This window comes from Melanostigma gelatinosum, assembly GCF_949748355.1.
Source record: "Melanostigma gelatinosum genome assembly, chromosome: 10".
NCBI lineage: Eukaryota > Metazoa > Chordata > Actinopteri > Perciformes > Zoarcidae > Melanostigma > Melanostigma gelatinosum.
Window position 1 is genome coordinate 14,820,864 of NC_136643.1, and position 122,311 is coordinate 14,943,174.

At 40.1% G+C, this 122,311-nt stretch overlaps 3 protein-coding genes across 3 annotated transcripts; 1 reads left to right on the top strand and 2 right to left on the bottom strand.

The window, feature by feature from the left end:
• Positions 1 to 2,798: 2,798 nt before the first annotated feature.
• On the bottom strand, positions 2,799 to 5,284 carry fastkd5 (FAST kinase domains 5; the record flags this gene model as incomplete). The annotated part of the gene is made up of 1 exon (XM_079276816.1): positions 2,799 to 5,284. The coding sequence occupies one exon, from the start codon at positions 5,282 to 5,284 to the stop codon at positions 2,846 to 2,848; it is 2,439 nt and encodes an 812-aa protein (XP_079132942.1). The 3' UTR covers positions 2,799 to 2,845.
• Positions 5,285 to 31,723: 26,439 nt separating this feature from the next.
• Positions 31,724 to 101,170, top strand: LOC306783691 (glypican-6-like; the record flags this gene model as incomplete). The annotated part of the gene is made up of 10 exons (XM_079277456.1): positions 31,724 to 31,874; positions 51,584 to 51,742; positions 60,834 to 61,225; positions 66,124 to 66,289; positions 83,796 to 83,926; positions 84,586 to 84,729; positions 85,700 to 85,729; positions 98,997 to 99,133; positions 100,123 to 100,298; positions 100,877 to 101,170. 10 exons carry the CDS (start codon positions 31,724 to 31,726, stop codon positions 101,077 to 101,079), a joined length of 1,689 nt encoding a protein of 562 aa, XP_079133582.1. The 3' UTR covers positions 101,080 to 101,170.
• A 1,086-nt stretch (positions 101,171 to 102,256) lies between these two features.
• Positions 102,257 to 107,312, bottom strand: dct (dopachrome tautomerase). Its single transcript, XM_079277458.1, has 8 exons — positions 106,832 to 107,312; positions 106,444 to 106,743; positions 105,926 to 106,026; positions 105,334 to 105,500; positions 105,012 to 105,191; positions 104,793 to 104,928; positions 104,502 to 104,703; positions 102,257 to 104,023 (listed from the first exon to the last, which is right to left on the bottom strand). Exons 1-8 carry the CDS (start codon positions 107,118 to 107,120, stop codon positions 103,845 to 103,847), a joined length of 1,554 nt encoding a protein of 517 aa, XP_079133584.1. The 5' UTR covers positions 107,121 to 107,312; the 3' UTR covers positions 102,257 to 103,844.
• Positions 107,313 to 122,311: the final 14,999 nt, after the last annotated feature.

The window sequence follows — 122,311 nt, forward strand, 5'->3', positions numbered from 1 at the left end:
AAGGGTGGTGAAGGATACAGGGGAGAATTAGGATTTGCTGATATTATCAAAAGTCTGTGTCCGTTACTGAAGTGGTAAATTAAATCTTCAGTCCAATTGGCAATTGTAAAACCAAGTGCTCCAGATCCTGGGTTTCTGCTTTCCATTGTACTGGATCAACAAGGAGATATGAAGTGCAAGAGGCTGATATGGGCCACAAAATACCCTTCACGCTGAGAAAGAACATTCAGGTTATTAGTTTGTACATCCAGATTTTAGGAATGCTAGTTCTGTCTGGGCATGAGGCATGCCATTAAAAAATAAATCTCCTCACAGGATGTTCTTGTCCTTTTTTTTCCAAGACAATGTTTCCTAGTCAGAGACCTTGAAGCTGTTTTTGTCTTCTACACTGGGACAGCTGGCAAGATGGAAACACTAACATCGGTTTCTAGGTCACAAAGGAAAAGGGGGGGGGAAGGGATGGAAAGGAGAAACATCTTAAGGGGAACACAACACCTGTAGTCTCTCCAGTATCACTACACCAAGGTCTCATCACAGCTTTTTCTTCAGGGAGTAACAAGGATATCCTGCTCTAGGTTCCCAACCCAGGATATGACAGCTATGACATAAACAATGCTTTCTCATGTTTTTTTCAAATTCTGTTCATTGTTATACATTCATAATAAAACACAGTCCATTCACTAAAAATATATATTTGTTGTCTTGCTTTTCCGACAAAGACCAACGTGATAATTTTGCATGTCTTGTTTCTACAAACGTGTTTACATTGCTTAGTAGCCTATGCTTTTTAAATGGACTTCTAATTGTATAGCGCTTTTCCGGCCACTCAAAGCGCTTTAACACGATGTCATTATTCACCCATTCACATTCATACAATGATGGCTCACAGGGGCTCCCATGCATGGTGCCACCTGCCCGTCAGCTAACTAACATTCATACCCATTCATATACCGCAGGCCAGCCTATACGGGAGGAATTTGAGGTTAAGTGTATTGCCCGAGGACACATGGACACGGACTAAAGGGATCAAACCGCCGATCCTCTGATTGAAGGACGACCCTGCTCTACTGAGCCAGTCGCCCATGAAAGCATGTTGTAAAGCAAAGATGTAGATTTGTTTCTACCTCTGATTTATGACCTACACCAGAACTCAAAATGGATATTAATGGGTCTGTTTAGCAACCCTCTTTTGTTGTTCTAATATTCTTACACCGCCTCATGTTCATACAAGGTGATGGAACAATATCCTAATGTGTCAAAGAAAAAGGACAGTCTCCTCTACAGATAGAAAACTATAAACAGTAAGATCTGTGAACGCCCCCTGATCCGCTGCAGTGGAGGTATAAGAGATGGACCGATGACATCCAGAGTGAGATCATATTGTATGACGGCTTGGAGGAGTCAAACGCGGGAACATCACATTCATCCCAGTGTGAAAGAACTCATTTCCCAGAGTCAGTGGCTGCAACCAGCCTGTCACTTACATGCTCAGACAGTTTCTATGGTGTTTCAAGTTTTGCATGATCTGCCACATAAATCATGTTTGCGTCGAAGGTTGTCACAAAAAAAGTGAAAAGTGAAATGTGCTTAATGCTGTTGTACATTGTGTTTGTGGGAAGCCTTTAACATGCAATACATGTTGAGCCTTTCAGTGAGGTGTTTGCATGAGACAATACCAGTAGTATTGCATTCTATGAATATAATACTGAAAGATAGTTATTTTGTCCACCTTGTGAACAAATAAACCCACTTAAATAGAACGCCACACACCAGTGAAGTATTTGTTATTTCATAGGTATGAAGCTAAAAGCAGCTGTAGCTACTGTACTTTCAAAGGTTTTGTTTTCCGGTTTATTTTGTACAATATTTCTTGTTGTTAAACATCGTCGGTTCATCTAAATTTAAGAAGGCTACTGCCTTGATTGTCCATTGTGTGAAAATATTCAGTAAACCTGATCCAGAGGCCGTATCCTGCAACATGAACCCTTCTTCAAAAACACTGACGTATTTTCCTATTAAAAGAAAAAGGTGTTCGTCGTATAAATGCAGGCCAGACAAAGTCATCAATTACTGCTCCCAAAAGTCTCTGAAACAGGCCCGCCATAAAAATAAAAATAAAAAACTCATATTGAAGTTATTTCCATATCAGTCTTAAATAAAAGGTTTTTCAAAATGTAAGACAATATTCAGTAGTATAGGAGCAAACATGAAAACACCCCAGTAACACAAATTAACACAACAATTGCTTTGTGGAACAAACCTTATTCACCTCAGCGGGAACTTAGCTCCCCATTTCCAACCAGCAGGAGTCTGTCTGATGAACAAGGCATTAGGTACAGATCATTCACTCTGCTGGGAAATCGTGTTGCTCTCCTTTGGTATTAAATTGCAATGGATTTTAATCCGGTCTATATCAAATTGCATAACAAATTCCATGGTTAACGAGCAGTCACAATACAAAAAAAACAACTGGATCTTTGACGTGCAAAGCGGGCAGCAATTTAAAAACACTTTAAAACAGATGCTTCTGAGCTCTGAGATTACCGTCATGATGATGGTGAGTTTGATTAAGATTCATGCAAAACATTGTTTTGTCTAAACTCTTCCACAGATCCTGGAAGGCATGAGCAAAATCTTGCAGGATTGTATGAAATGATGAGGACAGTGAGGAGTTGAGTTAAATTTGCATAATTTATACAAAAATCCTGAAGATGTTTCTTAAACTCAACAATGAAAAACGGTGGTATAGACAAGCTGTTCCTCTCCTTAATACACAGTTTTCTCTGCTTTGTGCTAACAAACTCAGAAAGGGAGGGGGGGGGGGGTTGGTGGGGTCAGGGAATCATTACAGACTGTTGTAGAGTTTGCAGTGCAGATGTGCCAGCTTCTCAGCCCTGCTTTTCCTCAGCAAGGGGAACCACTCCTTATGGGTAAGCTCTACAACCGTGTAGCCTGCCAACTTCAACTGCCTCCTCTTCATGGCATGAAGGCCCAGCAACTGCTGTGAATGGTAGCAATAGTGGTTCCTGCTGGAAACTTGGATTGCGAGTTTGACTGTGCCTTTGGAGTCCCGAGGGGCTGAGCCTTGGCTCCGGGGTTTGGTAAGAGTTTCTATTAAGTCACTGGTCAGGTCTAGCCCTGTGTCAAACAGTCTCCCACCTTCATCCGGCTCTACTCTGTGGAGAGATGTAGGCTCAACCGTAGGAGAAGGGGGTAAAGGTTCCGTGTCTTTTTTTGCATTAGTTAGCTGTGCTAAAAGATCCTCAGTTATAGTTACTCCTACATTCACTCTTTCCCAACCCTGATGAGAAGGATGTTCGGGTGAACTGTTATCTTGAGATAGTGTGGCTGTGTGGGATGCTGGGTTCACGGGTATTGGCTGTCCAGCGGAGTCAAGGTGTACTTCCAGGTCGATGGAGCGAGTGTGGGGGAGAATCATTCTCTTAGATACAAACTTCTCTCCTCCCAGCAGATCCTGCAGAGCAGACTCTGCCTCCCGAACCTCTGGTTTCTGGCACACGTCCGATTGAGCAAACCTCCACAGCATGTCTGCCACCTCCTCTCTCAGTTCACAGCTTAGCCGCGGGCCCCTCCACTCAGGCAACTCCAGAGCCACGGCTTCGTCTAAAGTGAACAAGTCTTTTTTCAGCTCCAGCTGTGCGGATTTCAGTGCTAAGTTGACAAAGTCAGGACTCAAAGCTAGTGCTATTAGGTCCTCTGGAAACTGCGAGACAAAGGCCAGGCCTAGAAGACCAGTGAGCAGATGCTCTGGGTATCGTTGGAATTCAGCTTTCCGCCTCCTCAGGGCCTCTGTAAGGCTCGGATAGAAGCTTGGGCTCTGGGCTGGGAGAAACCCTAATGTGCCAAAGGCCCACAGCAGTTTGCATGAGTCTTTGCTCCTGCAGTGTGGCACCAGCGAGGGAACTCTCTCAGCAATTGCCAATAGGATGTCATCATCGCGGTAATGCAGCGCTGCACAGGCCAGTGCCACATGCATTAGCCCCTTGACACCCATCCTGTGGGCCCGTCGAGGAACTTCCTGTGCCATGGCCTGCAGCCACGCCCCGTGATACAGGTAGCTGAAACGCAGGAATTTCAGCACATTCACCATGGCAAAGTCGCTCATCTCCTCCACGAAAGAGTGTGCCTTATCGATAATACGATTCACTGCCCCCTCAGATATGGAAGTCTGGGATTTGAATAGCCCCAAGCATACGGCACCAACTTCCTCAGGGTAAAGTTGCTGTACGTGACGCATGAGAAGCTGCTCCACAGGATGGATCAAGTCTTTTGAGCACTGCCTACTCTCTCCCGTTATATACAACAGCTGCACCAGCTCAGGGACCCCCGTCTGTCCCAGATGCAGGCGGACGGAATCATAGAGGTGCCGTAAGAAGTGGGGGACCTGCCGCCCGATACAACGCCACAAGTCAGCGGCTAACAGCAACTGGTGTAGACTCAACTGGTCGGCCCGGCGGATCAGCTCGGCCTCATACAGCCCGAGGACGGTGTGGGCGGAGGGCATGTCCAGCCACACAAAGGACCGCAGCACCTCCAGCAGCTGAAGTTGAGTGAAGAGGCGGAGGTGTTCCACAGAATATCGGAGGAGCATGATGAAGCGCTGGTCACTCCTCACTAACGGCATCTTGTCCGGGTGCAAGCGGCTGAGCTCCGTAAGAAAATGAGACACATCAGATGGTTTCATGCTGCCTTTTAAAACAGCCACTCTTTGGAGCAGTGGCACGGCCTCTTCCCATTCGATCGGGTGAGGCCGCTGCGTGAGGTCAAGGGTCGTGGAGGCATACCCTGGCCGACATTTGAGGAAGGCACGTGGATCTACTTTAACATCTGGCGGTGCCAGTTTTCTGTCGTATGGTGAAACCGATGGCCTCTCTGGTTCAGGGCCTTTGTTGAAAGCTAAGTCAAGAAGTGTGTTATTTGAGCTGGAGAGATGCCGCGAACAACTCACACTGTAGTGATTGCTCTGCTGCCAGAAGGAAGGTGCGAGAGTGTCGAGACACTGTTCATCCTCATCATTATCTGTTTGGCTCCGGGAGGTTGCTGAGTTCCACACAGAGGGATGATATGAGGAGGGGTTGTAATACAGCCTGTATCCTCCTTGGGGAGAGGCTTCCTGGTGTTGCAATACTTCTTTCTTCCCCTCATGATCATCCATCTCATCCTCCTGTTTGACAGGCACAAGCTGAGCCTGGGTAAAGTCCTTTCTCCAGCCTGGGAGGTAGCGTAGCCTGGGCACCCGACGACACAGCACACAGGCAGCCATCAATCTGCCAGGCAAAAAATGTTATATACCTCTAACAAACTGTCACAAATATCTTTTAACAATAAAACGTCCAGTACAGTATAGGTGAGTGAATACCCCTCGATGAGAACCATGATTAAAATACACTAATGGTACTATACATTTATATGCACAACACTGCTTATAAACAACTGTTAGACACACTCACAGAAACAAAAGATTTACTCCTGATTACATTTCAAAAGTTTGAATACACACATGTCGCCGTTAGCTGTCAGATTTGATGGAAACCCTGACGCTACAGTCGACATCTTTATAACCAGGAGATACCTTATTTTGTATAACTCAGAGTTGAGCTCTGACATGCATGTCATAGTCAAAGTAGAGCAGCCACATTGTAGAATGGGAATGTGATGTCAGTCGGCGTAATAAATAATTAAAATAACATCACCCACATGAATGCATATCATATAACAGAACGGTAAACTCACCTTTAACTCTCCAGCATCAAGAGGGAACTGTTATTAACAGTTCTGAACGTGAAAAACCTCATGAAGTTAAGAGAGGAAACAAACGTGCTACGATTACGACCGGAACTCAAGTACTACAACCTTCAAAATAAAAGGAAACCTACATAATAGATAGACAATGTAAGCATCGAAGAGCTAAAATCAGATAGGATATCATGCTGCTGTGTACACATTATAATTTGGTGTGGGAATATTCAGTGTCCCTATTAGATTCCATGACAAATGATTGGAAAGAATCGTGTCAGACTTGTGGTGTTACATTATTGTGGCAGGTTGATGTGGCTTCCGTGAAGAGCAGCCATGACTGAGCGGACTGTACAGAGCGTGACCTACGGCAACCGGGAAGCTTCAAACATCAGGGCGACAAAACTCAAAATGAGAAATAAAAATCTTTCATAAAAAAAAGGTAGCATGCGTCTGCAGTTATGAGTTATTCCAATAGGTTTTAATTATACGACAAACCTTTGTTTAATAGCTATCTTTATTTTTTATATTTTGATCAAACCAAAACTTTGAAAAAGATATCTGAAAGAACTTAAGTATTCCATAAAATGTATAATTGTAATTGTTTAGCATACCATTATAATAGCATACCAGTAATTTTACACTCAGTTTAGTTACCTGCATAATTATATAATAATTGTTATACACATTCGGTAGGGATCTGTTTGTAAAAAATTTAAATCCCTTTAAGCTCAAGAGAGTCAGAGTCACAGTCAGAGCTTTTGTTTTGTTATTCAATGTTTCCTATTGTTCTATGTTTCTTTATGTATTTTCTGAAGCTCAATAATATTGAAGCATAATATTGGAATATTTAATTTGAAGAAATCCCTTTCAGTTTACCAAACATGAAGCATATTAACTGCACATCTATTGGAGTTGTGTTTCCTTGCAAACACAATAATCAATTAATCAATCAATTTCAGCAACGCTTTTAGATGTTAAAAAACTGTTTTATTCTTTATAAAGCAAAGTACCTATTCAAATATGTTTTAGTAAGTTGAATATATGTCAGAATACAGGCCTAGTTCTGTTTTGGTCCATGATGTGAATTCAGTTTCAGCATAACACTCAGATGTATTTACCTCTAAACCAAGTCTAAAAAATGTGTTGATTATTCGACTTTAGTTAATTCTGAGACAACAATATATCAATTGAACTGTTGCATTTTTGTTTTTAACTCGAAAAATAAGAGAACTATGCAAACAGAAACTACCGGTCTCAGTGGTTCCCTTCCCTGCCCTTTAGTTTTTAAGTTAGAAGTCATTTTTGACCATTTAAGATTGAGGTATACTCTTCACAATTGACTAATTTAAATTATAGATGAAGAAAATTGTGTCTGTTTTGTTTAACTGATTCACAATATATGCATTTTAACTGCAGTTCCATATCAAAATGCAGAGGTAAACAAAACTTTAATAGCATCAGAAAACATGAACTGTTTTGTCATCTTCACCACCTCATCACTGCTTATTAACATAACCTCAAACTAAAACAGACAAAAGTGTAACTACATGAGACAGAAATGCTTCACAGTTCATATAGGAATTTCATCATTTTTGGAGTAATGTGTTGTAGATTATTTAGCCATATTTATTTACTGTTTATTTCAATTGTACAGTCCCTTTCTATTGACACATTTAAACAAAATTAAAAACTAATAGTTAATACATTTAAATTGCAATACGTTTTAATATTCTTGTATTTTACATCAGTGAGCGGGCAACTTCAAATTCAGAGCCTTCATTTGGTGACTTCACATGAATCTATTGAGGTGAGACTGACCCTTATAAACAAGCCCTTACATCAGTGAGTATTCAACATGTGTATCTTGGACTGAAAGTAAATGTGTTACTGATGCTAACACGGCTGCATATTGTAAAATACAAAATATGTGGCCTTGAGTTTGAGATCAATTTGTATTTTCAGTGCAACACAAAAGCAGGCCAAAATAAACATGCATTGGCTTTTAATTTTATTTCATGTAAGTATTGTTGTGAAATGTTTATACAATTTACAATAATGCTGATCCACATTCACATTATGCTATTACGATGAAGATCTGTATGTATGTGGCCTTTTTTTGTGTATGTGGACTATTAATGTTTTATACATGTTTGACATTCAGCTCAGATGTAATGAAAGATGTCTTGCCCTTATTCAGCAATCAAACAACTTTCTATCGCAATGGTTTTATAACAACTTACTGACCTATAATTTCTAAATTTCAACTGGCTTCATGTATCCGTACTGTACCCACAAACAGATAGCAAGACACATGTTTGTTTGTTTTTATTTGTTTGTAGGAAAGTTAGCATAATGTTCAAGATTTTTTTTTTTTTAAAGTAGGTTTTTAATTAGTTCTTAATTCAAGGCATATTGTTAATGACCATATGTTTGTGTCATGTATAAATTAGTTATAACCTCATATTGTTCATAAAAAATAAATAAAAAAACCGTTTCAACAGCAGGTTGTAGTGCACCAATTTATTTTATACATTTAGATTTCCATAAGATACTATGATTATACGTTAATCATTTTAATTCAAGGACATCAAGCCAACAATTATGTGTGAGGATTGATTCTGTGTAAATGATGCAGGTCCTACAGTTTTAAAATGTAATTGAATAATTCAATTTCGTCTGCTATTAGAAAGCACCCCAAAATACATTAAATAAAACTTAAATATTTTGCGGGTAATACACTCGAAAATTGCCATCAAAGAAAGATTGGTTTGAAATGGTTAAAAGCATGTGCTAAATTGTTAAGAAATAGTTGTGAGTGAATGATTTATTTTGTTATTTCTTGTGTTTATTCGCATTCATTCATAAGACCTTTTTTGTTAACATCAACAAGAATAACCAATCGCTTGTGCAAATCTTATTTTGATGTCGCCTAAATTAATAGCCTTTTTGTTTCCTAGTTTTTTTTCCTCATGAAGAAAAGTTTGCTAATATCGACCCCTCTGCGTGTTCATCAACAGTGTAAATCCAGTGGGGAAACTTGAGAGCCGCACTTGGAGAGGAAGTAGTTGATTTATGCTAATGAAGGAGTCGGGGTTTAGCTGTTCTGGCTGGGAGCCGCCCTTCATTCACCACATGGTTAAACCTAGACTCTACTCGCGCCACTTTCGCAATCTTACTACGATTCACAAACTCCTTGCAAACCACAATAGTAGCACATGGTTGTGCTTTTTGGATTATTCGTCGTAGCTCTTACTCAATTTGCGAAGTCTTTTTCTTTTCTCAGTTTTGCAGATGTCCCTGAAAACAGTGTGAGTAAACGGTAAGTCTGTACAAGTGAGTGAAGATGGTGGATTTTTTTAGAAGCTAACGTTAGTGTCTTGTTACGCGCATGTTATTGGCAAGAAACCTGTTGTTGGCCTTTCTGGAGATACGGTAAATGTCAGAAAGTGAACTGCTCGGCGCTGAATGCGGCACCGAAGTCACACTTTTGCGTATACACACGGGAAAAAACGTTTTAATCGTACATTTCCGCATTTGAAAACAATGTTGTAAGGGGCGCATCGCATGGCAACCTCTCCTCCATGGTTGGAGAATGAGCGAGATTTGAAAAGCATGTGTTGCTGCACATCTGAAGTCTGTGCCTCGGGGAAGTGAGACTCACTCGTGAAAAACGATGCGTTACACACTTCGGTAGTAGCTGCAAGTTATAGACTCGTGTGCTCCAGTTGCCGACCACATGTCGGCAGAATGTGAAGTTCCCGGTCCATTTGTGCGCTGTGGTGTGCACTTAAAAGTGCCTCCAGAACAAAGCAGCAGCAGCACATGGGGTTGCAGCAGGCCGCGCGCCTGTGCTATCCCGCGATCTGCTGAGTTAGCTAACTGCTAACGTTAACAAACGGACGATATCGTGGAAGTTGCTTTATTGACATTGGCTTTATCAACCACATTATATGTGCTTAAGTGGAAGCGCCAGTGTCCACAAACACTCAGCGACATGCACTGACGTTTCTATTTGTGTTAGCATGCACGGGCACGCTATTCTGAGCAGCTAAGTTGGCTAAGATAAGAGAATACTGTGAAGTGGATGGAGGGTGTTATGCAACCACCGTCTGCTCACTTGGTGCGTCTTTTAAGCTATTTGACAATATGTCGTTTTTAAATACGACTGATCTGTGGCATTATAAATATTCATCGGATAACAATCTATATGAAGGCTAGCCAGGTTCGCATGTGTCACGCGCTAGCATGTTTGGCTAGCACATGCTTGCGTTGAACTGTTTTGATGGAGCCCTTCGGTACTACTAACGTTAGCTTGTTGTGTGCTGGAGTCTGGCGTAAGTTTGCAGTAGCTCTTATCACACGCGTGGTGCGCCCGGTCATAATGAGCGCACGGTTCACATGCACCTGCTTTTTTTTAGTGTTACATACACAGGCATGTTAAGGTCACCAATATATTTATACTTGTAACGTGCTATCCAGTCGGTGGAAGTAGTTTACAAAATGCGGACTCGTGGGCGCCATGTTAGCGCGTGGGGGAGGGGTACAGACATGTGACGGAGCGTAAAGTGTCTCTTTCCTGGTTTACGCGCATGTTTCCCTTTTTTTAAATGTGTTATTGAATACGTTTCTGCACGTGGTTGTCTCTTCGTTGTCCCCCCCCCCCCCCCCCCCATGAACACTTAAGTTTGACATTACAAACTTTCCCCATTGTTTTATGAGCTCGTGCGCATCAAATTGCACAGTAATAAGCAATTAGGCGAGATCAAGGCCTTGTTCAAGAAGGAACGTGCAAAACTGTAAATGAATCACTCAATAACAGTCTTAGTTGGCTGAACCGATAAGTATTACAATGCAATCCTCACAAAGTTACGGGCAATTTGAAGTAGTGCTGAAGTGGCTGAACAGGTTGAGTAACAAGTGATTCAACTTTTAAATTAAGCCTTTATCACACACAAATGGCTGACATTATCTGGTGCCAGTTTTACAACTATGAGGATGTGATGCCTGTCCCTTGTTTTGTTTAATCGTCAATGTATTATCTGTGAGTTTTTGGTTGTTAAACCGATATAACAAGCACCTCAATTAAACCATGAATTTAGGGTGATAATGACATCATTGATTTCAGCCCTGAATTGAAGTTGCTAACACTTGATATTGTCTCATTTATTCTTGCAGACCCCTGTGCACATCTGTATCTCCTCTGGAAAGCCCGTCATTGTGGATCGTAAGCCGTCCTAATTCGTCATGTCATTTGAAAGCTCCCCCGTGAAAGTCATTGTAGTGTCAAAGTGCTTACAGTGCAGGTAGTTTTATATGATCTACTGCAGTGAAGGCACTTTCAGCACTATTTCGATAATGGCAACTAGAGGAACAGGCTTATTCACGGACATGGCCGGTTTATGCTGGTTCAGAATAGACTGAATCCAAATACACACCTGAATACACATCTGGCAGGACCTCATCACCATCCTGCTGTGATGTGCGGACCTGCTGTTCCTGAGTGAGGCAACTTTCTGGAGCGAGGCCCCTCTTATCAAACGCGCTTGATATTTGTGAGGCACCCTGACACTGTTTTATGTCTGTTTAGCAGTGCACGGACTCTGTTTGGCTGCTGAGTTTGATTCATTTTCTTTATATTAAGTCAGTAATTACTGTGAGATACAGACCAAATGTAAGTTTTATGGAAATGGACTGTTGTGTTAAATGGGTGTTTGGTGTAACTTAACTTGCACGTTCATGCCTTCCACTAGTGCTTATGCTAAGGTGCATCTAGTGCAGATAGTGAAGTAGACTAGCACCTACTGCTCTAAGTGCTCCTTCTGGCATAAGGAGCTGGGTCACTCATCTCCCCTGTATCTATTTGTGTGTGTATACTGTGTTAAACACTCGTTAATTGAGGCAGTTCTCTGTTAGTTTTGCATAGTTGCGCTCCAAGAAGAAATAAGTTGTGCAAATCTATGCAAAACTAATGGTGGCCTGTGTTTCCATCTGAATCCTCTTTGTTTATTGTTGTTCTTCCTCCGTGGTGGTCAATCAGGTTTCCACTACAGCTCTGTTAAAGACATGTTTCAGTAGTATTAAAGTGCTTATAGTGCAGGTAGTTTTTTTGAAGTTCTACTGCAGTGTGAGCACTTGAAATACTTCTAGATGCGTGTATCTTCTTGGGGGAAACTGCAGAGGTAGCTTATGCACATGGGTCTCTGGTTAGTTTTGCTGGTTTGCTTTCAGCTTTTCATTGTACTGCTGTGCAAATCCATGCAAAACTGATCATAGAACTGAAATGAATCTATCAGAAGTGATCCCTTTCTGAGCAGGTTGGGAGAGGTAGCGATGCTCTGTACGTGTGGTATTGCACTTGTCCCGGCCTGTTGACTATGGGAATTATGCTCCACTAAATTCTCCTGGGATATGGCCCGCATGAATCTGGGATACCTTTGTTTTGAACTTTTGAATTATCCGTATGTCACAATCTCCCATCTTGTCTGATGTTCTGTTATCTGGACCAATCAAACTGGAAAATGTAGATTCATTAATTTGCTTCAAAGTTAAGCCACCTCTTTCTCAAACAACTGATGAATAAGGTTTCTATGTCACGAACTGTAGTCACTCAGCAATGAAACTGAAAATCTCTATTAAAAAATATATTTCTATTGGCTCCCTGAGATACTTGTTGCTCATTATATATATATATATATATATATATATATATATATATATATATATATATATATATATATATATATATCCCATTGATAACCTGGTTGAGTGCTTGATCAGATTTAAAGAAAGTAATTTACGGCAAAGAGTATAATTGTTTAAAACAATCATTCCATCGCCTTTTCATGTTTGTCCTAATGTCTTCCTGAATATGAAAACAATGCTTTTGTGTAGTAAATCATATTTGAGTAATCTGAAGGTGGATTGTAAAATATGTATCTATATAAAAGTATTTTTTGAATTTTACATCCATCTTAAAGTTCTCAAAAGTATTGTTGCTTATATTTTCTCTATTCTTATTTTCTTCATGATACTGTTACATTATTATTTTGTTATATTTGTCATCTGAAGCTTAAGTTTTGACTTCTAATTGCCTTGTAAGTGTGGTGCGTGGTTGGTCGGCCTATGAAACGATGCACATCGGGTGGAAGACGTTCTCTTTCATCCCATCCTCTCTCTGGGTTGTGTCTGCATTAGAGGCTGTCTACTTGTAATCGGCACGGTTTGAGGTAACTCATCTAATACACAGGAATAATTTAGCTATCCTGGTAGTTCTAAATAGTTGTATTTTTCAAATTGTGTGTGACCATTTGATGGCTTAATTAAGTTAATTTCGAGCACATTGTATTGTTTCATGCCACCCAAAAAGGAGGTTTTATGTATTTTCCGTTTTTATGAATAAAACCCTGTACAAATTAAGAATGTGTTAGAAGTTATGCTACATTAGAACAGTTCTCTATGTATATTTATAACTGGTAAAGTTATGGTAGTTTTAATGTGTTAAATAACCGAGAACTTCTTTCATATGCTGTTGTCACTTTGGCATGGACGTATGAAGCATGAATGCTGAACTTATAATACATTATGTCCACTTATAATCTTATATATACCTTATACGTTGTGCATGATTATATACATGTATTGAGTTTTATAAAGCCTTACAAATACATTATAATGTATTATGAATGTGTTAATGCATATACATGGGATTTGTATACAGTGTTTGCCCTTATTGATTTAAGAGCAAACTCTTTTTTTACATGCCAATATATGTAAATACTTCCAACAGCATTTTTGTTCATATCAACACAATAAAATGTGTGCAAATTCAAACCCATTGCTTTTATTTTAATGAACAGAAGTACAAGAATGTCACATCTTTAAATTACTTAATTAAGGGAAAGCAGCGGCAAAACAAGTTTTAAGCCTTGATTTTAAGAACAGGGTTTGGAGCACACCTCGGGTATTCTGGAAGTGTATTCCAGATCTGCGATGCATAAAAAGAGTTAAAAACAAAACTCGTGCAGTGGCAGCTGGTAATGAGTTCATCTTCATGGACATTAGGCGGTTTTACAAGCATAACAAACACATGCTGTAGCTGATTACTTGTTGAACTACAAGGCCAGTCAAGCTTCAGCCCTGTATTAAATGTAGGTATGAGGGATAGTTCTTTTCATTTTGATTGTTCCTCTAAATCTGCAGTTTCTCATTTCTCCAGCAGAGGGAGGTATCTGTATACTTAATAAAGCGCTTATGCCAGGGTAAGTGGCAAATGATCTGTATGAAGCGTTACTACACACTCAATGAAGCATTATGCAAATTTAACACAAATATTTCAAATCAAGACCACTTTTGAAGTATTTGAAGATGATGGCAGCTTGAGTTCTGTATTTGATGAGTCAGAAATACTCGCAAAAATATATAGGAACAATGTTTTCTGTTGCTTTTTACCCAAAATCCTATTGTCACAAGCAGGTATGTGTTATATATTTAAACAAGATGAATGCTCCACCTGTCCTACACGCACACACACACACACACATCCAGCCAACCTCAGGCCACTGAGCAGAGTTTTCAATATTTGCATTGCATGGTATGCTGGCAGAGAGAGACATTCACTGGAGTGTTCACCTTTCATTATCATGGCCTCTTTACTTGACAGTCAATATAAATGGAACCATCCAGAAAGGACATGAACTCAAAGAATGTATCCCTGCTTGTCAGCCCATGCCGGTTGCTCTCGCAACCTCTATTTATTGTGTTGTCTAGAAAATCTGACGCCTTCATTAGACACAATTTGCTGCTTGATTGTGGGTTGTCAGGTAGGTGGCACTTGGTTTTTTCAAGTTGTATCACTGTGGCGAAACTGTGTCGGAGATCAACAAATATGGCCTTCTTCCGTCTTTCAAATACAGAATATGTAGAGGTTCTTTATATTACATTCAGAGCATTAAAAGCGCAGCAAACAACCGCTTGCTTTGTAAAGATATTGTGGACTGTTGTCTACCGTGTCACTCTCTGTGCGGGCCAGCCATGCGTGCCTTTTGGTAGTGCATGTTAGTGCATGAGAGCGTGCCCCACTGGTTTGCCATGCTATTCTGACCAGCCATTAATGGTGCGCAGGTGATGAATATTCATGACTTTGTTGATCTTCTGACAATGCAAAGTTGATATTTATGACTTTGATTGGAGTTTCAGATCTCAGACACTATTGGATGCAGTGTGTTCTAGCATTGTCATAGCATGTTAGCATGTGGCCTTTTGCATTGAGCTCAAAGCACTGTTGTGCATACACGTGCAACCCCAGCATGCTGTGGCTGTAGACTTGCAGCTTAATTTGGATATTCGGCAAACATCAAATCCAGACACAGCAGGATCTTCTTATTCATCCAATGTTGGAAGGATGTGACTGCTCAACACCTGGAGCTTGAGTTGAACAGCTGGGGGCTGAAGGTATTATCAATGTATTAAATAATATAAAACCAATGTCTTTTTCAATGCCTTCATGCCGACTTGCCAATATTAGTGAAAAATATAATTTAAAAAGTATACTAAATTTGTCTCATGTAGCACACTTATTCTTGTGTGATTCATTTATTTTACGTACATATTTTAATTTGAAAGATTGACCGTTTTTTCCATGACTTCCATGATGTGAAGTGACCCAACGACTCAAAATGATCATTAATCATTAAACAGGACGCGCCTCTTCATATAGGATTATTGAATGGAAAATAAAAACCACAAAAATCCCACATGTGTCATCTGTGAAGTGTAGGGATACATTTTGATTTTAAATTTGAATTGCCGGGTCAAATTTCATGGAAACTATTGAAACAACTCGCCTTATTTGCCATTAAAATATGTATGTTAAATAAATGATTTACACGTAGCCTAAGTAATAAAAAAATAGCGTGCGCTACATGAGACCAATTTAATAAATGATTTATGTTTTCACCAATGTTGGCAAGTCAGCATGAAGGTATTGCAAAAACATTGGTTTTAATACAGTGATGGGAGATGAGCTAACATCGAGTAAAAGTGAATAAGAAGACACCGCTTGGTCCAGATTGAATGTCAGTCGAATATCCGATTCAAAACTAACTTCACCGCGGTATATCAATACTGTTCACCCAAAAGGAAGATGAAAAGAAGTCACTTCATTATCTTCAATAAATAATCAGTAAATGGTGATATTGTCTCATTTTTAGTCAACAACAGTCTCACAATAACATCGGCCAAATCATAACATCTGATGGCACTCTCAGGTTATTAAATAATTCAAAAGGTTGTGTTGTTTGGGACATGTATTCCATTTTGCTATGAGGTGGGGATGAGAGATTATTTGCCCATGAGCTGTTTGGTGTAGCCATGGGAAATGAACGCCTGTCTCAAGTCATTCAAAGGCAGACTCTAATTAAGACACAGTAAATGTTCCTTGCTTCAAGTGTTGGGCTTTCTGCCTTTCAGCCTGATTGTGCTGTTCACATCTCGTGGATCTATTCCTCCCTAATCTGTATTCAGAGTTCGGCCTTGCTCTCACTCTCACTCTCTCACACACTCTCTCTCTTTCCCTCTGTTGATCTCTCTTCATCCATGGCTAGAAATGATTCATTTTACTCGCCCCATAACCCATGACTGGCTTTTTATTGTGAACAGTTATTGCTCTCGCTGTCCCTCGATTAGAGGAGATGATATAGGAACACAACAGCCAAATTAACAAGACTATTCACTCATTATCTGGATTCGATGTGCTCGCCTTTCCTCTGAATAACAATCGGAATCTTACACGATAATCTATATGTCGTGATTCCTTGAGGATCGGAGCGATGGGAGGCTATTTGTGCACAGCTCAAAATTGGTTGGGCTCCCTGGTGCAATTATTGTTGAGTGTCTGTCGAGGATTTCAGAAAAAGAGGATGTGTGACTTGTAGTGTTACTCATTCTTCATGGAGGTTTGGCTGTTGTTGGTTTCATCAAAATGTAATAGCCCCCAAGTGTCTGCAGATGGCCTCAAACACTTAATCAATGTAAGTCCTGAACACAGACTCCCAGCCCCAACTATTTTCCACTTATAACTACCAAGTAACAAGTGGCACGCATGACGGTCACAATTTAGTAGCACTTTTTGTTTTTGTTGAAGAGTGTTTAACCTAGCGAGCTCCATACAAGCCTTCCTTCGTGGTTATCAGGGTGTGACTGATTTTACAGAAACCTGGTCAGCTTCTCTTAGTACTTGCAGGGCGAATTGAATATTCAGAAGGGACCTTGTGTGTGTTGATGTTGTGTCTCAGGGGATTGTTTAATTCTGCTAACAGACACAAAAACAACCCTGTGTCAGCCAGGCTGCTGAGGCTGCAATCCACTGCTGGCATTCACTCTAAAGGGGGGTCTGTTCCTTCATTTGACCTCTGTGAGTATAACCGTGACTCTATCTCCAGGATCGTGCCCGACCCTGGAATGAACTCCAATTTTACATATGCATATGGCGCACACCGCAGCTGTCAATTTATGCTCACGTTCTTTTGAATTAGCCATGAAAAACAATTCATTTTCTGCGCAGGTTGATGAGGAGTTTTCACAAGGAGCTTAATCACAATCTTTTGTGCCAGAACACTTGCTGACTACGCGGCTGGTGAAGCGAGACACGGACGGAATTCAAAGAATGTCCAAGCGAATATGAGGAAACAACCTCTTGCCTGCTTAATATACTGTACACACAGCTGATCTCTTGCGATGTAAAGATGGACCCTTGTGATTTGTTAGACTTAGTAGTCTAATCATTATACCGGTAATTCTCAGTAGACAATTCTTGCTAGTAACACAGACTCACACATTTTCTACAATAAAGTTAAAATACACAAGTGTGGGAAGAATTAAAGCGGTACTAATTTTAGACCTACAATTAGCTTGTGTAACATTTACCGCCTCATATCGTAGTAAAACTTCAAAACTAGACACACGATTCATGTTTTACATCCACATTTGTGTTAGGTTGTGCTATAAAATGTAGAAGAAATACTATTACAATGTGATATAATAAAGCATGAATGTATGATTTAGGAAATGAACAATGGTTGCAAGTTATGGATGTTGATGTACAAACAATGTCCTTGTAAAATATAGGCCACTCTATGGCTGTGAGAAGCTGCAGTCTCAAACAAGATAGAGCACTGCTGTGGTCATATGCTGGGCTGGTAAATCACATGAAATGTCTTAAACCATCGAACAGCTACCAATCTGTGTCCTATTTCTCACTCACCCCTTCTGTCACCTGTCTCTCACTTGCTATCCTTGGGGAGTCAAAGTTCCCTTTGGCTTGAAAACCTCTCAAAGGGGAAAAGAAGTGGCCTTGTACCACTGCATCTTATGTACTGTTGCGGGCACTGTTGGTGAGAATCAGAAGACCTCAGTCATTTATAAAACCGCTCTCCATTTACCTGCTATAATTAGGCAGGGACGCTGCTCAGGAAATGTTTAGTCTTCGATATAGTGATCTGAATAAGTCCAATTATAGAACTCATCATGATGCATTATATGGTCTCCTGCTGGCCTGTATTTAAAATAACCGTAAATTACCGTAAATAACCGTAAATTGTCACTGACTGTAATTCTACATGCAAATGCTTATTGCTGAAGACAGGTGTTAACATTTGCAGTATACTCCTCTTACCTCACTCAGATACGTTTACAGTTGCACTGTGGCCAATGATGAATCCTGTAATTTGTCATTACAGAGTGAATCTCCTCTGAGCTGCTGTAGATTACTGTGTCTCCTAATCACTCTGTCTGAATTAGCATCACATTCCAGCTCCATCCTCTGAATGTTTACAAAGTAAAGCTGCGAGCAACTATATCTGTCGCCATCTTCAGTCTGATGGGTTGACCTCACTTGTCTGAACATCACACTTGACACTCGTGCTCCTGCAGGCAATGTCAAATGAGACAGCTGGGGCTAACTCTGGATGACACGCGTCACTGACTGCTGCTAAATATGTACCATTTGTCCGAAATAAACAAATATTTCCTTTCAGCAGCAGCTCTCTGTACCGCTACATTTCATAATTGCTGCAAGGCAGTTCTGAACATAGATGGGGAAGATCTCCTGCGGTACGATCACACTGGCACGCCCTTTGTCCTAGATATAAGATATCGGTCTTTCTGCTAATGTGATCCGAAGAGTGCTCGTGGAGTCTGGTCGAGATTGACTGTGTGTTTGCAGTTTTGACAAGAAACTTGACGATGCTGCCAGACTAAATTGTGAAAGGACTGAAGTGACTTGCCCACCAGAGAGACAGCCATCACAGTGCACTGGGCCACACTTTGTCAGGACTACAGTAAAGTTCTTCATGGCCAGTCTCACTGGTACAATCTTGTACTCTTTTCACAACATATACCAGAAAATATACTGCTCTCTTTACACAGTTGACTCCGCCTTCATATTGCATGGCAATGTCGAGAGTTGAAGTGCTTCATGCATGCAATTCATTGTAAAAGAATAGAGTAAAAAGGAGAACTATAGAAATGAGTGGGAGTACGTGAGGACAGGAGGCTTGAGGAGCTTATTGATGAATTAGTGGGTGCATTGTATTCCAGGCATATCTAAAGCTGCATAAGTGCATCTCTAATGTTTCTTTTTTTCAGGTTGACTGCATGTCCTTTACAAATACAAAACGATTGGATCTCATTAAAGGAGTTTTTCACCACAAGCATGTAGCTGCTCATCAAACAGGTGAACATCATTTTAGCTAACGTTCAGCTCTAAGAATTGTACACATTGATGGAATCTACTGTAAGCGTATAGCATCTCTTATGAGGCCTATCTATTCACCTGCAAAGGAGGAGACTCTGTCTTAACCTCCATCATCCCAGTACAAGCCATACAGGCTTTGAATTAATGAGCTGTAACCTCTGTGGTAGCACCATCTCGGTAATGGAGCGTGAACTGAGCAAGTTCACATCATCTCGGTGTGAGCAAAAGAGCCCAGAGAAACCGGGTATGTTTGTAAATGAAGACGGATGGGGATTGGAGTTTTCGATGGGCAAATGTATTGGTACACCAGTCTATACAACAAGATCCTTAATTACAATTAGAGAGTTATAAGTAAGGGGTGAACACATTTTTTTCAAGGTGATTACACTATAATTATAGTACTTACATGTTTTTCTTGATATAGGTACAAGTTAAGTATTCTATTGATTCCTTTTATATATTAAATAATGATTGTAATTCTGATGCAGGACTGACTTCACTGCTCTCAAACAGACTTCTAAAAGGCAATTTAAAAAAACAAAAAACAAACATGAAACGCAAAATCCGTAACAATTTTAAAAAGCCAGATCTCTCGTATAAGTCGAGTGTCATGTCCAAATGATTACAACTGCTTATTACTTGTTAAAATAGATCACAAATATATATATATATATATATAAAAACTTAACCAAGTGATTTACAAGACTTAAAATAAACTATCAGTGGCCAATGTCTGCCGACCAAAAACCAACAACTTCCTGAGAATGTGGCTCTTTGTTCTGTTATTCTCATAAATGTTTGTAGGTGAGGTACCAAGGCCACAGTGAGAAAGGAAGAGGCAGGGCTGAACGCAAAGCTATCACATAACCAGCTGGGAAATAACACATCCTCATCGCCATGGCATAATTTAGAGATGACTATATTTTATAACAATCACTCGACCAAACTGTCAGCACTGCCACAAGTTAAAGGATGTGATATGTTGAAGTTAGTCCTGCTTGGCACACAATGACCTATAGGTGCTGATACATGATGTTGCTTCAAACCTCACTTTCCAAAATGGCCAAGCATGATGTTGTTAGAAATTTCCGTTGAGGTTTACAAGGCTTCTTCAATAGATCTCTGCTCTGACCCATTGATTCTCCTCTTTAATTAGCTGGTTTACTTGCCGGCTTATTTATTTCAATTACAGGCCACCGTAAACTGCCAGAAATCTGTCGATTGCTGACGCAATTACTTGGCTACAGATGGAAGTCGATTAATGTACCATTTACTGTTTAATTCCATTGTCTTCTTGCCCTTGAATTACAATCATTTTTGTCTTTGACTGCACCAGCATTGATTTCACCGACAGTATGATCCAAACCCTTTCCCCTGCATGGTAACACAACGCCATAGCTAGCTCTACGGAGAAAACCGTGTGAGCTACGGTAATGGACTTTGAATGCAACATGGAGTGGCCTTTAAAATGAATGGTGTTTAGTTTGAACACCATGGCACTGTAGCTAAGGCTTGCAACGGATTTATGTTTGCAAACTTTCAATTACTTGGTGTCTTTGTATAGTATTGCGGTGGGTGACGATGTCAGGGTTGATCGTCCAATAATTATCTCTGCATTCACAGTATTGGAGTATATTTTGAATTAGAAAGTATAATCCTAGTTATTAAAAGAACCACACTATATGCATTTAACACAAAATAGTTGTATACAATATCAAAGACATACATTGTTCGTCATACGTTGTTGATGAACATGAGGCATATCATTTTATAATAATTAATGTCAATGTACAACATCTGAAACTTGCCCTTAAACGTAAGAGGGTTTAGCCAAAGGTACATGTTAGTTGAAAAAGTACCAAAGCACAGTACAGGATGAGAGTAACACCTTTGATCGTAATCTCTCCCTTTCTTAACCTGTTGTGACATTATTTTGTAACTATGCACAATTTCCTCTAAATTCTAATCTGAAATTAGACAAATTGTCTCATGAATGTGATTTGAAGTTAGCTCTTGAATGAGGAGTCTCGCACAAACTTTCAAAAGGTTTGGGCTAGACTCCTGCAAGTTTGTGTATGTATTCCTAGCACTCCATAGCACCTTTGTTTCAGGTTTGGTGTCTGTAGCTTGTTCCTTTGGGATAGCTGACATAGACTCCCATTGCTTTGGGCTGGGGGCGTGGCCAAACACAGGATAAGGGTTAGGGTTAGGGTTAGGATTATAGTGATAGGAAGGTCCTAGAGCCTTGGGAGTGGGCTCTATCCCCACTAAAGCGGTCATTGCGGTTCGATGGGTATCAGTCCCGAGTGACTAGGACCTTGGGAAGAGAGTAACGGGGTAATAACCACCTGAAATTAGACAAATTGTCTCATGAATGTGATTTGAAGTTAGCTCACTAATGAGATTTTGAAGGGCTTTAATTTTGAAATGCTTCATCAGAATGTCCTGGTTCTCTCTGAGTGACACCTTGAGGTGGTCTGCTATTAAATAAATATAGACAAAGAAATTTGGTTCCTAACCTTTTACTTTTTCTTCGAGCTCGAAAAAGTTTGTGACTTTCAAATAAAACATCATCAAATTAAAACGTTGGACCACAGATAAGCTCAGAGGCTAATAGTGTTTCAAACTTGTCAAGAATATTAAGGATTCCTTGAGGTTCTTCCCCCACATCCATCTCTCATTCATTCAAAGGGTTATTCATTTTTGTTGCAAGCAGTTTGATGTTTGAAATTGAATGTCTTCTTGATGAGGGAAGCTGGGAATTGGCTCGCTGTCAGATCAGCACTATTATCTGCCTTTTAGGTTTGAAGCAAATTAGACTTGGGGTCCCCAAGGTGCCTGGACCCTTCCACACTGGCAGTGTTGAATTCTCAGAGCGTGTCACATCCTTGATGGAAATTCACTTTCATCAGATGAAGATTCACAGCCACTCTGGACTTGTTCACAGCTTTTTGATTTGTTTGCAGGACATGTCAGATAGAACGTGTTCACCTGAACTAAGAAATGCTCGAGTGTATCAATTAAACACCGTATGAAATTTTTTGACAAGTCAAAAATAAAACAGGTTATCATTTAGCCATCACACTCAATGAGATACACATGACACCCAAACACTTGACTGGTCCAGGAGTAAAGCAGACATACTTTGATGTTGCAACATGTATCAAGATTATGAAAGAAAAGTGAAAGTAAGGTCAAAGACAAAATAGAGGAATCTGTGCCATCTGTCATGAAAACAAATGGGTGCAATTCATACAGGAAACTTTTCTAAGTCCATAAATTGGAAACACTTCACACGCTAATTGAATCCAAAATGTGTAGTTGGCTATTCACGCAGCATTGAAACTGATTTGTTTTATGTTTATTTTGAGAAGTATGCCAAAACAGTTGGGTGGAGTGCCTCGGGTAGAACAAGATATACGACATTCTGTTGCTGGTGCATCTGTGAAATACGCAATCAACTTGTCTGTGGTGGCCTTTGTTGGGGCACAGAAAAGCAGACAATGATTTCTTTTTTTTCTTGCAAAGGAAAGAGAGATGCTGTCATCTGAGACAATACACTGAGGATATCCCTGGTGAGACAGCTTTGAAAATGTAAATATAGCGTAGGAGCTGAATTTCAATTCTGAAGCGCATGCCGTGGTTTTATTAATATAAGGGGCTGTAGAAAGTGTTGTTTTTTTACATCATTCTGGTGCAATTTTTGTTTTTGATTGATTTTTCAGAAAGAAGCAACAGATTCAAGTGCCCAGCTTCAAGTTAGTTTCCAGGTAATCAACAATAATGCCAAGAACAGAAGTGAGCAAAAGCCTGTAATAGGTTGACCTTGATTGTTGGGCTGCTTTCATGTGAGAGCATGAATCTGAAGCATCTGAATCTGAGGCGATTTTGGTTTTTTAATCTCCACCTTGGATCTTGGTGGCTAAAATGAAACCCAACCCTAAACAGACACCAACACACACCCTCATACATTAACATGCATACATACTGTTTCCAACTTTTTTCCTCACTCTGCTTTTTTAATAAACTTGCCTCATGACACGACAAAGCAAATTAAACACATCATGCTATTGATGCGTTTTGTTGGGGATTTCTTTAAAAGCTCAATTTGGATCTCGGTGCTCCTTCTCTGTTCCCATCAATCTTGTCGTATCTGTGTTTATAAGCCATCAGGTGTGTTACGTCTTACCAATTCCCACAGGTAATTTGACTAGCAATGTATTTTCAGAACATGTTCCAGGCACACAGAATAGTCCAAATCATTGTGGTTTCTGGCAAATACAGCACAGTGCTAGCGAAGGATTAAACCAGAGAGGAGCCCATGCAGGAGTGTCAGGATTTGGTTTGTTTGTCCCAGCCGTGTTGTTTACAACCCCCTCTGCTATAGTCTGCGCAGCCCAGCACAACAGACCTCAGACATCATGAGGCATCGGACTCCAGGAGCTTTGGCTCTGCTCTTTTTTTGCAGGCTCTGTGTGTCTGCCATTGGAGAGTGATTGACCACTATGCCTTAGATTGAAATTGATTGCATAAGCGCTATAACAATGAAAGACTGTTGGTATTCTGGCAGTGGCAGCAGGAGTGTCAAAGGATGGGAAGCCGCTGTCACAAGAGCAACTGGGTTCTATGAACGTATTGTCTAGTAGTCACATTCCTAAGGCCGGAGTAGGCCTTTGATCCAAGCGATACAGTGTTTCTAATTGGGTTGTATTGATCCATCCTGCTCCTGTTCATGATGGCACAGTGGTGATGAATGTCAGTCTGCCATGCTGAATGTAAAACTGAAGAAACCAGCCAATCGTTGCCTCAAGTTGAGCTGGGTTGTCGGAGGATGTGCAGCGCCGGGTTTAAGGCATTGAGACAAGAATGAAACTTAAGCAGCAGAAAAGACATAATTACCAGTTTGCTTAAAGGTTTTGGTTCTCTTTTGTTGGAAGATTATAAACCAGTTCAGAGTCCAGTATCAGTTTGTTATTACCCGAATGAGAAACAAATCCTTGCAATGTAATTTTGAATCATTAAAAACCATAAAAAAATATATTTCATTTAATTGAATTAAAGAAGTCCTTGACGGATGCATTTGCTTCAAAAAATAATTTTGCTTCAAAAATGAATACCTGGGTGAAATTTATTTACATTTACTGAATATTTGGGTGAAATTTATTCATAGTTATATTAGTTGGATTCACTAAATAAAATAAATTATATCAATTCATTTTAGCACATTGCTACTTAATTCAACACATTCCCACTGCTATTCTAATAATAATATTGATTGTCACTTTGTTGCCATCATTTTGGACTGTTCACAAACGTTTACCCCCAAAAGAGACCGAATCCTTTATCAAATTCTCACATCTGTTTTATTGATCTGCCACTTTACATGAACGATACAATCATCTGACATCAGAAAACACATTTTCTTATCATCAATCAATATCTCGTAATAATATCAGGTATTTAAATGAGAAGGGGCATGGCTTGTTGGAAATGTTTGTTGTTTCATGGTCTGACAAAGTTTTTCGATTTACTGTGAAATTAAATATATTTAAGAAAGGCCATAACGCCCAAGAAAAACATACTTTATCGCGCCCTGAAGCCGATCAATTTTATGTTGCATTTACTATTGACATTTATATTTGACTATGGAGTTACACAAGCAGCATGTTAGACATGTGTGGCATTTATTTTAGTTGCTCTGAGCAATTGACATCATGCAATTAGTCAGCTCAGTGCAGGTCTTTGTAAATTCATGACATCCATAGTAAGCACTGCCGTAGTAAATAAATGCACAACATATTTTGCATAATGTCTTTAGAGATCCATACCATTGACGTTGACATAGGTTTCATCTAAGAGCATCTGCCACTGATTCATTATGCAGCATTAGATGCCCTGGGAGGAGGGAAGGGGCAGAACTTGAAGGATAGCATATTAAATCTGTCTTACTGAACATCAGTAGAATGAGGAAATCCCATGAAGACCCAAATGCAGATATAAAATAACAAGTCACTGGTTCAAAAACAAATTACTTTGAACTTGCATGCAATCCCAGGAAATGCAGGGTATAATTGCGGACAGTGATACGATAATATATATATATTCTTAAAGCAGGTTAATGTAATGTCACTTATAAGTGGATGATTGTATTGATGGATTTGTGTTACTTTTTGACTTGGAATGTTTTAACTCTTCCTCTGCAGTCATTATCTTGCATGTAAAACTAATTAGAGAGAAATTGCAGGGAGTAAACTAATTTACTCATCATTAAATTAAATTATGAACACATGTTTAAGGAATCAATCGCGATACATTTGCAAGATCTACAGCAATATAATGAAAAGTTCTTAATTATGGCCTGCTGAGTGTCTGTACATGAAAGAAACCATGGTCTTTGAACACCATGAATGAGCCACGACTAGACTGGTGCAGCCAGGGCCATCAGACTGCAGATAAATCAGTGAAATGGTCAGGTCTAATGACAGCACACTTACCTTTATGTGCTAATCCAGCTTTATTGCTTTACCTTGGCTGTTTGCTAGTGTTTGCAGGGTCTGTCAGGTAGAATTCCTCTCCTCACAGTGGTCCACCTTCAGATTAGACTGCAATCCAATGTTAGGAGAAAGCTAATTCATTTTCAAGTCAGGGGGTCCCGGGGGTAGGACTTTGGGCTTTACTTTGTGCAAGATTGGAAAGGATACTGATTTAAAGCTGTGAATTTTGTAAGCGAGCTAATTCAATTTTTGCTTTTTGAGATTCACAAACCACATTACCAGAATAAGGCAATGCAACAGTCGATTGTAGCAGACTCAGGATTTATCATGGAGAACATGTGTTTTGTTCTTTGCTGTATTTGCATACTGTAACTGTTGATTGTTCTTTAATATATTAATGGATTCATTTCTCATACTCGGCCCAAGACATGCCCCAAAGACTTGTTTGTTTCTAACGCAATGAACAACTCCTGAGGTGAGGAAGAATGAGTAACGACAACATCTTTAGAGTCTTCCCGTCTCGGGCTTGTGGAGAATGGTTGGGACTTCTCTGGCCACACTTTACAGAAGACAAAGAGGAGTGCTGATGCATAGACAGATTTATCACACATGCCTTCATTGTTTGCACCCTTGTATATGTACCTGTATGGTGAGGGTAAGTGACACGTGACATTTAATTAAAATCATAAGATGTCAGAATAATTGACTCTATTGGAATTAATCAACACCTTACAGTGAATAAGTTTTATTATTTTTAATTAAATTTTTAAATTTTCTCTGTGTAGATAATTTATTGACCCTTGGGTCACATTGTGTTTTTTATGCTTTTAAATGTCTGCTCTGTTAAGCACTTTGTGATACTACTGTCTGTGAAAAGCGCGATATAAATAAAATTTATTCATTCATTCATTCAAGTGAGAAAAAGAAAATCCTGATTATCCATTTTCTAAGTCTGACCTAAATTGTGTATGACCAGGTAAAAGGGTGTGTGAGGATGGTCTCTTTTTGTTTGTTTGTTTGTTGTTTTAAATAAAACCAAAGGTTTGTTTCCTTCCAGTTGACTTGTTAACACACAATATATGTACCTTGTGTTTATAGTGCATGCAAAAACAATCAAGCAAGATCATAAGATCATAAACAAATAATGAAAAACATGAATGCATGATAATAGCAGATTATTACTGTCGTTCGAGTCTGCACGGTCAAATATGCAATCAGCAAACCCTCTGTGAAAGTACAGTTGAAACTGATTTAATTAGAATCACTTGACTTGATTTCAGGTGACGGCAATTAGCTCTGCGTCTGTTGGTGAACCTGATTAGCTACATTTAAATATGATCATGATCTGCAATAAAAGAGGCGTGTACAAGGGAGGTGTTTTCAGCTTATAATATAATATAATATAATATACACTATCAACAGGAAGTTGATTCAACTGTCTCATTAATGTCTTTAAATTAAATTCTAACACTCAAATCACTTTCATCTTCAACTTCATTCAGTTCGAGCACTGAAACAACGACCGAAAAAACCCGACAACATAATTTGCCGTCAGTTGCTGTGAGTAATACCGATGTTAAATAATTCACTGATTACATGTTTAATTGCATTGAATTTTAGGCACATTGGTGGGCTGGAACAAGAATATATTTGTGTGTTAAAACACATTTAATTTGTGTGCCATACTACACCTGAGATTGATGATTTGTTGTGGAGGGGGAGTTTGTGAGCCTTGGTAGCCATCACATTGTTTTGAGCCTCGTGCTGCTTGGTGAGGACACCCAGGGTCAAGTCGTCTCAGGTGGCAGTCGAGGCAATAGAAGTTTAAGAGGAGCTCTAAAAGCCATTTGATAAAAAGGTGTGCCCACTCCCAGTGCAGGCTTCGAGTGTTTGCCAACAGTCAAAGGTTTGATGTAACCCCTTGCACTCAAAGTCTAATTACTTTGATTGCTAATTTAGCTTCATCGAAGTCAGTTTTTGTAAATTCCCCTCTCAGTGGGTCCTCTGCTGAAACACAGCATCTCGTTTCACTGCGAGTGGATTAAGAGTTCCTGTCCTCTGAGCATCTGTTCAGTGCTGCAGGAGTTGTTATGTCTCCCCACAGCTTCAGACAACTCATGCAAACGCCTCTTTTCACATCTCAGAGATATTTGAATGGGGACGCAGTTACAGAAGGTGTAGCCTGATACAGGTTATTTCTCCCAGGAAGCATTAACATTCTAAAAAATAGCAAAAAATGCAACTGAGTCAAATGAGAAATTGTAAGAGGCTGATAGAAAAAAACAAACACTGAAACTTGCCCTTATTTCCCAGTTTATAAATGTTCAGAGTCCCCCAGTGGGTGCTGGGTTGGTTTGGCAGGTTACGGTAAGAAGTTCATTGAATAAAATAGTTGAAAGTGATTTGAAACTGACTGCTCAGAGATTCTCAGCTTGATGTGAGTTGGTTTGTGATGACTTTCTTTCACTTGAAGTGCTTCAGAGTGAGAATAAAAGATTTCTATTCTTTTCTATTCTAGCATTTTTGTTTAAAATGTCCTTTGTTGTTGTATTTCAGAAGGGGTTTGTGAGGTTCATAGCAATGTACAAAAACTTTAGGTTGGAGATTATCAATACATAAAAATGTTTATGACTACAGTTGTTTTTTGATCAGCTCTTTCTTCCCTCAGTCTCCTTTTTATCACATATGGATCCTCTCTAGTAGTGCTGGGATCAACAATACAATACTTGTAATTGAGCGTATCATGACAAGTACGTCTTTTATTTACCATGACAAATATGTCTTTTATTTCAACAATATATGACAAGGATAACAAGGGAACACAGCTACGTCATCTATGATACCACTAGTCTCAATATGTACCTCTATATGTATCAAAATATCCCCACATTTTAGTTACCATTACAGTGGTCCAGGGCTTACTCAACAAACACAAATATATAGTTGATGTGGTGCTCTCTTGGCTACAGACTGAGAACCATTAAATAATTAAACACGTCACACAAGCATAGTTTCAGGCACTCATGCAAACAGATTTACTGTCGCCTCTCACTCCCACAGCCTTTCTCTTGATACAGTCATGGGCTTTCACCTGTGCTATGGACGAGCATGACGAGCTTTTGTTGATTGACTGGAATAGTGTTGTGGGCATAGAATAGGAATAGAACGGATGTTCCCATTCAAGTCAGCATAGCAGGATGGCCAGAGTGGGGGGGGGCATTTTTATATGTAGCCTGTATTGACATTGTGGCTGATTTCCACATAAACTAAACTAACTTACGGCAAGTCGCACACTCACTGATGTGAGTTTGATGCAGTAGGCCTAACAACTTGGAGCAGTAACGTTACAAAAAATAAAGAGCTCGAGTAAATGAGTTAAATAAAAAAATGTAATGCTTTGCCCACGCACTCTTCTCACAGCAAAGCACATTGCTATAACTCGACGGGTAGCAACTTTGTTCGGCTCATTTTCTATAACCATTGTAGCATTTAAGCATGCTGGAATTAGGAAGCTAGCCAGCTAGTTTGCTAATTCCACCATGCTTTATTGAGACACTGGTTAACCAAAATGGGTAAAATGTGCTGGTGGCCTGCGGCAGCGCTGGGTCTAGATTCAGCTACCTATCTTACAAGCCAACCAGCCGTCTCCAGGGCTGAGTCCACTTTATTCCCACCAGACCTCATGTCAAATTATAACTTCAAACAGAGATGATTTTGAATTTGCTTTTGTAATCATCGATTTACGAAGATACACTTTTTTGGTCCTTTTACTACTTGCATGGCTGCAACCGAAACGAGACTTCCCTGCAGATTTTCAAATAACTGTTACCTGACTGCTGATACATTTTTCAAATTGACATCAATTGAAATCATGTGACACTGGAAAATAAAGATGAAGACACAGATCTGTAAAAAGGTAACCCAAAGAGCAAAGATTAATGTAGCTGTCCGATCACACAGTGAATTCACTTGGCTCATTGTCTCTCGCACACATAACTCAACTGTCATACAATCACTCGCCGACGCAAATAGAACAGCTAATGATAAAGTGTGAGTCACTTTATAATTGGTAACAAACTGCTGGCGGTAGGGTTATATATAAGTGAACGTCAAAAATAGAATAGGGTGACTTCATCTTTGTATAACTCCATAACTGTTTGTGGTTTTGTTGAGATAACGACACTCCCTTTCGAGTGCATCCTGAGTCTTCTGCCTTTCAACTGAGTGTGTGACTGACTTTCTTTTTTTTTTACACCAGGAGGAGTGCTGGGTATGACCAGCTGGAACGAGACCCCAAGATAAACTCAGAACAAACAGGAGGGACTACATCTCTCGGGCTGGTCTGGGTGTATCCCAAAAAGAGCTGGAGTAAAATCATGTTTTGGCAACGCAATATATGTGAAAATAGAATATGCATAGATTGTATTACAAATGGTGAGCTCGGCATTGAAGGCAGACCATGTGCATTGTAAGAAATTTGAGCAAAGAACTGTGTTCAGTAGATATAATAAAAGTGTTTAATAATTCATAATTAATTAATTAATTAATATATTGAATCAACATATATTGAAACATTTTTCAATAAATATGAAAAGAAACAACCTCATAAAAGCAGTGTCTTTGGTGTCACTATAATTGAGACAGTCACTTTAAAGCACCTTTCAAAATGTGGCTTACCAATAGGAACACTGCTGTGCACAGCAATGGCCGTCATGTTAATCCACTGTTGATCTACCCTGGGATCAAGCTTTTCCAGAATCAATGAAGGCTTGCCTTCTGGTCTTCATCACATCTTTTACATCCTCTGGTTGAGTTTGATACCGTGTAACATGGTGTTTCAGATGAATGTGAAAAAAGAGAAACTGTCAGCATTTGGTCTGTGGAATCCCCATCAAATAGGCCAAATAAATTATGTTCAAGTGTTTCAAATTTCATTTAGAAACAGAAAATGAAAAAGATTCGGAAATCACATGTTTCACTGCACAAAATAATTCAATATGTTTAAATATAAGAAATCCTCAAATATTTTTCGAAATAAAATGCACCAATAAGGATTTACAATAGTGGCGAGTAGTTATATGAGTATTTACTAACATTCCCAAAAAAAGCCTACAGTTTTACTATTCTATTCATAAATCCATGTAAGGCTGTACACATATACATCCCGTCTCTCAAAACCGAACCGAACTGATGATTATCATCCTACAGCCATGCTTTTCTAATTTATTTATTTCTACTACATCTCTGTATGTAGGTGCCCACACGCAGTCCCAGCTAAAATGAATGAGGCTGGACTCCACTCCATATTTTGTGTCGCGCTTTGCCTCTCCAATGCATCTGATGTGAACACAGAGCGCTCCCCAGCACACAGCATTTCCCACTTCAACGCAACAACCAGGGGCTTCGTCTGCTCAGCGAAGTTGAGACAACACCTCTGGAAACGCATTGCCTGGATACTGGCTTCATGTGGCACCTCCACGCTCGCAATTCTCTTTTATTGCGGCGGCGGGGGACTTTTTTCTTTATCGGTTTGCGAAAGAAACCCGTTTTACTTTGGGAAATGCGTTGGTAGACACTAATAGTTGAGTTGCAACCATTAAACGCCCAATCATTAAGTACCTGCAGATCTACTGCAGGGGAGTTTTTTTTTTTTTTTTTTTTTACCAGCAAGGATACTGCAGAGCACCTTAAACAATACGGATCTTCACAGAAGTGAAAAATGCTCAGACTAGAGACCATCATTTGCACTTTTTCTGTGCTGTCTGTTGCAGCACGAGCAGATTTCAAGGCACGGAACTGCAGCGAGGTCAGGGAGGCTTGTCTCGGGAAAGGCTTCAGCTTCACACATGTTCCCATCCAGGAGATCCCAGGTAAGGCTGGACTGAGCGCGCGACCCGTCGACTAGGCACACGACCTGCCAAATAGAGCTTTACCAATTGCCTATGGGATAAACACGGGCTTTTGTGGAATAAACGCGTCTGTATTTAATATTAAGCTCCTATTGGGGGAAGTTCAAATTCCCCTAATGTCCCATAGCAACTCATTTATGATTGAAAGTCATTCAGTAGCAGGTCTTTGGTTGAGTGCTACAGGGGTAGCCTGTCTCAACCACCTGTCACTCGCCAAGTTGCTGCAAGTCTTAACTGACCAAAGTTTTAGCCCTAAACTTAATATAGGCTGCTCAATTACCAAAATAGTCCTAATTAACCTGACTGGACGGTAAACAGCTGGCGTAGCCTCCTGCACCCTCCTGCACCCAGCTTGCATCATTGAAGTGACATCCCCTCTTTTAAAACGCCAGGACCCAGCTTTATGTTAATGCGAGCTGGTTCACTGATTATGTATTCATGCTGCGATATCAGCCAGCATCAATACTCAATGTGTAACGAGTCCCCCTTCAGGCAGCTGTGGTGGGTAAGATCTGTGTCCAGTAGAGGTATGTGACTGTGCTAACCAAGCAGAGATAATGAATGCCCAACTGTGCAGACTAGTAGCTCCTGTCCTGCGAAAATGAAGTGATGAGGTGAGGTTGACCTGCTGGCTCTTGCAAGTGCTTCAGTAGCAGTCCATAAAGATGAGTCAACTGCGCATAATGTCAGCCACCACTACCCTTTGGAGTGGACATTTGAGTACCTTACATAATGAATGTCATTCATTAAATGGACAGAGATAGAACATGTAAAATATACAGGTTCAACAATGTTAGGCTGTCAGGATTTGGAAACCAGTAACATTCATACATTCTAAACAAGTGTTTTTGTGTAAGTGGATATAAATACACTCTGTTTTATCAGTTCATAATTTTAATGAATTACTCGTGTAAATTCGAAAACAGTGTTTTACTGCGGTAGTATTTTCTATATCAGTAAATACATTCTTAAATAGTATTCAGTGATTCAGTGAAAGCAGTATATTCAGCATGTTCTGTAGAAAGGTAATTAGGAATGAAAGGTCTTTTTTTCCCCCATTATCCCATCTGAGTTGTCTCTCCAGGTCGTCATTGTTGTGCTTCAGGGCCAATCATTCTCTCTATAAAGCAGGGGATCTGGCACAAGCAAAAGGCTGCATATTTGATCAGGGGCACACCTGTTCAGAGATGGGTTGAATACCTAACTGATTAAATCCTTTGGATCCATGTCTCTGACATCACAACGAATCTGCCAAATGAGTGAAAAATGCAATCTCTCTCATCTGTGAGCGTTGTCACCCTGAGTAAACGTCTTTTGATGTGGTCTTTGAATGAGTCATAACCTTCTGTGTCTGCCGGAGAGACAACGCATTATCAACTCCTCAGCAAATTCTCAGCCCTTCAGGCTTCCGACTTATTGCCTCTCACTCATGCAAACAATAATCAAGCTAAGCCAAAGTGGAAGTGGAAATACCTCCTATTTGAAAGTTAATTTTGAAGCATAACATCTTCTGATGAAAAAGTATCAGAAGCAGGAATATATCTTTGCCGTTTAAACTCTGGAGATTAATATATTGTTGAGATGATTTTAAATGTAATTTATATTTCTATTGAGTCTTGTGAGAATAGAATAATTGTTCCCTTTTTTGGGGATAAATCAGCTGCTATGAATTGTCATTTAAGTATGTACTTTAGTACACAGTACTTATTTAAAGACTTACACAATTAAAGTAGGACTGCTGTATAGTTGGACATTACGACATTACGGACATTATGAAGTATACTCCATTGTGGTAAACATGTTTGTGTTTTGGGGTTTTACTGACAGATTACAACATACTGCACACATAGCCTTTATTGTTTTTTTCATGTTTGTAATGTTAGCTCTTTAGGTGGCACTGAAGGGGTTAAGAGCATCCATGTGGCAGGCGGTACTCGGGAGTTAATATTAGGGTTAGGTCGGCTCTTAGAGCGGCTCTTAAAGCTTCCCATATAGCTTATTTTTTTCTGTCAGCCTTACGGCTGCCATTCAACTCTATTAATTCACTGATAATTAGGCAAAACAAATCTGGAAATGGACTTGTACTTGTATAGCACCTTTCTAGTTTTCCGACCACTCAAAGTGCTTCAACACCATATGTCATTCACCTATAAACATCCATTTAGACAGATAGATAGATACTTTATTCATCCCCAGGGGGAAATTTGTTATTTACACACCGCAGGCAAAAGTAGGCAGGCAGCCTTCGGGAACAATTTGCCCAGTGAGCATTTTTCCGTTGAAAAGATGTTCAAAAGTTTTTCCCCCGACTATTTGAAGATGTTGATTGAACATTTACATTTAGACTATATTTCACTAGGATTTGCACTTGGGAATTCTTTCATCCTCTACATTGTGCGAATAATAGTACATTGTCATTTTAGAGCTAAACTAAGAAACCACATCCACCTCAGTTGAAAGCCAATTTTGTATATGGTCAAAACGTGATCGTTTAATCAACGTCTATAATTTCATTTTTGAACCACTTTTAACCTGTTAAAAGTTACCTGTTAAAAGTTAACCCTGTTAGACTACTTTTACATTTGTAATCACATGATGTTAATAGCTTCTACTTTCATTCAAATGAGTTGTTGCCCTTCTCTTTATGATCATCATGCATGATTTTTGGCCAAACCTAAAGCGCTCATTACAGCCATTGCAAATAAGAAAAAATAAATAAATATTATATAAATACAAATGATGGCAGGGTATTATTGTAGGAATATTGCGCTCAGCATCACTTAGACTGCTCAAAATGATTTGGTCAAACAGAAGCAACCAGGTCAGGTGGAAGGACAGCAGTGGAGTTGGTGTTATTGACAGAAATGTTGTTTTGATCCAAAGCCTGAAGGCTCAGTTGGTACAGTAATTCCACAGGACTAAGGTGATACTTCTGCCAGCTGACTTGGCCAGACGGGAGGCTGTCAACAGCTACATGGTGAAGGCATTTTAAACCTCGGGAGCATGAGCTTGTGGATCGCTCTAATCGTCTTTTAAGTGTTCTAGAACTTCCCGGCGCATCGCCCTCTCCAGAGCAGATTTAATTTCAATCTATTTCAATCTAGGATTTGGAATCTTCTTCCAATACATTTTTGTTGTTGTTGTATTTCTTGACATTCTCATTACATCCTGACAGCAGTCAATAAATTAAATACACTGACAAAAAAGTACTGTAGTGAACCCATCCAATCATTTAATCTAGCCTGATGCACTCATTGTGCGTCAGAAGCCTTCCACAAGCAGCTTGACAGCTGTGAGTACTAACAATAGCTATGTTTGTTGTTTACATTCATTGTGATATGTTTATGTTCATGATGATAATTTTGGGGTCGTGGCTTTGGAGGGAGGCGTGAAGGAACGACATGTCAGTGTTGCCAACTTGGTGACTTTCTCGCTTACCGTTCGCGGCTTTTGGAGCTAGTGCTGCTGGCTGCTGTCACTTTAACGGACACTGGGCTGTTTTTTTGGTTGGAGGATATTTAAATCTTACTTACTGTTGCTAGTTTCTCAAGATTACCAACCCTAGCTTGAATTCAACTGTTTACCAATTTGTTAAATATCAGCCTCTTAAATCCACTTTGTCATTGCTCTGGTTTAAGACCAGACCTGCACCGAGTCTTCCCCTACTGTCTCACTTTCCCTCAGTGGGTTACCCAACATCTGAGACAAGATGGGAAAATACGGAAAGTGAGTCACACAGCAGACCGCTGGATTCAATGGAACTTCTTAGCATGTCTATGCTTTCATCTGACGGCCAGCTCTGTTTACTGGAGATGGGTCAGAAATAACGGAGCTGATATTTTGTGTGATACTTGACTGCCGGCACAACAAGGCAAATGATCACTGCTGAAGCGTGTAATGTGCACATGTTCTCTATCGTCACGTAATGAGACGGAGAGGAATACAAATGGCTAAAGGGGAGTGCTTTCAAAGAGAATAGCCAGGTGACTTTGTTCGCCCCGGCAGCATACGCCAGGGTTGCTGTGATGTATCGTCAGATTGTTGTGACCTTCTATGCCACTCACACATGCGGAGATTGATCTGGGAGTGAGGTCCAGAGAGGAAGCAGAACTTTTGATGGGTTTGTGTGGTGTGTTTACGCTTTTACATTTCAATATCAAAATATTTGTGGTAAAATTGCAGATATTTGGATTTTTTTGGGGATTGGCAGTTATTGTTTGAGTTTAGATATGGTAGCACCAGTATTTGAGGGCTGCACTCTGCTAGACAATGTCATGTGAATGTCTCCCACTGAGAAGCAGAGGGGGGCACAACAGGGAGGAGGAACCCAAACAATCATCATTTTTCCCGTGGAAGAGGGGATTTCTCTAACGCTGCTTCCATCTCTATGTCATCAATCATGCTCATGAATGCCAAAATGGCCTCGTGATGGGATTTCTTGGCAGGTGTTCCCTTTGAGAGCTGCAGGAAACATTGTGTCCCGCAAGTGTTTTAGGGTTGCAGCGTTGAAAGCAGAACAACACAACACTCAAAGCATATCAATTTTACTTTTGTGGTTCACTTTGAATCAATGTGTTATAATTTGCCTCACCATTAAATAACATTTTGTACGATATTGTATGGAGTGCAGAGGTGTATTAGGTACACCTGTCTAATTTGTTTTGTTTAATGCTATCCAATAGTTTTGCATTAAAGGCCCTGAAGCCTTATTTTCTCAGTCAGTGTCTTACTATGAGCCGTGGGGTCCAACATGAGCACAAAACTTTCTGCCAAATTTGAAGTCTCAACTTCACATGAGATTTCTGTATTTGTGGATTAGCCCTCACTATTCCTGTAGTTTGCTTATGTTGCCGCCAGCACTGTCAATCAAATCTGACCCAACCACACCTAAACAGTCCTGATGAAGCAGATGAACAAGTAGGAGTTTGGAGTGTTAGATGTATAATTAAAAACTAACAAGGCATTTTCTTTGTAATGTCGCTTTTGTAATACTTTTTTATTGAGAAATGTAAGGGGCTCAAACCATTGTGAGTTGTCAGATATGTGTGATCTTGATCTTGGATTAGGCTACACTAGATCTGATTACATTGACATTTTTGTGGGAACAGGTATCTACAGAACTGTGGGAAATGTATGTTTTCCTCCGTTCTTTGTACGTCCAATATCAGTATATGTGTTGGCTTCATCATCATCAGATATTCACAGTTTGTATATGGGCCATTTGATTTCTTCAAATGCAATATAGAAGTGGATTACTTGCATGATCACGTTCATAAAGCCATGCAATTAGCTTATTCTGTGTGACCAATGGTACAAAACCCAAGTTATTCCATTCTATGCACCAATGCTCTGTTCCAGCTCCCAAAAGGAAGACGTCTGTGAATGTTGGTGTATCTGGGTTTCTTTAGAGAAGGAGAGAAACTCGTGCCTTCAGGATTGCTATTTTTTAAACACTAAAAGTAGTTTCTGGATGATATTTCTAAATCCTAATCCTGTCTGTGACCCAAGCATCTTTTCTGTTTATTCTGTATGTGGCCTTCAGCAGGGTTTATGTCCAACTTTCTGTTGCTCATAATAACCCTGGTTGCTGAAACGTTAATACAGCCTACATCGTAAAACCAACAGGGATTTCAGACGGTAATTATTAACTGTGCTGTTCTTCTGCTAATTTGCTATGCATGTTACGTGAGAAAGGACATCATCATTTTGATTTTTTGATGTTGACTTTCATTTGTTTCGATTTTTATCGACAAAGCTTGCTTCGTTGTAATTTGTAAATACATTACGAATGGGAACAAAAGCATATGAAAGGGACACAGGGTTATGGAATCGTGACCAAGCTTGATGTGCCTCGTTTATACTGTTGATAAGCAGCTGTTATCATATAGGTTACTGAAGGAAGGATCAAACGCAGCCATGAAGAGTTTTTCAAACTCATTTGAGATAAATCCACTGTGAAAAACAAGGAAAGGGATTCTCCTGAGACGGCATGGCAATAGCTGTTTCCCGGATTAAGAATAATTTGAAATGTGAAAGAATGAGTTCTCCCGTTGTCGACCAGAGAATGAATAGACGTTATTTTGATCTATTAGTTCCTGTCAACAACTGTCCAATTAAATTCTAACCTGGAGCCACTGAAAAGAGATCTTTATCATTCCTCATTTAACAAGCTGGCATAAACACATTTCCTTCAGTCACTGATGCTATTGTTGTTTTTTCTGTTTTACTTTTATGAAACCTTTGACCAGACCATGTCTGCACACTACATCCCCAATCTGATACAAAATGGAAGCATTCAACTCCTTTTGGTGGGTTACATCTCATCACCATCTCTTGCAGCCATTCAGTTGATATATTATTCCGTTGAAGCTCAAAATAGACTTATTCATTTCTGAAAGGTGAGAGGTGTTACCTTGGATGAATTGTGAGATTGACTGTCATATTTGTTCTCGCCTGCAAATCATAAAATGCCACCAGAGTTATCGTCTGTATGTGTGAGATTATCAACTGGCTGACGTGATCATTGAGACATATTTGGCACAAATCTCTTACTTGATATCTGACTACCTTGTCTGATTCTGTTTATTTATTTATTTTTTCAGGATTTCCGTCGACATAATTCCACTGTCTCTTTGCAAGCCATCACTGACTTTTAGAAAACAATCCGCAGGATCAATGTGCATCTCTTCATTGACACGAGTATCAAATGTAGGCTTTTGGCTGTGAGTTGGTACTATTTCCCCGACACCTCATCTGCCTGTCAAAACCTAGCCGTCATGAAACAAAAAGCTCCCTCGAATGCCTCGTCGCTGCGGTTGGATCTATCTTTAGACCGACGTCTGCCACTCCTGTCTTGTTGACAACGTTTGGCTAGACATGATGTGCAACTGGAGAGGGTACTTCTCTTTACACTGCTCGGTGGGGTGATTTTCAGCCAGCCGCCGTGGGGAGCTGTGTGTTGTGCAGTTGCGTCCTCGCCCTCTCACTTAAGCAGTCTGCTGACTAGAGGACACTTGCACTGTAACGAGGTAGCAGGGCTAATAATCGCGGGAGTCTGTAAACTAAGCTGTAAATGCTGAGTGAAAGGTAATGATCAGTGCAGGTCTCAAGGCCCTCCAGGTCTTCAAACAGTCACCAGCTGCTACCTGTACTGCACTCCTCCGCCATGCTCCACTTAGCAAGTTGACGCAGAAGAGAGTGGCTTGCCCGCTCACGTCTCATTCTCAGGGGGTTCCAGGCATGCTGCCCATGTGGATCGAATATCCACACCAGCCTTCTCATGCCTCCACTAGGCTTTTTATTACACACTCCTCAATAAATATCAAAGCTAGACATGGTGCTACATATGCTGATTATGTGGTGCTTGCTATTCCTAAATGTGCTGCACATGGTGTTAGGGAAATCCAGACATTAATCTTCGCTGTAATGATATTGGTGCACATGAATATTCCATAGCTGTTACGCTCGGGGTCAAACATATTGTACTTTGTGGTTGTGTATTTATCTTCTTGGCAAAGATGTATTGGAGGAGAAATCTAGTCTTTGTGTGTTGTTTTACATGTACAATGTAAGGCAGTGCTGAAGCTAATGTTTTTCATCCATTAATCTACTGATTTCATAATTAATCAGCTGGTCTGTAAAAACGATTAACTTATATAAATAAATATGTTGCAGAGAAAACCCATTTATCCACAACAACTTCTTCTAATCCTCTTAAAATGTTTGTTCTGCAGTGACAGAGGCCAGCTATGCATTTGTATTTCTCTCCTCAAAGACATTTCTTTTATCGTGCATTTAACCCTCCTGTTACTTTTGGGGTCAATTTGACCCCATTCAATGTTTAACGTCTCTAAATAAATAATTGACATCATTTTTTTGCTTCATATTTAATGACTTTTCCTAATTTGACGGGGACAACTGGGTAAACATAAAATTAACATGATGATATGTTTTCAATGTTTCAATGTTTTCAATGTTTGAGCTCTTCATAACACCATCAATTGAAAAGGATATACTTGAGATGACAAATTTAGAGGGCAGGCGTGTGTATGGGAAGAGTTGGAAAGACTTGGATGTGACCGACTTGCAAGCCTACATTGGGTTGCTCATTTTAGCAGGAGTGTACAAGTCAAAAGGCGAAGCAACAGCAAGCCTTTGGGCTGCTGACACTGGAAGGGCAATATTTCCAGCCACCATGTCTCTAAATACCTTCCATGTTTTCTCACGTGTCATACGCTTTGATGACAGAGAAACAAGGCAGGGCCGACGAGAGCGTGACAAACTTGCAGCAATATGGGATGTATGGGACAAGTGGGTTCAACGATTATCCTCTCTTTATAATCCAGGCCCCTACGTGACTGTGGATGAATGTCTGGTTGCATTTCGTGGACGCTGTCCCTTCAGACAATACATTCCGAGCAAACCGGCCAAATATGGAATCAAAAAATGGGCAGCATGTGATGCACAGTCTAGCTATGCTTGGAATATGCAGGTGTACACTGGTAAATCCCCTGGAGAAGCGCCTGAAAAAAATCAGGGCATGAGGGTGGTACTTGACATGGCTGAAGGACTGAATGGTCACAACATTACATGTGATCATTTTTTCACATCGTACGCCCTGGGTGAATAACTTCTCAAAAGGAAGATTACCATGTTGGGGACAGTGAGAAAAAACAAGCCGGAGCTTCCCACTGAGCTGCTTTTGATGAAGAACAGGAAGGTAACATCTTCAATTTTTGCCTTTACTGACAAAGCCACTGTCGTCTCCTACTGCGCCAAGAAAGGGAAAATGTCCTGCTGATGAGCACCATGCACAAAGATGCTGTCCTGAGCACCAGAGAAGAGAAAAAAACACAAATGGTCTTGGACTACAACGAGACAAAGGGAGGTGTTGATAACCTGGACAAGGTCACAGCCACATACAGCTGCCGACGCATGACTGCCCGTTGGCCCCTTGTAATTTTCTTCAACATCATTGATGTGAGCGCCTACAATGCCTTTGTAATATGGAGGGAAATGAACAAGGACTGGAACAGCAGAAAACTGAGTCAAAGGAGGATTTTCCTGGAGCAACTGGGTTACGCGTTGGTGAAACCTCATATCGAGAGAAGACGTTGATTTCAATATGAACACCAGACCTCTGAGTCAACACTGTTTTATCATGCACACAGCCTTGCACATGGCATGTTGCAGTGGAGTTTCTTGACATATTCAAAAAAAAAAGAAGATACTGACACATTTGCTCAGAGTATGAAACTGTTCCAGCATCTTTATTCCTGTCCTTTTCCCTTCACGCTGACTCTCCTGAGGATGAAGAATACCATCATGCCATTGTACTGTGCTGCTTTTATTGTAGACTGTTTTATAACAGTGAGAATTCATTTCCTCTTGAACCTGTCCTCATTCACCCAAGGACATATACTCCCCTGTATCGGCATCCCCCCAGTTATTTAAAACACGAGCATGCCTTTCATTATGACTTCCGACATGACCCAAAATGTGATAGGAATAATGCCATTCCATTTTGATTGATGCAAGTTCTAACTTGAGTGAGGAACTTGGCTATTCTGTACACAAAACCCTCAAGAGACATTATTAAAAGTGGAAAGGAAAGTCTGTGTGGAATACACAGAGTTCCATGCTGATGTTCATATGCATAGAATTCCCTCCTCATATACACCAAAGTCTGATTATCCACCAGTAAGAGGATATGTTTCAGTTTGCTATATAGAGTGAGGGGTGAAGCAGAAACTATCTACATCATGTGCCTTGGATGTCTGAAAGCACATGACATTGAGTTAATATGATGAATGTTATATCGAACAGTGATTTACAGCAACCTCTAGCTAACAACTTGATTTATTTTTAACACGGAGGTGACTGAGCGATATTCGTCTGCTTTCGGTCCGATATAATGAGATGCTTACATGGTCTAAGTTCTAGATGTGATGCTCATGAAGCCATAACATAACTTTCTTACTAATTTATTCATACAGCTTTATCCATCCACTTATTTTCTTTCAGTTCGACTGATTAGTTCATTTCTTTGGTCATGCATTTGTTAATTCACTCATAGTTAGCCTGTCCATGCATCAGTGTTGACAGTTACAGTTAGCCAGCATTCTCTCTGAAATAGTGTTTGACAGTGCATGCTGCTGAGTGTTTGTGTCAGTGATATGGATTCAATCATGTGGCTAAAAAAAAGTCCTCGTCTCACAGAGGCCTGCCTCAATCTATAATAAGTGGAGGTCAGACTTTGCAACAAGATATTTATTAGGAAGTACATCGCCAGAGCCCATCAGCTAGAAACTCTAAAGGAGTTGTATATAAGGTGAGTGTTTGATAACAGAAATGAGCAGCCCTGTATTTCTGGAGTTGAAATGAGTGCAGCTCTGACTGCTTGAAGGCCAATTCGGTTGCCCGTCTGGCAAAGTGGGGAATTGAATTGGACAACCTTTTCTTGGTTGGACTTACCTCAGCAAACATTAACTGAGCCGTTTCAAACCACAGTGAGCAAAGCAAAATTCGATAAAATAAAATGACTTTATTCCACTTCATGCAGGCTTACCTGTTTTTCGTCAAACAAGTGAAAGTATTTGCTGAAATAAGGTGGATAAATCCCAAATAATCAAGATGCTTAGTGACAAAGCAAAAATGCATTGTATATATATATATGGCATGGCATGGCTAAATTAGGGTAATGGAAAAAAACAAAAACATTTTTGTAAAACTATTGTCAAGTCTGGTTACCTGGAGCATCAATGAAGCAGTAAATCAGAACATACGTTGTAATGTTGATCTCATTAGATCTGTGTGTGGCTTCAAGTGTGAACCCAGAAAAGGTTTGTTGGGGGGGGGGGGGAACTATGGGACACAGCAGATGGCAGAGCACATATGCTGTGGGTCTCTTTGGCCAGGTACACTGATGAATACTTCTGAGAGTTGTTGGCCTACCTTTGCTGGTATGTGCAGGAACTTGGACACTTGATTCTCCAGGCTGACTCATACGTTTGTAAAAGATGTACTGCTGATTTATATAGACTGAAAAAGAGAGCATATCCCAGACAATGTAAGTATTGCCAAAGCCATGTGCTTAGTAATACTTTAGTCTGTGGAAACTTCTTATTTTGCAAAGATTCAATGAAAAAGCACTTTTTTTGCGTTGTTTGAATGTGTGGCAGACGTAAGGAGATGGCCTGACTCCAATGTTACAGTATGTTAGTATGTTTTCACAGGCAAGGCCCAAACAGCATTTCCTGCCACTAATTCTTCTGAAAGTGGTGATTATGCTTAAAGTTAAAGCTGCAGTTCTGAAATCATATGCACTTGTCCCTGAACCATACAGGCAGAGGTTTAGGAAGTGGAAGTTTGTTGAATTTGCACAAGATATAGCACAAGTTGCTGCTCGGCTTTCAATGCAGACAGTTTGATATGAAATGCATACAGCCTTCGTCTTTGGATGGAAAGTAGAAATTACCTCTGGAGATTCTACAAGACACAAGGAAAGAGGTAGAGTAAATGTTGAAAAAGGGATTGCAGAACCAGGATGCTTTAGCTGGTTCATGTCTGTTGGCAGATTGCTTTTTCACAGACTTCAGAGAGGTTGATGCTGAAACCAAATGTTGACCATGTGCAACATTTGTCACCCAACCTGACCTTTTCAAAGGTTATTGGCAGGTGCCGCTAACGTCCAAGGCTAAAGAGATTTCATCTTTCATCACGCCATGGGGGGCTGTTTTCCTATTATGTCATGTCGTTTGGGCTGAGACATGCTCCTGCAATAGTTCAGTGTCTTATGAACAAGGCAGACCCAGCTGGTTTGGCTGGGTCTGCAGCTTATTTAGATGATGTTGTGGTGTATAGTGACACATGGGAAGTTCATGTTCAACATCTGAAGGCATTGTTTGACTGGTTGGCGGAAGCAAATTTAACATTAATTGTACTGAAGCGACGGTGACCTATCTTGGCAGGGTTGTAGGCCAGGGTGAAGTTCGTCCTGTGCAGGCTAAGACGGAGGCCATTGATAAATATCCCTCAGTCAGAAGAGAGTTGATGTGGTTCCTAGAGTCAGTTGGGTATTACCGCAATTTTTGCTGCAACTTTTCCTATGTAGTGGCTCCGCTGACCAAACCTTTAAGTAAAAATGCAGCGTTTGTCTGGTCTCCCCAGTGTTAGGTTGTTTTCACTTTTTTTAAGATAGACGTGGATGGAATTGAAATTGGTGCTGGGGCTGTCCTCCTATAAGAGGAATGGGGAATTAAACATCCTGTCTGCTTCTTCTCACGTACGTTTTATCACCACCGGCTGAATTACTCAGTTGTTGAGAAGGAGGCACTGGCTTTGATTTGGGCACTGAAGTTGTTTGACGTGTATGTTGGAGCATCATTGCTTGTTACTATTCATACAGATCATAACCCGTTGACGTTCTAGACCAGTATGCAGAATGGCAACAAGAGACAAATGTGTTGGTTGCTGTTTCTTCAGACCTACACTTGACGTGCGTCGTTATAAAGGTTGGGAGAATGTCATGGCAGATGTGCTATTTTGATGTCATGAGGTCCCTGTAGGTGGAGGTCTTCGTTTTTACGGGGGGTGTAGTGGCTGTTGGCTGTATATGATTACCTGTTGTGGCCTGCCTCCGTTTTCCCTCTTTCAGTCCTACTGATTGCCTGGCCTCTCCCTCCTCATCAGAGACTGGCTTCAACTGCTCGGAGCCTTTATCAGCTGGTTGTTCACAAAATGGCAATCTCTCTCCCTCCTGGAGGGCTGGTGACTGCCAGGCACCCACGTTTTTGTTTGGTTTGATTATGTTTAATTGTCCTTTATGTTACAGGTAATGTAGGTTAGCACTACAGTTTAACAGCACACAACACTGGCTTTACACACTAGTTTGCTTCAGTTGAGTTATATTTAATAAATCGACTTGTTTAACTTTAACTATTGCTGTGTGGACCGTCCTTCTTTGTTATATTCCTGAACGAGCTGGGCATAAGATGTGTTGTAATTTTGCTTTGAGGGACATGAAAGTGTTATTTATAGTGGTCCTGCCTCCTATGTGTCACATTTAAGTCGAACCTGTTTACATCTGCAACAACAATTGCGGCCAAATAGCATTGATGTATCGAAAAAGTGGAACATATTATTAACACTGAATCTTGCAGTGACAATACATTTACATATTTCAACTGTATAATTGATCAAACAAATTCACATTGAGACGCTTTCACATGTGAAAACATCTTAACCCTGGTGAAGGATGGAGGAAAAGGTCACCGATGCTGACAACAAAGGAAATCCTGTTCATATTGTATTTGCAGTCCATAAAAAATCAATGCTAAAGTCCCACTATTATCAGGTATGCAGTGTGAAATGTGAGCACGTGTCAGCAGGAGTTTAAATGTTTGTGTGGCGCTTCATCAGCGGTGATAATAAGCTAACTAATTTGACTAACACGCCATTTTAATAGACATGAGAGTGGCATTAAGTCATTGCGAATTATGACGCCAGCTTGTATAGGTGTTAAATATGCTGAGTGCATGCATAAACCACTCTCATTAAAACTCAGCTTTACATTGTTTACAGTGTTGCTGTATGGTTAACATTAGTGACATAACATTTGTATGTATTAAAGCCACCTCTTGTTTTGTTAATATTTTAATGTGAGCAGGATCCACTGCTCTATATGCAACATCTGGTGCCATATGGCTCGAGGCAAAGTGAAGTTATGCATCCTGCTGTTGGCCCCGGACAAATAAAGGACAGGGAATAGGTTAGTAGTACAGTGAGGTTAGACTGGGACAAGTCTCTTCTTTTCACCCATACGGCCCTCTTCATCCTGAATGACTTGCCAAAGGCCAGTTTTGATACAATTCCCTCTGAGCTACCGAAGTATGGCTCGCTCCAGATCATGGACAGCTTCAGGTGGAAATCAGACTTGGTACCATACCGGCAAAAAACAAACAAAAAAACCCATCTGCATAAGACTTTGCTTAGTGCAGATCCAGTGAGTGAAAAAATCAAGCTGTCCAAAAGCTGTGCTCAGACATTTACTTGAAGAAACACTTTTGTTTTTACAACTGTTTCCACGAACCCTTTGCAACTCTCATGGGTCACCCTGAGATCGTTCTATTTTTCGGGACCTGAGCTGATAGAAAAGCTGATACATTCTTACAGCTATAGTAAACTTCGTCATAGAAAACATTTTTTTTAAATGTATACAGGTATCCAAAGTTCTGTGACCTTACAAAACAAAACACTGGCCCTGCCTGTCATGGTGGGTCTTTACATGTCGGTGTGAGTGAGAGACAGAAAGAGAGAAGTATTATTTTGACAATTTGTATAACGCCAAAAGGATGTTTAATGATTCCCCTCTGCCTAAAGCTGCAGCTATAACTGCTTTTGTGTTGTAGTTGTACATTTTACATTACTTAATGAACTGTATCGGTGCCAATTTACAGTTTATTTCGAGAAACTTGCTGAGTTCCATAGAAATGCTAACAATGGGAACTGTATTCAGCCAATACTGTCTGGCTACTGACTTGAGGGCATTGCAAGCTCTCCAACTACTCAAGGTACAGCTGCACTTTTTAAAATCTATTTTCCCAAAGCCTTGAACCAGCAACATGTGTACATTGTCTCCAATAGCAGACCAGAACTAGTGTTCACGAGTGTGAAATTACTACAGTACTGAGACATACACTGGTCATACCAATCAATGACAGAGAAGTGGATCATGCCACCGGACTGGCTTCTTTCTGTTCCATTATATACAATCGATTCTTTTGGGGTGATACTGATATGAATGTAGTGAGCAGCAATTTATATCCCTAATCCAGTCCACCATGAATGTTTCAAACTAGAGAGTGCCTTTTGTGAAGAAAGAAGAAAGGTCCTGCCTTGGCTGGAGAAGCTGCGAGATGGCTGGAAAAACTGCAAGTGAGGAAGCAGCTGTAAGAAACTGTAAAATATGCCTGCTGCTGGTCCAACTCAGAGATAACTAATTATTCAGTTAACTTCAAACAACAAACTAAATACAAGTTAATGTCCACTTCTAGATGTTCATCATTCTCTGTGTCATACTGATACATCTGTCAATAACTCACGAGATTACTCAATGCTGCTGTTCCTTTCCTGCATGCTTCGAGACATTTAGTCACCAGACGTTTGTATCTTTGGTCGTTTCTTCAAGTCCGTTGTGTTTCCTGTGCGCTCTTTCTTGACCTTAACCAGAACCAGGGTACAGTTCATAGAAATAGTTTTTTTGTTGGCGCCTGCTGCAGTGAATCAGTCTCTTGATTCTGGTCCTGTAATTTATCATCTTTGTTTTTTATCATTTCAAACACACAGCTCATCAATAATTCTGCTGGACCCACCAGTGCTCAGTCATGACTTTATCCTCAACGACCTCTCGTAGTTATGGGGATTCACAATGTTTTGACTGCTGACTCCTCGCTCACGCGTTGCACCAGCAAGGATTCATTTAATCTGAGTTTAGAAAAACTAGGTTTAAAAGGAGTAAACCCAGACTTAGAATTCAGCAGAGCTCTGTCGCACAAATACAAACTAACCTCTGTTCAGTAAATCCAAGTTAAGACCAAAATGAAATAGAGTTTTATTAAAATGGAGATGCCTGTTTACCCAAATTAAAATCATTTATAATCCTCTAATTTCTCCGTCTTTAAGAAAAAACTTGTGGCCGAATTAGTGGAGCGAAATGGTCAAATAATAGCAGATGAACACGCACAACAGCACGGTGAGGAAAACCTTTTTCACAGTAAAGTAAAAAGAGACTTCCTGTTCAGCTCAAGAACAGTTTCCTTTCTGAACTGCTGTCTTGGGAGAAATTCAGCAGCAGCATCATGAAACTCAACTGATTGAGCCTGTCCCTTAATTAATGTTTTGTTGGGAACTTGATTGAAACAGGTTTAAAAGCCTGAACCCAGCAATCTTTAAGATTTAAGTCCTGGTTGATTCAGGACTTCTGTTTGAGTGAAAACAGTCTCATCTTTTCATGTCGACTTGCTGTAAAATCATTATAGGACATGACAACCAACTTTAAGATGCTGTGTTTTTTTCTCTGGACTGTCTGGCACACACCCCATCCTGTCAGTCGCTAATGTGTGGTCTGCTCCACTAGATAGATTATCTGGGAAGCCACAGTGCTGTTTTAACCTTGGCAAGAAAGGTTGTGTTACTTTGCAGAGTGGCGAAGTCCCTTGAAAGCTCCGGCTTCCCATATTTTGATGTACAACAGTCTTATTTTTAAGTGATGTCTTTGCTCTGTTGAGACTGCTGGAGCACACACTAGGTTTGTTGTGAAGATGGATTTTCTTTCCTCCTCTTGACATATCGGACGAAAAGGCTGCACTCTGAATGTGGAGCCCAAGGGACTTGCCAGTAGACTGTGATATTAGCAAAGTTCCTCAATCCATCCATAACTTTACTACTTTACTAAACTGAACCGGGGCTGTGATGCTGACATTGTGAGTTTCGTTGAGGTACGGGCCTTATTTGACTAAACATCTGCAATGGGATGTCCACTTGAATGCTCCAGTGTCATTTTTGCTCTGGAGTTTCCCTTTTTATCAAAGATCAAAGCCTTTTTGTGGAGATGCATACCCAAGATTAAACTGTGTATACATGTCTCCTTATTTTCACAGTATCTCATTGTCAGACACTCCCACGCATCATGTTCATCAGAATCGTTCATGGGGAATTGAAATATGTAACATTCCCTATTGACATGCTGGACAACACCCACTGCCTACTGTGACATGAAATAGCACGTTGATGAAATATTTCTACAAACAAACTCACATGAGAGTGATGAGACACTTTCAACCACACATTTCAGTTCCATGCAAGTAAAAAGTAATTTTTTTGTTTTGTTTTTGCTTGTTGAATATAAATGATAAGTACAATGTTATCTTATCTTGAGCTTGACCGTGTGTTTCTTGATCTGCAGGACCCCCGCAGCTCTCTCTCTTCCTCTTTGGTATTTTTATGTAGAACGTTTGCTGGTTGGTGTGCACATGGCAGTGCTGGGTGCAGACAGTGACATGCTTATGATATGTATTGTACAAATTCTGAATGTTGCAGTTCAAATCTTTAAGATGTTACCTCATGTCACCATTTGAAGACGCCAATGTGCAAAACGATCTTGTGCTCGTATCATACTGTTGCTCACTCAGTATGGTGCTCACTAAGTGAAATCCATTTCTTGTTCTGCTGCTGTGCAATCTATCGCTGCATTCAGTGAGAATTGTACAGCTGCCATCTGCTTACAGCTGCTTCCCTGATTGGTAGCTCACGCTGATTGTAGACGATGTACATCACATTTGCATTTTATTGTACTTTGTTTGGGGAAGAGAAATGTGATTTATTATGTATGTAACGGGGACATGATAGTTTAGCTTCCAATTTGAATCATTGTGGGCGTGTGCATCTGCACTGTAGATTGCAGTTGATCCAAATTCTGACGATCCAACTGATCCCCTTACCGTCGCCTAGTTTATTCATACCGGTATGTCGGATTTGTGTCACACCTATTGTGAAAATACGGTCATTCTGAATATAGCCACAGCCCATAATAATTTTAGTATAATTTTTTTGTTTGAACCATTAGTTTGTTTTATTCCCACGTAAAGTGGGATCACAGTAAACACAACCACCTCATCACGAGCTCATTAGAACTCTTAGGGCAGCCTTCCGCTCAGAAATGACAAACAGCGTTGTTCAAAAAATGTGACGTGATTTTCGGCATTTAGTGTCAACGCATTTTGATTTTTAAGATTAGACGGACACTAAATAGTGCTCTTTGTCTTCACCTGGTGGTTACACAATGCCAGTATCCCAGCTTTTATTTTGAAAGTACAAAAGAATGAGCTTTGTCATAATGTAAAGTGTGTTCAAATATCCAAACTACCATTACTATTAAGTAAGCCAGAACAATGTTTAGTGTGTCCCAATAGATGGTATGTTAAATGCAGTGTTCCAAAAATACCAGGATATTCTGCTGCATCCGGTGGCATTGTTGCTGAACTCAAGCCAACATGCATTTCTGCCTAATCTGACCCACAATCCTTTGTGCATACTGCATGGAACAGTATGTAAGAGCTGCTGCAGTATGTACTAAAAGTTAAAAGAAAAAGTGTGTGATTTGGAACACCGCTGTAGTTTCACAATTCCCAAACGTTGACTTGCAGATTGATTAGCTGTCCGATTTGTTTTGTGCACTCTCAAAATCTTTTGTCATCAATATACTTCGACAGGTTTTAGACTGTGAAATTTGAGAAATAGATGCTGTTTCAAACTGAGTCTGTTTTATCTGTGGCTTCTTTAAAATGGCTGGTTGGGAAAATGAGATGATGTAGATCATTAACTTTTGATTCACTTGAGTATTTTCCCAAAGTCATCAATTATGTAATGCTGGAGAATATTTTAAAGGAACGTATTATCTGTTCTCCCCACTGAATTTAACTTTGATAAGCCCTTGGCAATGATCTTATTGTCAAACCAAATGAGAAACACTATGTTCTTCTTCGACACAGAATCATATTAAATCCTACAAGTCACAAGCCATTATTTTACCCTGTCCATATCTGAAATGAATAGCTAACTTTTTGTTCAAAATAATTGCACAAAGTTACAGTGAAAATGCAAGGTTCTGTGGGTTAGGAGTGAATATAATTCATTGGCACGTGTTTTATGCACATCTACTCTCCCCCCTTTATTTCTTTTGTCTAGTTATCTAACAAACTGAAGTTCCAAATCATCTGCACAGTGACCTTTGACATAACAAAATGGTTATGGTTGCCGTTAAATCAGTCTCACGAGCCACAACATTTTGCCGACACCATGTATGATTTTGCATTTGAGAAGTCTGGTTGTCTATGGGAACAAAACCAATACCAAAAACACAGCGTATGAATGGTTTAAAGTAACCAGCGTCTCTTCCATGGGAAGTAACTAAAGCAGCAAAAGGTTGCTGGATGACATCACACTCATTTGTATATTTGTGATGGCATTGCATAACTATTATTAAAAAAAAGAATGTGTCATAATTAACTGACTCAAACTAGCTTCATCATTAGATACAATGTTTTTACATGTTGCCATCTCATCAATATGCATCTAAATCTAGCTTATCTCTGATTTCAAAACATATGCTTCCGTATAGACTTTGGAACTGAAGTGTCAAGAAGATCCAGACACTTTATCCAGACACTAAACTGACTGAGTAACGAGGTGGTGATGAGGCATTGCAAACCATCAATTTGCATGCATATGCTGCTAATTAAGACGTGATGGTGGGATTTTGGAAACCACAATCCTGCACACTTTTCCCTCAACATAGAAGGCTTTATGTGAGAACATAAAAGTTAAAAACTGTTTTCAGCTCAAATGACGTGTCCAAAATGAGAGCTTTTTCTGTAAAGGTTTGATTGAATCATTGAGTCATTTTAAGCACCGAAATTGCTGAAGTGAGGCTCAGGATTTTAGTGTAACTGAATTGCCGATGTATTTTTAAGTAACTACTTTTTAGATAGAAATCGCAAATTTCATATTGATGCCAAAATGCAAAATTTGACCTAGAATATAGAAGACTGTGTATAGTCAGTCTCACTAATAGTATGGATACAAAAACACTGTTTTTTTTGTCTGTTTTGCAGGTGAATATCTTCGGGTGTGTTCTCAGGGAAGCACATGTTGCACCCAGGAAATGGAGGACAAATTTGGCCAACAGAGCAAACAGGACTTTGAGAATCTAGTGGATGAAATGAGTCATGAATTGAGAAGCACCTTTGTTTCCCGACATAAAAGATTTGATGGTAAGTCTATTTTTGCTTCATACTTAACACTGATTCATTTTCCTATTTTGTGTCTTTTTAAAAAAAACAATTTAAATGTTCCGTAGAACCGTAGAGAGTAGAACAAAATGCTGCAAAAATGACAATTATAAGATTTCGACTGGGTGGCTTAATTTGAAAAGGTTCACTGTTTGTAGTTGTATAGCTGTCCTCCCTCGATTGCAGACGAGCTGTGAAAATCTTGTTATATGCCTTGGAGTGGAGTACCCTCTTGTTTGATTCGACAACATTGCTTCTTCCACAGCAGACTGACAGCTCGTACAGCAGTACAGAGCCACACTCTACATTATTACGGCTTTTTTGGTGTACCTGTGCTGTGTGCAATTTTGTCGTGGCCCTGTGGTTACTGTCTTGACCATCACACGTGGGAGGGGATGTCCTCATTACTGAACCAAGACTCACTTTACCGCTCCACCTCTCCCTGTTGGTATCCCTCTATGCAGTTGACAACTCAGTTTAATGAGAAACAATAATCCCTCCAGCTACTAACATTATACTGTGTGGGAAGCAGTAGCTTATCACTGTGGACAATGATGAAGGATGGTGGAGATGAAAATTGTCAAGCAAAGCCACCTGTCAGCATTTTTGGCAACGAATGGAGCATAAAACCTTTTAATGAGTTATTACTCAGAAACGTTTTAAAGATGAATGTGTCAGAATTTTCTTTTTTCTCCAAGTGAATGGCAGGGCAAACTGCGATTGGGAAATTGGAAAAAAAATGACAGAATATTGGATTATAATGCTTTTTTAAATGTGTATTAAGAGTGATGAGACACACTGTCCAATATTTATCATTCGTGCTAAATCCTTGACATATAGTGTGTATGTAATAAACCCTTATATTTAAAACCCCGGATCAGACTTTGTGTAATCATGCTTCAACATTTTCGAGTGCACTTGAGAAACTGCAATCTGCTTCTAATTTTGTTCAGAAAAGTCTTGGCCAGGAACTCCCTCAGAGAGACCTTTTATATCTCAATGGGACTATCCTGGACAAATAACGGTTAAATAGTATAATGAAAATAAATGTAATTTCTTTATGTCGTTGATTAATGTTTGGTTAAAGCATTTCCTGTGTTAATCATGAAGGAATAGCAAAGCTGCAACCATGTAACCATCAAACTTTGCCTCAAATAATGGGTAATTCATCAGTGCCAGTATAAACACACTTTATTTATTATAGCACTCCAAAGTAGTGGATAGAAAGTGCTTTACAGGCGAAAGAAAAGAGAAATGTAGAAACCACAAAATATCAAATCTAGAAAAGCCAAAGAAAACAGAGTTTAAAGAGGTTTTTGATCTGTGCAGAGACTTTAGCGGGAGGTTATTCTTCAGTCAAGGAACAGAAAAAGCAGAGTCATTGGAGTAAAAGCATATTGTATGCCCAATATGTTCCCATCTACAAGTAACACTGTTGTTGAAAGAGCTTATTAATTCTATATGGATCACATTTAGTGTGATTAATACATAACCTCGCCCTGTTGTGAAGTGGTTTGCATTACAGTAGCATAAAACAGGAACACATAAAAATCTAAATTTGAGTGTTATTCGCAAATCCATCATGTTATTACTGTACTTCTGCTGTTATTACTCTGCTCTGTGTTTTAAATCGATTTGCTTGCTTGTCATCAGTGAAATTTCAATTGCAAAACGACAGCAAGTCACTATGAAAATGAAGCAGACCCCTAACAAACTAATACAATAGATTTATTTGGACACATTACAACACAACAAGCGTTTTATCAGATATTTAACTACAATAGAAAGTCACACTGGCTTTTATTCATTTTTACTTCTTTAATAGTTGTGGTCCAGCAGTATTGGCACACCTCAAGTACTTGTCCTTTTTGTCTAAAGGGTCCTGTGATTCCACCTTATATATAATACTTTTTCTTTTTTAAGACTTAAGGTTTTTGTGGGTCCACGATATACCACTGTTGTACATAGTACACACTATATGTCAGCACCCCTTTGTGTTGTCTTACACCTTTTCACTACTCATATCCTGTTCGATGATCGGTTAATATAAAGTTGATATACACACATGACCTAAGATACATCATGTCAACATGACTATAACCTCTTCTTAGATCTCTGGATTGAAGAACAACACTCTCAAAGATTCAGTTAATCCAAAGTCATTCTAATATTTGTCCAAAAGTAAGAAGTCAAAGCATATCCTATATATAGGTTTTCATATCAGGCTGTCTGAATATATCCAATGTCAACAACTGAAGAATGTTTGAGCGATGAACAGCACAATTCAATACTCACCAGTCAATGTCTTGTATTCATGCTCATTCTATCCAACATATTATATGAAACAAATACTATTCGGTTACAGCATGCAACTCTCAGATGACTGCACATTGCCCAGAAACTCAATGTCACAATGCCTGGGTGATATCTGTCTGTTTTTTTCCCCCAGGAATATGCACTTCTGTAGCTCCTGTCTGATTCCTGGAAGTGAGCATCAATAAATAAGTGTTATTTTGATCAGCCACTGTCAGGATAGTGAATGTCATAAGGAGGACTCCAACAATGGAGGAAATGGGGTTTGTCCAGCATGACTCCAGGCCACCCTGTTCCTCTTGGGGTCTGCTGCCATTCTCCATAATTGCATCAGCTTCAAAGCAGATGCCATATGCAGAGTTCAGCTATGTAGCCCTCTGCTAACGTCGACTCAGGTTCTCCACTAACCACCCGCTTGAGAAATCTGAGATATTGTTTGCTGGATTTGAATTCCACCCTGATCTTTACGCATCATTAATTGAATCTGAGTGTTTAGAAGTTGTGTGGTTTCGAGCAGTACAAATCAGTTGAGATTTAACCAGCCAATACACATTTGAAAAGAAATACATCTTTCATTTTTTTTAAGCACAATTTGTCTATTATGCATTTCCCTGACTTCATGTTCCTTAACCAATATATTCTCTTCATGAAGCAGTGTTTGCCAAACAATTGCGTTGGCCTTGATTCTGGGTCTAAACGCAGAGTTAAAGATCCAAACAACGCGGAACTGTTCGATCATTTCGTGATTGTGAAGTTATTGCCCATCTATTTAGCACCTGGCTATGGAGTCCCACCTACACAGGGTCAGTGTATGTATTCTCCTCTCTTTAATGCGGAGTTTGTGATGAGTGTTACTGTAGCTGGCCAGCCCACGCATAACTGACACCACAGGCTATGTGTCACAGTAAGAGGGCGCAGTCTCGACGATGCCAAGACCAACCCAGCACAAATACAGAAATATCCAATAACAACCCATGTTGCACTGTGTGAATCTAAGAAAGAAACGGCACCATCTGAGAAAAATCAGTGCCAAACATGCAGCCACAGTTACTGCAATGTATTAATACATTTTGCCTCTTTGCTAATTAATCCATATCCTACTCGTATACCCAAGAACCCAGGAAACAACTGCTCAGAGGAATTAGATAAATGTGGCTGTCACAGAGTATTCTTTTCCACTTGCTCGTTAAACACTAATTCAGGGGTCTTAATTGCTAATCAAGTGTTGGCCCTCCTCTGACAATGAACATCATGGTGCTGGTTAGCCAAACAGAATACGAATGTGGTCCACCCTCCACCATTGATCTTCTTTGGAGTTACCGACTCACACTGTTGTCGCTCGTCAAAAAAGTCCTTGCAGTCGGACAATATTAAGCAACTGGCCCAAAATGGCCCAACTGGCCCCAAAAAAATACTTAACTTTACCCACTCGGAGTAAACCTCAGAAGATAATGTAGTGTTTTGACCCAGTGTTACTGTTGGGTTATTTACCCAAACAAAATATGGTTGTGAGCCTTTATAATCTCCTCTTCACTGGTTAAAAGTTTCATGTCAACATCTGTTGGTGGTTGTTACTAATATGTGTAACCTTTGCAGTTTCGAGTGCCATATGCACATTGTTTTGTACAAGTGATAGTAGATTCGTGGCCATCTTTTTACTTGGCAAAAAGTTAACCCAGTGATGCTATACGGATGAGTCGGTGCGTGGAAGTTGGCAAATATTTGTATCCTCTCTATTCTCCCTCAGCAGCCATTGTCGATGTGCTCTCGAGCAAAGCCCTTAACCTAAATTACTCCTCATGGCATAATCCTCGAGGCTGCCAACCATAGAAGGCCGCACTGTGCTGACCAGCTACCAGGTGTGGATGTGTTTGACTCGATGAATGTGGAGCTGAGTAGTGCTGGCTCAGCAAAACCCTCCTTTAGTTAAGAGGTCCTATTGGACTATCCAGTTGGAGAGTGGAAGAGTAGCTAGGATTCAAGTAGAAATGCCAAGGGAGCTCTGTACACTAAAGGAGTTTTGGTAATCATTCTCCGCAGTATTTCTAATGATCAAGCTGCTACGTTTTATGGAAATACATACAATTTCACTTTAATTTCAGGACGGTATGCCAAATCTCAATTTACATTTATGAAACTGCGCGTCATCAAATGTATTCCAGATTCCTTCCTCAATTTATAGCATTGGATATGTTAACTTTAAAATATTAGGAAATATAAATCAATCTATTTGTCTTACATATAACTGTCTTAGCAGTGAGTGATTTTACATTGTATTTAACTGCCACTGTGTGACTCACTACAGGCTACAAGGGTTTAACACATGCAAATGGGGAAATAAAAAGCCTGTTATGTTACGTACGGAAGCATAGCGCTTAGAGCGGCCCTCTGTGGATCGGTGTCTCATGTCAGACCAAATCAATGGTCTCCAACTGATTGGCATGTAGAATTAGAAGTGCTTCTTTTGGCAGCAAAATTGGGAGTTTCATGTAAAGCATGATAGCTTCAGTAGTTTGAAGACCGAGCAGTGTGCGATATTCAGTTTAAATAATCACAAAGTGCGAGATGGTCTCGTCTGTAGTCCTGGTGGAGAAGACACTGAGGGGCTCTGCTGATGATTACAGTCAGTTTTGAAAGTTTACTCATGAAGCTACCTTCACTGACACGTTACAGATAGTTTTGAGAAGGTCTACTTGCAGGAATGTGTTTGACATCGAAGACGTCTAACCAACGATTTGAAATTTCTTCTTGAATCGTCTTGAATATCTTCTAGAATCTTTTTGTACTGAAGTCGTGACTTTAATTGGTGTGAAATACAATGCTGCACTCAAAATAATGTATTTTAAAAACTGTCAGCACACATACACATCTTTGCACAGAAGCTATTAAAAAGACAGCGCTTACAACAGCATTTCCTGAAGTTTTAAACATTGCTACTCACAGACTATGATAATGATGCACATTGTAGGTGTTGATTGCAGCCTATTTGATTACTTTGTTTGTGCACAAATATATATATATATCTGCTTGCACAGATGTCAAATGTGGTCCTGGTGGTGTTTTTCTTTCAACATTTGAATGCCTCCGCGACAGCCTTGGAAGAAATTTCATTAAATCTAGCACAAACATCTACTTCAACTCAAACGTTTTGGGCCTTAACTAAGGAATTCATATGCAAATTATGACAATTTCACACAAATAGAGATGAAGTGGTGACTTTTTGGATGTTAACTGCAACTTGACTGGTTGATGGAGGCCGTAATTCGTAATTCTTTTTTATCAGAGATTGTAATTACCCATCTGAAGAAAAGTGAGTTGTGGCTCCAAAGTTATGGCTGGTCACAGTTTAGGAGACTTTTTTCATTCTGCAGGCCACTTCTCACAAGATGTCATCCCATCCACAGCCACCTCTGTTCGTTATATGTTCCATCGTCTCATTTGTCTCCAGAAACTGTGGTTTGCTTGTAAACGCACGTCTTTTTGCCATCATCCAGCTCAAAGATATGAAATAGTAGCACTCTGTTTCAAGATTGCTAAAATTGAGACTAGAACTGACATCTAGGGGAGCATCCATCCGTTTTATGTGAGCACGCAGCAGCGGATGCACTGAAACAGACTTTTCTTCATCACAGAAAGAATGTGTAACCTCTGCACAGCGATGTGGGCTCAGTGAGCCAAACTGAGCTTTATCAGCAAAAAGTAATGAACTCTCTGCATGAGTATTAGAATCACCCCTGTCCAGCAATTCAGCATCATTATCCTCTGTTTGCAGCTCTCGCAGCCATTCATATGGACAGACCTCTTAATTACTAAGACGTGTAAACGATGTTTGTGCTTTCCTGATCATTTTAGTGTTTGACATTTCACCAAATTTCTTACTGTAATATACGATGCGATTTTACAATTAGATTAAGTTGTCTTTTTTTTTTACTAAATATATTAGTCACTCAATTAACTCATCGATAATGTAATTATACATTGTAATCACTCCAAAACAGAGCTTAGAATGATATCAAATATGATATCAAATATACTTCCCAACAATCAGTAGTTTAACAATAAATTCTGCCACAATAAATTCTGCCATAATTACATTTGTTAATTTAAATGAATATTCCAGCAGACACATTGGGGCAAATAACCTGACTGCATTAAGATATATATATATATATATTTTTTTTTTTTTTCTTTTCTTCAGTGCACTTTAAAAAAAATTAAATTAGTTTTGAAGCTGTCACTAATCAGCATACACATCAGCACCACTGACTATATTCATTACCTACAACAAGCACAAATCACGCTTCAAGCCTTTTCTATTTAAATAACTGCTCACTGTGGTCTTTCATTTATAATATTTAGAATTGCTTATCCAAAATCACAAGTCCTTCATACTGTGTGTGCTGCTGAAACCTCTTGAGATAGCAGGAACATCTGTGTGAGGGTACAGCTCATTTAATCAGATCCCCAGAGGACATCTTACAATTAACACTCACTGCTACCCGCTGATAAGACATGATTATGACAAATACTTAATTGTAATAAGAATAGAGGAATCAAGTCATCATGTTGCATGTAATGAATCAGAAGCGGTTTTAGGATGAATAAAGGATTGGAATCTAGCATTTCTCCTGTGGCAAATGTGACCTTTACCCTCATATCTAACATCAAGTCAGTTATAGCTGCCGGTTGCAGCTAAAAATGCATTTGTCTCAATCGGGTATACATTATGAAATAACTTTGTGCGTGTTGTACTGCCTTGCAAATGAGGCATACTTTTTCACATTTTACTTTCTGTTGGTGTGCAACGGCATCTTTTGATATCTAACCAGATGTGATTTGGAGCGGTGTCATGGAGAGTCTCATGCATTTTGTTTCTCTGTTGCTGTAATTTGTCACTTCACCTGCATTGCTGAGCACTAATGACCACTTCAAGTCCATTAGAGTTTTGTCTGCACCATACTGATAAGTAACTGTACTGTGAATGGCTCAGAGGGCTGAATTGATCTTTTAGTGGATATGTGGTCATGTGACCGAGCTGCTGTGAATGAGAATTTCTTTATTCGGCAAAATGTACATTGTACACTGGTGATATGACAGCTGTATGATTTGGTGATACAGCACAGTAAAACCAACACAGGTAAAAGTTTAAGTACAAAAGTTAAAGAAAAGATATGAGACAGTTGATGACATGATGAAGAACAATGCCTTGCTGTGTTATGCTACATATGTGTATCAATAATAAATGTGCTGCTATGGCTGCAGCTATCAATTATTTTAGAAATCAAGTATTCTACAAATGATTCTATCAATTAATGTAGTCATCGGATACAACATACTTTTGCTTTATTAAGGAGCAACAGTAGATATAAAAAGTAGTCACAAATTGATTTCTTTTTCAGACTACATTTTTCGAAAAGTCTTGTAGAGTTTATCAGCTCATTGTTTTGGTTTTGCCGCTCGCACAGCTTTACTGTTTTTAATTTAGTCTCTCTTCTCTTATCGGCTCTGTTCCAGATGCAGCAGGTAGCTGTTTTAAGTGACTAAATCTCTCATGAACCCACTGTACACCACCATCCCAGCACCAATCAGCAGAAGGCACTATGCTTCTGTCAGGAGTTGTCAGAAACCAAAGCAGAATGGAAATGAGACTCAATATTGGAATAACATTTTTGTCCAGCAACACGGCTCAAAAGAAATGCTAATCTGTGGTAGACGACAAGTAAAGAGGCGACTGTTTGCTAACAAGTTTGCCATATCAGCTTTATGAGGCGATAATTTGTCATTATTGCATTTACAACTTTCCGCTGTCTCCAAGTGACCAAAAATAAACAATTAATCCTGCTTTGAAATGGGACATATTGCCCTATAATAGACAATAACTGAGGAATATAATTCTGTAACCTCCACCACCCTCTATGGGAGTGCAGTCTCTGTCTCTGTCTAGTCATGCACTATTTCCCTTTGCAGTTAAATGTGCGGCATTTTGAAGCCTGTTTTAAATGTTAATCCTGGTCCTTGAAAGGGAGGACTATCATTATGGATACCAGATGTTCAGGTATATTATCATCTCCTCCCAATTTGCGGTGAGTCATAGAGGTCATGAGGCAAACAAGTGCTCCCTATAAAGGCGAATGCAGAACGACTGCAAACCTTACAGATAAACTGTATTGTGGAATCGTAATCATATCCGTAATAAGGATCATTTGTTGCGTTTAATCCGACAGCCTTATGCTTCCACCACATGGAGCAACATTGCAAAAACACTGTACAGGAAATCCTTCTGCAATATACATCCTTTCAAGGTACATAAATGTATTTGAGGTTTACAGGTGATGTTGGGACGATACAGACCTCTTGCACTGCAAACACAAAACTTATTGCTTTCCAGAAATATATATGAGGAAGGCTCCGATTGATGTTCAAGGTAGTGTGCTGGAGATAAAAATCAACAAAGCTGTGGAGTCTCTTCAAAAATGAAATCAGCATCGGAAGCCTTAATTGATTTGCTATTTTGGTATTTTCTGGCTGTCGGCGTATTTGGTGTCGGCATTGCAATCAAGTAGACTTCCTTTGGCTTTGTTCTATCTTTCAATCAGACACAGTTATTGCAATTTTGCTGCATTTCTATTTGAACCACAAATTCAGTTCCCGGTTTATCTTATCAATGTATGCCATGTACAGTATAATCTGTAACAACACAGTCACACATGAAAGAAAATTAGACGATGAGTAACACTTTTTTCTTTTCTTCTTTACCCAGAATTCTTCCTGGAGCTACTGGAGAACACGGAGAGGTCCCTGAATGAGATGTTCGTGAGGACTTACGGCAAGCCTTACATGCAGAACTCCGAGGTCTTTGAGAACCTGTTTGCAGAGCTGAAGCGCTATTACACAGGAGGAAATGTTAACCTGGAGGAAATGCTTAATGACTTTTGGTCGCGGCTACTGGAGCGTATGTTCACGCTGCTCAACTCCCAGTACGTCATCACTGAGGACTATCTGGAGTGTATCAGTAAGTACACTGACCAGCTTAAGCCCTTTGGAGACGTGCCCAGGAAGCTCAAGGCTCAAGTTACCCGGGCATTCATCGCTGCACGCACATTTGTCCAAGGGCTCTCTGTTGGCCGGGAGGTGGCCCAGAGAGTGTCTAAGGTAACAGTGCTCACCACAAATTTAACAAGACTATAAAACACATAATCAACTGCTTGCTTTTGTCATTTTCAAACCTTAAACCAAACCATATTTCGTTTGATTGCACTCGCTGATTCCGTTGGAAAAATATTCCGCATTTTCACCTCGGCTGAAATGAAGACTTGCTGTGTACAGATTTTCACACGTCTTGATTGGCGTTTCCGCAGCAAGGACACATCCCCCCCCTCCCCCCCCCCCCCCCCCCCCCCCGGTTTTCAGCAAGAGGCTGAGGCTGAGGCTTGGATTTAGTCACACTGATGCTGCTTCTACATGCCTCCTCACGGGGTGAGAGAAGCCCTGATAAGCACTGTGCTGCAAATCCTAAACCACCCTGGTTACTTTTCACTTTCTTTGATTGCATTAACAACTCTATATTAAATATTCATAGACTTGCTGTACAGTATAAAAACAGAAGGCAATGAAAATACCGGTAGTGTCAATCATCAGAGACGGAGAAGACCCGACTGTTATCTAAGAAATCCAAAATGTGTTTTCATGTGGCCACACTCTGGTGCACTCATTGAACTTTGTACATGTTCTCTTCGGTGTGTTCATTAGTTCCCTCCTCACCAGGAGTAGTGTTGGGGCTCATTTAGAAGCAGTCACAGAGGATGTGGTGTTAGTATGCGTTTACTGAGTTACACTCTGCGTTTCTCACAAGCCAGCATGTCCCAGCTTCACCTCTTGACATTTCAATGAGACATCCAGGTCATGTGTCTGGGACTGCGGCGGCCCTTTTGATCCCCAGGGTATAAACTTATCATTGAGTGTGAGCATAATGGAATAGGACACCCTGCTAGAGGCGTCTGTTGCACAGCGTCTCTAAGATGTGACATCCAAGCTTATTGCTGCTGGTATGTTATTGAATTAAAGTACACGATGTAGTACTTTATTGCTTTTCACAGCTTAAGAGACAAAACGCGGCGGAGCTTTGAGGAAACAGAAACTCGTGTTTGGAGTCTTCATCTCACAAACAAAGCTCATGCTTATCCCAGATCATTACCCAAACAGTACATCTGCTTCTGTTGATTTGCAGTGATTAAAATCGCATCGCCTTCCGCCTGGTTATTGAGAATTAGGATATTTGAACTAACCGCTTTGTAACGTGAATGCACTCACTGTAGTGAGATGACAGAAACAAATGAGTGAACACGTTGTGCTGTCTTAAAAAGTCACATTCATGCTGCATCGACTTTGTAAAATGAAAATCGTATCATATTTCACAGGATGTGCCTTTCCACGGGAGCAATCCTGAAGTCTATCAGTCACTTAATTGCATTTCTGTTTTCATGAAACACAATCTTTTGATTTGTGAATTCACTTCTGTTGTTACTCGTGTTGGTTTTTATTAATTGGAAACATTTAAAGCTGAATATGTGAGGGAAGGTGACACAGACACTACACTATGTATTTGTGGAGATGTTATTTTATATGGTCTTAGTCGACTGAGATTTCTCTTGTCGTTAGTCATTTTTTCATGCTGAATTACTTATTTCCAAGGATTTAAAGTGCTTTTGTGTGATTCTTTGTGGGGGAACTCAGTGTTGGTCGACTAATAATTTATCACTTCATCACTTGTGTGATGATTCATAATCAAGGATTTTTTTTTTCTATTCATCAAGTAACGAAATTTGAAATTATAAATGTTTTTTACAAAAAGAAAGAGTGAGGAACTGTTTCTACTATGCTACTAATACTACTACTACTACTTCTAATAATTATGATATGCTACTACCAATACTACTACGACTACTTATTCTAATAATAATAATGACAATACTTGTTATGATATACTATAACTACTTCTAATAATAATACAAATGATTATCTTTCCTCATGACTTCTAAATCAGCTGAGAACAGATTCCTGTCTATGTTGTTGGACTGCCCTACACCTGTGTCAGGTATGATCGGTGTTGGCAGCAGCAGTTAGAATATTCAGTGTCAACTTAGTGTGTCACAAGTCACACCAGTTGTCTGTGAGGTGATGTGTGAGGATTATCTTTTCGTCGGGGGATTGGAGCTACAACAATAACTCCAGTCCTCTCTTTACGATACTTAGCGTTGGGCTGCCACATCAAACATGAACAACTATCAGCACGTTCAGGTCAGAACTGGATAAGGTCATCCATGTTTTTATCTCTATCTAAACAGACCTGACTGCTGTAACTCACTTTATTCTGGTCTTACAGCTAAGACAAAGTGTTTCTTCCAGACTTTTTTCACATTCCTAGCCAATTGACCATACCTCTGTCTTTTAAATGATATCTTTTCCTTCATGTTATTGTCGTACCATTCTCATTTTATTATCTTTTTAACCATTTGTTGCTGTGCTATCCCTGTTTTACTGCAAATTAATTGTAAGCTTGTATTGAGAAGTGCCTTATAGAAAACATTGTTACACTCGGATGCCACTCGAAGGGAAACTTTCAGCAAAGAGTACATTTTCTATTCACTTCACTTAGCAATCCTTTAACCTTCCATAGTTTAGGCTTTATGAACTCACTTTACATCAATATTACTATTTATTTAAATAATTTGAAATAAAAAATCTTGTGAAGAGCAGGTTCCTATACATGTCAACTCTAAGCAGCTACTTATTTTGTGACATGTTTTCTTTAGCCACTGTAACCGTATGTTTAGCTGAACCTAAATCATACAAAGCTTATCTCAGTAGAGGACAAGAATTGCAACAGCCTGTACGAGAACCACATTCTATTTAATTAAGTTGTATGTGGCTACTATTCTTCTACGCTCTGAGAGGATAGGTTGTCTGCTTTAAACGTATCAACAGGAATGAAAAACCTTGCATCATTGTGTGATCGGGTTCACGGGTTTCCACCCAGACAGAAAAATGACATTCATCATACTGCTGCAAGAATGCAGATACATTCAGTTTTCATTTTTCATACTAAACCCCTTTCATTGTGTTTGTGTGGCCGAAGGCCATCAAGTAAACACACAAAATGTTCTGTGTCCTCTTCAGGGTCTTTACATTAAATTCATTTTGCAGAAGTGTTTGCTTAAATCAACCAATGAGTGTATTCATAGTCTGTAGAACTAGACGCCTTTAAACTATTTGATGTGCATCCCTTTCAAACAAAAAGACAAATAACTAAAGTAACTCCAGCACTACACTCCACAAGGCATTAGTATTTCTATCTTTATCAAGAAAATGAGACATCAGTAAGTGCTTGCAAAGGCATGTCCAGGTGTTGCCTGTAAACGTGGGTTTTCAGCCTGAAAGATGCTGAATAAGATGCTTCTTGGTGCTTCATGGAACACAGAAAAAAGCCCATTAGCCGAGACCCAGAGCTTTCATTCCAAACGCCTTCAAGCATTTGAGTGTTGAGGATCAGAATGTTGAGTGCAGCTCACTCTTAAGAAATCATCGCCAACATCTTTACTAGTGTTTGCTGTATGAAATGTCACAATAGTAGCTCACACGTGGCAAAACAGACAGTCACTGATAAGATGTTGAACACAGAGTCTACATGTGACCTGCATGTAATACAGCAGAGGACAGCTGTTTCAGCCGATGGGTCCCTGTAGCGTAGTGAGGATATTCCCTCACTATCACAATACCTTCTCAATGAGACAGTTGAATGCATTTCTTTATACTTTGTCAAACCCAAGCTGTTCACCAAAGTCACACCAGTTTTATTCCCAATTAACAGACAGATTTGTGATTCGAGACCAAGAGGGCGTTACAATTTGTACAAAACATACAACACTCCATCCTCAGACACTTATCCATGAAAGTAGCTTTGAGTTGAAGAAGCTTTTTCAGCCTGTATGAGCCACAGTGCCCCTTTAGCCTGCAAATTCATCTTATCTGTCTTCTCCTTAAAAAGACAAAGCAGTAATTAGATCTGCACACATTTGTCATGGTTATCAATCTGTCTGGAATGACGGTCTGTCTTGGAAAACATTTGAAAAGCATCAGCGGGTGAGGGGGAACTTTCCTTTGGACATCGACCATCCTGTTAAACAAATTCAAACACTCAATTAGTGCCACGGCTGATTGTCAAGTTGACTCATGTTGCTGTTTTCCACTCTCTTCAAATTAGTTTTTAATTCAATTGTGGCCAATTAGTTTGAATCATTTAAAATTCCACCCAACAACATGATCTAATAATAATAATGAATTATCAAATGCAATCACTGTGGAGGGATAATCTGTGAAAACACACGAGACATATTGTGTCAGTGATAATAATGCGTATCCTTTCTCCAGCTTATGTTATTTTTGGGGCTTTGTGATGCCTGCTGTGTGTGACGACTCCATACCGTCCTCTTCAAACTCCACCTGTCACACATCACCTCAGTTGTGTATGTGAAGACAAGAAGGATGAATAACTGAGAAATGAAATACATGACAGCTCAACTCAACTGATGGCTGGGCAAATAAAGAGTTGTCTTTATTTCATATTTCACAATCAAATGCGGGCTAAATCGTCTGTTAATGATCACACACACACACTGTTATTGACAGTGCTCACAAATGTTCAAAAGTCTTTGGTCAGCAAAACATCTCTCTCGTCTCTCTCGTGGCATTTCTAAATATGCATACTAAAATACATTTTTCACTTCATCTTCCACCTTTTTTCAGGATGCAATTGTATCCTGATAATTGGTATTAGACAAATGTATCATTTGCTTTCTGGATGGCGCTTTAAAATTGCCATGATTTGTTAATTGTGGAAATGTGAGAATAAAAATAAAACGGAGAATACAAATACAAATATCCTCCTGGAATTAATGTGATTATTAAATGAGTGTGGTTCAAATGAGTACGTTTGTTTTGAAGGCGCTGTGCAGGTGCTAATATCTGAATGTCACACTCTTGTGTTCTTGCAGGTAAGCAGCACTCCAGCATGTATTCGGGCACTGACCAAGATGCTGTACTGCCCCTTTTGTCAGGGCATGCCGGCAGTTAAATCCTGTAAGAACTACTGCCTGAATGTTGTGAAGGGCTGCCTGGCCAATCAAGCTGATCTGGATCCGGAGTGGAACCTGTATATTGGTAAGTCTTTTCAAGCATCACTCCAATTTTTTCCACCTGGGTGCCGCTGTTCTGTAATTATTAATGTGATTATGGCTGGGTGTGTGGCTCTACATTATGGTTAAATGGGTCTAATGGATGTGGTGGATACGGGGAAAAAACATATTAGCACTCACAATAGTGAGACATTTGTAGATTCAATTTTCACATTCACTTTTGTGTAACAGCTGCAACTATGTTTGCATTGCGCGGTGTTGCATGTTAATAGCAGGCTGAAGCCAGCAAATAACATGTATTACTTTAAAACTGTTTAAACCATGCAGAGGCTATGAGTTCAATAATATTTTTAAGCTGCATCGTTTGGACCAACAAATTATTGTATGAAAATGAGCCGAGAGCAGTTTGAAGCATGAGCTGAAAGCTGCAAGCAACACTTTCACACGAGAGGAAATAACTGGATTCAATTTGACATCACAAATATTGTTTTATTTGGTTTTATACCTTTTGCCTTTTTCAATATACATGCTCTTGAAAGACTAAACACCTTACTGTTCAAACGTAGATGGTTTAGCACTTTGAGGTTGCATTGTGAGATGTTTACTTTATTTAACGTCTGTCTGAGTTGATGATGTTTGAGTTTCCCTCATCTTCGAGTTTTTCTCTCTTTTTCTACTTCCATCATGTTGGTTGTTATTTTTGGCCAAAGCAAGCTGAACGTATGTGACTCCAGCAAAACCTTTTACTGTGGTTTTGTTCAAAATGACCTGATACGATGAAGTCAAAATATGGCTCATGTTAAAATGTGTAGCTTGTAAATATGCAGGATTACAGAAATAGGTGTGTTACGTGGTTTAGTCTATTTAAAGAGAGGTTACAGCTGCGGTGCTGTGTTCTTGCTTTGAAAGCATCAGTTCCATCGACACACATTGGGCCCTCAGGTAAGAGGCTGCTTTATTTGTCATTCTTCTGTCAATGTTTTCTTGCATGAAAAGATTTTATTCATGGGAATCTTCTCTCCTGCTGGGCTAAATGGGGACTTGTAATAGGGCAGAAGTGCACAGCGGGGAATGTCAAGCTTTGTGAGGAGAAATTCAATGGGAACTTGTTCAGCTCGGAGACAAGTACAAACATGAATGTAATGTTTATATATTTATTTAATAGTTCATAGAATGCCTAAAACAGATGACTCCTGCTGTCATTTGGATCGAGTCTTGCTGCAGGATTGAACTGAAGTGGTGACAGTGAAAACGTGACGAGGCTGCTGTGAGAAACAGGACAAGGAGCTCCGGTTGTTCCTTGTTCCTCCGGTTGTTCCAGCCTGGGGCAAATACAACTTTTTCATAGAAAACCAAGTGTGGAAGTTGTTAGTTGTAATCGCTAGCAGAGCGTTATCGTGGCTCAGAGGTGTGTGTTTACATGTCAGTTGGCAAAAACGTTTGTTTGTTTCCAGATTCCAAGATCTAATTTATTCATATCCTCTCATCCTCCATCTCATGATCACTGGTTTAGGATTCTTCGAAAACTAATGCATGCAAGTCATGCTCACTTTTGAGCAATCAAATCCCTGAACACTTTGATCAAATCCCTCTCAAATGGAAACTTGAACTGCCCACATACTCATGTAGAAGATGGGGACTTAAAGCCACAGAGTCCTCATATTTTAGTATATCCTGTATCGTGTTTGTTTCACGTTTCAATTCGTACGGTCGATGCTCTGACAGCAAAGGCACTGTTCCCAGCCATGCTTTGGTTGCCCTCTTTAAATTTGCAATAAATGGAAATTAGATGAGCCGTTCTTTGCGAAAGGCGTATATTTTGGCCATTTTTTTTATAGGCTCTAGCTGGGGACAGGTGTAACGGCCACCTCAGCATTTTTCTTGACAAAAAAAACAATCAATAGTTCTCTTCATTTTGAATTACTGGTGTGTTTTAAGGTTGTCTTGTTGCTCGGGGAGAAGCACAGGTATGGTAAGGTATGTTTCCCGCATGCCAAAAAAAGTACATCAAGATCAGAGCCAATCAGAGACAGAGTAGGGGGAGGATCTTTTCAGAATGCAGTTCGGAAAAAAATTGAACTATGGCTACACACGCATTTTGGAAAATTAAAAAAACAAACTGATATTTTAACGTGAAAATTAATATTCGATTGTGGGGAAACAAAAACTACTGATTGTACGGTATGACGGGAGTCCCACAACGTCACTTTTATCAATTTAAAATGAAATGTAAAGTTATGTCAAGCAGAACGACAATAATTCAATAACAACTGTAATGATGGCAGAAAAGCCTCAGAGACACCATGTCCTAACTGAAAGCGCTACGCTACGTCATGTAAACAAACCAAGTACGTACCGATCAGCTGTGCGTTTGAGATCGTAGTCACTTAAAAGATGGAGGAGAAATACTTGCCATCTTCCGACATTTGTACTTTTTAAACTGGAACTGGAAACTTTAAACCGTTTTATATTGTAATATTTACTGGAAATGACATGTAATGTAGCCAACAGCAAGTAGGAAACTTTCAGCTCCCAGGCGATATCCCTCCAGCCAAGCTGCCTCCTCAATTAGGTTTTTGTTGTGAAATGAGGTGGTATTGTACAGATAACTCCTCATTTCAACTGCACCAATCAGCTGTTCTTCATTCATTGTTGCACTTTTGAAGTACAATGGTATGGACATAATGCGCACAAATAGTAATGTCAGGAATAGTTTTGCTTGTTTTGCAAAGCGCTCGAAAACAAGCATTTTAACAAATTCTTGCGATGACATAATATTATATACTCTCTACCTCTATCCACGTTGCCTGACCGTGTAATTCTGTAACCACACACTCCATGACCGACAGAAGACAAAGCAGCATATGTGGGTGTTTGCTAGACGCATGCAGTCACTAATGTCGATGTGGAAGCAGATCTGTTTGAATGATCTATGGTGGCCTGAATGTGTCTGTGTGTTCAGCAAGCACAGGGAAGAGCAGCTGCAGTGTGGTCGGACAAAAGGGCGAGTTGTTAGGGAACGTTTTTCTCAAAGCGGGGGTGTAGTGGAGAGTAAACAGACATTAATTAGGTTTACCAACCACTTAAAACCTGAAAGAACATATCTGCAGATTTGTTATTTCTGCATTTAATTTAATCTTTCCTGACACGCGGGGGCATGTTGGGCATTTGTGTTGTGTTATGTGCTGAGTTGACCTACATCATTAAACATTTGATGTCAGTTTAAAAGAATTCAGTCAGAAGTCAATGAAACGGCATACAAGAGTGGCTAAAAGCATGTGTTGGCCCGCTGCCTTACGGCCTCTCATGAAAGCAAACAGGATGAGATATCTGCGTTTGACACAAGAAACTCACTTTGTATTCAGTATGCGCATGCTTCTGTTCACACAGATCCATCATTATTACTTCATGTTCTTTTTGTTTGATATTAGTTGCTATCTTGTATCCCATTTGTTAATACATAGTGTGTGCTGTCTATACTTTACGATATATAATGCAATGTTTTATGCAGAACCATTGTTTCTATTAAATTAAGTGAAATTGTCATATAAGCGCTCTATACTTTATAGCTCACACTGCATATCAGCTGAGCAGTATTGACTTCAGGCTAGTGATGTGTTATGACAACCGCAGCATATGATCTTTCATAATTCAATTCATAAACATGCACGAAATCCATTGTCAAATCGCCATACTTCAATGTAATATTTCATTGCTCCACAGTGAACGCTTTGGATTTGTTATGAATGAGAAGAAGTTTGCACTACTTACAGAACCTGGCAGACATAAATCCGTTGAATGTCAACATGTAGTGAGAGAAGGAAGATGATGGTGGGCCACGTATTTCTCCGGCTGCAGGGTTAGTGGGATACATATGCAGACAAAATCATGCTCAGTAACTCAAAAACATATATCTATATATGGCATGTACGACAGGAATGATCATATCTCCTCATTGCAACACATGAATTCATTTGTACAAATATTTCATCAATCCTGTGGTTTGAGCTTCATCAAAGTGAGTTTTTTTGCTGCTTCTCTCTGTTTTGAATCTGGTATGTTTGGGTGTTGTTTTCACTATTTTCTGACATTTTATTGACCAGACAATTCAGCGTTTAATCAAGAAAATAATGCAAAGATGCATTGATAATGAAAAAAATTAATTAAAAAGACCCAATGCTGAATAAACATGTAATATAAAACTGTCCCAAAATAATTTATAACTATTTATTTTGCTTTTGTTGCTGTTAAAACCCAGTAATGTAGAACATTGATGGCTAAGAAGCACCTGCATTCAACAAGCAATCAATAAACGGGCTAATCGGGGCGCCATCGGAAGCTGCATTATCATCCATTAATGACATTTTCAACATGAGAAACAGCATATTCACCTTACCTGTCAGTCTGTATGTACTGTATTGTTAAATCTCCATCCATCTATTTCAGAAACACTTGTCTTCTTCACTGCCCCTCTGTATGTGTTCAATCTGTCTTCATCGGGACTCTTGTCAGTTGGATTATTGTTCTTCAGTGTAGCTTAAATGCCAGTTCTGTCTTTTGGCTCTGACATTTCATGCTCATAATAGGATGAAAGATTTTTAATTAGCTTAAGGTCTAACCACAAAAAAGATATTGACTTGGCTCTCGGTGTAAAATGCTCAGGAGGGCTTTGTCATATTCAGGACCGACAGCGACATAATGTAACACACAAATGATGCTAATGTGATGCGTGGTACAAATATGTTGTTTTTTTAATTATCACTCTGACTTGATGTGTCATCTTGCCGTTATTTACACAGTGCTATCAACTCAAATCAGCTCACTGAAAAAAAGAGAGAGAAATTGCGAGAATACACCTGAGATTCGTGACACAGAGCCGGCACAGGCGTGAAGCTAAGATATTCATCTGGATTCCTGTGCCTTCCATCCAGACTAACATCATATTCCTGCTCCACTGACCAGGGAAGACAAGATATTGGGGAGTTGAAAGTAATCCAGCCGAAGAGTGAGAAATCCTTTAAACCTATAGAGGCTGTGGCCGTGATGGTCACGATCTTTCTCTACACTCACATAAAACCCTCTGATTGAATGAACTTGTGACAGAACTTGAAATACATTTCTTTTTTTGCAAATTTACATTTAACCTTCATTTCACCTGCAATGCCATTAGATTCCTCCAACTTGGTGAAGTGAAAGACAATGAAAAAAAAAGAATTGGTCGGTTCAAGTGTCTAATTTCTTCCACTTTCTTTGAAATGAATTATTTGTTAAGGCCAGTGTACAATAAATGATGGAAAATGTGCCGTCCTTAATCACGTTATTATGACAGCATACTTCTAAAAACAGAGAGTAACGATGAAGATATCTTTTATATCTATCCACTAACAACATTGGATCAAATGTGCATATTTGTTTAGCGTGCACCTGGGCATGTCGAGGAGTTGACAAGGTCTGGGAATAAGCCATGGCATCTGGGGCAGAGATCAGCATCAGGGTTGGGATTTGTTATAACTGTACGGTTGTTAAATGTCTTTGGATCACAATCTAAAGAGTAAAGTAACCGCAATACACTCCTTTGTGACCCGGTGAGAAAGTACCAGACTTCGGGGAACTTAGAAAAACGCGATGTCTTTGACAAATTCTTAATCATTTGTCCCCTCTTGTAAATTCTTCCAATGCAATACATTGAGTTTTTACATTGAGACAAAAAGCTTGTCTCGATGTGTTGCAGTATATTAAACCGGCTTGGTAATCTGTATCTTCCGCTCACAACGTTACACAACCGCCGTCTTCTTAGTGACAATTAACCGCTCAAAGGGGAGAATTATATGGAGCAAAAGAAAACATCTTTCCAATGCCCAGGCCAGGCGACGCCACTGCTCGTGAGCAAGAATTGAAATAGACAAGCAAATAAGATATGACCAACAAAAAGGCCAATGTTAAATAAACTTGTCTTACATTGTCATTTTAGATTCATTTTGAAAGATGCTGTTCCTGGAACTAATAAAGCTTTAGCTCCAGCTAAATTACATTATGCTTTAAGCAGTATATTGTGTGTATGCTGAATTGCAAATTATTGAATTTCATTTAGAAATGAATTTGTAATAAATGCTTATTTTCTTATCATTACAAACATGCATTTAAAAGAGCGGTACGTGTGCAATTTGATGAGATTAAGAGTGGGATTAAATTTTAATTAGGTAAATTAACTGAAGCATGGAGTGTCTGATTAACAGCTGTCAGTCTGTTCACTGCACCTGGGAACTCTACACTGAACATAATCAGGACTCGCACGCCAACTCCTCTTGGATATATAGAGCGTTACGCGTTCCGCATAAATCACTGGGTATCTGTTTTAAGATGATCACTTTGACAGTGTTTCGTCGTCTTTCTGTTGTTTAAAAACTCCTCCGGTTGGGTTGAAACAATGTTCTGAGGCAGGCTGTTTTTAAACATTTTGATCTTATTTATCCGGCTGTCTCCACCAATGTCTTCAACCTCTCAGGTTGTTTGAATTCCAATCACATGCTGTGGTGATGAATATTGTCCACTGCAGTTTACACCCTTTGTGTCATTGTCTTTTTTTTTTCGTGTGTTGACAGGTAGTTGACAACTGCGATGGAAGTTTTCCTCCTGCCCTGCCACGTGATTGGTTTAAAGTCATTCTTAAGTGAACTAGTTGACTCTGCCACCGCTTCATTTGCAATCGTGTTGCATTGGTGTGTACAGGCTGTAACCATTCTCCCTGGAGAGACATGTCACCACATTGGGACTGATCTGCATCGATTCTTTCTGCTCCTTTTTTTTTTTAATTGGGCGATTGGTTTCGCTTGGTAAGTGGAGCCAGCCACAACTTCACTGGTTATGAAATGGCCAGCAACATATTTGTGTAAAATTCCTCATGAATAAAATATTGAGTGGAAAAACCTTCCCTCACACAAATAGACCAAAATGTTTTCTGCTCACAAGCATGCTGAAGGCAAGGCAAGGCAACTCAATTCTGTATAGAACGTTTCCTGCAGGGCAATTCAGTGTGCATTACAAGGTAATAAACATACAGCAAAGATAAGACATATACTATTTAAAAGTAAAGTTGTGCTAAAACCGGCAGGAATTCAAAGACTAAATACACCTCACACATTTATGCTTCACCATAATTAAGGCAAGCTGGTACTCAGTTCACGCCTACACAGGAACACGGTTTGCAGCAGTCATGCTGAATAGTTTAACGCACATCAGCCAACCTGGTTTATTGAGCCTCCTCCCAACCGGGGATGGGTATGGCATAGACAACACTCAGCTTGAATGAAGCAAAGGTGTTTAATTCAGTGTTATTAATGTTAAAAATAGTTTTAACCAACTCTAACTGATCTGACATTGAGAGAGAGAGAGAGGGTGAGTGGGAAAATGAGAGGCAAAGTGCATGAAAAGAGCTAAAACGTCTCTCTATGTTTGTAGTCTCCTATTGAATAATCAGTGGTGGAGGAAGTGTTAAGGTCCTTTAGTAAAAAATACTACTTCTGTTCAACCAATAGTGCAAACTTCAAAATTATTGAAAATAATTAAAAGAAAAAACAGTGTTGGGATCTAAAGGAGCGTGTTTGGGTTATCAGCATTTAAGAAACTGAATTCTTGACATCAATAGAATTATTGATGTATGTAACAATTATTAATGATTATTAATATAAACGGGGCACCACCCTGCGAACAGGGACCAATAACCAAACGATAAAACTAAGTCTCATAATTAGTAGTCACTCATAATGTCAATAGTCTGCGTATGACTATACATTCAGTGACAGTGAAGGGTTTTAAGTTCGAGCACAGGCTACTACATACAGTCTTATCAAATACATATGCACAAGTAATCACAGACGACTGCTCCTGAAAGTATAACAGAGTTTATTGAATCAAAATAATAAATGATCAAATCAATTAATATTGCAACCAACAAACGTTATCATACAATTTTATATGCCTAAACTAAAGAATGAATAAAATGGATGAGGGTGTATGTCTGTGTGTGTATGTGTGTGTCTGTGGGTGAACAGGAAGGAGTCTTACAGCTACGCTAAAGACTACAAAGATGGCGGCGTCGAGTGACGCTGGCCAAAGGGGAGGGGCCTTAAGAACTACAGCTAAAAACTACAAAGATGGCGGAGTCGAGTGACGCGGACCAAAATGGCAGTTAGGCTGCTGTATGTGTGTGTGTTTCGTGAAAGGAGGAAAGAGAAAAAAGGAGCGAGAACTCGAAGTGAATCACGCTTCGGCGTGCGATGTGGTAGGGAGCCTGATTTGCTGGCTCTATCATGCTTAAATATACCGCTGTCGTCTTTGAACTGCCGGTAACTTATGCCGTGACAAGCCACGCACCTCAGCTCACTCACCGAGTCGAGTTAATGAAAAGAGAACTTCCACCCGGAGTGGAAGACAATGAATGAAAAGAAATCAAACAAATCAGTCATAGTTGATACACAAATACAGCGGCGCTTCTCTGCGCCGTAATGATTGCGTAATACCTCAATATCACGCGACAGTAATTTAAACACACAAAAACACGGGAATATCAACATATAAATGAATGGCCTGAATTAAACTTAAGTTAATTTAAGCTAAGCTATGCCCAAATGCCAAGAATCTTACTTGTAGATGCTTCGTTGCAACGTTGAAGGGTTCGTGAGCAAAGTTGTCCTTTTTCTTCGAGAGGAAGGGGGGGGGGTGCTTCTCAGCGCGGCGTTGAGCTGGCGCTGTTTCGGTCTGTCGTGGCGCAGCTCGCTCTGGAGCAAACGCAGACGTGATCTGTCCTCGCGGCAGGGAGGGTGATCTAACTTCGGCTGACGGCGTGGTCCGTGCGTCTTACCGGGAATCGTCGGTGAAGGAGGGAGGCGTTGTCGTCTTTCCTTCGCCGGAATGTGTGCACCAAAAGAAAAAGAAACAAAAAGCGCTGAACTGATCGCTGAAGCAGATTCGTTATCGCGGGCTGTTTCATCCAGCGAAACGGCTTGTCAGGGTTTGAGTAGGGTTGAAGGGCCGTTGCTTCCTCGTGGCCTCGTGCGCTGGCGGGGCAAGCTGGACTCTCTGTGGCCTGGCCGGGGGGGGTCCGGGCGAAGAGAGCGCGGTGTGCTCCCTGTTCGACGGAGGTCGAAGGGAAAAAGCTGGATTCTCTGTGGCCTGGACGGGGGGGGGTCCGGGCGAAGAGAGCGGTTGTGTGCTTCCTAACTCAACCGAGGTCGAAGGGGGAAAGCTTAGAAGTGTGAACTAAAAACAGTTTTATAGAACATCGGCTGAACCACAGGGGTCCTGGGTTCGCCTGGCCTTCGGCCAATGAGATTGGACCATAGTTTTTTGGGGGGAGGGGGAATTCACACCTGAGTGTGAAATTTCACCCAGAGGAGGCTTGCTCTCATCAACTACAAATCAGGATGAGACCTTTGCTTGACAAAGTGAAGGCCTGATTTCTTTGTCCACAGCACATTTTGAAGCCATATGGTGAGGCCCCAACAACAGTAAATCCTCACTTTTAAGAAGCTGGAACCATGAAATCTGAAAGGACAAATTCCTCGTTCTTTTTTTTGTTAATTGAGTCATTGTTTCAGCTTTATACTGGTATATTCTCTCTACAGATTTCAGCCTCTCTGCTTTGCTCGCGCTGCATTCTGTAACGTCAAGGATTTATAAGATGGCCTCCAAGAAAAAGGGGGGGGGGGGACAGAAAGCTTCCTTACATCTGATGTGTGCCTGATAACACATCTGATTGCGCAATCAGATGTGTAGTGGATTTGAATTCGGAGAGCTTGAACTCTCGCAAGCTGCAGAAATTCAGCCACAGGGATTTATATTTCGTTGCCATTTCCGCTCCTCAAACTTGTAACACCCACAGCAGAAGGAATGGAGTTGAACATGTGGCCTTCTCATATGATTTTTCCATCATTGTTTTCACCCTGTTTGGGGTCTATGTGATGTCAAAAAGAAAATGAGTGTCAAGTACTGTCTACCTGCAAACTAGCTTTGTCCTCTGCTCTATTCGGGTTCTCCTCACTGCGTGAAGTCGACACCTCCATCCAGAGGATGGAGATGCTTTTGAACAGCAGTGAATTAGAACAGTGGTGCTTAAAAGCCATTTCAGCCCACACCTTTTCGAGTCAAATGGATTTATAATAGTCTAATCTTTGTGACTTTCTTTTTACCACCCATGGGCAAAGGGTTAATAAAATACACAGCTGCGCGAAGAAATCTCCCTAAAATAAATACAATTTTATTCCTTTGCAGTTACTCAGAAATAATGTCATTCAATTACAGTTACTCATCAGAATGTCGGTGATTGCAAAGGGGTACATCAGAATATATTGTTTTTCGGTGAAAGCTTGTGTGTGGAATATAACATTCATTCTGTTTCTTTGTGATTGTTGAGTTAGTAGCTCTGCTGGCCTCGCTGCTTGTACCTGCTCAGGCTGCTAAATAATGAATCCTGCTGATTGTCTAGCACGTGTCGCCTTCCTTGGTAGGATTGGTTCGGTTTAGACAAAAGGAAAGAGGGTACAAATATCTGGCTAAGCCAATCATTTTAGAAAAAAGGCAACCCGATGGACTGCTGCACTGCTCGCCCTTCATTGGACTGACAGGCTTCTACGAGCATGTTGTGCAGACACAGGGTCTAGAACCTGCAGTGATTGCTTCTAAGCTTTTTTGAGTCACCAGCCACCACCGGTTAGTTCTTAAATTGATGAATTTGCTCAGCCCCTCTTTCACTGTCTCTGTCTTTCGCGCTCTTTCTTACTCTCACTCTCTTAGTTAGCTCAACTTATAAGGTGATCACAACTTATTTACATCATCTTCAAGCTGCCAAAAAAAAAAAGGAGTTTGCCTTAAACAATCGGTTCAGATTTTTTTCATCCCTTTCACGTTTGTTTGTTGACTTTGTTTTTGATCACCATAATGATTCCTCTTTCGGAGGAATGGAGACAAATCCACGTTCCCCACGGGTTCAGTGTTTCCACTACCATTGTCCGTGCCCCCAGCTGGACCCCCGCCCCCCTTTTAAGAAAGAAACTAAATATTCATGTGCACATCAAGCAAATATTGTTGAACATATTTTGCTGAACATTGACCCCTTGTTCTGTTTTATGTGCAGAGGCATCTGTAGCGCCAACATTGATTTCCATTTTGTTTTGAAGTTCTTTGCTTGCTTAATCGCTGACAGTTACATGAAGATGTTAAGTGGATGTAATTACAGACTCATATCCCACCTGTGCAATTAGAAATCTGCGGAAAGAGAGAAATTGTGTGAAGGCGATAAATTATTCTCTCTGGTGTATTTACCGAGACCCAACATTGTCTTTGCTCAGAGCTGCTCCACTATCGTTGCTGTTGAGCCTTTTCACATGTGTGTGTTGTGGTGGTGATGCGCCCCGTAACGGGGATTTCACAAAGCGAAAACAAGGAAACTGACTGGAGGGGAAGGACTTCTTCAACATGTTTGTGAGCAAAACAGTTGAAACTATCCTGTCAGCATCCATAGACTGAAATTCCATCACATCTTCAAACCCATTCGTAACACGATCTACTTGAGTATGGCTCGTTATTAAATGATGATGCCTAGGTTCGTTAGCAGTGCAGTACAGTGTCAGTGCTTCTCCGGTGTATGGCTTTTACATTAGCAGCCTTGCATACTATTTAGTGTGCTGTTATCACTACATGGAAAATCTGTGCTCTACAGCCGCCCTCTACTATAATGGAAAAAGAATAACGATGAGTGTGTCGTGCTTTATTTTAAACACGACGAAGAGGCATGCGAGCAGTTCTCATAGGCTGTACTTGGGCACATCTGTGCTTTGAGCCCAATGCTAACTTGCTGATGTTTAGCAGGTTATGTTTTCAATGTTCACCATAATAGTTTAGCATGCTGACGTTTGCTAATTAGCAGTAAACACAAAGTACAGCTGAGGCTGATGGGAATATAATTTGCAGATTTGCCCATAGACAGAGATAAAACCAGATGATGGCTCTAGAAGAGAACATGTGTCCCTAATCTCGTGGCAATCCATCCAGTAAGTGTTGATTTGATAAATGGACTTTCATTTGCGTCGCGCCTGTCTAGTTTTCCGACCACTCAAAGCACTTACACTATGTCAACATTCACCCAAACACACACTGATGGCAGAGGCTGCCACCCACCTGCCCATCAGCATCTAATCTAATTCCCACACCGATGACACAGTGCAAACACACTTTAGTCTTGAGCATGCAGACCCGGAATCGAGCCAGGGAGCAAGTGGAGGACCTGCTCTGTAGCTCTCAATATAGCGATGCCTGAGCCGGCAGGTCGTAGCTAACGGTGCTAGCAGTGCTAAAAGTACGGCAGACGTGCTGACGGAGCTAAGTGTTTACTTGAGGGGGAACCAGAGGGTTGGTGCTACGCTTCTATGACCATGCTGTCAGTCAGGTTAGCGTTATCAGCTGTAATCCCCATATGAGAATGCTGCAGAGCAGAAGCCATGACCTAGCCAGTGTGGCACGCTCACATGCACTAACATGCACTAAAAGCACGCACAGTCGGCCGGGCTTTGTCAACAAAGCAAGGTCAGAGAAGCTTGGATTACACAGAGGGAGACCGACTGTAGTCTGCTCAGGTAGACGTCACTCCACTATATCTACATATAGCAAGTTGTCTGTTGCTGCTATAAGTGGTGCAACGGATCATAAAACTCACAGTTCGGATCACATCACGGATCAGAGTCACTGATCGGATCAGCACAAAAGAAAAAAAGGGAGCAAATATAACTTTTGGAGATCCCTGATCATATGTTTTGCCGCCAATTCTAATTGCGATCATTGATGATCCATATTGGCAGATACAGATCGTTTTGTTTGATTATAGCAGCTGGTCTAGAAGGCGCCAGACAATTTATTTGTATGCCACTGTCCCATGAATCATTTAAACCACTCTGTGGTCTGTAAACCATCAAAGATAAATGAAAAATGTTATCCCTTTACTTTGTTATGGTAATTTTCTTTTCTTCATAAAAACACACAATTCAAACGATATAGCTTAGAGCTGGTGTTAGGAAGCTAAACAGGTCCGAATTCATCTCTAATATCTGTGTGTGTTGTTTCTCACCAACACTACATTTTACAAGATTACATTTGAACACATTATAATGTTTTAATTTACCTTCACCCAATACTAATTTTCACTGAACAGAGCCTGAACACATCATAATGTAACTGAGCGGAGCCTTCGTTCGTAAGCGATCAGAGATCGGCGACTAGATGCCGATGTCCTGATCGCATATTTGACTGGCGGATAACAATCTTCGGTAAAACTTTATTTCACACTGTGATGGTTGACGTTAAACTGTGTAATTAATCCACAGTTGACCTGCGTGCCGAACCGTGAAGGGGGATCTGTACGGGTCACGGATCGACACTGGTCCGTTACACCACTAGCCTCTATATTGACGCTCTGAACCCCTGTGTATTGCACCTTGAATAGATTGTATTTTCAGAGTTAAGCTCCATTCTGTGGGCTCCATCTAAGCTTACAGAAAAGCTTTTGTTGTGTACTGTACATAAATTCATGACATACCCTTTGTATCAGATGTATTCTTGTATCAGATGAGGATATTTTGATTTACAGTGTTGTCCTTTCTGTGACCGCTCTCAACAAGTCACTGGATGTTAACAAGGAAGACAAACATCACCACCAACTAGCCATGGAGTCATTATATAACAACAGTGTATTATAATAATAATGTAATAATAATAATGTATTATGTATTAATAATGCAGCTTCCATAGAATATGATGTTTTTGAAAAACAAAATAAGAAGTTATGATCTTGAAAATCTTTTACAGTTTGGTAAGAAAAAATAATGATCGATGTTCTGAGTGTGCCGTCTGTGTCTTATTGCTATTCATATTTTAAAAGTGAAAGCTGATTTCGTTATGTGGAAATTCTGTTTGTGTGTGTATACACGAATGTGTAGGCTATGTTCAAGGACTTTTTGGTCAGGACGAAGTCTGTCAAAGGAACAACATGCATTCTTTTTCTTATCCATTTCTATACAGCTTCATATAGCACCATTAGTTGGTTGACTGAACCACAGATGAGCTATGCTTTACAGAATCCAAATTACACGAGAGCCATTTTTCATTCCGTGGCACTCTTCACAGGCAAAGAGCCATAGATAGGCCTGTTCGCTTTCCTTATTTGTCCTTGTCTGCCGGAGGTTGCCTCTGGCTGACATAGCCTGAATTTAAGTGGGCATCAATCTCGATAAAGAGGCAAAGCACAGAGCAATATTACCTCCTCATATTTGTTTTTAGCTGTTTAGCAAGGCAACGCAAATAAGCATGTCTCACACCACAAGCTGAAACATAAACCTCAAATATGAAACAAAAATATTTGGATCTCCCTGTGGTTTTACGGCATTGGTGTCTTTTCGGTTTTACGTGTCTATATCTCGACACAGTCTCAGCTGTTGTTTTTAACACCCACAGCTTAGAATAGGACAGCATGCGTCTATTTGTATGGCTGTGTCGTGATTATCAAAAGATTTCCTCCGGCTGGCCGGTGGCCTATCTCAGTGCTGCAAAAGTGATGCAGGGAAAATTTGGCTCAGAGTGGCAGCCATGCCACAGAGGACTGGACTTCATGCACTCCTCGTAAATGATGGTCATTAATTCTCCATGTAGGTAGAGGTTTTCCACGTGCGGTGCAGGAGCCCTTCCTCTGGGATAAAGTCGTACCCCGGCCACGTTCAACCCAATCAGCACCACTTCTCATTCGTCTATGCCCTCTTATTTCTCTCTCACTCTTTCCCCGTCGCTCCCCGTCTGCTCTCCCTCGGTCATGTATGAAGACAAATTTCTCGGCTCTCTCTGTTTGACGAGCCCATCTGATAAGTTGCAGAGAAGTCACCATGGTTTCCATCATTTGTGACGCTTGAGGCACTCTTCTTTTCTCCTATTGTGAAATATGAGTTGTTCCCAGTTGGCTCCCTTGACCTAAATTCTCAGTGTTTGCACTTGAGTTTTTAAGCTCACGCTTGAATTGAGATTTTTTTTTTAATGTGTTTGTTATCAAGTAAGCAGACATACCTGAGGCAGTTGAATTCATTTGCATTATAATCAGACTGAACAGCAAGCTATATTGCAACGCCAACTTCAATATTCAAAGTGGTTTGCCTAAATTGTAGTTTAGCACCAAGAAACACATTATAGCAGCTGATCAGCATCACTCCAAATGAAGAAATAGTAGAAGTGTCATCTACTCTTGGACCATATGGTTGCACAGTGGTGCGATTGAAGTACTACAGAAAACCATTTGGCACCGACATAGTCTGTATAGTAAAATCCCAGCAAGCCTCACACATTAGATTGTTCTTTGTTATTAACAAACAGAGAAGTTCTTCAAAGGCTCAGACTTCCACATCATTTGAAAGTCCAAGAATGACAAAAATAATACATATATATGTATTATTCTTGACAGTATTTGTATCCTAATATCCCCTTTACATCAATAGCTACCTTTTACCAGGAGTAATATTTTATATTTCTTTCATTTAACATCCATTGTTTTCATATTTCTTTTACACTTTCCGTCATTTTGTGTTCCATTTTTGGTCTGTTCTCTGAAAAGGTATTTGTGCCTTCACAGCTTGGGTATAATTGTACTTATATCTTATGATGGGTGGGGTGACTGATGAGGCTGTCATGAGCATGTAAGATTGTTTCTTTTGTCTCTAACCGACAGGATGACCTTATTTAGTGAGGACATATTTGTAGAGTCAACACGACAGCCTGCTGGTGAGGTCTTGTCCTGGGAGGTCTATGGATGCAGAAAACCTCTCCTGACAGACTATTTAAGTTCTGTCTCCAGATCTGGGACTCGCTCAGTTATGAGTTAGTGGTTTGGTGATGTCCAACTCCCCGGGGCACGCCACACAAACGCAGAACTGCCATTACAGAGACTGCGGCACATTAGTAGACCCTTGAGAGCACTTCAGCAGTGTTTCTGTCTCATGGCAACATCTATTAACACTCTTAACCTCGAACGAATAACAGCTGTTGTCTCAGCTACTGTGAAATCTGCACCATCACAGCTGAAATGTTAAATATTTTCAACACATCTTATTTTTACATGATCGGTGTTAATTGAAAGTAATGAAAACAAATTGGCTTTGTGGAGATGATAATGGTACGTGTAAGGCCCTCTGGCTTGTCCCCACATGAGGATATTAATGAGCCATTGACCTTATAGAATTCATTGCCCCGCAGCGGATGTAGATAAACGCTTGGCTTTCAAAAGTGTTATTAAATCAATGACTCATCAGTGCTATTTGTTGCATGTAGCCGAACAACATTTTCTTGATTTGGTTAAGTTGATCTACATGAACATTGAATTTGCCCCAAGACGCATTCACGCTGCTTCATACAGTAAATGTATTTAACAATGAGAAGGTGGAAGTAATTGCCAATACTGTGTTCATGTAGTAATCAGAAGGCAAGACATAATCATTTGCTGTTGAGGTTATGACGTTTGGTTCATAGTGTAATCTTTTAAATGTCAGAAAATTCTCCAACACAATTCCCCAGAGCCCGAAGTGATGTATTCAAGTTGTTTGTTAAATTCAAGTTGTAGTCAAAATCACAAAAGTATTCAGTTCACAGTGATATAAGATAGAGAAAACAAGCAAATCCTCACATTTCAGAATCTGGAAACAATTTTGGTCCTTTTGCATGAAAAATGACCAATTATCAAAAGAAAATGTAAACAGATTCTTGTTTTATTATTGATTAGGCTGGTATAGCGTTAAACGAAATTCAAATCATTTAAAGTGGAAATTAAAAGCTATTTCATTGGTTTTCTGTGGAGTCGACCTGTTTTTTTTTATTTGCTGTGCAAGCTGACAGAGCCTGACACACTGCAACATAAAGGAACATGAGCAACGTGAGAAAACATTCAAAGCATTTTTGAAAACGTATGCATTTTTTTTTTAAAGCACTTACGTAAATACGTAAAACACAAGCTAATGCAAAAAATCCACATGAAGAAAATGCAAGAGAAAATAGAAGATACACGCAATTACAGGAAGCCTGTAAGCACACAACTTAATTGAGCTGCAACACAGTAAAATGCATCCAGGGATGTGAGTAGGATCCTTCCTGCTTGTGTTTTATGATTGTCTTTCCCACATTTTCAGTGAACTTCTAAATGTTTAATCAAAGTTGTGAATATGTTTCCTCTATTTGCTTGTATTTTCTTAAGTTGCAGTGCACAGGATCCTCTCAAGTGCGCGACTAATATTGGACCCTGCAGCATAACGCGTGACGGGAATGTGTCACAAAGCAAGCGAATGAGACCACACAATACTTTGTGTTTTAAACAACTTTAAGTTTGATAAAACTTGCCTGTCCACTTAGATACCTGTGAAAAGTGAAAATGAAACAGAATTTGTTTGCTTGAATCTCCTCCCTCCCTCCCTCCCTGCCACACCCAACCTTTTTTTTTTTTACCTTTTTTATGACAGATGCCATGCTGCTGGTGGCGCAGAGGCTGGAGGGACCTTTCAACATTGAATCTGTCATGGAGCCTATTGATGTCAAGATCTCAGAGGCCATCATGAATATGCAAGATAACAGTGCCCAGGTCTCCTACAGGGTACGTCAATTATGTTTCTTCCCCAGAGAACAAAAGTAACACCTCAGACAGGTTGTTGAAGTCCAACTTGAAGGGAAACTAGGGGAGCAATGACTTTCTTTGAGCCATGCTGGGCTGTGTCTCAGGTGTGTAGTACAACACGTTCTAATTATGTCCAACTTTAGGTCTTGTATTTGAATTACATGTTTCGATTTGGTCAGATAATCTTAGTTCAACTAACAGTAGTTAATGTGTTTCCTGTGTTTCGCTGCATTTTTCGTTTGCCCACAAAATTGTAGTCGGAAAAAAAAAAATGTAGGCGGTTTGTGAAGATCTCTTTCTGCCTACGCAGTTTTGAATGCCTGTTCTCATTCAAAGATAAATGCTCTGTTGGCTTTCACATGCAACAGATGCAGTTTTGTTTGTGGTTTAAGTATAAGTGGTATTTTCCCAAAAGCCTGTAAAAACTTAAATCTATCATCTTAAATAGCATCGGTCACAGCCCCAAGTTGAATCACCTATCAGTGTGGTTACCTCAACTTGACGAAGAGCACTGTCACGCTGGTAATGTGGGGTGAATGCTTCACAAGACCTTAACAAAACAGCATGTTTTCCTCTTTTCCACTTCCCGAGTAATTTAAACCCCTGACAGTTGGGTGCCCATGTTTTTGTAATTGCAGGTTTTTCAAGGCTGTGGGCAGCCAAAACCCGCAGGAATGACTAGGTCTGCCCGTGGTGTTCCGGATGTGTTCCACGCTCGCTTCAGGCCGTACAGCCCAGAGGAACGGCCTACCACTGCAGCTGGCACAAGCCTAGACAGACTGGTAAGGAGGCCGAGCCAATGCTGCCGTTTTCAGACGAGACACTGCTTCAGTGTAAACATCGTTTGTCTTTCTGACTTGACACTGTTGATTAAAGCTGGTGATTTGCCGTCGTAAGCCCCCGGAGCCGGAAATTAATTCTTTGTACTTGTCCTGCATTCAGGCCCCTCTATCGATTTGTGTTTCTTAACAAATCAACAGCTTTACCCCAAGAGGGCAGGAGGAAGGTGTGTTGTGCTGCCTTCAGTGTCCGTCTCATCTCTGTGTACTTGGCAAACAGAAAAGAAAGAGGAGATGGATAGATTTTTTGAGGCTGACCATATCAATTGTTTGCTGTAAAGCACACCTTTCTTTTCTATCAGATTACCTGTATGTTTGTTGGGCTGGATCTCGACACATGGATTTCCATCTCAAACAACCTTGAAACCTGAAATGCTGCATCAGGGTAAAGGTTAACACGGAGCTGACAGACCAATTCAGCTGAGAGACAGTTCTCAAATCACGGATTACCTTTGCAGACACAGTGCCCTTCCTTTCTCCCCTCTAGCCCTTTTCAGAGTAAATGTTTTGAAATTGTATCTTAGTTGTGTTGAAGACACCGGAAACCCAAAAATATTGTTTGCATTATTGACCTTTTGAGACGCACCGAATGTATGAATTCTATTTCGCGGAAAGGCAGTCTCGCCCACAGAGTCTAAAACATGCTAAATCAAATGTCCCAGAGCTTTGTGGCAGGTTAATAACAGGCCATGTAGCTAATGAATACATAATTTGAAAAGCAACAACGAATTTAGTTATTTGTTTAATTCAATGCTAATTATGTTTTTGCACAAACCAATTCATTCTCCACGCAGTTTTAATGTCTCATGTATAGCAGTTGCCTTCTTAGCTTTTTATGTCCGTCAATGATTTCTTCCACCGACACTGAATTAATTCAGACTTTCTCTTTCCCTGCCGTTATGCTGCAAACCAGAGGATTGTTTGGAATGCGATGCAACACAGTGTAAGGTTCAACATTTTATACCCATTTCAGATGTTTTTTGTTGGGGACTATTGTCTGCGACTGTCTTCTGCATTATGACGGAGCAAACATGGTGTTTTAATGTGTGGTTTGGGGGTACATTGTGTTCTAAGCAGTATAGATATTTACAGCAAACAAGCATCGTGACCTGTAAATCCCAGTAGTATCCGGCACTCGGTGTGCTAAGTGTCACTCTCACTTCCATCTCACATGTGGAGTCGGCGTCACCGATATTGGCCACTACGTTGTGTGTTATAGCATCAAAGTATTGGCTGTTAAACATGGTGGTTTTCAGATGAGTTGCTAACACTAACAGGGATTGTAGACCACATGCAACAATGTCCTCAGCTAGTGAGGATTCCTCTCTCTCGAGATCCAAGTTTAGTCAACCACCACATCTTTTCTTGACACAACCCAGACCACGACGCTCAATGCCATAGCTAATAGAGCCAACTCCTTCAGGAAGCCAACCAATCAGCAGGTCACATGCTCTGTCAGAAGTGGAAGAGGTGGAGAGCTGTGAAGTGTTGGTGCAATGGCACAGTGACGATATAGGGGCTCCAGATTGCTCATGAATAACTGGGCAATTAGCCTGCTAAGGTTAGACGGGGCGCAGTGACAGGGGCTTATTTTCAACATGCCATAACTAGACCAGTGTACCTGAGCAGCAAATTCCATTATCAACATCATGAGGAATGTGCATGAGGAATCCATGCTGATCATAGTGGCCACGGGAAACGGCAAATCATGACATTTCCATAATGTAATGGGGGTTGTTTGGTTCAGGAAAAGAGAATGCTTGGTTTGTCTTTTTGCTTTGTGCGGTTCACATCCATTATTTCAACCACTGTCAGGTGTCTGCTGAAAATCACACCGGTGCAACATTAGCATTCATTTGGAGTCATGGTTCAGACAAATTGATGGATATTCACTATGTGCTTTTGGCCTCCGCTAATTCCTGAGAAAATATCTGTCTCTTTAGCTGCTAAATGCTCCACAATGTTCACCAGTTAACTTTGTCTGCCTGCTGTTTGGTGCTGAGCAGATAGTGTACATTGGGTTTATTAGAACTTTCTTCACTCAAACAGCCGTCTGCTGTGTCCGCAAAACTCCGAGAAAACGAGAGAACCGAAGGTTGCCGGCCTTCAAACCAAGACAATAAGCTAAAACATGCTTTAAAGCTCATAGCTGAGGAAAATGCAGAATGAGGTGATGATTCTCTGTGGGTTTTTCCACTGCAAACCACCCCTTTCACATACAAGTAGAAATGTGATCCATTGTTTTTACAAACAAATATTGATTATATATTGTCACTGCAAGTCAACTCAATTTGAAAAATGGCCTCAAAGTTACGCAAGAAATGATAAAGGGCACTTCATATCCACTCACATTTGACTGGTAACTCATCAGCTACCGTGTAAAGCATGTCAACACAGCTGAGTGTGGAAATACTGTACACATACAGAATACATAATACCTGAAGGTATTGCTCTTCCAACTGCAACTAGATGTTAGCGCAAAGAATTCTAAGACTAAACCTCAGCGTTGTTTTAGAAATACAATGTCAACAACTATTTATACATGATAACTTCAGTATTGTTAAAAGAAACTGCCAGCAACTGTTTTAGTCAAGTTAATAGTCATTCCTGATATAGCGTTGGTTATAAGCATATACCAAGCAAGCAAAGGCATGGCAACAACACACAGAAAGATATTCTCAAAATGTATTAACAGCCTAGATATAGTATTATTACAAGTATGCATTTCTAACTTGTGAAAAGTTGTGTAAATATTTTTCTATTGAGGTCCTGCAGCTGACATCACTGCCTCTAACAGCCACCATACTGGAAGGAAGACATGTGCTTCTCTCTGCCACATATGAATGCATCAATACTGACTGCTGAGGAAGCTTGCTCACATGAGCGAATCTTATTAAAGCAAACTTCCACGATACCATACATACTACCACACCATACTAATGGAGGAAGTATTCCTTTGCAGTGATCATTTAAAAAATAAAAGTGCAGGCAGCGTAGAACTGAATAGAATCAGTTTAATCGACACAACATGGCCTGCATCATCACACAAAAAATGAAGCCTACAGCTGGATGTGATCTTCGCTTTGGTCGCATTAGCTTATGAAGAAAGATGTGGAATCCTCAGTGGCCATTCGTTGTGTTTATAATTTAACATGCATTTCTTCTCTTAGCGTGGCAGTGACAGGAAGGATGGTTGACCTGGTGGCTGAAAATATTCCCCATTGATTTGGTTTAGGCTGCTTTCTAGGACGGATGCATGCTATTATTTGTTTAGAATATAAAGCCAAGTCAATTTAATTCATGTTGGGCCGGATCACAATAGGAGTTGTCTTGTGAGACTTTACATATAGAGCAGGTCTAGACCACACTCTTTCTAAACAACTGAGTCGTGGCAGTAGACGTCACTTCACATTCACATTGCATCTCTCTGGTTGTTTAAAGTTAAGGTGATACAGGTGGTCAGGGACCTTCTGTGAAAAGCAATTTATTAGCCATCGTTATTTATGAACTCGCTTCTTGCTTCCTCCCTTCGACAATAAGTTGTTAGTAATGTTTTTGAAAGGTTCAGATATTGACCGTTGTGTCAGTCTGTAACTGCGGTGGTGGGAAAGTTTTGCCACGGTTGTCGATTCTCTTTCCATTTCCAGCATGAACAAAATACAGAAGTTCAATCATAGGGTTGGCTCTTGGGGTCTCGGTACGAAAGAAATGACAAAAATGCAATAAAGAATAGAAACTAGTTTTTACCTGAAGCTTTCTGTCAGTTAATAGAAACAGCTGCATGTCATTGTTTCACACCTCTATGGTGTATGTTCAGAATAGGTGTGAAAGTGTGAGTCCCATGTGGCTGCTGCCTCGTGCCATCATTACCGTGGCAGCATTGATGTGTTTATCTTGCAGCAGGGACATGACTGAATTCGCTGTGAGAGCACGTCTTTGTTGTCTCACACACTGTCCTCGTTTACATTCTGGCACGAGATACATGCCCTGCGACAGTGACACTACTCAGCCTTGTGGAACTTGACAGTTGTTTAAGGTGTCCTTTTGATAAGAACTTCTTGTCCCGATTTTACCGTTAAGCTTTTGAGTCAAAGGATGTGCAAGGGATGGCAGGAAGAGCCTGCATTCATTTCTTCTGTTTGCCTATCGAGAAGCCTGCAGGAGCGGGCCCACCTCCAGCTCAATGAGCCATGACTGTTTAATTGCCTGACATTCTGTCAGAGCACACGCCCTCAAAGCTCTGAGAGAAATGGAGATTTGAAAGTCCAACGAGGGGATAAAGGCACAACAGACTGTCAGGCTCAGAGGCGGATTATAGATAAGAGGTGTAGCTTTTAATTTGACATTTGGAACAAGTTTGGTGCAGTTCAATTGAGTGTAGTTGTATCGGTCCTTTTTGTCTCCCTTGTGTTATACATGGTTCGCATTTTATCAGTACGGCACTATAAACAATAAGAGCAAGACACAGACAAGACTAGACTGTAGAAAGAGCCTGTAGGGAACAATCTTTGCCATAACTTTATGTTCCTTAATAGCTTTGGACTCTCTTTTTACATAGCTTTCAGAGTCTTGAAAGTCAATCAGATGTAACTTTTGATTAAGACAGCGACTACAAGGTTATTCATGTACACGCTCTTCCCTGATTATTAACAGATGAAACCCAGGTCATCATTTACCAGCTCCAACAGGGATTAAAAACACTCACTTTATTAACGCTAGCTCTGTTAATGAGTTTTTTACAGAATCTAATTGAAAAATATCTGAAATTCTTGGAATCTTTCAAAGAACAAGATGGATTTCCAATGGTTTTCACCACTTTCTTTTTCCTTTTTTTTCTTAGTGGTACAAGAAGAAAACGGTTAAACATGGCCCCCTTACAACTAGTACCAGTACTAAAATAAGACAAAATGTGAAAAAATACATTTGCGTTTTTAATTATGTATTACTCCATTTTTGTATTACAAATGTTTCCAAATCTGATTTTCATCAACATGTGAGTCAGCTAGTTTTGGTAATATTAAAAAAACATTTTTGTGACATTGTTTATAATTATTTTCTGTTTGTGCACTCATTGCGCATTACTCGAGTCTCCCACAAGCTGCTAGTTGTAAGTGCTTACAATGGAAGTGTTTGTTGTTTACGTTGATGATGATCATTTTGGTGGAGTGGCTTTTATCAGTGCAGATATGATTTACTCCTGCCGTTCTATTTCCTTCCTCTCCTTGCCTGTCTCACTGTGTCAAACATTTGTTGTACTGTTGGCAGAAGTAACTGCGTTTTGGAAACCAAAGTCAACAATTGACGCTGTATTCAGCACGCATTCAGGCATGCGCCCCAAGGTTAGTCTAAACTTGCTACAGCAATTCCCGACTGCTGCTTGAAACAGAAAAACACTTCACATAATCCTGTAGGAAATCGTCTTCATGGAAACTGCTAGATACTCACAGCGGTTACCAACAGAGGGTCACAAAATAAATAAGAGGGATCGCAAGTGTTTATTTTCTTCTCAGGTCTGCTATATCCCTAATCGTGCCAATGTGCACTTCAGTAGTCGTTTCAAGTCCAAAAAAGACAATCCCTCCTGTGGTCTTGGCTCGCCCTCTAAGTGAGAAAAAGTGGCAGCATGGTGGATCAATGCTTAGAATTGAAAAAAACATTTTTGTTGTTCCTTTTTTATTCTCTTGGGGCACTCCATTTTCCTACAGCCACACCATGCAGGTCAATAAACTGCTGTTGGGTGTGACTGTGTCTGTCTGTTTGTGAGTATCGTGAGAGACCAGTGAATCGGCCCAAGGGTTTCCCTCGCTTTGGCTCCAGCCTTCCATGACTGGATGGTTACGAGTGAGTGTGGGAAGAGTATCGAATAAAAGGTGCAAAAAAAGGTCGTTTTTCAGCTGTGAGTAATGCGACTGGATCAGAACAGCCTATCAAGCTGTGTAGCATCTCATAATATAACAACTGAGCGTGGTAGAAACCGTGATATCACTCTCTTTCTCTGTTCCCTTCATTGTAAGGATAAATGATGAATTCATACACTTATTACACGGGTAACTTGTAACAGTATAACATTTAGTAAAACTGAATACTCAAGCACACAATCTTTTTTCTCTCTCATTCTTTGCCATATTCCAGCGGGAAACACTGAGTGAAACATCCGTGTGTGGTTTGTGAAGTCAGTTGTCAGGAAAAAAAAAAAAGCCCGACCACTCCTTTCCCCAAAATCCTGACCCTGACATTATATTTTTGCAATCCAAGAACAAGTCAAGCCACTGAAACATTCTTGTTTTGGACACAGCTTAATGGAAGCAAAGTGGGCCTGTCCACAGATCCTTTCTCTGAGTTGTTGTACCTACTGACTCTTGCCCAAGCCATGCAATTATGTACATTCCACAGATTCTAACATAACTGGTACTTTTTCTAAGACCACACAAAAATAAATAGTCTCGAAGTGCACATGTGGCATGATAGTTCAGTCGGGCATTGTTTGACTTTAACTCAATCAAGTGTAACAAACTCTGCATATACCACGTAATATACCTTTAAATGTAAATCACCGCTTCAGCAGAAACAGGTTTGGTGTGACTGCTTAATTAATTATTACGAGTGAAATGTGAGGAAACAAACGACGGCAACAGTGACCGGTCAAAAACGTCTTTTTCCACGGATGATACTCTGGTGTAATTGTTCTGCTTGTGGTGTAAAGCTGTGGCATTGCACCACATGCAGACAGTCTTCAAGGGACTGGCGAACTGTAAGTGCATCTGCGTTGTTCCCACACAGCAGTGATAGTACTGTATGTTTCTCCTTTTCAAGCGTTCACATTAGTGTGTCAGAACAGCCGACATGCGGAAGCATTCTGTACATATATCTACAGGCTCAGTGTCCATCACTGACCTGGTTTAAAGGGACAGTTAAAAGTTGATGTTAGGTTTTCTGCCCGTCAGCAGTTATGGAAGCAGGAGTGCTTGGTGTAGCTGATGTGGGATGAGTTGAATGCCAAGAACTGAGATTTCCAGGCATTTCTTGCTAAAATCTGCTCCCGTTTCCTGGGGAAAATACCTGTGAAAACCCCGGATTTTTTGCCTTTACCGCATTTTCATTTTCTTTTAACTCAAAGACTCTACTCAAAGTGCCGTTCTACTACATTCTACTACCATATAAACTACTTAAAATAGAGTGTTTATACATTGTCGTATTGTTTTACTTTACTAATGGCTCTCTCAAAATCATTGTCCTTGTCCCGGACAGCTTCCAGTTGTCAATGTTTGTAATTGTGTAAGTGTGGAGCAGGACATTTATTGAAAAGAGCTTTCAACCTCATTGAATCTAAGGTTCTGAAAAAGGCCAGTTTGTACGGATTTGTAACCATGCAGATGAGTCTCACACTAAAGGGCGTATGTTTGCACAGTCAAGGTGACCGGCAATCACAGTCACCACAAAATGACCACGTCCACCATAGCAGATGAATTTCAGGATAAACTCTTTGTGCAAACTCACCACTGTTTCATCAATATTCTGTCATTGCTTTCTCACTGTGGGATCGTTGTGTGATACATTTTGTTCACCGTGATATACCATATGGCCCAACTGTGTAGATACCTTGGGACTGAGCAAATGGTTTGAGGCAATATTATGTAAAACGGGGCCACAGAGTAATTCCCATTGTACACTGACAGTATGTAAATATACAGAAATACAGTTATGGCCAGTTGAGGTTGGGCTCATAAAAGACCTGTGTATTCAATAATTGTAACAGAGTGACCACATGTCCCTACAATCACAAAGGACAGCTGCATAATCTCTTACATTTAAGATATCATTTATTTTTTTGGATGCTTTTTTTGCAATGTGATGTATTTTTGGGGATTGTTTCTCAGTGGAGTGATCAAACCTGATCGTCGTTGGTTTGTAATCATGCGTCTCCTGTAACAAAACAGTGTCTGCTATTTTTGGATTCAGCATTATCCTTTTCTCTTTCCTTTTTTCTTTTTTCTTTTCAAGGTACACAGAGATTAGCCGTCACATTAAATTAAAGGCATGATGAATTATTTCTCCGACAACAGTTGTGAAGTCTGTTGAAAGTTGAAATCAAGTTATGCCTCCAGGGTGTCACAGAACTGAGCGATCCTACTAAAGTATGAAATCAAAACTGAATTTGACAAGATGGTGAGATAGTATGGAAACAAATCAAACCCCTATAAAGTACTGTTTATGGCAGCAGTTTTTAAATCTTCAGGTATATGTAAGACAGACAAGTGATGAATATAGTTTTGTTATTTGCCTCTATAGTATCTGTGTCCTGTCCTCATTTTCTGTATACTATTATAATGGATGTCACAGCATTTCCGCGACTGTTCAAAACTCAGGCTGCAATATCAAAACAAATGCAAAATAATGGCCGGTTTTCAAACAATAGAATGTTATTTTTTTGTCAAGTATCCACTGCCAGGAAGCAGCATGATAACGACATCACATTGCTGTCACCCGGAGATATAAGAAAGATGAACGTATTGCCGAGGCCGGCGCTTTGTCCAGACGTCCGCGTTACATCAGGTGGCGGTATTCTACTGTGTCAAACTCATGCCGGGACGTGATCCGTTGTAATCAAGGGAAACAAGGAGGGCCGCTCCAGCTGAGACTTGGAAAAAAAGGGGCAATGGCCCACAGAATGATGCTAAAAATGGATTTACCATGCACACATGGAGCGTAGCCCGGCAGCGGAGGACAGAATCCACCGCTGCACTGTCATATCCAACCGCAATTTAGTTTGCAAGTGGTTGTGCTGTTTTCCAACCATGATTTGCTTTTGGTGAACTATTCCCATCTGTGTGAGTAGTGCAAGATAAACAGCTGGGCGATGTCTTTCTTGTCTCATCTATGGTGTAGTCACTGAGGGGAAACTTATTTGCTTTTGCCCTCTGTTGATGGATATTGATTGGATGATAACAGCCCACATCTATATGCAGTCTGGTAGTTACTTGCTCGAAGCAACACTGCCAGTCACCTTTCAGGTGATTGTTTCCAGACAAGGACAAAACAAGACCTGACAAAAGGGGGGGGGGGGGGCAACTGCTACTCAAAACATTATCACAGAGGTCATTTACTTGGTATGCTTTGGGCGAGCCAGTATTATTTCTACTTTACAGATTTTTTGAGCCGCTAAAAGTGCTTTAGAGTCCAGGTGGCAGGTCTTGGTTGAGAGGATCTGTTGTTTATGGGTAGACCTGAACCAATAAGAGGGACTTTATGATTAAAGACACTTGTTAGACACTTGATTAAATCGCCATGGTCCAGGGACATGCACCCTGCAATGCGTCAGCGCCCTGACACTCTACACTGTGGCAGTTGAACTGGTTGAACATGACCACATAGTGCACCGAGACTTAGCGAGGAGGGTGCACGAATCTTTAGGATTGGCTCAGTCGACAACACAACTTGATCAAGAATGTGATGAAGAGGCAGAGATATTCTTACTGTGGACTTGTGAGAAACTATTCGGCCTTTCCTCAAAGTGGTCACTGGTCAGGGAGAGACTTATGACATGGCCAAGGTCTTGGTATGAGTTGAACCAACTCCCTGACCTCTGAAATTGAGATGCAGGAAGAATACTGCATTCGTATCAAATGAAAAACTATTTTAACGCAGGACAGGAGGAGCAGTTGCCAGGGAAAATAAGTTGATGGAGGAGTTGTCTGCCCCTTGTGGTTCAGTGGTGAGACATGCTGCCAAGTCTATGATTAGATTGAACATGCACTAATTTAGCTCTGACTTGCAGCAGAGGGATAGGCTCGTTGTCAAGCAGTGACAACAACCCCAGATAATTGCTTGAAAAATAATTTGTTGTTATTTAACAGCATAGAGGTGTTAGAGTGAGTCAGAATGTGAGAGAAAGGGAGATTTACCAGCTGGCGGAACAGTCAGCTTTGGCATCATTGTGAGTGTGATGTGTGTTGAGACTGAAGATTGGAGCGATAGTCTGACCACATATTTCTTTTTCTTTTGTTGAAAGGCAGATAGCACGTCCAGGAATCATCCCACGGCCAGATACGAGTTTAGGCTGCTGACATTGTGCTGTGGCCAGGAGTGTGACTACAGCTTCAAAGGCAGTGACACGTCAGCTTTTGATCTGAGAATAGGGAAGGGCATCTGAAAACCACTGGTCAAAATCCAGCTCCCGCACATGTCTGTGCTGAGCTGGAAGGTGGCACACAAGCTGCCACCTGTTAATGGAAAAACCAGGACAATATACAACACTTATGACCTGGGATGATATTATGATATCCAAAATCGAAGACGTCTCGTCTCATATGAGAATATCATGATGATATCGATATGTTGTCGAGCCCTACTGTGTGTGCGCAAAACAAGACCGGTGATAAATATTGCAAGAAATGCTTGGAGTATTTGTAAACACAGACGATACAGATAATCTCATTGACTCATACTGTTGTTTCTGGAAATAATAATTCTCCGTCAACATTTCCTCGTGTTTGTCCATTCAAGCGAGCCAATTACTTTGATACGGCTGGTAAACATTGTACTTGTATACTCGGTATGTTTGGGTGGATTTTATTCATGGTTACGAGAAAAGCAAGGGTGAGGCTATGTTTCAGCGCTGTTTATTGCTGAATTAATCTGCTTTATCAAGGTTTAGCTGCTGGGTATAGACTTCCTGTTTTCCTGCTCCCAAGGAGACAGACAGAACAGAAATAGAGAGAAGAAAATCAGAGATGATTGATTTGATTACATTGATGATTGAATTGATATTTATTACAATTAAGAGCAATTATGATCGTGCTCGACAGCTCATTTCCCTTTTGGTTCTCGAGGAGAATAGATGGAAGAGTACAGATGCTGTACAATCCAGAGATGACTGAGCACACGCCGTTATGTTCCAGTTGGAAGAAAGACCCGGGGCTTTTTTTTTTCCACAAAGCTTTTTCCAAGAGTGTGAGATCACGGGCCAGCTAGCCATGAAACCATCACTTTAACTTTGGACATTGGTACCAGAGAGAAAGAGAGAAGAGAGCAGAGTAGCAAGGGGGCTGAGAATAAGAAAGAAACAGCATGAAATCATGTATGCTTCATGACAGGGAGACGAAGAGCAAAGGAGAAAAAAAGATGTCTCAGTAAAGGAAGAGTTGGCAAAACTACATCTCATGGAAGCTTTTCATCCTACAGGTTTCAATTGATGCTTAACCATCAATCTCTTGATTTAGCGAAACATAAGCTATTTTAACGGATAGGGTGAGATTCTGTGTTTTTGGCTTTGCTATCAGAAAAGACATGAACCGACGACTTAATCCTTTATCTCTGTAGCAAAGGCCTGATATATCTCACAGTATTCCTCTGTGCCGTAGATCTGCATTGTTGTCCAAAAGCTATTAAAAGCCCATCAATGGGTAACGCGTTCCTTCAATAAACACGGCTGGTGTACTTTATTTTGAGACAATCCCGCAAACACCGTCCTGCTGCATACTCAAGGGCTCCAAATGTGTGTTGATTCGCGACTGAAAACATTCCCCAACAAAAGCAGAATTGACTCCTGTATGAGTAACATTTGCTTGAAGCTAAAGTATGAGACAAATATCTTATTTTTCCACTGAAACCTTTTGAACTTCAAAAAGTGAAACATGAATATATTTACGAGCATTTGCAATGTTTTTAACCCCTAATGTGAAAACCCAGCCAAAGACTACCAGTACTACTGTAAGTCAAGGCAACTGGATTTTCTGTTCTACAACGACGCAGAGAACATTATATATCATGCCTGTAAGACATAGACTGTAGATGATGTGATGCATAGAACAGAACGAGAGCAAGGCCATGCATGTAAAGCCCGATAGGACAAGCCTTCATCTGAAAGACCTCGGCAAAGTGGAAAATGTATGAAACTACATCCTAGTGTGTTATACCATTCTTTAAATGTTTGTATACCGCACATTCTTGCTGAATATGAGAACTTAAAGTAGAGTGTTACATTGTGCATGTAGTCCAATGGGCTTTTAAAGGTTAGATTTGAGAATTTCAAACCGTAAAGGGAAACAAAATCCTCCAGTTTATCTAAAAAAAATCACCAAATTTGGCGATACGTGTTTTTTATATGACTACGATAAGCACATTCATGCGTGTGTGGCAATATGTTTGTGTGGGGTTATAAACGAAAACAAAATCCTTCATTCATCTGTCGTATTAAAAACAATATTCTGTCTGTGATGGAGTGCATTACGTGAAAAACATCTTTACAGTTAATGTTCATAGCAGTCATTTCCCAGCACTTGTGACACCTTGAATGTCTTCATGGATTGAAATAACTGTCACACTTTAGGGTAATCGGCATCTGTTCGGCTGTCACTGAAATCCAATGCACTGAACTGTCGTGAGGTGAGAGGGAGGTGTTTTTTTTATAATCTTCATTGTGATCTTTAATGAGAATATCTTTTGTCACGTTGCACACACACTTCCTCTCTCCTTCGTCACATACCATCAGCACACTGGGATCATAACGTGGGCAGGATGTTCCTGTTATTACTGTGGATTCCTGTGTATGCCATTCTCTTTTTTTATTGGTCCTCCTAATTTCATCAGTTTCCATGGCAATTACATTCTCTATGTTAGACCACATGGAGAAAGAAACATCGTTAGTAAATATAATTCGTTTTAGTTTGAAAATGTGTTTTACCCCATTTCATTTCCTCTCTGTATACTCTCTCTCTGGTTGCTTTCATCCGTCTCCCCATTTCCAAAAGACATAGTGCCATCTAGTGTGCATTGCAGCTGGTTGCATGCCAGGGCTGCTTGTCTTATTATCTATTCATGGGCAATGCGCAGTGATGTGAGAGGCAGGCTTTTCCCAGAGGCATATGTATTGTTGTGTGAAAAAGCTACACCTTTCCTGTTCTTTTGAAATTGTCTCTGTTAAACATCGTACATTTGAGGTATTTTCAATTATCCGTCTCAATAGAGAATTGCGTTTGAGAGATGTGTTTGTTGTGGTTGGTTGCTCGGTCACTCACGGATAAATGGTTGAGTACAGCTTTGTGTGTCAACCTTGCACATGATGAAGTGTAATAATCAGCCCACTAAATATGTAAACTCTTCTATTTTCAGTCACATGGCAGCAGCATGTTTAGTGGAGGTGCTGGTTAAATATTTATATTACCTAAAGGTGAGTTTTTCATTCCCAGTTTGATTCACACGTGGCCAGGTTTTGCCAGCAGATCCTGAGAAAAACGGTGAATCTCTCACTTGTTAAACTAAACTTAATGTGTGAGGTTTAGTCAAACATTGCCAGTCAATCTCTTGCATTGAGTGCAGCCTTGACCCTCTGGGCAGCATCAGAGCCGCTGAAGTGCTTTGGCATCGGTGTGACAGGATTAACACATCAAAAGCAGAGTCGGGGCCTACAGCAGCGTCACACAGTCAGTACAGCACCTTTCATGTTCTGCTCAGGTTCACTACAATTTCACGTAAGCCAGCAGCAAGTCAGACGGAAAAAAGATAATGGAGCCAACCTGCTGCTATCAGGCTTTCCCTCAGCTTCAGTGAAATATGTCAAATTCTGTGTTTGATGAAAGATTGGAGTTCAACAGGCTCAAGTCAGGAAATGATATCTGATGCAAAGGAGCATTTAAGTCTTGACATTCAAGCTGAAATTATTGCTGCGAGCCTGCGTGGTCTTACTTGTCATGATGCAAACATTCGATCGTCAACCTGGAAGCAAAATTAAACCCAAATAATATTTGGGGAGCTAAGATGTCTCAGGGTTAAATCCCAAGATTTATAATCCCTTTGATAAGATGTGGTAATAAGTGACGATGGGGCATTTTTATAATGAGTTTCCAAATGAGATGTATCATGAGTAACGGAGAGCTTAAAAGGACTTAAGCTCAGTTAACATTTGTCATATATATGACATTAGGATTGTTGCAATACTTTGAGGGCTTCAGCATAAATAAGGGAATGGGGGTTTCACTTTTAAAAGAAAAGGCCTCGGTCACGCTCTGTCTTTTTACTTATTTTCTTGCTCTTCATAACTACTGCTTAATTAAACAAATGGTGTCTTTTTCTTATATTTCCTCTTATATGTGTGTATCATTTGCAGCTTTGACTCCTAAGGCTACAACTGCTATATTGGAACACAGACTTGATTTGTTTATACAGGGGTTGTTTTTTTTTCCTCCCATGTAACAAGCCCTGTCTTTGCTTAGGTGGTTGACATAAAAGAGAAACTGAAGCTGTCCAAGAAATTTTGGTCCAACCTGCCTGAGGCCATGTGTGTGGAGGACAGAGTGACCGCTGGAAATGCCAGTGATGAGGAGTGCTGGAATGGACACACCAAGGGCAGGTAAGTGCACCAGTGCCCGGGGCTAACCCAGACTCATACAAAAGGTTACTTAGAAGTCCAAAGTCTGTTCAACTCGACTAATCTTAATCAGTCTAATCCTAGAATTAAGGACCCGTTTACTTACTTTCCCTCATTAAAACTCTACCGTGCAAAAGCTTGGCATACTTTGACTTTTATTTGTCAACTTAACAAAAGGAAGTGGTCTCTTAAATACAAGAGTTTATATATATTATACTACATAGTAAAATTAGCTTTTTTTTAATGGTTTTTACTTTGTGTCTGTGTTATGTTATGGAATAGTGTCTTCATTCTTCTTGAACATGTGCAGGCAGACAGCATGCTGTGTCCATGATAATCTTATTTCAATTCCAAGGAAAATATTTGCTCCAAATGCCTGTGGCTGAGGTCACAGTTAATTGATTTCTGCTACTTTTATTCATACCATGATGTATGATCAGCATTCATGTTTTAAATTCTTTGAATAACCATTGAAGCTGATCATTTAACCCTGTGTATTGGTATTGCATATGGACGCTAATGCCATTTTCTGTGACCAAAACAAAAAACATAAAATGTTTACAAACTCGCTGAGATTTCAGAGGTGTACAGCAGAGTGAACTGGGCTTAGGGGAAACAAATCCTCTTGTGTTAGACGATCTATGGAATGTCCTCACATGATAGCCTGCTGCTTATTTATCAGACCGTAATACAGGCAGCTGACGTGTTTTCCCCGGGGAAATATCTCACAAATGTCTCAGGATATTACTGTTAACGATTAGGTCAAACGTGTTGTAACCTCAGAGAACTTTTCTCAAGTGCTGAGAATTAGACTGATAGCTTAAAACAACAAAAATATTTGTGTCTAGTGTTACAAATATTCTTTCTCATTGACTAATGAGCCGTCACCAGATTCCATGTCCTATTAACAAGCTTTCTTGTCAAAAACAAGACATTAACTTGATGTCATTTGTTGTATTTTTAACCTGAAGGTACTTCCCTGAAGTTCAAAAGGATGGACTGACCCACCAGGTGAATAACCCTGAGGTGGGCGTGGACATCACCCGCCCAGACACACTCATCCGCCAGCAGATCATGGCTCTGAGGGTGATGACCAACAAGTTGAAAAACGCCTACAACGGCAATGATATCTACTTTCAAGACTCAAGTAAGCAATTTTTAAATTTTTAAAGAAAGTATTTTTAGTCTTGATCGCTCTGCAATGTTTGGTCAAGTTCATTCTCCAACATGTCACTCATCTTGACAAGCTGTAATAATACCTAACCTTGAAGCAGAGGTAACCCACATCAGTAAAGCCACAGGAGCCACTGAGGGAGCAAATAACTAACACAGGCAGTATGTAAAAAAAAAAAAAAAGCCACCAGGTCCTTCATCAGAGTATGTCAAAACCTGGAGGCAGCGTATTGGGTGTGCAGTATTGCCCTTCATTTAAATACACTCCAAAAAAGCCCATCCATCACAGAAAAAGGATTTGTTTCAACAGTCAAATTGGGATTTATAGACAGCACCGAGTTACAAACAGATACAAATTACCATTGTGTACGAGATTTATTTCTTGTTGTACCTCCAATAACTGATATTTTAGCGACTTGTGTGTTTAGCTTAACTTGAAATTTAAAAAAGTTGCATACTGTAGCTTTAAAGAACAGTAAAGGATTGTAAAATTGTTGACAAATGTTACATTTCCGGCGATGTGCTCAGTCTGGCTTGTGTTTGGTGTTGCAGGCGATGAAGGTAGCAGCTCGGGCAGTGGCAGCGGCTGCACAGAGGTCTGCCCCACAGACATGGCCGGCGCTGCCACCGAAGCCCCGGTGGTGGAAGCCGACCGGAGCGGGCCTGTGGATGACTCTGCCCCGCTCTGTGCACCTCTAGCCCTGCCAACCATTCTGGCCCTCTCAGCCCTGGCACTCCACCGACAATGGAGATAATGTTGGAGGAACCGGCTAAACATGGACATGCTGAGGGTTTTTTTTTTCCTTTCTTGTTTTTTTTTTGCAGTTTTTGTATTGAGGCAGATTCAAGCAGACAGTATTTAGGCTGCCAGTCTGGAGGCTAGAGGAGTCTGCTCTGAAAAAAGAGCAGTCATGCGTCGTGATTTCCCACTTTCCCAAAGATCGTGCAGTGCCATCCTTAGACTTGACATTTTATGGCATCGCTTCACCACCGAACACTGATGCCAACCGAACAAACTCTGCTTCAGAGATGTCTTGCACATATGGCAGGTATTAATGTAGGTCTCCATGTGGAAAAATATAACACGCACTTTTGATTGTTTTCATTTCTTTAGTTTTTTATGCAAAAAATGTTTGTGTGTTGAAAAATGTTGAGAATGTGGTTATTTGATGTACCTAAAAGAGGCCGAAGGGGTTTAATATTTGGTTGACATTACATTTTGAAACGTATACAAGAGATGTACCATTCTGGAACATGTGGTTTCCACCTATTTTGATTGAATCCTTGTTCCATTGCCATTAAATAATGTGCCAATTATTGATTTTTGATCAAATCCATGTTTTCTTTTGGATCAGATTCAGCCACTGAATCATGTTGCTTCATATTATATTCCTCAGTAATTTCAACCATGACCTTTGTCAAGATTTTAGGTGAAGCGTATCATCGGTTGATCATGTGGTCTGCTGTGTTCAACGGCCGCCTTGTGCTAAAACTCACGTTTTGTTGAAAGGGATCAGATTCACTTTTTATATACTCGTTTGCCTTGCAACACATTTTTTGTCTGCACAATATTCTCATATCATGCTGGTTTCTCAAGCTTGGCTTCAGGAGTAGACGGCCTCGACAGAATTCATTTGGAGCAATTATTGACAAACAAGAGAAGATATCACCAATATCAACGGTTCTGTGGTGTGGTGGGGTGCATGTCCTGGTGTGAATTAATTCATTCATGTCCAAGACGGCTAAACTAAATATAATCCCCATTAATACATATGGTTTCATTCATCAATAATATATTTCTTTTATTTTCTGATCAGTAGGGGTTCATGTCTCTTTTAAGTGAGTAGTGACCCAGTGTCTTAAGTTCTATCTAACGACTTACCAGCACGACTGATCTGCAAGCAAAAGCCCTCAATAAAGAGTTAATCAGATCAACCTTTAATCAAAGATATGTAAAACATACTCTGTGGACACTCAAAGCTTTATAAAGGTGCTTTATAAAGGCGAAAATCATGACCATGGTCTATAAATGTGTAAATCGACATTACAGCATGAAAAGCACACTCTTTCAAGACAGAATCACCATCACAGATATACTCATTTCCAGTAATTGGAGCCAAACTTTTTTTCTTCTGCATCCTCAGAACAGTCTCCAAGTATTTCCACAAGTATTACACATTTTAGAAGTTCCAGGAATTCTTGATTTGCATACAGGAACAAAAAAAGGTGGCACTGTTGCATGCATGATTGACTCTGCAGAGCTTATCCTGTAACTGCTATCAAAGTTTGGATGATACAGCTGTTAAAATTCATTGTAGTGTTTAAAAAAACTACGAAACTGAAATACTGTCAGGCAGGAATAAAACGTTTTGCTATTTCTGCAAATGTATTACCACAAGTATTTAAAGTGTGGGGGAATTATAAAGAGAGGAAGTTGCAAACAGCTCACAGTGGTTACAGGAAATGCAAAGAAAGGGCCCCAAGATGTATCTGTAAAGCTTGAATGGTTGTGTCTGCAGCACAGACAGACTGGAAGCCGACCACAGTCACCTGTGAAATGAGAATCTGTGGAGACCGGACAGGCCTGAATGCTTCAGTGAAGCTCCTCAGTAGAGCGTACTTACAGAGAATGTGAGAGGCCTGGCACTGCTGAGGGGGGCGGACAAAACCAGCCTGTATGTACGTCCACTGTTCTCTGAGAGCCCGTCGGCTCCATAACAACAGGCCAGCTAAGCTCACACGTCCAAGGAATCAACTAGTGTTATGCCCGTCGCAGTATATCAGTAAATATTTGTTGAGCGTTTCTTCATTGCATTGAAGTCATCCACAGTCATCCACAAGTACATCCACATTGCACGAACAAAAAAATGTAGAGAAAATATGTCAAAGGTGTCATTTGAAAGGATTCTTTATTATGAATATTGATCTCGCAGGATGCCCTTTTTATGTTTTGTATCGTTGAACTTTTATTGGTAATATTTTTGCAATAAAATATTGAAAGTGGATATGTCTGGTGAGACAAATTATCTGGGGTTGTAAATCAACATTTTTTTCGCAATCAATGCATTTCTGTGCGAAGTCAAATCCTAATGAGGTGACGTTTGTTTGGTGTTTGAACCTAATTTCAAACTAAGAGAGGCGAAGAACTCGTTGAGCAAATATGCCTTATGGTTTTCCAGTGCAATTGAGATGATTGCATTTGTGTTTTGTTGCTGTTATTGAGAATAAATATTTATTAAAACATTCCAATAGATCTGTATTGTATATTTGTGGCATAAAATTAAGGCTACTTAACCAGTTAAAGTATACAGTGTATGTATACAAGTATACATACACTGGTTGGTCTTGGGACATTTATATTCATATTTTTAAATGCATATTTGTTTTATATGAAATAAGATTTAATATCTAAAACGTTGTCCCTGTACAGGATTCATATTTTCCTCTTGCATCGCAGTAGGGCCTAACTCTCTCGGGTATGTATAAGTATTGACGCGCTTTCCAGAACAACAAAGAACATCTAGGCTTCCTCCTCTGTGTACTTTCTATTTGTGAAGTCTGCTTTTATCAGGGGTTCAAAGCCTCTGTTTCTCCGTTGACGCAGGTAGAGCACAAAGATAAGGAGAAGCACCAGGAGACCAAAAAAGACTCCCCCCAGAGTGGAGCCCAGCACAAACACAGCCGGCCCTCCATCTGCGTCTGTAAAGATCAAGCACAGGTGGAGATAGTCACAGATACATTATTTCTAGCGAAAAAATATAAACTCTATGAAAATATCAGTCATTTTTGTTAAAATAAGATGTTTAGAATTGGGGATTTGATAGGTTTGATGAGGCTGTAAATTGCCATGAACGACTAAACATTGCTGAAACTTCTGATTCAAATGTAATTTAACAGCCATCACTGTCGTTTGCCACAACAACTGCAATTTAAAAAACGCTGAACTACCTAACGATAGAGGTCATGCCATTAGCAAGCATGTATTCTCGAGCCAAAACAATAATAATGGAAAAGCAGGATGATTACAGTATTACCATGATGTAATTCGTTCATAAGACATGTGTTTCTGCTCTACTAGAGTGGAGTCGATCTCCTCATCTAGCTCTAAGAAAGTGAAGCGTATTTCCCCAAAATATCAATCTATGACTTTAATCTAATTATTTTAGCACTTGCTCACCATCCAGGGCAATGGCATAAGAGTATCCCAGCTCCTCAGATGTAACGTATATCTCCTCGTTGGTGATCGGAGGGAAGAAGGGAACCATGTTGTAGTGCCTGTTGTGACCAATGGGGGCCATCTCGTCTGGGAAGGTAGCGTTGGATGGAGCGAACCGTCTCATCCACTCGTCAAAAATGGCATCAGTGAAAGCGTGGAGCACCTGTGGGACAAAAAACAAAAACACAGTGATTTTACCAAAAGCAACTCTACCATGTTAACTGAAAGTAAAACATGAAATCAGACTCTGACCAGAAAGATGGGGTCGTTGGCTGCAGAGTGAGACAAAGCGCTGGTTCCATTGAGCATGGAGTGGACGAGGTTGTGAAGGTTACTGACGGATTCGTCCAGTTCTCCATCTGGTCTATCATACCCCTCAAGAGCATTTCTGTTGGTCACAAAGTCTGTTAAACAGTAGCTTTGCAAAGAAACAGCGGGTATACATTTCATACTATTTCAGTGGAGTTGTACCTAAAACTAAAAGAGGAGTTGGTGAAGTAAGGAGGGCTATCGAAGTCTCTGATTCCAAGGCAGCTTCTGACGTCGGTCATGGTGGGCAGAGACATGTTACCTCCCCCCATTATCCCTCTCTGAATGGAGCCCTCACTGGTGCCATTACAAAGAGTCACCAGGCGATTGTACTCATCCAAACTGGAAATGAATGAAATAACAGAAATATTGTGATTTCCACCAACACAAATGTGCATTCGTTTGTCCAACAGTCTCTATTTCATCATAATCCAACCAATAATTATGATGTCTGTTTACCCTCCCATCAGTGTTTTGCGCTGACCTGTTACATACCACCCCCCAGCTGGAGAATCTGGACTGGTTGCTGATGAGGGACGGGTTGTCTGGGTTTCGGCCCCCCAGCATAGAGTCGGTACAAACATCACACTCACGTTGCCCCGTGGCAAAGTTCCAGTAGGGGATCCCAAAGTTCTCATTGCCGGTCAATCTCTGCAGGAGTAGATACATTTTATTGGTAAATGTTTATCAACATGGAATATAGACAGACAATATACGAGCTCTGATTGCTACACTGGAACTGTGACTTCCTCTGTTTGGATCCAGTCGCAGATCTATAGATCCTCTACTTCTCTTTCCAGAGCTTTCCTGTCTCTCGCTGACATTTTTTTAAATTTTGGACCAATTATCTGCGTCTTAAAAATCTGGAAATAACCTCCAAGGTATACTTATGTACCAACAATTGCAGTTCATCATAAACAAATATTATACAACACAATGAAAAGATGAGCACCCCAATTGAGAACCGTCTTGTATATTCACAGCTGCTTGGTTAAATCAAAAAGACATAAACCCTTGTAGTATTTCTGATCAAAATCAATTAGTTTAAGAACATGTTTTCAGAAGATGACACATACCTGTAACTCTCTTTCCAAACTGAGGAGGTGATACCTGTGCCAGGTGATGAATGCTGGTCCTTTGTGTGAGAAATCAATAGCTTTGAACGGACGACCGGGGCCTACAGGGAACAAGACAGAGTTTGGTGAGCTCTATGTGATCAGGAGGCAATAATGTGCACATTGAACATTAATACGTGTAAAATGAAGATGAATACTATTAAATCTGCGTGTGAGTAAACAAATTACTTTTAAATTTTCTTGCAAATAATTTACATCGTTAAAACCACTAAAACACGTTTTCAATTTCTTTTTTTTTTGGTAAATCTGTAACAACCCACGTTGTCAATGTTTTCTGATTTTGTATTGCTTTGATCATATTGATGAACAGTATTTAAATTATGAACAACAAAGAAAAAAAATTTCACACATCCCTAATAGTTTCACCAACATGATATTCATGTTCCTAATAAAGTCAACCACATGAACGACCCAGTTACAATAGTTTTCAGTCAAGAAAGGTGACCATGCTAAATTACCCAGAAGAGTGTCTCGGACAGAATAGTAATGTTGCCACACAAAGAAGTCGTAGATGGAGATGTTGGCAAACTGGGGCTCAGTTCCATTTGGTCCCAGTAGTCCCAGCCAATGCTGGGTGGCAATGACGTAGTCTGGCTGGGTGGTGGTCTTAGACAGTTCCAGGACATTGAGGAACTCCTGGAGCTCTTCGGGGGTCAGGGAGTGTATGTTTTTCCGCTGCACGGGGGCTTTCCTCTGGTCACAGTTTGGTCCGGTCCAGCCAAATTTGCACTGACCACAGTCATAACCTGAAAAGTTACCTGAAGCACAGAGACCAAACTTAATGTTTCAAATCATGTTGATGTTGTTAATGCTTTTGAATGTTGAATAAAAGTGCACATGACTCACCAGCACATCTGCAAGTCTGATTGAAGAATTTGGTCGGCCACCTCTCTCTGTCGTCAACATTTCTCAGTTGGTACGGTCCTCCCCAGGGTTTGCTGTCGACTCTAACAGCCGAGCAGCTTCCTCGCCCCGACAGAGAGCCGCACACATTGGCAGGATCTGAGCCCAGAGCGGGGCAGCACTGCTTGGACACGATCCCCTCGACTGTGCAGCACACTCGAGGGAACTGAGCCTCTGCAGGCTCAGGCCAGAGGAGCAAAAAAAGAAGACCAAAACCCAGAGCATTCATCATATTTCACCTGTTTGTTTCCTCCAGTAAGAATACGGCCGATTAGTTCCCCCAGAAGAGTGTGGAATCTCAGTCTGCTACGGTCCTCAGTTGTGTATCTTCAAATTAGATTCAGTGATAGTTCTAACATCTGTGGAAACAACACTTAAAGCCAAATCATGTTGTGTTCCAGTAGGTTACATGCACATTCAGAAAAGCCTCAAATGTATGTTCCTGCTTTTGTAGAGCTGAGGAGGATTAAGCCTTTGGTCTTGTGATCATCACCTGACAGCAGAGCTGTGAGCTGCACAAAGATCTGGATGAATAACAAGAAACTGCCTGAAGGGACTACGCAGTGTTGTAGGGACACTTTCTACCACCAGACTCTATTGTATCTGATTTATTATACTTTTAAGAAGAAACAGGCAAATAAGTTGCCTCAAACGGATCAGACGGTTCAGCCACGTGTGCAAAACTATATGTTTTGATGCGTGAACAAACACAATTTAGGGATACTTCTGGTATCACATTGGAGATAGAAGCTTTGTCTCAAAACAAATGAACTGATTTGTTGAGTCATTCTCAGCTATTGTGATAAAAGAACTTTCTGGAAAAATCCTCTTTCGAGCCGGAGCCCTGGCTGTAAATATGTTGTGTAAATGTTGATGGAGGATTAATCACTTTAATCCAGCCAGAAGGTACAGTTTTCAGATTTGTTTGGAGCTTGTTATTTCCGTGGGTCTATTCTCATCTTTTTGTTCCATTTATCAAACTTTTCACGCCAGTTCTCCGCCGACACTGTGCGCTGTGCGTGACGCCGTGTGCTGTGCATTGGAGGTGAGAAAAGAGCAGTTCTGAAGCACTTGAACTTTACTGAAGTATTTCCATTTGATGCCACATGTACTTCTGCTTCAATACATTTCAGAGTGAAATATTGTGCTTTTTACTCCACCACATTTTTCTGAGAGCTAGTTATTTTTCAGATTGAGATATTACATTTAAAAGCATATACGTCTATACAGGCAGATCAAAGATGTAAAAGGATCCCAAAATGTAAAAAGATAATACAATACCCCATTGTCTCACCACTCCTCAGGTTTTTCTTGCGACCCTCTGGAGAAGGCTCGACCCCTAGACTGGAAACCACTGGACTATAAATGCTACTACGCACTGATGCATCCATATGAACAATCTCAAAATGTCACACGTGATGATGTATCTGTCGTAGAGAACATTTTACTGCTGAACCAGTCATTTTACTTTTGATACTTTAAACATATTTGGCTCATAATACATCTGTACTTTTTAAAGTAGGATTTGATAGGTTTGTTACTTGCAATGGAGTATTTTTTAAATGCTTTATATTCTTACTTAAACACAGTACTTGAGTACTTCTTCCCCCGCTGGGTGTCTGACTTTGTCTGAAGGAATACGTCAATCTTGTGAATTTTTGATACCGTCTGTTATTCCCAGAAGTAAACCATTAATAAATACACAAATGAAGTTTAAAAAAACGGTTTTAAGGTTTTAAGAAAATATTGTAAATGTGTTGCTTATTCTGGCAATTAATGGTGTTTGAAAAAATATCAACCAACAATGACATCTGATTTACAGTGCGTGCTTAATGAAAGTTAAACAACAGCTTAAGCAGACGTGGTGCCTTTAAAGATGGTTAGAAGCAATGGAAAGATGTGTCCATTTGTAGTGAATGGAATACAACTGACCAAAACGCTGGTGTGGTCCTTTAACAAAGAGCTCAAAGTTTAGTTTCTTTGAGAGAGTCTGAGCCGCTAAAACGCCCTCAAGGCAGAATAGTCCTCCTCGGGTAATGATTAGAAAACTACATCATAGAGTTCTTTCTAATGGAGTGGATGATACTGAGGATTGGGTTTCATGTGACCAAGTTTCTCATGCACAGCATCAATACAGGTTTGAAACCATAGACTGTATATAAGAAGTTTAAAACTGAAACTGAGAGGTGGATGCAGTTTTTATAGAATGTCCCTGTTTGTTATTATTTTCTCTTTTGTATTTTCTTCGTGCATGTTTTTGTTTAATGAATTCAATTCATGTCCTTTTTTTGGGAGGGAAATGAGTGAAAATGTATAAACTAAACTTATTTATTACTCTTTACTATTTGGTTTGTTTTTAACAGTAATGCCATGAAGGTCAAATCCATCACTTCACACATTCATACTGAAGCACCCATAAGGTTGTAGGCTACATGTGACTGAAAAGAAGACAATCACTTGGTCATCACTTCCTTATAAATGAATAGGATTCATCTCGAGTTTTCTTCAGACATTCTTTGTTCAGAAGTAGGTGCCCCAAAGCCATCAAAGAAGCTTGGGAGAAACTCATGATGCTATATATCTTTGACTTCACACCCGTGATGCATTCCGGAGGCCGGGCATGAGACTGCTGATCGTTTAAGTGCAGTTAAGGGGAGTCTGCATTCCACCATACTAAAGAGAACGTTATGAAGTGCTTTCCAATGAAATGTAATATTGTCATGAAAGCTATCAATTGATAAGATATGCATCATAACTGAGGCCAAATTAGGTGATGCATAAACATTTGGAATTGTTTCATTCTGATCCCTCCCCTGTTTTTTAAATTTTGTCTGCAGTATTTTTTATAACCAATGAAGCTGTTCTTAATACTTCCATCATATGTGCCAAACATTTCCATGTAGTCCGTTTGCCTGCTTACATCGTATTATTATTATTATCATTATCGCATATTATTTCACTGCATGGAAAGAACAATTGAGCTTTTTCATGGTACAAAAAAGAAAATCGGAATCTGTGTGTATCCGAACTTTTAATAGAAAATCACATTCGATCTTCTTTTTGGGTCAATATCTTACTGAAAAAGTGTGAGATTTAAAATCAGTGTCCAAGTCTAAAAAGGCCTTTAAAGTCTCAGATAAAAATGACTCATAGACAGACATAAACATGGCCTCCTGAGAAAACTCATGTGTGACCACTGAGTCGTTCACACAACAGGCCGTCTGGGGTTCACTGCACTCAACAGGATTAGCGAGCAGAATTCCTGGAAGAAGTCAGATGGAATGCCTCTATAGAAATGACTTCACATTTGTGTCCATAAAAAAAAGTCTGCGAGTACGTAAGTGAAAGGAAACAGAGTGATCAGACTTAAGGTGTATGCGATTCTAACGAATTTACCAATGACTTGATTGTTATTCATCACAGTCATGGCTTGTGATGTTTTGGAAAATTGGATGTTTTGCATGCATAAAGCATAATCCATAAATAAAATGAAAGACAAGATAAAATCAAATGCTATAAAATGAAAAGAAAACATACATGCTTAAAGGTTTAGCAAACTACTTTAGGATAATGAAAGAGAAATACAAGTGCCCAGACATGAGTGAGCACCTTTAATACAAACGCACACTGTGCATACATATACCATGTAGTTGTGAACATGTAAACATACAACACATACTGCAATCATGTGCTACAGTTTGAGGTTCTGAGGGCCTAAAGTCATTTGATTTAAGATGGATTCCTTATATTTAAGCATTTTCACACTTAACAAAGATTATGTATTTGCAGTTGAATGTTATTTATCATTCTTTTCCATGTTTAAAAATAAAGAAAAACAGAATTGTAAATTACCATATGTTACTTAAAGTAATAAGCATATAAACACTGGATTCATAACATTAAAAGATATTTCATCTGCAAATGTTTTTTTCAATTATTATTTCTTTTTCATTAAATTGTCGAATATTGTGAGATTATGTACCAACGTTTTGTTTGAAGAGTAACAAGTCCAATAACACTGAATTGAACCAGTCGTCTGATCGCCCCCTTAATGGAACTGTAGTGTGAACATGTTTAAATATCCACATTATGTTGAGTTATGTGAACAGAATAATCATTATTCTGTCAGATTCTCCATTATTTTACCCGACTGTTGGAAATGTTTTCTCCCCAAAACTGACTTCTTCATCAATGTGTAAATAAACAGAATCCATTATACCGACTGAAACACAGGATGGTGCCAGAGAGCCATGAAGAAACAAGCTTCCACGTATCACGGCACGCTTGCGTGAATGAGAAATATTTTTAATAAAGGGAGAATAGGTCTAATTTTAAAAAGATTTTTTTATCTGGAAACTTCTGCCGATCAGTTCAGGATAGAGCAAATGAATAACTGTCAGTGTATTTATCTACGGATATTTTCGAGGTGAGAACATGGAGAAATATATTTATTACAACAAACAAAAGAATAGTAGCAAGAGCAGATTATAATTTGCATATCACTTAGTAGTTGTGAAGCTCTTTGCATCTGTTCATATAGAGTTCATTTTCACAGATGTGCATAACAGTCCATAATGCATCTTTGAAGCAGGACACACCAAACCATCTGTTAATAGTCTTTCAAAGAGAGGGAAGTGATTATTCATTTGTGAAATGATCGACTTGTTACCAAGTGGATGAAGAAATGCCCCCCCACACACACACTCCGCATACGTTTTACAGGAATATGTGCTCGGTAAACAGGAGAAGGCCTTTTGAATTTTTAATTGAGACCACTTACACTGAGTGACATTTATGAAGAACAGAGCTCAGTGTCCTAGAAACCGGTAAAAAACAGATGCACGCGTTTATGCTTGTGTTATTTGGTCTTATTTCATTAATGATGTGTAGTTTGAAGAGCCACTCGGCAACCCCTGCTGGGCTTTTAGGTTTCTTTTCCATATTCACATGAGTTTAGTTTTTTGTTTTTGTTTCGGTAAATGACCATTTAATTGAATTCGTTTTTTGAAACAAAATTTGTTAATTTAAAAAACAAAGGAGAATGGGCAGCGGGTCACGAAAATGTTGTTGTGGTTCCGCCATTTATAGCACAGAACCTCACGTTTACAGAATAAAATGATTTTAAAACAAACAGAAATGATGAAACGACATAGTACATTTAAACACAAAAGCTGCCTATAGGTCATGACAATTTCACGATAACCTCTAACTTACCAATAGTTGTGATTATTCCAGCATTCTGATCAAACTTTAACATATCCTGGCCTGCCTAATTTCGAAGAACTCAATATTTCTCTTATACTGACAACTATTCTTTCCTATTAAAACACATTAAAACCTCTTTGCATGATTTATCCCTTTCTTACATTTCCTCTGCTTACATTCCAAAGCGACATTGAGTAAATCTCCTGCAAACGTCTCCTCTCTGTGGTGTTTTGTGTCTGATATTATGTGGACATTTCTAGCTTTTGTCTTTTTTGCGCATGAAGAAACAAAAAATGTGCTACGCAAATATTAACAGTACTAGCTGTTGTATAGTATTGCCTTTATATTTACTATGACGATATCTTCTGGTGATACTGTGCTGACACAGAGGAAGATACCATAGACACTAGCAGGGGGGCAGTGTTGCTGTTTCTGGTGGCCCTGGCTCACTGGGATGACTGGCCCTAACTGCATTTCCTTCAGGATGCTCCAAGAAATATACCATGAAATAGTCTAGTATTGGACATCTTTGTACTTTAACTGTCACCATTTCAAATATAAAGCATGCCGTGACTGCCAGTATATACAGTGGGCTGGGTGGTATGCAGTCAAATGAAATGACTAGCCTGCATAGAGTTTTAATCCTCTTTAAGACTCCTATCCATCGGCAAATTAATATCTAGGGGCCACATATTCCTCTGCACTAGTTTGTACCACTTCTCTCGCAAACTGATGAAATTATTCACTGGAAAATGAGATTAATAGTTATGCTGCGAAACATGCTTGAGGTCAATTATTTGGGAGATTCCAAAGATATACTCATTACGCTATGAAGCCAATTCAAGGACGAACAGCATGAAGAACAGTGTTGTGGATTAATTGCCCATAAAGGTCAACATGCGTTCAAATTGATGAAGATGCTATCCATTTCCCTCAGTATGAAGTGCAGAGTATATGGGAAACCATATGCTCATTACATGCATTTAAATGAGTCGGTCCCGATTACTAATCAGTCTCTTGTACCATTAGAGATGGATATTAGAAATACAGAACAGACCCCTGGGCATCATTCACTCAGAGTACCGTATATTCGAGTTTCCTGTACTATTAGTGTTGGCATTTTGAAAAACGAAAGCCCACAACCCTCAAAAACTTTTGCAAATATAATATTTCAAAGGCGGGAGTCTCACCTATTACTACTTAAGTTAAAATCTCTGGAAGTGTGTCTACACTAAAGAGCTATTGTTTGTGAATAAAACATAGTAGTGTGATACATTTTTGTACAGAAACAACAACAAAAAACGAAACATTTTGCTTCTAAAAAAACAAAACTATACTGTTTATTTTGCTATGCCCCAATCAGAATATTGGCTAGACCCTTCAGTGATTCTTTCTTCAGTGATTCCCGCCCACCTCTCTGGCAGCTTACCGATTTACATTTGAGCATAATGCAAGCATTAGAGGAGGCACAAGGCAGCCCTGATAAGTTACAAAGTGCTCCAGGGGTAAACCTCGTAAGAGAGGGTTTGGAGTTATTTACAGCGTTCAAATCCTTCAAAAATTCATGTCTGGAAGATGAGATTGGTTTTGCAGTTGATGCTTTGCACACAAAGCAAACACAATACATATGGAGGGTGTTTAGCTGTAAATGACCAGATGACATTAATTCTAATTGACTGATCTCATCCCATGCTTAGGACCAGTGTGTATGATACTGCTCAGGACACAAGGGTCCCGTCAAGGCACAATGTTGCACACAAAGCAACAAAAAAAAGAAAGAAACAGAAACACAGAGATTGGCTTAAGAAATGAGGAACACAGAGAACTAAAAATGATTTTAAATGCAATTTCGTTTTCAATGAAGCAATACTTAAGTTGTATGGCATTTTCTATTCAAAGACATGTTTTGATTGTGCACTTCTCATAATAAGAGTGTTCAAAAATTGCAAAGCCATTACAAAGGAGGTTAAAGGCAATGGAATTCCTTCTTATCACAAATGCTTTCTGTACAGTTGTTCCATTTGAAATGCATTTAATTGCAAATAGAAAAGAAGAGGGAGAAAGCCAACAATGCGAGGGTCTGAAGCATTTTTCTCGTCTGCTTTGAGTGAGCGTATTCAAATCTAAGCGGGCAGACAATGAAGGAAAGGAATCGTGCTCTGAATAGCCTCTCTCTCTCTCTCTCTCTCCTTTTCATTCCCAGGCCAATTCACAGCCTTCCTCTTCTCTGCTGTTCAGGGCGGGCTTTCCCCTCACAGCTCAAACTTCCTCCGAAGAACAACACCATCCACCTGATTGCAGTAGCAGCACACACGTAGTCACTATATTCATCTTGTCACTGCAAAGACCCGTGCGGGAGTCTGGGGTCCTCTATGACAATCTTCATGGCATGTTCTGAGTCCATGTTGTGCTTTCACACAGCTGTTCGCCCACTTGTTTGACAAGGATCCTTGCCAGCATCAGGCTTTGCCAGGCCCTTCTTCTAAAGCCATGGCCAAGTCTTGACCCGGGATCCCTGTCCCCGCCCGTTCCACTGAGGGGAGGAGGATCTGGGGATCATGGGTGTACAAAGTGCTTGAAGCCTGTGTCTTTGTTGGGGCAAGCAGGGAGAGAACACCCCCAGCAGATATGCTGACAATCTCATGGGAGCAAGAGACGAAGTTGAAGCAAGAAAAAGTGCACCCTTCAAACTTTCCAGTGCACTGCTAGGAATTCTATTTTTCCTCAACAAAGATTTATACATATTTATACAAGCCCAAATACTGATAGGAAGGTGGTAGAAAAAAAAATCTTGGAATTGCAGAGGTAAACTATATGTAAATGCCATAAAGTAATAGACTTGTAGTGCAAATCACACCATTTTATCTTTAATTTTGCTTTCGTACCCTCCCCACTCCCCCCCCCCCCATCCTCTCCTCTGGCTTAAAGGTGCATCAGAGATATGCATTTAAGCATATTCAGAACACGGGGCGTGAAATTAAATGTGTGGCAGAGTGAGAAAAATATACAGACGCTGGAGATGCCTTAAAAATAGTCATTTATGCAGATGGAGAGGAGTGAAATCATTTGCAATGGGATGACCCTCTCTCCAAGCATTTCTCCCCTCACTGTTCTTCCCTAATCTTGCACTGTATCTTCATTTTTCATTGAACTCGCCAGTTTGCTGCTAAGCAGCCTTGTAGATAAGGCAAAGTGCTAAAAGGAGACGACAGAAGGAGCTCAGTGGGCCCGTTTCTATTGCACTTTCACCCAAGGCAATGGGCAGAATTTAACGGATTCCTTCCAACATATGTTTTTGCCAGATAAGTAAACAGTGTGTGTCGGAAATGAAAAAAAAGCATTTGCAATTTAATGACATTACAGCTCCCAGCTTAGCCCGCCGTGCTGCGAGGCGAGGAGCAGAGAAAGGGGAGAGCGGAAGAATGGAACCGGGTGTCATCAATGTTTTTTTTTTTTCTTTTCCCTGCAAGAAGCAGCACTGAATTCTTCTTATTCTTTTCAAACCCCTTCCCTTCTCCATCCCTTCCTGCTATTTTGTTCTCTTGCCCGTAGTTTCCGCGCCTTTGTCGGAATGAAATTATCTATTATTTTATTCAGAAAACTTGCCATCCCCTGCCATTCTACCGTCACCAACATCTGATTTCCTGAGCTAAAAAACACATCTAACCTGGCCGGGGGTGCTCTCTCTCTCTCTCTCTCTCTCTCTCTCTCTCTCTCTCTCTCTCTCTCTCTCTCTCTCTCTTCTCCACCCTCACACCCCCCTTACCCTCCTTTGTCTGGCTTCATCAAAGTGCAATAGATGCTTGGTACAATAAAGCAGAGCGAGCCTCCATGTTGTCGTAACGTTCAGACCTAATATGACCAGTAGGAGCTGGAGAGAGAGTCTCCTCAGAGTGGCGGTAAACGATCTATCCATCCCATGTGAAACTCAGTGAATTTTCTTCCTTTCTCCCTGCAGGCTGTCAGGCAGCTGCTTTATTATAGAAGGCTAATTGTGCAGGAAAGCAGATTATCAGAGTGGTAGGATGTACTCCTTGACCATGTGCTAATGTGATGACAAGTTTGGGGACCCTCTAAGCAAAAGGCGTCGCACGCCAGGGCACTTTTGGCACTGGCTATAATCTGCCTTTGGTATTAACTCAGCAAACCGACTTGTTTGACTATGGATCAATCGCTCGCTCATTATTTTTTACAAGAAAGCTTTATATTCAAGGCGCTTTCCTGGTGTTGATGTCTCATTAACCATGCTATGTAAATGCACTGGCAATCCCTGTGTAAGGGATACGTCACCCCAGGGCCCAGGCTTGCAGAAGCATGTTAAGGAGAAGAAGGGGCAGGAAATTTGGGTCAGTTGCCTTCGCCAAAACTTGAATTTCAGGTTTTGCTTAAAGCCCCCTGCTCAGCTTTTCTCTTCTAATGTGTTTTTGTTTGGTGATGTTATGTTTTAAATGTCAGCCCTGGAGCTGTCCAGCAATTTAGGAGGCACAAAAAGCCCTGTCTCAGTGTCGCTTCCAAGTGTTCATGTTACCTCTGTAATCGCTGCTGGCTGCAACATTACACACACTCCATTCACTCCTGGTCTTTTATCACCTCTGAATGTATTGACTGTACAGGTAGAAGGTTAGATAGGGTCAGAATGAGGTGATAATATTACAGGACAAATAGAAACACCTTGAGTATGGAGTTATTAGCCGCCAGCCACTAAACTAACTTATTTATCTGAGCAGAAAGGGGCCTGGCATGTGCCACTGGATCTTAAATCTGCATGAATTGAATTAGCTGTCAGGACGCATTGTGCATCAAATTAAGGGGGGAATATTTCAACTTGTTTACTCGTTTTTTTTTGTTGATACAAACATCCAACAATCCATGCTGCTCAGACATCTGTTTGCCTGACAAGAGATCACGATGCACGTGGTAGAAGAAATAGAGGATTCTGCCATATTTGGCTTTACTGCGCGCTGGCATGGTGAATGACGCAACAGGAAAATGAACCTGACAGCACCAGGCAACGGTTCGGCATTTCCTTTGCGCCCTACATACATAAATCTCTTATTATTGCTCTGTGTTAGCTATGTATATTTTTACACCTGTCTGCACTGTTATCAAAGTGTAGAGGTCTGCTTTTAGCTATTCGTGTTCGTCTGTGTCTCCTGTAAGAGTTTGTATGTAAGCCATCTCTTTTCCATTTTGAAAAGGACTGTCAAGGGGCACTGTTCCACTTGACCCATTTTTATTTTTCAGACAAACAACTTCAGCGTGCGTGAATTAAAACGCTGAAAGTTCTAGACTTATCCGTGGATCTGGAGCAACATTTCCATGTTATGTGCTGCTGCTCTTATAACTTATACCAGACTTTTAATCGTTGTTGGTAACTTGGGTTACGTGTGGAATAATATAGAAAAACATCTCGAGAGGTAGACCTCTCAGTGGCGAGAAAGAGAGCGATAGAGATGCAGCTTCAGCAGCTCCTAGCCTTGTAACATTGTTTCTTAGCAGCACAGTGAGAGTGAAGGCCAGACTTTTGATTGCTTTCCCTGTTTCACGTCCTTTTATAGATCCATTTTCTTCCCACACACGAGCAAACAAAGCAAGTATAAATACAATGTTTAAAAGCATACCTTCAAAGTAACCCTTTCTGTTGGACCAAAGAACATGGGAAATGTCCACAACATAATTTGACCAGGCACAGCGTGATGATGTGGCTAAAGAGTGTGGGATGTCTGAAGGACCCCTGCATGTGATGTCTGCTAGGACCATTCATAATAGATTGGTTCTGAGGACCTTCGTATTACTTTCCAATTAAGGTATGAAGTCATGCTCCTTCATCAGTATAACTAATGGCACATTTCATGAACCAGCCATGTTTTGAGATTAAATAGATGTGTTCTGCAAGTGTTGGATTTTCTGCTGAATATGATATGGTGCCTGTACGAGTTATTGCTCTGCTGTCATTGAGGCACATCCGCGTGCATTCTTTACGTCGTCGTTACTGAGGCATCTATATGGTTGTTCCAGTGCATTACACACTGCAAAACTGTGCGTGTGAGGAAGACAGCAGCGACAGACACGAGATCAATGTCAGCTCTATTAGACATCACTACACCTGACATTTTTACAATTCAATCACAAGCACAGCGACGACGAAGTCACCTGTGATTTGAGCTGGAGTCTCCTCAACAGAAAGGTAGTGCGCACAGAATGGCAAGCCACCCTCTACTGATGGAGACGAAATCCGAGTCTACAGCCACTGGACTCAGTATTCAGCATTCCAACATTTCATTACACAAAGATTAGCTATGGAAGCCACATATCATTTGGCAATGATCTATTTTGCCACCGTTAATTACAAGAAGTCTGCACAATTTGACTGCTAAACCACGATATCACAATACAGGGTGTGAATCCCAAATCAAGCGTTGCACACCATAATCCTGTTAAAATGTGGTAAATAATCCCTGTGAATTAATGTTGGCAATATTTCATTTTAATAAGTTCTTGAAAGAATTTGACAGAGAGAGAGGGGGAAAATGATGGCATTTCAGCTCGCTCACTTCGAGTGTGGTCGTGAGTGTGCAGGAGGAAATAAATTCTTCTCATTAAAGGTGCGATCTTCGAGCCCCCAAGATCTTTGTTGTAATAACTGGAGAAAATAATCTCTTTTATTGATAGGCACATGTAGCAGAACATATGCCAACTGACAGGTACTTATCTTTCGCCTGTGTCCTGTGTTATAGAAAGATATAATTCTTTGTGACTGCTCCTCGGGGCATCAGCTCTTCAACTTCATTATTTCTACTTATGATAGATATATATATATATATTTTTTTGAAAACCTGAGAATTAATACGAGAGCCAGCAATCTCTGCCAGCAGTCATTTGGAAATGGAACAAAAAATGTCATGTCAGTTTAAAGAACATTTTTTTAAGGCTGCTCAATGACATTATTCTAATTTATTGATGGATTCATATAATAATCCCATGCCTCATGTTTTGAGTTGTTAAATGTAGGATTCCAGTGGCTACCTAGCAGCTATAAGATCTTTTGAAAAAGTCTAATTGTGTCAAAAATTAAATTGTGTCACCGACAACATCTGTACTTCTTTTTTACATGTGCTTGTATATATATATATATATATATATATATATATATATATATATATATATATATATATATATGTATCATTCTCATCCTAAATAGTGTATTTACAAACCAGCCTTTGTAATACCTCAACATGGCTTCTAAAATAGTGCTCCTTCTTACAATACTAAATATGAATATAAAGTTATTAGTGCAGTGAGTTCCTTTAGACAGCAGTGGGAGCTTTAGAGTCTGTTTCTCACTTATCTCATTTCCTTCCGTTTTAACTGAGTGAGATAAATACAACCTCAGGTTTGTCTTCATAGCACATCTCGTAATCGTTTCCTATGTGTGCGGAAAGACTGCAGACTATCCAGAAATAATGGTTCAAATCTCTATCTCTATTTCTCAGATTTTTGGAGGATCCAGATCCATTTTTTAATTCTAACTCTGGAGTTGTGACATTGACTTCACGTCCTTGTTGTTTGGGGTTGCACAAATCTCATGTGCAACAATCATGTTGAAGATAGCAATGAACCTTTTTGAGTTCAATTCAATTTGTTTGTTTTTTCTTCTGACCTTATTCAAATTTGAAGTAAAGAAAAATACCTTATAAGCTTTGTTATAACACAAAACAAAACAATATGTCATGTTTGATATGTTATGTAGTTAATGTATGAGGAAATACAGATTTATTTAGTTTGCCAAAAAGTCATTAACAGACAAAGAAGTGTACAGTACGTTATCCTACGACGTTACTTATATTGGAGCTTATAGATGCCAGAGAGGTTTAACTCCCTCAAACAGTTATCCAACTCCAGTAACAGAAATACAAATAGACTGCTGACAAGTGTGCCTGTGAACACACTTATATTGGATTTGGAAGGGATGAGCGCTGCACAAAAAGAAGAGATATCAAACATGTGAAAGGATTTTACTGAAGCATGTTTTACAGCTGAGACTGCAGAGAGAACTAACATGTAATTCTCTGAAGCGGACTTCTGGAGCATGTCACTTCAAAAAGCAATTCTCATGAAAATAGGAAATAAATATGATAATTGAGCTGATAGAACAATGTTATGTTTGTCTTGTTGAGCCGTTATGAAGGGCCTGGGGTCTCCAACATCCCAAACAGAACAACAGGGTTAAATCATCTGCAACACTCGCAAAGTAGTCAGCAATGTGGCGGCCGGCGTGTTTCCACTGGAGGAGGATGATTTCATCAGCTATGATCAGTTTGTAAAAGGTTTAAGAAATATTCTACTGATATAAGAAGTGTCCTAAAATGCATTTAAAATGCAGTGATAAAGAACAGCAGGATTATGATATTGTTGCCAAGGTCCTAGGATGCGTCGGTGCCAGACAGACAATCTGGTAGAAGGGGCAGTTCACTCGTCTCACCTGCAAAACTCACGATTACCTCAACTACCCCCCCAACCTATCACCCACCCCCCACCTCCACCCACCTGCCCGCAACCTAATTCAAGCGTTCCCTCTCTGAACTCCAGCAGGGGTCCACCGACTTATTGCATTATGTACTATTAAACAAACTTGGACTTCTTAAGAGCAGAGTCAGACTTCAGAGGCTGTGTGGCATGTTTATAGGGATGGACTGTACAGTACACAGAGATTTCTCATTTCTTTCGGTGACCTTGGGCACAGTGACATGTACGGTTTGGAGGCTTTGATTTGCCACGTTGAGCGGTTGCGGAAAAGGTGCAATGCAAGATAATTTTGGCTTTTTTTTCCCCCTCCTGGGAGCATAGAGAAGTAAGAACGACAGCACTTCACACTCTGGAGATTACAGGTAATATGGCACACAGCCGTCATAAACATTCTTGACCCAACCTGATGATGGAGATATTGCTTCAGGAGAGACCTTTCACACTTTGAAATGAGATGGAGAAGTCAGTGATCAAGACTCTTTGAGGTTCCTCACAGAGAAGCCAGCACTTGGCTGTATATCTCCCAGCGTTGCACACAGCACACATACATGCTATGACAACCAGGTGAGCAAAGAGCAGGTTCCTGCAAACAAATATGAGAAAATGTCCTCAAAGAGATGATATTGATGTATTATTCATGTCAGAAAAATACTAAAATGATCCATCTCAAGCCATTGAAGTCAGGTGATAATCCATATGCTTGCGGGGCAGCCCTAGGCGAATTAGGGATGAGGAAACCATTGTGCGTCCCTCTAAGGTCAACATGGTTGAACCAGTGATACATATGTATGTTAATTTGCCTAATCTCACTTCTACAAATGTCTTACAGGCACATAAAGGGTTTAACACTAAGACATAATGATATCAGGGCATCAGATGGGGGGCTTATGAAAACATGAGGTAGCCATAGCTTTAAATCTTCTGCAGAAACCTTACAGCTAGTAGCCAGAGTCAAATACCAGGGCAAGTATGGTTATGATTTACATGTTTTATTTCTTATTAAAATATAAACTCAATTCCTATTTTGTAGTTATTGATTATCTACAATATATCTTAAAACACAGATAGTATTGGTGCTTGAATCCTTACTTTAAATTAAATATACTTGATAAAAAAATGAATTCTAGGCCTTCTCCAAATATTGTTATCTTAAAACAATATGAATAAAAGTTTAATTAAAATGACTTAAGAGTTATCGTTTCAAAACTGAACTTGCTGTTTGCTCTGAATTGAACAGGCATCAATAAAATACGCAGATAATACTTCGACTGCAGGAGTCTTTATCTCATGTACACTCTCACTCCAGATGTACCTTTTCTACTTTTAACTGTCTACCAATGCCAAAAAAAAGACATTCTAACTGACACATGACTGCTTGTAGCTAATGACTAGTTTGTGTAAGAGTGTTAAATTGAATAAAGGCGTCTTCATGACTGGAGTTTGTCCAGTGTTTCTGCTAAGTGCTCACATTGTTCAGCACCTTCGCAGTTTATTACACCAGGACCAGATGTTTATCTCAATGCAGCCATATATATATATATATACATATATATATATATATATACATATATATATATATATACATATATATATATATATATATATACCAACCCCTCATCGATCCAGCAAAATCTTAATCACCATCTAATTATGTGGGTTGAGAATATGTATTGTAAGTTAGTGGGTCATACC

Coding starts and splice junctions, on each gene's coding strand:
- dct (XM_079277458.1), bottom strand. CDS start 107,120: ATGATGAATGCTCTGGGTTTTGGTCTTCTTTTTTTGCTCCTCTGGCCT. Junction 106,744..106,831: donor TCAGACTTGCAGATGTGCTG/GTGAGTCATGTG, acceptor TCTGTGCTTCAG/GTAACTTTTCAGGTTATGAC. Junction 105,501..105,925: donor GTTTGGAAAGAGAGTTACAG/GTATGTGTCATC, acceptor CTACTCCTGCAG/AGATTGACCGGCAATGAGAA.